We start from the raw sequence: 127674 nt of genomic DNA, 5'->3' as shown, positions 1-127674 counted from the left end.
GAACTGAATCCAGGGCAACAGATCAGCAAGGCCAAGCTACCAGAGCGAAGTGGGGGGGTGAGGACAGTGAAGCCTGGGCAGCTGCAGCATGGGTACTCAAGAGCTCAGCCACCTCTGGCTGAGCTGGCAGGATTTTCAGCCACCCAGGAGAAAAGAGCCCACAGCCCTCCTGCCAAAAACACTTGCGTAACCACAACAGGCCATAGGCCGTTCACCTTCCAGAAGGTCCCACCTGGGTATTCTCCCAACTGTTAGTAACTTTCTGCGAGGTTAGAACGAAGCTGCCCAAACAGGGGCTGCTTCTAAGTGGAAGTGCCTTTCTTCCTGAATGGGACATCAGAGACAAGACATCTCTGATGAGAAGTACCTTTAGCGTCTCCAATGGCCAAAATGGAGTGCCTCCCGGTTTACAAGCTTCTTTTCTTCCCGGAACCACACTCTTTGTTTCTGTGCCAATGTTAACAAGGAAAGCTCACAGCACAGGATCGGGATAACTGTCTGCTCTAGTGGAAGACATTTTTGTTGTTTACAGTATTTAGCATTGGTTGTTTCGTCAAAAAAGATGTATGTAGAACAACTTTTTTTTTTTTTTTTTTTTTTTTTTAGATGAGGCCTCATGCACCTTAAGCTCTAGGCTATGCAGGCAAGGGGACTTTGCTCCCAGCTCTGTAGTGCTAAGACCACCAGTGTGCACAACTTATCAGGAGTTAGAGATGGAACCTGGGGCCTCACACTGTCAACTCATCTCCATTAAGTCCTAAGAATTAACTTTTGTTAAAGATTTTATTTTTTGAGCTGAGAATCGAACCCAGGGCCTTGTGCTTGCTAGGCAAGCGCTCTACCACTGAGCTAAATCCCCAACCCAAGATTTATTTTTAATTGATGTACATTAGGTGTTCTGCCTGTATGTATGTGCACAGTGGACACCACAACTGGGCACTGGAGCTCCTAGAACTGGAATTCCAGGCAGTTGTGATCTGCCATGTGGGTGTGCTGGGAGAGAAGCAAGTACTTCTAATCCTGAGCCATTCCTCCTGCCCCAGAGCTCAATTTTTAATATCTGGCTTTCTTTGTTGAGGAATTATTATAATATGAAGGCTTTCAGTGGAGAATATGTAAGTCAGAAATCCAAGTTTGTTTTTAAAGGAATAGTAGCACACACAAGGAAGCAGCCATCAGTACCGAGAGGCAGTGAGCAGCTGCACTGGGTTTCTGAGAAGCCAGTGTCTTGTCACTTTGCTCTACAGCAACAGAATCGGTCACCGAGAGAGAACAATGTGGCCATCGTAATGCCAGACTTGGGTTTCCTAGTGGTTTTCAACCTAAAGCTTACTGTTTCTGAAACGACACAGACATGCAATCACTACACTAGAAAATGAAATGACATTATTTTCTGGAAGAAATGCCCTTTCTCATACAAATATTCTCAGGACTGTCTTTTTGTTGTTGTTTTGGAAGAGGCTTTGGACTGGAGAGTTGGCTCAGCAGATGACAATGCTTGTTTTTAAGCCCACCAATCTGAGTTTGCGCAGAACCCCGTGTGAAGGTGAAGGAGACAGGGACTTGCTGAACTTCTGCCTCACTGGCCTCAAGCTCCTCAATGTCCAGTCTTCAGAGCCCAGGGACTGCAGGTGGCCACGCGTATGTCTGAATTCTTGAGATAAAGAGTGCTTACTAATCTAAGGATAAAAGCAGCCAGGAGCTTTGGGTGAGGATTAAAGCTGATTAAAAGAATGCAGCTACTTCACCAAAAAGCTGCCCAGAAACTAGAAATAAAAACAACTAAGTTAGCCTAAGCTTCCTTAGGCTTGTGGCTCCCTCTTCTGGACACTTTTGATGTGGGTGACTGCAGGCTAGATTTATCTTGGTCCCTGCTGTGGATATTGCTCTGTATAAATAAAATGCTGATTGGCCAGTAGCCAGGCAGGAAGTATAGACAGGACAAGAGAGAAGAGAATTGTGGGAACAGGAAGGCTGAGTCAGGAGACGCTGCTAGCCACTGCCATGAGAAGCAAGAAGTGAAGGCAGAACTGGGAAAAGGTACCAAGCCACGTGGCTAAACATAAGTAAGAATTATGGGTTAATTTAAGTGTAAGAGCTAGTCAGTAATCAGCTTGAGCTAATGGCCATACAGTTTATAAATAATGTAAGCTTCTACGTTTACTTGGATCTGAGCATTGTGGGACTGGCGGTTGAGAGATTTGTCCTGACCACAGGCAGGCTGGGACACAGAAGAACTCCAGTTACAGGTCCCCATCAGCTGACTGCCCACCAAAGGCTCTGCAAGGAGCGCAGCCAATGCAGGGGTGAGGCTCTCTGTGCCAGCCATGCACTGTAGCTGGGGTGAGGGTAAAGGCCTGAGGTGGGCACCACAGACTAGCTGTGATGGGTTTTCTCCCGGCCATGGTTAAGACCGCAGCCAGTTTTGTTTTATTTATTTACTTTTATTTTATTATTTGTTGTTGTTGTTTTGATTTTTTTCGAGACAGGGTTTCTCTGTGTAGCTTTGCGCCTTTCCTGGAACTCACTTGGTAGCCCAGGCTGGCCTCGAACTCACAGAGATCCACCTGCCTCTGCCTCCCAAGTGCTGGGATTACAGGCGTGCGCCACCGCCGCCCGCTGCAGCCAGTTTTAATACTGTCTAAGCACTTGGTAGACTGCATGCACCATTGTGAAAATTCTTGGCATCTAATTGAGATTAAAGTGGCTTTCAGGTGGTGGCACTGTGACCTAGTGCAGACCTCTGTTGAAATAGGAGTCTGCCCTAAGGATAAAGGTGACACACAAATACACACCAGGCACACACATCAAAGCCCTGCTAATTTAACAATGTACTTTATACAAAATAACCAGTTCATATGGAAATAAATCTACAGATCTCCAAAGATCAAAAAAGCTTTTAAAAAAGTTCTTCCAAAAAATTATCCAACACACAATATCCAACTAACTATTGAGGTAATTGTCGCTCAGTGAAACAGGGAACCAGCAGACCATGACAAAATATATACAATATAAAAATAAATACATTCCCTTTCCAGTACTGGCCAGGATAGTTCATAGGACATTCCCTTTCGTAGCAGGAAACGAATGTCTTACACTGTGTACAGGCTGGAGGAGCGTGGCTGGGGCCCCCAGGAGCTATCCACAAGTCAAATGAGAAGCACCCCTCCTTAAAGAAATCAAGGGGCCAAAGAGGCTACAGAAGGAGGTGGAACGATACATGACTCAATATCCATATAGCTGTCCCCTTTGAGCCCCAAGGTGGGGGAGGATATGAGGAGAGCAGCCAATTTAAACCTAACAGTAGAAGGCTCAATGTCCCATTTCACCCAGAAGAGTATGTTTAACTCAAGACTAACAGGCAGAGAGGGATCAAGAGCAAAGTTGTGTCAACCTGTGGGTGGGGATGCAACCTACCTTCTCAATGGGAAGGTCTACCTCAGCTCCCAAGGCTAGAGTCCAGTGCACCAAACAAACAAAAAAAAAAGGTAGGCCAGTGCCTTCTCACCACCAAGTGTTTACCACATTCATCACATTCATACATTTCTTAGGGTGTTTGTTCTTTTGGATAGGGTCTCTACATAGCTTTGGCTGGCCTGGAGCTAGACCAAGCAGGCCTTGAACTCAAGAGATCTGTCTGCCTCTGCCTGCTGGGATTAAAGGCCTGAACCACTATGCTTGGCTCACATTTGTACGAAATCAGTGCTGTAAATTGGGGGGGAGGGGGAGGCCCCCGCAAGCGGCGCGTGCAGGGGCTGTCTCTGCACAGTATACCCAAATGCTAGTATCTTTGCCATAGCTGTGGACAAGAGGTACCCGCATTCCAGAAACCCTCAGAACTGAACACTCACTGATACATAGAAGGGAACTTTTACAACAGGGTTAAGCATATAAGGAATCTGTCCAAGAAGTGAACTGAAAGAATTCTAGAAGACCAAATGAGGTTATCCGAAACAGGTGAAGATTTTGACAATTGTCCTTGGGTTTAGGACTTTATATGAAGACTTCCCATGGAATTTCAAGTGTGTGTGTGTGTGTGTGTGTGTGTGTGTGTGTGTGTGTGTGTGTGTGTGAGAGAGAGAGAGAGAGAGAGAGAGAGAGAGAGAGAGAGAGAGAGAGACTAGGGACTGAAGACAGGGCCTGACGTATGCTGCAGGAAGCTCTAACACTGAGCTAAGCCCCACCCTTCTTCTCACTTCTGAGACAGCGTCTTACTAAGTTGCCCAGGCAAGCTTGAACTTGAGGTCCTCCAGCCCCAGCCTTTCCAGAGTTGGGGTTACAGACCCACAGCACCAAACCTCCCTTACGTCTGTTTCACTTTGCAGTTCTAGGGACGCAACACAGGGCCCTGCACATGCCAGGCAAGTGTTCTGCTACAGACCTACATCCCCAGCCCCCTAAATTAGGTTTTAAGAGCAGTGTATCATTTATAGATTTGAACATTCATTGAAAAAGGTTGACCAAGCGCTCTGACTTGAAGCCTTGTTGGTGGCAGATTTGGTGGGAACTGCACCGGGATGGCTGTGTGTTCAAGGCTGCAGTTAACATGCACACCTTTTGATGCCAGGAGAACATACATACCAACCACACAGCAAGGAAATGCCACTGGGCAAGAACACCAGATGTTCAGTCAGGAGGAACCTAGAGTAACTGACATTTCAAGTTGAAATTCGCTTGAGCTTAGGGGTGGAGACTACACGTTTTCCATCGACAGTTTAATGTAAGGACTAGCATGAGGTTTATCTTTTGAGAGCAGCTGGCCTGGGGTCTGGGCTCAGCGTGAACTACCACAGGCTCAGTCAGGTGTACTACCAGAAGACCCAAAACCAATCTTGCTCAGAAGGCAGAGTGGCTCTGTCCCTTTATTTTTAAGATTGGATGGAAAGTTACATGAACAAGAACCCTGCATATTTTCTCCTATTCTTCACATTCTTTTAAAGAAGGAATTTTAGCCAATAATTACTCCTGCTAATTTTTTTTTCTTTTTTTTTTTTAACAGATTTAACAGCAGGGCTAGGGTTAGGAGACAAAGACATACACCCTAAACCTTCTAAAAGGCTCTTTTATTTCTCAATCTTTTATTTCTTTTAGGCCCTAAGGTTTCTAAGTTATGACTAAGTTGATAGTCTACCACTAAATCAAAGAGTGCTTCCAATCATGCACAGCTATGTCACTGGGGACCAGGGAGTCAGCATACTGACAAGGTCACAGGTCCGAATCCAAAGTGAATTTTTAAAGCTACCCTTACACACTACATTCTAACTATTAATCTCACACAACCCCGTTTCCTATGAAGACTGAAAATGAGGTTATCTGCATCTGAAAGAGAAGTTCTGGGAGAAGGGCGCAAGCAAAAGCTCTTGTCTGAAGGAGTGGGCCAGGGGCTCACAGAAGTGCACCACTGTGTTCTGGTTGCTTCAGGGGACCTAGCACCTCCAAGACTAATAAAAGTTGGGGCCAGACCAGAGGAGGAACTTACAGGACTAGGTCCTGTAAGCACTAGGCACACCACCAAATTCTCACAGTGTTAGAACTTAATACAGTAGTTCAATTTTCTATTTAATTTCCTCAATAAACCAAGGGATAAAGGAATTTGCCAATTCCTTGTTCCCCAATATTGTTCACAGCTTTTTAGACACAGGAAAAGAGGGTGAGGTGGAAACAGAGTGCACTCAGCTTAGTGACCCAGAGGCCTGAAGGCTGTAGCATTCCTCGTGAGAAGTGACAGGCCTGTGCTACAGTGGCAGACATAGTCCTAAGACTAAGCTGGCTCCTATTAGCTCAACAGCAGCCAAGAGCTACCTAACAGATCGGACTTCTTTATTCTTCTAATAACACCATGTGGGTGTTAGACTTCTGATTCAGTTGATTTGGAAACACCAATTAAAACAAGTTTGTTGAAAAGAAAATTGCCTGTATGTGCCATACTTGGGAGACACTGCATGGGTCAGCACCACCAGCAGGTTAGTAAGCCGTCATTTCCATCATTTGTGAGTAGGTATCTATGGTCCAATTATCTCTACAACGTGGATGTTTCCAATTTCTTTCCCTTCCCACCTCACATATTTGGCAGACTATTCTGCAATTACTGAGGATGCTGGGACTGGAGGGAAATCTCCCATTGACCACTCCCACACCTAAACTTACAAGAATCTAGATTGGATTGGTATTTTATGGAGATCTCTACTACCCCAAAGCATACTGTAAGATTATATTCTTTTACAGAGATTTGCAACTCCAGGGCCAGGGTAGTTCCCTTGGTTTATTCTGTGTGGGATATTAAAAAATTTAAACATAGGTCCTAACTTTGGTGATATCTCAGCTAAAATAAAATACAGAGGGCTAAAGCAGGGAGAATCCAGTGTAATTCACTTCTAAATCCATAGTAATGTAATTTAATACTGTAAAATTGTTTCCTAACACAGACACAACAAATAATTTCCAAGAACTAGCCCTTGACAGCTACTTTAAATCAATGACTTAGTCTACTATGATTCTCTAAACTGAATAAAAACTATACATACTGAAATAGTCCTAAATTCAAATGTAAATCTATAGGATATATTTTCCTTCTTCAAACCTGTGCAATTTCTTTATTGAGACTAACATTTATAACAGACCTGAGTCGTCACTTTCACAAAACACAATTTGTGCTAGAAAGCGTTATGTGATGCCTTCTAGACCACAGGCCAAACAGGCCCATCAAGAAGCCACTTTATCTTCTAATAAGTAAAACACTCTAGTGAGCCCAAATTCCTGGTTTACAACTATCTGGTAGAGCTGGTGGAAAAATCAGGAAGGGACGTGCTTTCCCGAATCCAGAACTTGGGACACCAGAGTGAGAGCAGCCTGTCTTCTCTGAAACACCCAGTAGGCCGCAAGACAGCACCTGCCACCAAACTGAGAATGAACGCTGAGAAACACAGATGCAGTGAGTCGTCTCTGAGGCTGGCTGGAAAACACATTAGTGACACGCACAAACTGAGACCTTTCAGGTCTCTTTTCCAAGCCCCACAAGCATTCAGTGTGACCTGACTATACATAGACAGACTACTCCAGTACTGTGTGCCAGCCACAGCTGGGAAGGATTCCCAGCGCCTCCATGTGCCCACCTGCTGCTGACTGTCCCACTCTATATACATTACATTCACCAAAAAAAAAAAAAAAAAAAAAGAAAGAAACATGAAAATTCTGTAAACTGGACCCAGCTGCAAAAACATTAATACTACAAGTAGTCCCTTCCTAAACATATACCTGAGATTAGCTGCTCATGAAAGTTTAAAAGCACCACTCCATCCTTACATGTACCCTCCACCCAAGTTTAGAGTGATTTTTCCCTGAACGAGTCTTGAGATTTGGAGAAGCCAGCAAGAACTCCAGGTACACTTGGTCTTGCTAAGTGTGTCCGCTGTGCAGGTGACCCCAGCCATGGGCCTGTGCCAGCCATCTCCAGAGTGTGCATCTACAGGCCAGGAGCTCAAGCTCGGAGGACGCTAGGCTTCAGAGAAGAGCTGGAACAGGATGGCAGAACAGAGACCCGCAGCACTCCTCCAAATCCTCCAAGGCCTGTACGTCTTCATGTGCAGCTCTCCATTTCCTTGGGGTTATCTCCTCCTTGGACTAGCTCTGAAAGTAACAATATTAAATTACATCAACTGGCTGATAAATTAAAATATTCAGCGTAGTTGTGCATTTATAAACCTAGCACTTGGGAGATATAGGCAAGAGGACCAGAAGTTTAAAGGCACATAAGTGAATTTGCCACAAAAACCACCAACCCAACCCCTCCCAACCCCCCCTCACCATGTGTAACTCAGGGGTAATCAGAGCACTCAGCCAGGATCCATGATCCCCTGGGCTGGACTCTCCAGCATCATAAAAACCCATGAACAATAAAACTGTTCAATCCCTAATAAAAACAACAACTCCTATTCTCAGAATAATGCGGTCAGGTACAGGTTGAAGCTCATGACTATAACTCTCTCTGTAGACCAGGCTGGCCTCAAACTCAAAGATTTGTCTGCCTCGGCTTCCCAAGTGCTGGGTTAAAGGCACGGGCCACCACACACCACTGAAATAAAAAACTTTTAAAGCTTAGATATAACTGTAAAAGAAAAGTCACATTCTGCAGCATTTTGGGCTTCATAGTATAGTATAGTCTAAGCAAATATCCCAACACCTAGAAACCTGAACTCTGAAGTACCCTGGGGCTCAAGTTACCCATTCTGCATTTATCCTTACACCTGCAAGAGCTAGAAATTCTCTAGTTCTTAGTACTTCTTACCTGATCCAGAGGAAGTGCTGGGGGCTTATGTGGTGGCAACGGTTCCGGTGATGCTGCAGGTGCCGGGGTCTTTGGGAATAAGGACTGTGACTGGATTGGATGCATGTGCATTCTACAGCCAGAAGAAAGGAACAGGTAAGTGTTAATGAGGACCAACTAGGAGAACAGATACTTGAGCCACAAAGACACTGCTGGAATTAGCCAGTTGCTAAATTTATAATCATCAATACTGGGACAGAATGGAATAACATGCTTCCTGGGGTGATGCAGCAAGCACCCAAGCCAAGTACACTACAGCCTAAATACAGAGGCCAATGAACCAACATTGGGAACACTCTTTGGAGGACAAGACAAAGATATTAAAGATTAGTACAGAGATTAAACATAACTAAATTAAATAAACACTGAGCCTAGACTGAATAGTGATGGGTCTAGTGCTTCTCCCTCAGTGTGGTACTTCCACTTTGAGACTATGCTGCAGGGCAGTGTCCTGAGGCTCAGGTGATACATGCTAAGGTATTTATGGCTGCAATGGAAGCTCTGGTGGGTTTAAGAAAAGGCAAAGAAAAACAACAACACACAGACAGTTACTCCGAGATGTACAGAATCAGTAGGCAGAGTGCTGGTGCACTGGGAGGCAGCAAATGGTGGACCTGGAGTTCTAAGGCCACAGTTACATACTAACATTCTGCCTCAAAAACAAAAAACAAGCTGGGGTGGTGGCACACTCCTTTATTCTCAGCTTCTGGAAGGCAGAGGCAATCGGACCTTTGTGAATTCAGAGGCCACTATGGTCTACACTGAGAGTTCCAGACAGCCAGAACTACACAGAGGGATACTGTCTGAAAAAAAAAAAAAAGACCCCACAACATAAAAACAAACAAAACAACAACTACAATGCCCAACCCCCCAACTTATAGGCAAAAATGTGAAATGTGAGAGTAAGTGACTGTGGCATACACCTGGAAATCCCAGCACCAAAGAGGCTGAGACAAGAAGACTTGAGTTTCAGGCCAGACCAGGCTACTGAGCAAAATCCTGTCTCAAACAAGCACACAAAAACAATCACAAGAGTAACAGATGAGGAGAGCTTTTGATGTTAAGTGGGATGGCAGTGGCAGGGTCACACCAGCCTTTTTTTCCCCCCCGAGACAGGGTTTCTGTGTAGTTTTGGAACCTGTCCTAAACTCGATTTGTAGACCAGGCTGGCCTCGAACTTACAGTTATCTGCCTGCCTTTGCCTCCTGAGTGCTGGGATTAAAGGTGTGCACCGCCACTGCCGCCGCCACCACCACCACTCAGCTCTGTATAGGTATGTGTATATTATATATATATATATGTTCAGAACTGGCTCCAACGCTACAGGGAAACCCTGTCTCAAAAAAAAACCCCATAAATAGATAGATATCATTTGACCCCTTTCACTTTTTTTAATCCAATAACAGGGAGGGAGGAGGTAAGAGCGACTTAACCACACACATTCAGGCTTAAGGCAGACCCTCTTTTCCCTGGCCAATGTCGGGTCAACTGGGCGGCAATGCTGAGCACTCTGCCCACAGCTTTTTTTCCTCCTCCAGAGCCGAGGACTGAACCCAGGGCCTTAAGCACTCTACCACTGAGCTAAATCCCCAGCCCCAGTGCCCACAGCTTTCAAACTGTAGTTATTAAGTATGTAATATCAACACCTTTCCTGACAGGCCAGGCATGATGGTGTACACCTGTAATCCCAGTTCTTAAGAGGCTGAAGCAGGATGGTTCCAGAGAATTTGAGGCTCTCATGGGCTACACTGGGAGCCCTTGTTTCAAACTCCCAACCCACCCCCCAACCCCCAACAGGCTTTTCTATTTTTAAAAATAAACAATGCAACAATACAATCTAATAATTTAAATACTAGTTCACAGAGAATGGAAGTTCCGGAGTTAGTTATCTACCACCACAAACAAAAACCAGTGCAAATGCTGATTCATCTTCACGAGGGGAAGAAACCGGCAAAGACAAAACTATGACCTAGTCTCTATGAAGTCATAATTCACATCTGTTTCTTGGTCTCGGACAATTATCTTAATTTTTAAAAGCCACTGTTACTTTTTTCAGAGAAACACAAAGCAACCTTACCCTGATGGTCTGTGCACTTCTTGGAAAGGGCCTCTTATTCCGCTTCCAGTGCCAGCCTGTTCCATCATTGCAGCCTGAAAGTGACCTATGCCCTCTTCCTGACAGCGGTAGAGGGGGCCCTCTGGAGAGAGGCCATTCGGCTGGGTGGCCACTGGATGGGGAGGTGGATGGGCAGCTACAGGAGATGGGTATGCTCTGGGTTGAAAGTGACTGGCTGGACGCTGAGGAGTATAAGGAGACCCTGTCTGCAGCATCACACTGTGGGGTGGGAAAGCAGGTGAGCCAAAAGTCATTCCTGAACTCAGAGGTGGAGGTGGAGTTCCATAAAGATAGTCATTCGTAGACAGTGAGCTCTGCCGCTTGGTAGCTGCATTATGGTTGTCCAGATCTAGAAATTCTTTGGGACTCTCTGGCCTCTCCACAGATTCATCCAGCTTTTCTTCCTCTGGACCAGGATTCTGTCCGTCAGATGGGACAACTTTAGCAGCCACTGCATCCATTTGAGTTGGAGACGTTAAGGCAGCAGTGAGTGTCTCACAGCCTTGCAGACTAGACAAGGCATTCTTATCTGAGAAGAGAGGGCGTGCGGGGTGACTCCCTGGGGGTTCACTTGGGCTTTTCTGGGAAGGGAGAGATCTCTGCCAATCAGAAAAGCCCTGTGGACATGTGTAATAAGGAGTCCGCTGATAGGGGTGGTATGAGGGCTGAGAAGATGCCTGGTAGGCATACCTCATTCCCTGCTGGGGGCGATACTGGGGAAAGAGTCCAGGATGGGGACTGTTAGGCTGGAAGCCCCTGGGAGAGAAGGGCTGAGGATGTGATCCTGGGGACTTTCCCCCCATCATGGAGCCCAAGCCTTGCAGACCTGGATTCATATGGTAATGTGTAGCTGAATTAGAGTATTCTAGGCCAGGCATGTACAAGGGAGAAAACTGATTTATAGTGCCTGTCATCAAATTGGGGTCTGCAGAAGGAGGTGTAGTCGTATTCTGTCCTGTACATGGCATGGTTTCCTGCAATGTTTTACCCCTGGGGCAGAGTGGCTTTTCTGAACCACTGCCACCAAGGCCCTTCCCTTCTGACCTACAAGGAGACGTTTCATCAACAACCCCATTTTCAGGTAGAGTCCCTCTGTCTGCCACTACAGAGAGGTCTCTCAAACAACCTTGCACAGTTGGGCTGGTGTAGCTACTGTCCAAAGGCCAGGAGTTCTTGCTCTTCGATGTTTTGTAATTGTCTGCAGTTTCTGAAGCATCATTTTTGAGTTCCGAGCCCTCTGTTTCCCTTTCTTGTGGTGAACTTTGCCTGGTACAGTTGGCTTGCAGGGGAGGTGTCTGGTGAGGTAGCTGTTTGAGGTACACCCCCTCTGAAGCACAAACGCTTGCTGTTTTCTCTTCAAGCCTAGGCAAAGGCTCTGCTGGGAAGGAGAACAAAACAGTCAATCAGTTGCTGAAATGATTTAAGTCTGAGTTACAGATCTAGTATCAATTTCACATAGAATTTTCATCACCTTCTATAGAAGTTCAAATATTGGACATACAAGTAAGCAAGAAAAGATTTTCTCTCCTTCAGTTTTATCTTTCTGGCCTTTAAAGAGCATTACTACTGAGAAACTGCTTCAACCTTTACTAGAATTCACTGTTATGTATTCAAGACAGACAGAAATAATTAAGACATGGAAAACATTTCATAATGAGGGCCAGCAGTTAAGAACACAATGCTGAGACTGGAAAGATGGTTCAGGGTCAGAGAGTTTACTGCTTTGCAGAGGATCTGGATTCAGTTCCTCGCACCCAGACGGCAACCTGTTAACTTCTGCGCCAAGTAATCTGATGCCCTTTTGGCCTCTATAGGCTCCTGCACATACACAGAGCACATATAGTGACAAAGGCTCACAAGTTACACATAAACTGCACAAAGAATACGCTGTTGCTCTCCCTAGCTCTACACTTTCTCAACAGCAACTGTAAACAAATAGTGGGCAGAGGCTTAGGGACAACAGCCATGCAGGGCTGCCAGTCTGCTAGATTTTCTGAGTTATTCAAAAAGGTTTAACTTTTTTCTTTTATCTCTTTTTCTTTTCTTTTTAAAAAAGTTTATTTATTTATTATGTATACAGGGTTCTGTCTGAGTGTATGCCTGCAGACCAGAAGAGGGAGCCAGATCTCATTGCAGATGGTTGTGAGCCACCATGTGGTTGCTGGGAATTGAACTCAGGACCTCTGGAAGAGCAGCCTGTGCTCTTAACCTCTGAGCCATCTCTCCAGCCCCCTTTCTTCTTTTTAAAGACAGGGTTTCTCAGCCAGGAGGTGGTGGCACATGCCTTTAATCCCAGCACTCAGGAGGCAGAGGCAGGCAGACCAGTGTGGTCTACAGATTGAGTTCCAGGATAGGCTCCAAAGCTACACAGAGAAATCCTGCCTCAAAAAAACAAACACCCAAACCAAACAAACAAAAAGACAGGGTTTCGCTGGGTGGTACTGGGATTAATGGTGTACATGTCGCCCCCCGCCTTCAACTCTTTTTTCTAAGCAAGCTTTTCTTAATACTCCTCTCTCCCCAATATTTAGGGGTTCCTTACTCTTTCTCTAAAGCCTCCCTCCCTGATGAATTGCAGCTTGTTGCCATGTGTCTGATTTCCATGCCAACTTAAATGACATGGGGTTTTTCTTCTCTCCTCCATTCTCCTCGTTTGGGCAGCAGCTGAGGTTTTAAAGCTAGGCTGTCCTGTGGGTTTTCTTTTAAACTATAAAATTATCCTTAAACTCCAAACAAAGCACCTTACACAGAGACACAGACACACACACATACACAGACTACTGGGCATGGTGGTACATGATCCCAGCACTTGGAGACGGAGGTATGAGGGCATCAGGAGTTTGAAGTACAGCAAGAGATCAGACTAGGGCAACCAAGATGGCTCATCCAGGAAGGGCACCCGCTGCCAAGCCTGAGGACATGAGTGCAGCCCATGGACTCACAGTAGGAGAAAACTAACTCCCTACGAGGTCCCCCACTCCCCAATTAAAAACAAACAATTGGTAAAAGCGTGTGCAAAGGCATGTTCTAATTAAATGAGCTTAAATAAAAAAGGTCCAAAAAGAGGCTGGGTATGGTAGCACCACCTTTGATTCCAACACTGGGAGGTGGAGCCAGGGGGATCTCTGTGAGTTTGAAGCCAGCCTACAAGCCTACAAAGTTCCAAGACAGCCAGAGTCAGCGATCCCGTCTCAAAGAAGTTCCTAAGGAGTGTCTGTCTCACATATAAGTGCCTTTTGGTTGTATAATCATTAACTACGCTCTTGATACCTCTAGACCTAATGGGCTTCAATAATCTCAAACTTGAGTAGTTTATGGGAGAGGCTTGGTATCACTTTATAAGTGTCTTCATATTCTGTATGAAGATTACTGTTGAATTGATACACAAAAGTCGGGGAAAAAGACACTGTAGATTACCTCGGTCATTCTCAGGCTCTTGTGTGTCGCTGATATCCTGTGTGCTCCCAGGGCTGTCCAAAGCAGGCTTGGGGGCTGACGCACACACTGATGCTGAATGAGCTGCCTGAGGAAAGGGAGCAGGTAACTGGGGAGGAGTGGGCTGGCGGGGGTGGTAAGGCACACCCGGGGGACAGACTCGGGAGGAGAGCTGTTGCATGGCGATCATTTCAGGACTGTCCATCATGGACTCCCCTCCTTGCACTCCCCGGAGGGCCTGGGAGGGTCCTCCAAACAGAGGACTTGGTGCTGGAGCTGGAGGTGGCTGCAACCGATGTCCAGCAGACTTACAGGGTGGTTGCATATACCCCGAGGAAGGAACTCCATGAGGTAGAAAGCTTGACTGTTTAGTCCACTGATTTGGTGGGATAGGTGGTCTCATCACTCGGGCATCCATCACATGACCAAGGGTATGAGGGTGGTGAGAGGGTCCTGGCCCCAGGTGGGGCTTCTCATCTGGCCCCAAATGTCCTGAGTTTGTAGCACCATGGTTCCCATTCCAGACAGCAGGGTGTACTCGATTCAGGTACTTGTATGAATGATAAATGTGACTGGGAGGAATTTCTGAGCTTTCAGGGAAGTCTGGGGGTCGGGCTGGAGTCCCACCATGCCTAGAAGGAATAAATCCTGCCTGGAATGGAGCTTGTGGATATATGTTTCCATCTTGACTGGGACAATTCATCTGCCCAAGCTGCAAGGAGGGGGGCTGAGATCCCATATTGGAAAGGTGTGTTAGTCCCCCGCACATCTTTTCTTTAGGAGCACTGAGCCGGGTTCCTCGGTGGTTACTTATTCCAACTGGAGCCTGGCAATAAAAAAGGTAAGAAGCAGCATTAACCACACTCACAGAAGAAGACAGAACTGGAAAGTAGTTTGCAACTACTGTTTTAGTAGAGAAGAGGTTGAAGTACATTTAATGTGAGGAAAGACTATCTCTCAATCATGCCTGCAAAACTTTCCCAGCTGTCTTTTTGCGGACTGCTTACCTGTATAGCAAAGGGTGGGTGCTGCAAGGAATCTCCTGGGGGCACCTCTGGGACTCGAGAAGAGCCATATAAATTGGTGGGATCTGATCCTTGAAGAGGGCCAAATGTTCCTGGTACTGCTGGCCTCTGGAGGCAGTGAATAAGGCAGAAAGGTGGATGAGGAAAGAGAGTCATCACAGAGGGCAGGGTTTCCTAAGGACTCACACTGACACAACCCTGTCGCCACGAATACCTCTAATCTCAAAAGCAGCTTCTCTTTCCAGGAAGAAGACTGCTTTTCTCTTTAAAAAAAAAAAAAAAAAAAAAAAATCACCTTCCTCGCCACAAATAGAGCCATTTTAAGCATTCTGGATCCAACCACATCCTAAAACAGTAGTTTATTTATACATTTTTGAGATTTCATGAAGCCAGGCTGGTCTCAAACTGGCTGTGTACCACCAGAGGACAACCTTGAACTTCTGGTCCTGCTTTCTCCATCTCTTAAGTGCTGGAAAGACCATTCATCTAGTGGAACAGACTTTTCAGCAGAGAAGAGGTTGAGTAAGTTTAATGGCGTAAGAGCCCTAGCTTGGTGCCCATGGTACAGGCTGGCACCACCACTCCCATTATTATGCTGGGCTGGGGATCAATCACAAGACCTCATCCATGCTATGCAAGCACTCTACGGACTGAGCTACTGGCCCAGTTCCTCATAAAGAAATCTCAATGTTTCAGACACAATATGTAGCCCATATACTGACTGTGCTTCTGTGCTTTATGTCTTCTGCTTTTCTTTTTGAGACTGGGGTCTCACTATGCGACCCAAGGCTGGTCTCAAACAGCCTTCCAGAGTAGCCAGGAATACTGTAAGAACCATAAAATCAGGCCTTTCTGATCCTAAGTTTTGCCCACTTTGAGAATACATGATTCAAAGGACCAAGAGAAAACAGGGACCATGAGAGATAGAGTATGTATGAGGAAAACCATCTCATTTGTGAGGTAGACAAGACCACCAGTAGTTCAAGGCCAGCCTCAGCCTCCATTACAACAGCCAAGTCTGAAGTCATCATTTGCTAAAAAAGAGACCCTGTCTCCAAGATCAAAACCAAAATAATCCATCTATGGCAGCGGTTCTCAACATGAGGAACTGTATTGAAGAACTGCAGCATTAGGAAGGTTGAGAACCACTGCTCTAGGGATATCTGAAGACCATACAAGTTACTAGCTCTTAGATTCCTACATAGACTTGCTTGGAGACAATACTAGAGGAGGTGAGTTTTTTCTTACCATCTGGTTTAAAGGGGGTGCCTGGCTAGGCACTCTGCTACAGTGCAGGGGGCGGGAAAAGCCTTGGCCATTTGATGTGCCCACCTCTGGAGGGAGCTGTACTGAACTGTTACTCTGATCATCCCCTGAGGAGGCAGCTCGGCGTGCAGGGGGCAATGATTTTCCTCCATTCTCCACTGGTGGCTGCTTCCGGCTGGGCCCTTCTGAATCTCTAGAGCGGGTCCAAACATGGCTTCCACTACTTCGACCAGCCCGACTCCTTCTTTTTTCCCGTTTTTCATCCTCTCTGATCCAAAATTCTTCATCTGTGTCTCCATCTTCACCAGGGAAATGCTTTGTCATGGCCCGATGAAAACACCGCTCTAAGTTATCAGACATCTTGGTATACTCTAGAAGAAGACATGAGGACTGATCTCCAGGTACATATTTTACTAGACACAAAAGACAATTACTGACAATAATAAGGAAAGCTACTGTGCTTAAAACACTTAAAAAAAAATCCAAGGTAAGCTTGGGCTACAGAGACTATCTGAAAACAGAAAACAAGAGTGAAGTCAGAAGGAAGATGTACGTGTTTAGAGCGTTTCATCCCACTGTAACCAGCGCAGAAGACACGCGTCCACCTACCACTGCTGTCCCCATTGTATTTCCGACAATTCCTGAACATGGTCTTCATGTCATTTACAAATTCCTCCTTGGTACAATATAAACCTCCATTTAATTTCTTCTCCATGCTTGAAATGTCCATGGGGATCTAAAATAGGACATATATCACTTTAATTAAAACATGCCATGAAGGACACAATGCCTTTAATCTCAGCACTACAAGTCAGGAGAAAGAACTGACCCAAGTTTGAGGGTAGTCTGTGCTGCATACTCAGTTCCAGGCCAGGCTTGGTAACAAACAGAGCAATACCTTGTCTCAAAACAACACAAAACCAAGAAGCTACACACCATCCCTAAATCAGTTTCTAGGAGAAAAAGGAATCCTGGCATTTTAACTTCTCAAAACTTGGTATAGCTGAGAGTATTGGCACACACCTTTAATCCCAGCACTCAGGAGGCAGAGGCAGGCAAATCTTTCTGAGTTTGAGCCCAGCCTGGTCTACATATCAAGTTTCAGACTAGCCGAGGAGACATGGTACCCTGTCTTTTTTTTTTTTTTTGGTTTGTTTGTTTTTTGAGACAGGGTTTCTCTGTAGCTTTGGAGCCTGTCCTGGAGTAGCTCTGTAGACCAGGCTGGCCTTGAACTCACAGAGATCCACCTGCCTCTGCCTCCCAAGTGCTGGGATTACAGGCGTGTGCCACCACTGCCAGGCTGTACCCTGTCTTAAAATAACCAAACCTAACAATGTGTTGTGTGTTTGTTTGTGTCCGCCCATTCAGCAGTACTGATTTTAAAGAGGACATAAAAGCAAGGGAAAAATAAATAAACACCCAATAATGTTACAGTTTGGACATGAACTGACTTCACAGATCCTTGAGTTTGATTAGCTGGTCTTCCAGCTAGTGGTCTGCTTTATGAGGCTGTGGAACCTTTTGGAGTTGGGCCTACTTGGAGGGAGTGGGCCACTGTGGGCTGGGTCTTATGCGCTGTACCCTGCGCTAGTTCAGGCCCTAAGTTCTGGTTGGCCACCAGACGTGAACAAGCCTCTAGCACTGAAACCAGAGCTGCCTGCTACCATGGACTCTACCCTTTGAACTGTGAGCCAAAACAGGCCCTTGGCCACTATGATAGAAAAATGATCACTATAAAACCCAGCAAGATACACATGCTTAAGTACATTTTCAAAGATACCTTAATAATCTGGTAATAGTTTGGGGCATAAGATTCATCCACAGGTTCCAAGAAAGGCCAGGAATCCTTGTGAGCCTTCACCACATCTAGAACTGAAAGCCAAAGAAGAGAGCATAACTGACATGTTCCTATGAAAAGATGATCATCAGGAATACAACAGCTGAGAACAATAACTAACCTTTATACATGGCAGTGAAATCGTCATCCAGCTCAAAGCTGTGAAGCACAAGACAAGACATTAGTTAACCTGACCACCAAGCAGACTGAGCAGGGTGGTATCTAGGCCCTTGAGGTAAGTCCAACACTGACCTACTCACTGAGACAACCTGAGGATGGAAATGATAACGGGAACAAAAAGAGGACCAGATTCCCCAGCTATGAAATGAAGAGTTGGCCTAAATGATTCACAACTTTATTATGACTTGTGATTACTAACCGGAACTTTTATTTATTTATTTTTATAAAGACAGAGTATCATTATATAGTCCAGGCTAACTCAAATTCCAGATTCTGTGGTGATATTGTATTCTTCGAACTATTGTGTACCCTAATAAACTTATCTGGAGTCAGAGAACAGAACAGCCACTAGGTACAGAGGTCAGAAAATGGTGGCACACACACCTTGAATCCTAGCATTCCAGAGGCAGAAATCTGTCTGGATCTCTGTGAGTTCAAAGCCACATTAGAAACAGCTAGGTGTGGTAACAAGAGCCTTTAATCCCAGGAAGTGATGGCAGGAAGCAAAAATGTATTTAAGACATGAGGACGAGGAACCTGGTTAAGCTTTTAGGCTTTTAGCAGCAGTTCAGCTGAGATCCATTTGGATGAGGACTCAGAGGCTTCTAGTCTGAGGAAACAGGATCAGCTGAGGAATTGGGAGGTGAGGTGGCTGTGGCTTGTTCTGCTTCTCTGATCTTCCAGCATTCACCTTAATACCTGGCTCCAGGTTTGTTTTATTAGTAAGGTATTTAAGATTCGTGCTACAAGATTCTGCTGCAGCTTAGTTTTTCTTTTCAATTTTTTGAGACAAACCCTAGCTGTCCTGGAATGCCCTATCTAAGCCAGTCTGGCCAGGAACTCTGCCTCCTGAGTGCTGAAATTAAAGTGTACACCACCACACCCATCACTATGTTTTGTTTTGTTTTTTTTTTTTAAACATTAAAATGGTGAGTTCATGGCCTCCTACATAGGCCTGTTACAAGAAATAAATGAGAGAAGTACTTTTCTAAAACTAAGAATTGTATTTTATTTGTTTTGTTTTTGAGACAAGGTTTCTCTGTGTTGCCCTGGCTGTCCTTGAACTCTGCTTTCTGAGAGCTGAGACTAAAGGAGTGCACCACCAGTCAGTCACACTAGTGTAGATGCACTCAGAGGCCAGAGGCTTCAGAACCCTGGAGCAAAAGGCACTTGTGAGTTGCCACATGGGCGCTGGGAATCAAACTCCAGCAAGAGAAATCTAAAAGAGCCACCTAGAGCAATGCTTTTAAAAATTTATACTTCTTTACTGTGTGTGTGCAACTCACGAGTGCATCATGGCCCGTGTGTGGGGGTCAAAGGACAATTGTAAGAATCAGTTTTCTCCCTCTACCAGGTGGGTCCCAGGGATCCAGCTCAGGTCATCAGGCTCAGCAGCAAGCGCTTTCAGGGGGAAGTGCTTACTAGCGTGGCAGGTGCAATGCTGCTGTTATAAATACTCACAGGTCCTTGGTCTTCTTTTCTTCCCTCATAGGAGAATTTGGGTCCAAATGGGAAAGTTCTGGGGGTAGCTCCTTGCCTTGAGCCAGCAGCCATGCCCGCTCTTCCCTGAGCTTTCTCCTCTTAGCTCGATCTAATACCCCAAAGACACAAACACAGTTCAGGTGAGCATTTGCACTTGCTGCTCCCTGGGCCTTCTGTGAGCCCACCATCAGTTACACAGACAGCAACCTCATTAACTTTATTCAAGTGCCACATCAGGCAGAATCTGTGATAATTCCAGTTCAACGGCACTTCAATCATTAAACTCTTTTTGCTTTGTTTTTCTGAGACAGGGTTTCATGTAACAGATTAGCCTCAACCTTGCTACAAGACTTGACCTCTTGATTATCCTGTCTGATTCTTCCAAGTGCTAGGATTACACGAATCCACTTTCTTCTAAGCACTCAATACAATATTTATTTATAACTTCCACAAAGGGAGTAACCTACTTGTTCATTACCATATCCCTAGAACAATGCCTAGAACAGAATGGGTGCATAAAAAAAATGTCACTTTGAAGAAGTGTCTCAGCTGGGTGTGGTTGGTTATTCACACCTATGGCAGGCTGAGGCAATAGGGTTGTTGCAAATTCTAGGTTAACCTGGGCCACATAATGAGACTATGTCAGAGAAGGAGAGAAGGGAGAAACAGAGACACAAAGAGAAATATCTTGTAACATAAGTACTGTTAATCTTAAAAAAAAAAAAAGGCTAGGCGGTGGTGGCGCGAGGCAGAGGCAGGTGGATCTCTGTGAGTTCGAGGCCAGCCTGGTCTACAGAGTGAGTTCCAGGAGAGGCTCCAAAGCTACAGAGAAACCCTGTCTCGAAAAACCAAAACATACTACTGCTATTTAAGAAGGCAACTAAAGCTGTTATCCTTTGCTTTTAAAACTATAAACAAGAACTTGAAAGGCAAAGGCAAGTGGATCTCTGTGAACCCAAGGCCAGTCTGGTCTACATTATGATGTCCATACCAGCTCTGGCTACACAGAGAGACCCTGTCTCAAACAAATTAAAGGGGAAAAAAGGTATTGACAGAAGAAAACCTTACTATACCAAGGCTGGAGTCTGAGTCTAAGAAAACTACTCCAACATGCCATATTCAAGAAAAATCTGGGGTAGAGATGTAGTTCAGCTGATAGACTGCTTGCTTAACATGTAGAGAAGTCCTGGGCACACAGTATCACATAATCTGGGAGTAGTGCTGCCCATCTGTAATTTTAGCACTTTGTAATTTTAGTAACTTTAGCAGGAAAATTGTTCAAAATGAGTTCAATGTCAGCCTGAGCTACATGCAACCCTGTCAAAAACAATAAAACAAAACACCCAAACAAAAACCTTTCTTAAGCACCTATGAAAGCAGGTGCCAATGTCTTAGTACCTGTTTAAAATGATATATAAAGATGTGTAGGACACAGCAGAGATCTAAATAAAAAGCAAGATATAATAAACACACAGAGAAGTACAACTACAAGTGTCTTTGGACAGGATGTAAAGGGAGCAAAACTGACTTCAGATGAACAAACATAACAGAATACAATTATAAGACATCGAAACAGAAAAGTCCGAAACAGCTGAGATAAAGGATGATCTGGCCTTGATTGCCAAGTGGCTTGCTCTCAGCCTGGAGCCTCTACATACCTTCCACTGCCTTGACCTTTTCCTCCAGTTCCCGCTTCCTCTCCTCTTTCAGCATCTGCTCCTGCTCCTTCTTCTGCACTGCCAGCAGGAGTTGCCGCTCCTCCTCCTCCTCTTTGCGCTTCTGTTTCTCTATCTTGGTGAGCATGGGAGTCTCCTGTAAGGAGCCAACAAGTGCACAGAGGTCAGAAGACTACACAGAGCAGTTCTTCCCTGAATTAGGAGCTAGTTTACTGAACTCAACAGATACTAGTAGTCACAGGATTTAGACCTCAAATACAGGCTTCTTTTATTATGTGTGAATTGTGTGTATCAATGTATAAAATTACCCAAATATTAAAATATAATTGGAGTACATACCAGAACCATAGCACTGAGGATTATGAGTTTGAGGCTAGCCCAGTTTAAAGACCCTTTTTACTCAGGAGGCAGAGGCAGGTGGATCTCTGTGAGTTCAAGACCAGCCTGCCTATAAATTAAGTTCCAGGCTAGCCAAGGGATACAATACAGAGGGACCCTGTATTGAAGAAAAACAAAAACCAAAAATAAACAACAACACTCTCTTAGAAAACTAAACATGATGTGCACAATGGTGCACATCTACCACCATCATTCCGGCCCCACTAGAGTGTGTGTGCATATTCATGACAAATTGCTGTGGGATGTCCTGTATGTTGTGAATAAATAAAACGCCGATTGGCTAGTAGCCAGGCAGTAAGTATAGGATAGGCGGGACAAACAGAGAGGAGAGGATGGCACCTGGAAGTCTGGAGGAGATGCCAGCCTGCCGTCCAGGGAACAGCATGTAAAGGCAACAGATAAAGCCACGGAACATGTGACGACATATAGAATAGCAGAAATGGGCTGAGTATAAGTGTAAGAGCTAGACAATGGTAGGCCTGAGCTACTAATGGCCGAGCAGTTTAAAAAATATAAGTGTCTGTTTTTATTTTGTAAGTGGGCTACGGGACTGCCGGGCTTGGTGGGACCCAGAGAGAAGCTCTCTAGCTATAACAAATCGAAGCAAGTGACACTTGGTTGAAAAGCTAACTCAACAGGGAGAGGACATAAGAACCTTCTACAGCCAACACTCTCAAGTTTTACACTGTAGAGAATGCACAAGTAGTTTTGTGTGGGAACAAATGGCTATTTACAGTATTTAACATTAACACTTCAACTGCTTTTGATTAAATTCTTTCTCCATTTCCTCTTTTTTGTTTTTTGAGACAGGGCTGTTTTGTTTTTTAAATAAATAACCTAGTTACTTTTACGTCATTTGTATTGGTGTTTTGCCTGCATGTATGTCTGTGTGAGGGTGTCAGATCTTGGAGTTAGAGACAGTTGTGAGCTGCCATGTGGTTGCTAGAAATTGAAGCCGAGTCCAACCAGTGTTCTTAACTGCTGAACCATCTCTCCAGCCCTCTTTTGTGGTTTTAAAACCAGTTTAAAGATTTACATTTACTGGAGAGATGGCTCAGAGGTTAAGAGCACTCGCTGCTCTTCCAGAGGTCCTGAGTTCAATTCTCAGCACCCACACGGTGGCTCACAACCAACTGTAATGAGATCTGGTGCCTCTTCTGGCCTGCAGGCATACGTGCAGGCAGAACACTGTATACATAATAAATAAATCTTAAATTAAAAAAAAAATTTACATTTACTTTGTGTGTTTTGTCTATGTGTGTGTATGCATGTGTGCAAGGGTGCCCGTCTGAGACCAGAAAAGAGTATTGGATCTCCCGGAGTTATCCACATGGATTTTGGAAACCGAACTGGGAAGTGCTGAGCCATCTCTCTGACTCCCTTGAAAAGATTTAGATTCACCCTCGACTCAGAATTGGGACAAGGTTTTGTCTAGAGAGTGGGTGGACTTTCAATGGCTGTCTTATTAATTTTGTTTGATATTGAGTCTCATATAGTCTAGGCTGACCCAGAACTCCTGTCCTCCTGCTGCTACCACCTCCCAATGGTTAGGTTAATGGCATGTCACCATACCTGGCTTAGTGTCTTATTATTTAGCTACTTATTTATTTATTGTGTGTGTGCCATAGTGTGGATGTGGAAGTTAGGAAAATTTGCAGAAGTTGGTTCTCTCCTTCTACCTTATGGGTCCCAGGAATTGAAATCCGGTCATTAGGCTTGGTGGCAAATGTTTTTTTTTTTGGTTGTGAGCCTAGCCTTTAACGGCTGAGCCATCTCTCCAGCCCGGCAAATGCTTTTTTTTTTTTTTTTTTTTTAATTCAATGAACCCTCTTGCTAGTCCACTGTCATAAATTCTTTTAGCCTTACTTCAAGGCCAACTTGAGCTACACAACACGATCTGGCCTCAAAAAGCCAAAGCCAAACCAAACCAAAAAATGGATTTTTTTCCCCCATGAAAGGAGTCCACAAGGTGGAAATCTAGTCCACATGACACTGTTGTTTATTGATAAAGAGCCTTCGCAGAATAAATGAAGTGCTCTACAATCTTTAAAAAAATAACAGCAGGCAATTTGCCTCCTGAGAGCTGGCAGGGGAAGTCTCTGAGTGCTGAATCTGGCCACTGCCTCCTACATCATGTCAGTCAGTGTGCCAGTGAGTTTTTTGCTAAGATGACAGAAGCCAGTCATTTAGGAAGTGAGGAGCTTACTTACTTAAGGAGCTGTCCCCACCGCAGGGCCTATAGGCAAGTCTGTGGGCATTTTCTGGATTAATAATTGATGTGAACAGTACCATCCCTGGGATGGCAATCCTGCATTATGTAAGAAAATGAGGTGATTGGCTATGGGAGAAAATGGACTCCCTCAAGTTGTCCTCTGATCTCCCACCAGTGCTGTGACACATGCACACCCCACCCCAAACACAATAAATAAATGTAAAAAAAAATTATTTCTATTAATAAAAAAAGAGGGGCTGGAGAGATGGCTCAGAGGTTAAGAGCACTGACTGTTCTTCCAGAGGTCCTGAGTTCAATTCCCAGCAACCACATGGTGGCTCACAACCATCTGTAATGAGATCTGGCACCCCCTTCTGTATACATAATAAATAAATCCTTAAAAACAAACAAACAAACAAACAAACAAATAAAAAGAGAGAGAAATTGTCACTAAAGATTGCATGTAGCTGGGGCGGTGGTGGTGCATGCCTTTAATCCCAGCACTTGGGAGGCAGAGCCAAGTGGATCTCTGTGAGTTCGAGGCTAGCCTGGTCTACAAAGTGAGTTCCAGGAAAGGTACAAAGCTACACAGAGAAACCCTGTCTTGAAAAACCAAAAATAAATAAATAAATAAGCTATTATTTTTGGTGTTGTGTTACATGTCTTTAATCCTAGCATTTTGGAAACAAAAAGCAGGAAGATCTATGTTAATTTTGAGGCCAGCCTGGTCTATACATTAAGTTCCAGGCCAGCTGAGCTACACAGTGAGACTCTGTAACTGACAGGGAGGAGGGGCAGTACATTAATGTACACGCTAAGCATACTGGACATTAACAACTAAGTAACCTGAGTTGATAGCATCTTAAACCAAACTCGCAAGTTCTCCAAATCTTTTGCCAATTGAGGTAAGGACCTACACTGCCTTTGCCTGACTGTGGCTCTGCCATGGAGTTATGGCCCCTCCCTCTAACTTGATCTCCGAGCCTCACAATGTAGCCCTGTGTAGACCACGGTAGCCTCTAACTTTCAGTGAGCATCTTGCTCCTGCCTCTGATGTTAGGATTACAGGAAGAGCAACCATGCCCCGCAGAATTCTACCTCTATTGTTCATTCCCTCTGTTCTCAGATCCCTATCTGGAATCACTTCCACACTTAGCATTGACATGATGGGTGAAAACCCATCCTTGCCTCACATTTCCTAGGCCTGTTTCCTCATGCGAATCTCTCTCTACAGCTACTTCACAGAAGTGATACCTGAAAAGCACATCTTGGGGTTGGGGAGACCCATGCTCCACACCAAAAATCTGCCTGCAAACCTCTTGTGCTTATTTTCAGAATGCTTCCATTTTAAGGCAAAACATGTGCTCATGAAACAACCTAAGCAAAGGATTTACTTTTTCTTCCTCCCTGTTGGGACTCATTTCTTTTAAGATTTTATTTTTATTTCATGTGAATTTTTGCCAGCATGTATGTATATGCACCTCATGCCTGTGAAAAACAGGGTATCATATCCCCCAGAACTGGAACTGACACGTGGGTGCTGGGAACCAAAATCAGGTCCTTTAAAATCCAAGTACTCTGAAGAGCAGCCAGTGCTCTTAACTGATGATCTCTCTAAGTCTCAGGACTCACTTCTGTTTTAACCCATGGCTGACAAGATGTTTTATCAGGTAAAAGGTACTTGCTGTTAAACCTGTTGTTGATGTTACATCATGGTCTTAGCCATCTCTCCTGCCTCTCAGACAGTCTCCCACTGCAAATATTTCCCCTATAATAGAAGTCAGCTGAGTGTGGTAGCATAGAAGTGGATTACCATCAGGAGGCTGAGGCAGGAAAATCACTGAATGTTCAAGTCCACACTGGGCTATATTTTGAGTTCCAGAACAATCAGAGCCATCTAGTGAGATCCTGTCTCATAAAAACAGAGAACAGTAGGTGGCAGGTGCAAATGCCACAGTGGTTGGTGTTTAAATGCCTTATAGGTAAGAAAGAGGCCTACTAGAATCACGAGGGCATCTTAATGAGGTGCTAACAAGGAGCCACTGTGAAATCCTCCAAAGAATTACTAACTAGAAGCTCTAGCTGAAGCAGCGCCCAAGCTCTGTACTCCAAGGCACGGGTCCAGATTCACTTGCCACCAGGAGCATACCTGAGATGACACCATCATAAACACCCACTAAGGCCTACTGACAAAAATACCTCAGCAGCCCGGGCTCATCAGTGTCTCTGCACTAATATTTTCCCCAGAAGCCACAATTAGAAGATTCTTTGAGGCAATTAACATGGGACTCCTGGGTGGTTGGTGCCTGCATACACAAACAGCATCAAAGGACAAAAGACTTTCTGCTCTGAAAACAAGTCAGTTTCTCTGGGATAGCATGTGTCACAACACAAACTACATAGGTGCTTTCCTGTACTTTAATCCAACAACAGAATTTAAAAACAATCCCTATAAAGAAAAGAAGAAATATGATTCGCCCGCAGTTAGTGGTGGTGAGACTCCCAGGCAATCTGAGTTAGGGCGTGGAGGACCCCCTGAAGCAAGTTCAAGGCCATAAAGCGGTAAAAAGAACCTACAAGCTAGGAGGAGCTGGAAAGTACTCAGAACTCAACTGGGTACCAGCAACACAAGGTAGTCCCTCCCAAGCTAAGGACTACCAGGGAGGTGGTGGCAAGCCAGTCACTGCGGAATTGTCAACTAGAAAGTGTGTAAGGGTTGAAAAGGAGCCACGTGTGGTGATGTGCACCCCCTAGCACTCAGGTGTCTAAGGCAAAGTTGTGAGTTTGAATAAGTCTGGCCTGCTTAGGCAATACTTTGTTTCAAACAAACCAAAATAGAACTGTAAAAACTAACTAATGCCCCTTCATTATTTAGTGAGGGAGGGGAGGGTTGAGAGACTCTCACTCCAGGTTGAGCTTAGATTTATGATCCTCTTGAACTTTTGCTTTCCACAACAGTAGGACTACAGGCTTATGTTATTATGTTTGGCCCAAAGGAAAATAAAGTAAATAAAAATTTACAAAGAGTCCAAGGTCTCTGCTAAGCACCATGTTGACATTTTCATTTAAAAGCCACAAAAACGTAACTGCAAGGCAAAAGAGAACCCCCAACTTCACAAGCTAGCACAAGACATGGTGACAGACAGAGCAAAACAACTGTGACCTGAGGTAACGTTTTGTGGGACTACTAACCTCACTACATCCGATGGAACATGGTCCCGGGCAATAAACAGAGGAGAGAGTATGATAGGCTAGCCAGGCTTTGAGAAGACAAGCAGACTGGCAACACGCTGCAAAAGCCTTTTCCTGGAGCAGAGACAGGTAAGGGGACGGCCTTCCCAGACCTTCACTTTTTCACTGTACTCACAGGTACATGCTCACCAGCCAACTCGGTGAATGAAAAGTACACCTGTCATTTCCCGCAGCACCACACTAGCTCAAACCACGAGCATTTGATGTGTGCCACACATCAAAACCACAAACAGACCTGGCTCTTGGGTACTTCTTGGAAAAACTTTAGTAGTTTTTTATATAGTTGTTGCCCCCAACTTTTGTTCCCATCTGATGAAGGCTCTTCTCCAGTACAGAATGTGAATGCTTTCCTGCCCTGCTCCTTAGGAGACGGAGTGACCACTAGACTTCCGGGCAAGCACTTCGCCCTTCAGCAGCCCATCCTGCCCGAGACAGCTGCATCTAACAACAGCCTCATTTCTCCTCACTGGACACGTGTAAGAGGGGGAGACTCCAGAAATTAGTTTTCTACATTTCCCACAATTATCACAACAGGTTGGCCACATCCAAATATACTCTGTTCTTTGACCACACTGTTCCACTTTCTGCCTTGGAGCTTGTGTTTATATTGCTTGCTCCCGTTGAGAGGAAGACCCTAGGCTTTAATTCCACACCCAAAGCCCACCATCAGAATTCTAGCCATCTCACACACCAAGGCCAAACGTCTCTGGTCTGCTTAAATCACCCTTTCTTTGCCTAGCTTCAATGTTTTCCATCTTTGCATTCATGAACTTCTAATATCTATCACAAAACGTATTCATATCTATGTTAGATTGAATATGTGCCTGTCATATGTCACCCAATCTTCCATTTTTCTATCTTCTTTTCCCAGAAAAACACTATACCTATGAGAATCTTTCTTGAAGCTAGGCAGTGGTGGCCCACGACTTTAATCCCAGCACTCAGGAGATAAGAGGGAGGCAGATCTCTTAAAGAGTTTGAGGTCAGTCTGGTCTACAGAGTGAGTTCCAGGACAGCCAAAGCTATACAGAGAAACCCTGTCTCAAAAAAAAAAAAAAAATCAATCAAACAAACAAACAACAACAAAACCAATCACAAAAACAAAAACCATTTGAGATTAAGATTTTTTCCTAAGGGCATAAGAAGTAGGAACAAAGGCATATGAAATGAAATGGAACTACTCTTTTCAAATACACTTTTTTACTCTCAGACACACTCACCTCTAGCTTGATGGATTTGATGGACAGATGGTCAGACATAAACCTATGTTGCAATTCTGGCTTTGTGCGCTGTGGACGTTTTCCCTACAGTTAGAAGTGAGGAAAAGAAAGGAAAAGATAGATTAGGGTGTTCTCAGCTACAGCTACTGCTTCTGCAATTGCCGCCACCGCCACCACCACCACCAGCAGCAGAATGGCCATGAGGCACACCAGTAACTAATTTATCTAATAGGGGACCAAAGGTGTCCATCTTTTAGGACGATAAGGGAAAACAACTATTCAGCTGGGTAAGGTACTATGCCAGTATAGTTTCTTAACAAGAGGCAATTCAAAAGCCACTGACAACCAAGCATTTCCTATGAAAATCCATCACTGGCAAGAGAGGTTACAACCTTAGGAAAACTTTCTCTAGCTGGATGTGATAGGCACACATATAACCTCAGCATTTGGGTGGTTAAGGGAGGAGGATTCTGAATTTTAGGCCAGCCTGGGTACAGAACCAGGCACTGTCTCAGAAAAGCCCAAACACCACCATCAAAAAACCAAACCAAACCAAAAATACAAAACCCAAAAAACCCCCTTCAAATGACAAAGAGCAAACTATTTTATCACAATCACCTGAGGTGATGGTTCTGAAAGAAGCACAGGGAGCACCTGACTGAGATGGTCTTTAAGAGTAGGCAGAGATGGCTGGCTCAGAGCCTATAGGCACCTCCCATCAAGACTGGCTACGTGAGTTTGATCTTTGAGATGCATATGGTGCTTTGTGACATACACATAAACAAAATAAAAGAAAATGTAACAACAACTTAAAGATAAGCTCTAGGTATTCATTTCTGCTTACACACAGATGCACACACAGACATACACACACAGTGGGGGGTGGGGGATTTGGTTCCATAACTGTTTAATACAAAGTCTTAACGTCCTGAACAGTAAGTAAATTAAGGGAGGATAAAAACAACCCTCTCCATGACAACAAGGACTGGTTCAGACAGTTTAGACACACTGCAAATACAGCGTTTCTATTTAAGATGGAATAAGTAGTTTCCAGAGGAAACACAATCACAAGTACCAAAGATGTCACGATCGTCTACCCTCTTCAAGTACTTCTTCAAATCTCCCTAGTCTCTTCCTCAACAAGCCTATAAGCATCTCATCTCTTCCACTTCAGATATAACTCCAGCACATCGTGTTTCAAAAGAAAACCTTGCCAATTTACCATGCAAACAGCACAAGAAGCTAACACCAGTTCACGCCAACTCTGTCACATTAGATTGGATAAAATTTGTGCATCATCACACCCATCTACTAACAGCTTTTGTGTACATACATTTCAATGTTTATAAACCACATCCACCAAACACTTTCAGTAGTCTATGCCCACTTTTGCTTTTTTTTTTTTTTTTTTTTTTTACAGTGAACATAAGTAAAATGTTTTATTGAACTAAATAAAAAAACTGAAGCCAGGCGGTGGTGGCACACGCCTGTAATCCCAGCACTGTAATCCTAGCACTCGGGAGGCAGAGGCAGGCGGATCTCTGTGAGTTCGAGGCCAGCCGGGGCTACCAAGCGAGTTCCAGGAAAGGCGCAAAGCTACACAGAGAAACCCTGTCTCGAAAAACCAAAACAAAACTGGGGGGGGGGGGGGGGGGGTGGGGACACAGACAGATAGATGGACAGGGCAACAAACAGAACATTAGAGAAACTGGCTCTTTTTAGTCAATGTTAGGAGTCAATGTCCTGGGCTAGCCATTGAGCTGGATAATATCCAGCAACACTGTAGTTTATAACTATTGGTAGTTACATTTTTTGCAAGACAAAAATAATTTACAATTCTATAAAATCCATGTCTCAATAGATGTCTATAGGTTAGCGTATAAACCCAATAATCTTTCAAATATAATAAAAAATATAAATGATACTAATTCTGTATGTTCTTCAAGGTTATCTTTAACTATTACAAGGTTACCTACCATTTGGTTTATTAACAATTTGATGATATTTGTATAAAATTCTATTATACTATAATATTTATAAGCAAAAGTTGAGGAGTAATGATATAAAAAAAATTTTTTTTTGAGACAGGGTTTCTCTATGTAACAGCCTTGACTGTCCCGGAACTTGCTTTGTAGACCAGGCTGGCCTGGAACTCATGGAGATCTACTTGCCTCTGCTTCCCAAGTGCTGGGATTAAAGGCTTGCATCACCACCGCCTGGCTAGTAACAATAATTTCATCCACATTAGATGTTTCAGAAAGGTGTCTCACAATATCAGGATATTAAAGAATTTAATTTTAGAGTTGGAACAAATAACAAATATTCTCAGAGCATTTGTTTATGAAGTAGTATGGGTTTATACAGTAATTGTAAAATTTACTCATCATTACAACACCTCATAGCCCTGACATGATAGGAAGATTACATTACTACAAATAAATGTCAACAGACACTGATCCATATGCAAACTTTTCTTCTTTCTGTTCTTACTAATATCACCTTCAGTTTGGACTATCTCAACTTTTACATATTCAAAGCAGGTCTTACAGCTCCCCAAATTTACATGTATGTATGTATGTTCCTGCACGGATTTATCCTCATGTATTTATGCATACCACTTACGTAGGTATCTATGAAGGCCAGGGACCATCAGATCCCCTGGAAGTGGAGTTAAGAGGTTGTTGTCAGCTTGCCTGATATGAGTGTAGGGAAGTGAACCTGGGACCCCTGATAAGAGCAGCAAAGATCTTAACCACAGAGACATCTCTCCAGCCCTTCTCCCCAAACTTTTATGTTTACTATCCTATTTCCTAAGATTTATAAATCTTCTAACTCTCTACATGGATTTACTTTGTTAAGAAATAGAGATATTGCTGTACAAGGGGGCATACACACCTTCCATCCCAGCACCTGGGAAATAGAAGCAGTTTCAGGCCAGCCGGGGATAGACAGTGAGACCCATTCTCAAACAAACAAAAGTAAAGATTTAGCTTCTAAAAACTACCTATCATAAAAAACAGCATGACTGAATGGGTTCTTTTATTTAATTCCTATAAAAGCTTTTTCATAAAGACTGTAGTTGACTTTGCTGATCAGAAAACTGAAGTTGCAATTCAAAGAGAGCATGTACCTATCTGCAGGTTCACCAGATTACAGCAGCTAAACAAAGCATCTGAAGAGTCGGTTCTTTCACAATTTCTCTTGGCCATTACTCAGGTTTGTGTCCTTTACACACTGCTTAAGGTGTAAATTTGATGACTACTTGTATCACATTCTTTTGTAATGATAAATCTTTCAATTTTCACGTATGACAGAAACTTTTTCACTGTTATTTTTTGAACTAGAATGGGATGTGGTCAATTAATAGCCAGATCAAGCAAACAAATAGAAGAAAGTATGGAACCATTCAGCTTTAAGTGTCCCACAGCTCACTGACTCCAGGGTACCTTACCAGGGAATTTCCTGTGATCTGTTCATGAACACCTCTTAAACTTTCATTTGACTTATTTTCAGTAAATGTAATCTCTCATACACACTTGAAAATCAAAAGCACTGTTGAGTCAAGCCCCGTTCAACCTTTTCCTTTTCCCAACTTGACAGCCAAATTTTCAGGACTAACAGTTTTCTGGGAGCAGGCTGGAGCCCTGGCTTGCCATGATCTTGCTGTGTAGACTTAGGTTGTCCACGACTTCTGCCTCTGTCATTCAAGTGCTAGAATTAGCTGTGCACCCCAGCTTCAACTTTAAAAAGTAATTTTTCTTTTAAAATGATTACTGTAGTGTGTGGGGTTGTGCACATGCCTGCAGAGGGCAGTGGATGACTTTCAGGAGTTATGTTTCTGCTTCCACAGTGGATTCCAAGATTCGAATTCTGGTTTCTAGGTTTATGTAGTGTTTTTACTCACTGAGCAATCTCAATAGCCCAATAATTAAAAACAAGACACTTCAGAAGAGGAGGCAGGATGATTTTTAGAGCCAGAGGAACAGGGAGTTTGCTGTGAGATTGTATCTCTTAGTAAAGTCAGAAGCTATAGCCATGAAGTCTCACTGATATGGCTGCCCAAACAAGAGCTGAACAAGGACAACACCAATGACATGTCAAAGTGGATGAGGAAAGTCCACAAGGCTTCAACCCAAGACAAGAACTACAGACAACTCCGGAAAGCTGCGAGTGGGAGAGGTGGTCCTCCTCAGGGAAGAGCACACCAATTGGTTGTCCAGTGCCAAATGCTCAGGGAGGAGAGCACTTGCCTAGCATGCTTAAGTCCTAGGATTTATCCCCCATTTTGCAAAAACAAATTTGTTGCTGTTATATTATTATACTGCACAAGGGCTTTCCAAATAGCATTATTAACACTACAGGCTAGGTTTAGCCTAGACTTGACAGATTATAATGTATTTTTCATTTGGTGTAGAGGTAGCTCTCACATGCCAGTATTAAGAAACTGACATGGGGACTACTGAATGACACTGTGTTCAATTTAATCAGAAATGGGGATTAAAGTTATCAACGAAGTCTAAGCACTGAGAAGAAGTGAACACATGGCTCCACTCCTAACAAAGAAGCTATTGGCAAATGATACCTGCTGGAAAGAGAAGGGCGGGATCAGTTTTTTTTCCAATGGAGTGTCCCTGGGCATGTCAATCCCTACCTGAAGAGCCATAGGCAGCTAATGATTGATGGAAGAAGAGTCATGTTCATCAGTGGTGTAGCCAATGATAAGCTGCTTTTGCTCAATTAAATAAACCCTCCCCCACGCAAGTAACTCTAATTAAATGCAGTGGAACATGAAAAAAGATACGAAAGTAGAGGGAGACGTGGGGAGGAAGGGCGGGCTTCAAGAGGTGCAGGAGGAAGAGAGAGGACAACCTGGACAAGTGGGGGTGCATGGGGAATTATCAAAGTGTATTATAAACACACAAAATCACTACAGAATAAATAATTGGAAAAAAACAAACAAGCAAACAGGGTTTCACTCTGTAGCCCAGTATGTTCTGGAACTATGTAGCTTAGGCTAGCCTCAAACTTTCTGCTAACTCTCTTGAGCACTAAGGACTACTAAGTGTCACTAGATTTGGCTTAGAAACAAAAGGTGGGGGCTGTAGAGATGGCTCAGAGTTTAAGAACACTGACTGCTCTTCCAGCAGTCCTGAGTTCAATTCCCAGGGCCCACATGGTGGCTCACAACCATCTGTAATGAGATCTGGCGCCCTCTTCTGTGTACATAATAAATAAATCATAAAACAAAACAAAACAAAGTGTGTGTGTGTGTGTGTGTGTGTGTGTGTGTGTGTGTGTGTGAGAGAGAGAGAGAGAGAGAGAGAGAGTGAGTGAGTGTGTGTGTGAGAGAGAGAGAGAGAGAGAACACGCATATGCACATGAGTGCAGGTGCCCATGGAGTTCAGAAGGTGCTGGATCCCCAGGAGCTGGAGTTGCAGGCAGTTCTAAGTCACCTGACCTGGGTGCTGGGAACTGAACTTAAGCTCTCTGTAAGAGCAGCAAGCACTTTTAAGCCCCAAGCCATCTCTCCAACCTGAAGTGAGGCTTTTGAACAACATTCATGGGGGAAGAAAAAAGTGACAGAAAAATGTTTGAAACTGCCATGTATAAGGTGTATGTAGATTGAAATAGACAGTTCATATAAATTACAATGAAGTCAATGAAACCACAAACAGCTCTGGTGATGTCAGGAGAGGAATTGGCACAGCCCTACAAGGACACATGGTCATCAAAGGCTGATACTTCGAGGGAGAAACAAGTTAGGTCCTGAAATGATCATTTTTGTTGGGGAGAAGGGAAGAGCAAGCTCAGGGCACATTTCCCGGAGATAGTTATAGAGAAATGAAGGCTGGTTCCAGTCTGCAAAAGGTCATTCTAAGAACTGGTAGGTGTTCGGCGTGGGGCTTCTAGAGGTAAGAAAACATCATAATCGACCTGCAGGGTAAGAACAGCAGGTGACATCCAGTCCTACAGGAACAGAGTGAGACCTGATGAGCAGGGAGGCACTACCTTCTGGGCAATCATGTTACAGATTTCAGGCAGGAAGTCTTCACTGAGCAGCTTGTAGAGCTGCCGTTCTCGGAGAGAGGTCCTCTCTCGGAAGCTCTCAGTGACCTGTCTCCATTCTTCTTCTGTTTGACACAGCAGCCACCAAGTACCTTGGCCTGGCCCTCGGGACCCTGCAAAGAAAAAAGAATGGGACCTCAATATGTTGCCCCTCAAAGAGACAAACTCCAGAGATCAAGTGATCCTCCTGCCCCAGTCCCCAACCATTGGGGGTTACAGGTACTTTACATGTCTGCATGATAATGTATATTTTTTTTTTATTTAAAGAAAGAGACTAGCCTTAAACTCATATGCATACTTTTGATTTTCTTGTTACTGTCATTGTAACTAGACAAATGCCTGCAAAAAACCATAATTATTGTCATTTAAAGAAAATTTTAACATTCTAGAAATGCTTAAAATATTAAAATGTATTATTTCTCTAGAAAATGGTTTTGAAACTGAGGCTATAGAAATGTATTCCTTATCTTGGTTATTTCCCTCCAAATTTATATAACTCTAATCAGAGTTAAGGCATGGCACATTCCTTTAATCCCAGCACTTGGGAGGCAGAGGCAGGAGGATCTTTGTGAGTTTAAGGTCAGTCTGGTCTACAGAGCATGTTCCAGGACAACACAGAGAAAGCCTGCCTCAAAAAAACAGAAATAATAATAACAACAACAACAGCATAAAATCTAATTATGTATGTATGTGTATGTATGTATGTTTATGTATATATATACATATACGCAAACAATACTTTCCAGGTCACTGATATTAAAAGGCAACTCTCCAAGAAGCTACTTGCCTATCCAAATGTCTGAGTCTTTAATACACTGTGCCAGGTAACAGAACAGAACTAGTTTTGATCTAAGAGATGGAGGATGGAGAAAGAATAAAACAGGGAGCAAAAACTTGGAGGCTGTTGGAATCACCCTACCTACTGAACGTCTGGGAAAGGTTACCACTGTAATATGTGTATGCATTGTGTTGATTTGATAGATAGCAGCAACAAAGGTCATTATTACCATTTCTTGTATGTTGGTCAGATGCTAAGGAGTTTTCTTCCTGCTTTTCACTGAAACAAAGGAAAAAGAGAAAACAATTAAAACAAGACACTGACATGACCAAATTGTTTGATCTTTCTTGCAGGTATGGACCCAGTTAACACAATGGTGGCTGGGGATGGGGTGAGCTGTCAAAATTCAAAGTTAGGGAGAATAATTCTAATGAGAAATAAAAGTAGAATGTAGGGTAGGCTTGATGAGAAAAAGGAAGTACCAAGGTTATGGCATCATCAATGAAGAGAGAAGTGCTGTGGGTATCGCTCTATGTAAATAAAGTTCTGATTGGCCAGTGGCCAGGCAGGAAGTATAGGCAGGACAAGAGAGAAGAGAATTCTGGGAAGTAGAAGGCTGGGAGAGACACCGCCAGCCGCCGCCATGAAAAGCAACATGTAAAGACACTGGTAAGCCACAAGCCATGTGGCAAAGTATAGACTGACAAAAATGGGTTAATTTAAGATAGAAAAAGTAGATAACAAACAGCCTGCCACGGCCATACAGTTTATAAGCAATATAAGTTTCTGTGTGCTTTCTTGGTTGGGTCTGAGCAACTGTGGGACTGGCGGGTAAGAGAGATTTGTCCTGACTGTGGGCCAGGCAGGAAAACTCTAACTACAGAGAAGTGACACTGTTGGAACTCTGACTTGTGGCTACACTAGGGAGGACATGTTACCTTACCTTTGTCTAAGGGAAGTGCCAAGAGAATGAGTTAGGAAGCGGAACTGCCTCCGCTCAAGGTTGCCAGTAGAGGGTAGTACAAGCCCATATGTGCCAATACAATGGCTCTAGCTTGCCAACACTAAGGTAGGTATAAAACAGTTTTCTGTCTATACAACAGTATGTGGACATCTCAGGAGATCCTAAAACAGATCCTGACTACATAGGTCATAAGTGACTACTGGACATTTTCCACCAACACCACTGTGCAAGAAATAGGCAGTTGTAATCAACTGAAATTTAACTGATCTTACTAACCTTGTGATTTCTTAAGAACCCTTTCCATTACCACCTCTCTATCACAGCCTTGCTATGTAGTCCAAACCAGCCTGGAACTTATAATCCTCCTGCCCTCAGCCTAGGAATATTTCTTTGTTGAAAGGGGGAAAAAAAATCACCAAAATTGTCATTGCCACCGCAAACTAAGTAGAACTTCTAATCTTATGAGATTATTATGTGTATTATGTTACTAAAAATGTTAAGGGCCCTAGAGTTTGATCCTCAGCACCTACATTCCTTTTAAAAAAGCAATAGTTTCATGTCAACTTGACACAACCTAGAGAACCTCAATTAAGAAAATGCCTCCATAGAATCAGCTGTACGGCATTTTTTTTCAATTAGTGATCAATGGAGCAGGGCGATGACATCCCTCGGCTGTTATTCCCAGATTCTGTAGGGAAGCAGGCTGAGTAAGCCAGTAAGCAGCACCCTTCCATGGTCTCAACATCAGCTCCTGCCTCCAAGTTCCTGCCCTGTTTGAGTTCCTGTCCTGGCTTCTTTCAGTGATGGGCTGTGATGTGAAACTTGCTTTTTGGGTATGATGTTTCACTGCAGCAACAGAAACTCTTAACGAAGACAGCTATGCTTGTAACCCCAGTGCTAGGAAAGTAGGCCATAATCAAGGAAGACACCAACATCAAGCTCTGGCCTCCATATGTTTGCACCCCAACCCCACATACTCATACACAAAAGTAATGATATATGAAATTTCCCAGATGTGAAAGAATGTATTTTTCTCTCCTAAAATTAAATTCAAAATTAAAAATTCAAAAAATATTTTACATTTTATCTTTTCTTCATTGTAGGAATGTCCATGTTCTGGCACCTTAATTACTACATTAAAAGAATTAAGACCTAAACCTAGAATAATAAATAACTCTATTAAAAGGTTAATTAGTCAATGCTTGGTGGGGTATGCTAGGAGAAGGAACCCTGGTCCTTGGGTATTCTACCACTGCACTATACCCACAGTCCACAACAATTAACCATGGAATTAATTTGCCCCACATTCTTGTGATATAGACAATTTAAAAATCTACATTAAAATGAATGTTTATCAAATACCGTTGGTCAAGCACAGCCTTTGTTTTCTTATACTGCTATGTGCTGTCCTGTTCAGTTTAATCCTCACTACATGAACAGCCTCATCCAATAAAACAATAGGTTTAGGGAGGCAGGTAACTTGATAGACAGAGGTCAAGCAGACAGGGTTGCCTGACAATTTCCTGTGACTCTGGCTCAGGTCTCCCTAAGCAATGACCTATGTCCTCTCCACACACAAGTAAAAATAATAAAGACAAAGGGTGACGTGAATTAAGGTTTCTTCCAGTATGAGAGCTGTGAACACAGACCAATGGGATTTCATACCTCGATATGACCTCCTCCTGTACTTTTCTCCTTTTGGGAGGCCTTCCTCTTCTTTTGCCTGTTTTTCCAGGAACATCTGAGACGTTTTTTTGTCTTTCACTTTCCCTAAGAAACAGTATCATTAAATAGAAATGTTCTGGCATGGTACTAACAACTAATACAGTTTTTGTATTAGCAATTACAGTATTCTTTGCCACAAGGATACAAAACTGGATTATGCAAAATAGAAGAAACAGGGAACAGACAGAGGGATTACCCAAATGTGGAATCAAGGACATTTTTTTTTCTTCCAAGACAGGGTTTCTCTATAGCTTTGCCCCTTTCCTGAAACTCACTTTGTAGACCAGGCTGGCCTCGAACTCACAGAGATCCACCTGGCTCTGCCTCCCGAGTGCTGGGATTAAAGGCATGTACCACCAACGCCCCGGCTATCCTTTTTTTTTTTTTTTTTTTTTCTTTTTGAGCTGAGGATCCAACCGAGGGCCTTGCACTTGCTAAGCAAGCGCTCTACCACTGGAGTCAAGGACATTTTGTAACATCCAACCCCTTGCTAACAGCAAGCACTGCTCATAGCAGTAACAAAGTCTCAATAAAATCAGAGTTTAACATCATTCTAGACACTATGGTAATGAGGCTTCTGCTTTTTGTTTTGTTTTTGGTTTTCAAGACAGAGTTTCTCTGTGTAGTTTTGGCTGTCCTGGATCTTGCTCTGTAGACCATGCTTGAACTCACAGAGATCCCCAACTCTGCCTCCCACCCCCTCAAGTGCTGGGATTAAAGGCGTTCGCCACCACCGCCTGGCTTGACTTCTTATTTAGGAAGCACTTACTATAAGGCTTACTTTGCAGACATCATGTGAGATTCTGCCTTAATGATGGCAGATCCTCAAGTTCTTAAGGCAGATTATCAATCCTAATAGGAAAAAGAAGCACTCAAAGCCTGCCACAGTCTGTGGAACTGTACAGGTACTTACTGAGAATCTCTTATGACCTGTATACCTGTAGCAGAATATTTAACTATGTAAAGACGCTTAACTGTTTTACCTTACCTGACTACGACAAGTCTAATAAATAGCTAAATGGCCAATAGGGAGAAGGTATAGGTGAGGCGTCCAGGCAGGAAGAGTAAGTAGGAGAAAGAATTTAGGCTTGGCTGGCTAGCCAGACAGACAGCCAGAAAGAGGCAGGAAAAGTAGGGACATATAGAATGAAAGGTAAAAGGCCTCAAGGCAAAATGTAGATTTTTTAATTTTTAATTTAACCTGTTAAATTAAAAGAGCTAGTGGGACAAACCTAAGCTTAAGACCAGGCATTCATAATTAATAATAAGTCCCATGTCTTTATTTGGGAGCTGGTTGTCAGCCCAAAGAAAATGCCAACTACAAATATTTCATGTTCAAAACATTATTTTTCACTACAGTCTTATGGCAGAGGCTATAGAGTAATTCTTTTGTATTTCTGTATGAAACTCTTGCCACCTGTTGTAGGCATGCCAATACAACTAATAATTGCATTGGAAAAAAGAAAGTGCTATATAATTCTGATACATTAACTTTCACAGCCCCACCTCACCCCCAAAACATATACATACAGGGTTTCTCTATATAACAGCCCTGGCTGTCCTAGAACTTGCTATGTAGACTAGGCTGGCCTCAAACTCACAGAGATCTGCCTGTCTCTGCCTCCCCAGTGCTAGGGTTGAAGGCATGTGCCACCATACCCGGTCTTTTTCATAGCATTCTAAATAGAGCACTTAGCACAGCCTTTACATTAGAGACAGTACCTGCTTAAGGAGAGTTCTCCATTGGACCTTCCTTGTACTGGGTCTTCTTTGTACATTCGCGTCCCATAGAAGTACCAGTAGAGTGCACCTGAATTGTCTTCACCCAGAGGCTCTACTCGGAGACTATCTGCATCTAGACCCTGGGCAGAACAGGAATACGGATTTGTAAAAATGAGAAACAACATAAAGCAGGAGAAAACTAAAACTAAAATTTACACTTAGACACACCTCATATTTTAAAATGCCAATATGCTGTATTTTCTATCAGGATAGATGAAATGCAGACAAATAGAATGTGGTTCTGCATTCTACCTTTTCCATAATCCACAGAAACTTTAGGAAAAAATATTTTGCAGGTACCCATGGAGGACAAATAGAGTATTGAATTACAGGCAATTGTGAGCTGTCCAAAGTGGGTGCTGGGTCCCCTGAAAGAGCAATGAGGACTTTTAATTGCTGAGCCATCTCTCTACACAACATAGCACCTTTTTTATTCCAGCTGAGATCCAGTGAGGCAACTCCCCAAGTATTCCAGGGCACGATCTGCACTGTAAGTGCTCAGCAGGGACTGCACTAAGACTTTTATGTGTCTGTGCACAGAGCTCAACTGAGAATGGCTACATTTAATCAAGTGATTGAGTAGGATTAGAAATTGACCTCCCGAGCCTTGGTGCACACACCTTTTGTCCTAGCACTCAGGAGGCAGAGGCAGGAAGATCTCTGTGAGTTCTAGGCTAGCCAGAGCTGTTACCCAGAGAATCCCTGTCTAGAAAAATCAATCAATCAATCAGTCTCAGTGTGTGTGTGTGTGTTTGTGTTATGTCTGTATAGTTTCAAGTCTCTGGAGTTTTTGACTGTTAGTTTAATTATAGAAAAAAATTCAGTGGCAAATTCATTGCTATTTTGTGTGAAGACAGGATTACATGTAGGTTCTCCTGTGTGAAATGAAAAGAAACAAATTGTAAAGCCTGCATGGCTTGCAGTCCTTTGGCCACAAGGGCATGTTGTGTATACGAGTCATTCTTAATTAAGAACATGAAGACTACTATGAACAAGCTAAACTCTTGCTTTTTTTTTTTTTTTTTTTTAAAGATTTATTTATTATGTATACAATGTTCTGCCTGAATGTATGCCTGTAGGCCAGAAGAGGGTGCCAGATCTCATTGCAGATGGCGGTAAGCCACCATGTGGTTGCTGGGAATTGAACTCAGGACCTCTGAAAGAACAGCCCTCTCTCCAGCCTAACTCTGGCTTCTTAATACTTTCAATTTCACACTCAAAATGCTGCCTTTTTCCTGCTCTAAAAAAGGAGCTTGCTAAAAGTACCTTGAGAAGATCAAAGACATCATCTGCATCTAGCCGGTAATCACAGAGGCGATGCAAGATCTCTACCCGAGTGCGCAGAGGAAGGTCCTGGAAACTGGCTTCTCTCAGAGGATTGGGCTTTCCTTCTTCAAGCTCCCAGCGATAGTTAATGATGTCTTCCAGGTAGCTGTGGAATGTCTGAGGCCTAATCAAATGGCCCCAAACACATAAAGACGTTAATGTAAAACAGAAGATGGGGAGAGGAAAGCAATAGGTTGATAGTTTATAATAAAAAAAAGCAGTCAGAAAAAGCCTTTCACTGAAAAACTTTGTATTAGACTATTACTTCATTAAATCCCAAAATTAGATAAACTGAATCAAAAGAAATTGTTGCCAGGTGGTGGTGGCAGACACCTTTACTCAAGAGGCAGAGACAGACAGATCTCTGTGAATTCAAGGCCAGTTCCAGGAGAGGCAGAGCTGTTATACAGCAAAACCCCACGTGCTGTTGTTGTTGTGGTGGTGGTGGTGGTAGTGGAGGTGGTGGTGGTATGTTCACACAACCGGTTATCTGAACTATAGATGGGAAATTCTGGTAGATGGTGTAAAATGCAAAGACGAGGCGACAGTCTCACCAAGTTTCCTATAAATACATGATTTAAAATTGGGGTGTGACCTAGGATAGTACATACACATACAAAACATCCTCACAGAAACACTCTGCCCAAATGCTAACACTGATATTTCAGGCTAAGATGCAAAGGTATAGAAAAGCATCTTAATATCAAGTTACTCTAATGTGAACTCATACTATATACTAATTTTCTTTCTTTTATGCTGGGCATAGTGGTGTATGCCTTTAATCCCAGCACTTGGGAGGCAGAAGCAGATGGATCTCTGTGAATTCCAGGACAGCCAAGGCTTATGTAGAAAGACTAGGTTGCAAAAACACCACAAAACAAAAACACCAAAAAAACCCAAACACTGAATGATATTGTGTGTGTATGTGGTGGTGGTAGGGTGTTTCTTATGTATATGCTATGGCACATATGTCAAGGTCAAAGAATACCTTGTGGGATTTGGTTCTCCCTTTCTACCTCAAAAGACCTGGGACTCTAACTTAGCTCATTACCAGCCTGTCATTCCTTTTGTACATCTCATAGGTTGTCTGGCCTGGTCTTAGCTCCTGGTCTCATGTGGTCCTTGAGTTACTGCTTCCTATGTATCTGAAGTACAGGTGTACGCCATTGTAACTAGGTAATCTAAGCTTTGAACACAACTATTTCACACACACACACACACACACACACACACACACACACACACAAAATTTAAAGATTACACAATGACAATTTAGAGAACGGAAGGAGTTGTCAGTTAAGATTTATGAACCAGGAGTAAGGGGCTGGGTTAAAAAAAAAAATGAAACCACCTTTGTGAAAATTAAGAAGGTGATTACTGTTAGAGGATATCTGAGCAAACTATGTAAAGATGTCTCACTATTTTACCTCACCTACCTAAGGCATTTTCTGATTGGGTTAAAAGAGCAGAATGGCCAGTAGCTAGGCAGGAGAAAATAGGCAGGACTTCCAGGGGAAGAGAGGAACTCTGGGAAGAGGAGAGAGGTGGATTTGCCAAAGAGACAAATAGGAAGTTGGATGTACAGAATGGAGGAGAGATAACGAGCCACGTGGCAGAACGTAGATTAATAGAAATGGGTTAATTTAAGTTGTAAGAGTTAGTGGAACAAGCCTAAGCTAAGGCCAAGCATTCATAATTAGTAAGAAGTCTCTGTATCATTATTTGGGGGCCAGAGGTTCAAATGAAAGTCTGACAACAAAGTCCAACTACAGCTTACTAGACACACACGTATACATATACATGTTTATATTATATACAACACACACACATACACACACACACATTGCTACGAGTGTGAAGAATTTACCATTTCCTTGATAATAAATAAACCCCTTTAAGTATAATCTGACTAGGTTTTCAGTATTCAGATGGCAGCTTACAACTGTCTTTAAAGTTCCAAGGGATCTTTAACTAATGTTCCAAGGGTGCCCTCCCCTGGCCTCCAAAGGAACCTGGCAGGTGTAATACATAAATAATTACACAAACTCATGCAGACTCCCACATATATACAGAATTCCTCTATGATCTAGACACTCCCACTGGTAGCATATAACACAAAGAAATGAAAACAAATCCAAACAAAAACGTGTACAAAGAAATTCAAAACAGCACAACGCCTACCAATACAAAAAACAGAAACTGTATGACTGTCCCTGAAATGATGAATAGAGAGCTGAATGTGTATGGATACAAGGCGTTATCCAACTACAGAAACAAAGTGAGAACTAAGTCTCAGTGGCTTACACATGCACTCTCAGGACTTGGGAGGCTGAGAGGATTGCTGGGGAATAACCCTCTTGTACACTGTAAAGATTTGTCACTTGAATTAGTTTAATAAAACGCTGATTGGCCAGTAGCGAGGCAGGAAATATAGGCAGGGCAACCAAACTAAAGATGATGGATAGGAGAAGGGAGTTGTCAGGAGTCGCCAGCCAGATGCAGAGGGAGCAGGAGATGAACATACCACTCTAATAAAGATACCACCACATGGCATAGCATAAATAGAAATATAACTTAATTTAAATGTAAGAGTTAGCTAATAACAAGCCTGAGCTATTGGCCAAGCATTTATTAGTTTATATTAAGTCTCTGAGTTGGTTATTTGGTGCTGTGGATATCGCTCTGTACAAATAAAATGCTGTTTGGCCAGTGGCTAGGCAGGAAGTATAGGCGGGACAAGAGAGAAGAGGATTCTGGGAAGTAGAAGGCTGGGGAGAGACTCCACCAGCCGCCGCCATGAAAAGCAACATGTAAAGACACTGGTAAGCCACAAGCCATGTGGCAAAGTATAGACTAACAGAAATGGGTTAATTTAAGATAGAAAAGATAGATAACAAGCAGCCTGCCACGGCCATACAGTTTGTAAGCAATATAAGTTTCTGTGTGCTTTCTTGGTTGGATCTGAGCAACTGTGGGACTGGCGGGTAAGAGAGATTTGTCCTGACTGTGGGCCAGGCAGGAATACTCTAACTACAAATGGCGCCCAATGTGTTGGCAAGAATTTCCACCTAAAACCTGAGAAAAAAGATTCTAAGACGGAGCTAAAAACAGCTTCCTAGGTGTCTCTTTCAAGTTAGCGGCAGCCTGCCGGTTTCAGCTACTATGGCGGGTTCCTGGCGTGTGCGTCTGACCTGCAGTGTGACGGGAATGAGGAGTCTACAAGCGGCACTTTACTCTGCTGCATGGTGGATTTAGCCTTTGCTAGTTAAAAAAAAAAAAAAAAAAAAAGATTTCTGGGCTATGCACTGCTTTGATAGAACTGCTTCTGATAGTTGATGGTACACATGGCTCCAGACCCAGAGCTGGCAGTAAACTGTACCACACATGTTGGGAAGCTGAGGTGGGTGGAGCCAGCAGCCACAGTGGCGTTTCAATCTTACAAAGATGGATATTACACAGAGAATCTGGTTCATGTTGTCTTTGGGATTTTTAACTGCAGAAAAAGATTTGATCATAAAAGCTGTTGAGTTAAACAAATATGTAAATTTTAAAGGTACCTTGACTTCAAAATTTGGATATAAGGATATGTTGCTTTGGAATGGAGTCTCTGCTTTTGTTTCCACAGAAAGCCAGAGGCTATGGATTTGTTCCAGATTAAGATACATCAGGTTTGACCAGCCAAAGCCACCTGAAAGGTCTCCAATGACACCATGGCCCAGATGATCCGACATCCAGAATGGTTTCAAGGCCAACTGGCTCAGAGGTTCACCCTAATGGACTACTCCATAATCCTAAAATTTTCTTTGTATCCCCATAAGATACAGCGCCCCCTTCCAGCAGGAAGTAGTAAAAAAACTACGCCCACATTCCCAAAAATTATCAAGCTGGCTTTGGAGATGGAATTGGCTCACTCCTTCTCTAAACCCAGACATATTGCTAAAAGAAAAGGTTAAGAGATTCTTGTGTCCCAAATCAGAAGAGCCCTCTGGTGTGGGACAGAAAAAAAACCAATATTTTTATTTAAAGCAGGTTGATTATAAATGTGATCTCTTTCTAAAGAAGAAAAGGGGATATGATACAGATATAATAGGATGAAAGAGTAGATTAAGGAACTTACTTCTAAAGAGCAACAACTTGTTTAAAATGTTTTACATTGGTATAGATTTTAGTCTATTGATACAAACTTAAAGTTAATTTTGTTATACTGTGTGCATATTTCTACTCATGTTTAAGGTATTATGTTTGTACAGCTCATTTTAAATTGAAATGAATAATTAAAAATAGATTAATAATTAGTCATCTATGATAATCATACTCATAGCCATGTTAGTTAAGTCTTTCCAGATATACAGAGAGATATTTCAGATAGACAGGTAATCCTCAAACACTTCAAAGGTCTACAGAATATGGCATTTAAAATATTTTAAAATTTAGACTTTCTGGACAGTGAGACATGTCTGCTCCTGGCAGCACCAATTTACTTCAGAGAGGAGGATGGGCATTGAAGACACTTCATATGGTTTTTATCTTCACCTTGGCAAAAATAGCCATTTGGACAAGAAACTGTTCTTGCCAGGACTGCTTGATCGACTGGACATACAGGACCCATAAAAAGGTGACCACTAAACTTTGCTTGACAAAATGGTCCTTCAGGTTCCTGCTTCGCAGAGGAAACTGCCAGACATTCTACAGGACACTGAGAGAAGTGACTGAGAGACTCTAGCCCTGTGGGCTGAAGACAGTTGCCCCAACTTTACAAAGGAATATTAGGTGACTGTCCAGGCTGCCAGCTGTCTCTGTCTACTCTTACAAGACTCCCGAAAAATGCTTGCATCCTTCTCCCGGTTCTCAGGTAATATTATATCCTTCTGAGGTCTTTGATGTGGTTGAAGACTAGATAGTTATAATTTCCTCAGTTATGATAAAAGATAAGTTAGATATAAAACCTTATATTATGGAGACAATAGCAGTGTTTTAGGGCTAGCAGTATAACTCAGGGAGGGAAATGTGTTTAGCATGGCCAGGGCAGAAGAGCTGATCCCTAAGACACTTCCCAAAAAGAAGTTTTCTTACAATGTCTTAGAGCAAACCGGGGAGACAGACAGACAGACAGACAGACAGACACACACACACACACACCCCTCCAGCTTACTTACCAGCCTACAAAATTTCACCACACACACACACACACACACACACACACACACACACACACACACACACACACACACACTGAACCCTCCAGCTTACTTACCAGCCTACAAAATTTCACCAAAGGTCAGTATAGCACATTTGTGGACATCACTAAAATATATCTGCTATGCAGGCTGACATGAAAAATCAGAAAACTATATTCAGGATGACAAAGCTAGGTATGGTGTTACATGTCTGTAATTCCAGCACTCTTCTCATCCCTAAACTAGAGAGGTGGAGACAGGACAGTCAGAGTTCAGGGGCAGCCTTGGCTACCTAACAAGTTCAAGGCCAGGCCAGTAACTCTCAGAATAACACACCACTGTCCACCTTTCTCAGTCAATATAAACATTTCCCTGAACACCAGGCCTAGCTTATCATTATAACAAAATGATGCAATACACCATTTTTTAAAAATAAAAAGCAACTTGTATTTTCAAAGTATGTATTTATGTGGGTGTCTGTGTGGGTTTGTGCACATGCCCACAGAGGCCAGAAGAGGGCATCGGAGTCCTTGGAGTGAGAGTCACAAGAGGTTGTATGACATCCAAACTTGCATTCTTAACAGCAGTATGTGCTCTTTAAGCACTGACCCACCTCTCCAGCCACCTTTAACTATTTGAAAAACATGAACTGAACCCCTACATGATTTCAAAGGGCCAAGAGACTAGGAAAGCAGGGTAATTGGCCTTTTGATCGAGTTTGTCCTATTTTGTTTTGACCTGGATCAAATCAAGGGAAATCTGGATGGCCCATGTCTGTAGTCCAGCTAGCTACCTGGGAAGCTGAAGCAGCAAGATTTCATGAGCTCAGGAGTTCTATGCCAGCCTGGACAACACGGAGAGAGCCAGTCTCAAAGCAAAGCACAGAGAAGAGCTCTTATCGAGGACTTCTGTATTTGTCTACAAAGGTTAACATCTACTCCAAATTCTATACATCCCAAAGATATCAAAGAGCTGTACGTTACAGCAGAAAAGAGCCCAAAGATTACAAGTTAATTCTGTTACTGTACTACTTATGGGAACAACAGAAGATAGGCAAGCCACAAGAATGTATTGAAATCTGATTTTAATTTGTTAGGTAATATTTTGCCAGTAGTACAAGCCAAAATCAGAAAAATACACACACAAAAGAAGAAATTCTACACTCAAAGTAGTCAGTGTAACGGAATGACATTTGTTGGTAAACATAAAATAAACTCAAGAATTATAATAAAGAATGAACAAACGTAAGGGCTGTGAATGCACTTGCATACAGAGCCTACATACACTGTCATGTACTGGCCAATGCTAGGTTCTTGTGTGTCTCAGGAGAGTGGAGCTACCATGACAGCAGGTTGATGGGTTCCCTATGCAAGGAATATTAAGAACAGGATTACTTACGTGATATCCCTTCGCTGATAGCAGCCCTGAAGCAGGCAGGCAATCAGATCACTGATAAACTCCGAGTCATCTCTGTGAAGAGCTGCCTCTAATTCCTGAGAGAGGAAAGAGAGAGAGAAAAGTAGATCAGAGATCTGTGTAAATGCATTGTCCCTCCTGAGCTTCAGCAGACTACAAGCAACAGAATGAATGGTGAGTGGAAATAAATGACTGTCATAAACAATGTTGCCCTTCTTCTCATGTATACTTTCAGAAGGACAATGAGAGTTTAGCATTCTAGTTTATTTCTTCCATTACTTCCTATTAGCCCCCATTCCCTTTTATCTATATCCTTCACATTAGAAGAAGTATACAAGCATATTTCTTTTTTATGAACTGATGCTAATTATATAATCCAAGAACTTGATGGGGGCGGGGAGCTGGAGGTCGATGTTGAACTGTCTTTTTCAATCGCTTCTCCACATTATTTTCTGAGACAAGGTCTCTCATCGAAACTGGACATTGCTACACTAAACCTGGATCTCCACCTTCCCAGCACTAGGGTTGCAGGTACATAACTTGACATCTGATGTGTTTACATGAGGGTTGGAGATTCAAACTCTGGTCCTCATTATTACATAGCAAAGCACTTTACAGAACGAATCACCCCCTTAGCCCCTTGCTTCATATTTTAATGACAATGAAGATTATAGAAACACCATACAACTGATTATAAATTAGTCTTCATTTACTTGACAGTACTATTAGATAGACTTCCTACAAAAGCTTTAAGGAACAAAAAGCAGCACTGGGCGAATGTAGTATAGCTCACCTACAAGACTGATGAAAGCAGGTTGCTGGAATAAAGTTAGTCTTACATCATCTGGAGAGCAATGAGGTAAGGACTATTAGTAATGTAATCCTAGGTGAGATGCATGTGTTTGTACTGAAAGTTCAGGGGAACTGCAGACAGATGATCTTCAGACAGAACTCAGAAATTAAGAGATGGGTCAATGGGCAAGGAGGACCAGTGGGACGACACATCAGTAATCTTACTTCTCTTTTAAACCCCCCAAACAAAAATGTTTTCTGAAGTGATAAAAAATGACTTAGAGCATATTCTTTTTATACAACCTAAATTTACCTGCATTAAAACAGATTCCCAAGAGTCTGCTTACAACTGACTAGTTTACAACTACATCTATAATCCACAGAAAAATCAAACTTGGGCACCTTATCTCAAAAGCAAGACATGTGATTTCTGATCTCAACACCAATTATACAGCTACACAAATACACACACACTAAGGTGGACAGTCTGTTTCTACTATAGAGAAACAATCCCGTTTTTATGGAGTCTTAAGTAAGTGTTCCATTTGTTTATTTGAAGTCCTGAGATCCAGGAAGGTAAATTACAGGTCACACCCTTCAACTCTCTCAACAGACAGCTAGGCCTAGTGCAGCACACCTGCAGTCTCAATCCTTAAGCAGAATAGAACATCCAAGCCAATATGGGTCACAATAGTGATAGATTTCCAAAACAAAAAACAACAAAATCTCACAGAATGACCTTTCTAAGTCAGTAAATCCCCAGGGGGAGGGGTAAACAAAACTCCCTCTCCCTCATTAACAATCTTTATTTTAGAAAGGCTCAATCAATGGGGTTGGCAAGATGGTTCAGAGGATAAAGGCACTTACTGCCCAAGCCTGGTGACTTGAATTCCATCTCTGAAGCACACATGAAGGTGTCTTTCCTCTCCACACCCACACATAGTCATAATAATGATTTTAATATTTTTTTGAAAAAAAGATGGAGGCTCTCCTGTTTAGCATCCTGACATCAATACATACTGACATTAGAGAATCAAGCACCTATGTGTGGTCAGCAACGCCCTGGGGAGCCATTAACCCACACCAATCAGAAGCAGGGATAGAAAGTCTTACAGGGAAGAGACAAACCTCTAAAGGGCTATAAAAGACCAGGCCCCAGGCAGCTCATCAGGTGCTGGTCTTCAACAGACCTCAGTGCACCAAAAGAATCACATAGCAACAAGGGACCCTTCTAGGGAATGTGTGTCCCGCTATGTTCTCCTGCCTCTGCCCCTGGTGAACGTGGAGTGTCTGGCACCCTGGCTGACCTAGCTGAGCACAACTGAGGCCATGGTCTGTTGTGGAGTAGCATTTGAAGGGGGTGTTACTTCTGTTTGTTGCGTTTGTTGAACTCTGCAGCTGTGTGACTGTGCCTGTCTAAACACCTGACGGTCTAATGAAGAACGGGCCAAGCAAGGCAGGAGAAAGGACAGGAGGGGCTGGCAGGCAGGGAGAATATATAGAAGGAGAAATCTGGGAAGAAGATCAAAAAGGAGAGGCCAGAGAAGGAGGAGGACAGCCACCCAGCTACACAACCAGCAATGGAGTAAGATTTACAGAGGTAAGAGAATGGGAAAAGCCCAGAAGCAAAAGGTAACCAGGATGAGTTAAGTTAAAGAAAGCTGGCAAGAAATAAGCCAAGCTAAGACCAGGTAATCATAAGTAATAATAAGCCTCGGTGTGTGAATTTACTTGGGAGTTGGTGGCAGCACTCCCAAAGGGTCAAAAAGACCAAAAACAAACAACAACCACCAGCTAGCCGCTGCAGCTCTCAAGGACCATTGATCCGGGAGGAGCATCTGCTGTGGAGCCAACATTCACTGTCCTTTCCCACCTGTGAATGTGGACATGGTAGCCTGCTGTGCACTAGACAACTTGTGCCACCCCTACCCAAAATCCAGTGAGTGAGCTATGCCTCTAGATAGTGGTATCACTGTTAGGCCATTAAGATTCATTTCCTGTGAGCAATTTCTTTTTCCCTGAGGTGTAAAGTGTGAACAATAAACTGCGCATTAAAAAAATCCCAAAAAACAAAATCCGGTCTGCCTCTCTGTAATGAGTGAGTCGCGTTCAAGACACTTGTCTTTTACAACTTTTAAAAGTCTTCCTAGATGACTTCCACTTTGTGACCCTACTGCCAAAATGCCATAGCTACATTAATATATTATAGCACACTCCATGGGACTATGTCTCCCTGTCCACCACATTTACTGAAACATAACTGAATCAAGCCCTGCTTTTCTGTGCTGGGGATGGAACCCAAGGCCTTTTTATAGACAAGTGCTCAGCACTGAAATATATATATATCCACAGCCCTAAACCCCCCCCCCATAACATAATTCTTTTTTTTTTTTTTTTGAATTTCACATCATGCATCCCAACCCTGCTTACCTCCCAGTCCCTCCATATCCTATCCCAAAAGACTCCCCTCCCCCAAAATTAATTTAAAACAAAATAGACAAAGAAAATAAAAACCACCTCTATCATCTTTCTCTCCTCTCTAACACCTCTTCATCCACTTGGACCTTGGTGGTAACTGAAGCCACAGACAACTCAGACCCTGGCTGCTGTAGGGCCATACATGGCAGCAGCCCAACCCAGATGACACTATGGCCCAGGTGGCAACACAGGCCAATCAAATCATCATGGCCCTGGCAGTGGCACAGCCCTAGGACACTAACATGACCACAGGGTTCAGCCTAGACCCCAGACATCTGTATGGATTTTGGTGGCAACATTAGTCATGGACGTTAACACAGACCCTGGCTAACGTACAGCCAGGGACCCAGAAATGGTCCTACACTGCAGCACTGGCTACTCGGGCCCCTTTAAGACATTTCTACAAGGCCTTTTCTCAGAGAATTCTAGGTCAAGAGTTACTAAGACTAGGTTCAGTGGTGCACACCTTCAATCCCAGCTCCCAGGAGGCAGAGACAGGCAAGTCAGAGCTACACACTGAGACCCAGTCTCCTCCCACTCCCCCAAAGGCAGAGATTTTAAAATAGCTGCTTTATCCCTCTCCAATAGGTAATGGTGAGTCCCAGCAGCTTGGTACCAATAAATGAACCCAAGACAAGACAGTGAAACATGCCTTATCTCATTCTGTGGTGGACTACATATTAAGAATGTTGCGGGAGAAAACAGCAATAACAAAAAGAGCAGGGAAGCCATTTTAATCCTGCCGAACAAAAGAACTGGTTTGGTTAACCTTTTCCATATCAGTTTAATGGTACAGAGTCTCGGACACAGAAAATAAAGTTCTAGAGATGTACTTCAGTGTGAGTGTACTTTGCACTAAAATGTGCACCCAAGCAGCTAGTAGCAAGGTACTACTGAACTACACTTAAAAATGATTAATGGGGAAATGACCATTTTAATAGTCCAACTTTAAAATTTGTTGCCACAATTTAAAGTATTTTTTCTGTTGGGAGTATACTGAGTTGTTCACTTTAAAGATGTCTATCTCAGGACTAGATACATAGTTCAGGAGTTAAGAGAACCGGCTGCTCTTTCACAGGACCTGGATTCAAACCCCAGAACCTACATGGCAGCTCACAATTGTCAGTAGCTCCTATTCCAAGAGATCCAATGCCCTCACAGACATACATGCAGCCAAAACACTAATGGCCTTAAAATACAAATAAACAAATTACATATATTTAGAAAGAGTATCTCTGAGGACTGTTGTGATAAGATGGAGTGGCATGCTCCCTGACATATTATAAATACTACACATGATCTCCCTTACAGTAACAATCTGAGCAAACGCTAAAAAACCAAAACTATCTTCTTCAAAAATTCACAAGTTTCTGAATAGAAACTGAAATTCTCTTTAACTCACAGTCCACTAAGTCCATGCTCTAATAAAGCTCTCTGCAAAGAACTACTTGGAAATCCAGATTATTCAAAGCTTTATTATTTACGGTTTCAACCTAGAGCTTAAGTCTTAAAGGAGCCTCCTAAAAATCTCCACCCCAACTTTTTTTTTTCTTTTCTCACTTTCTCTCCTACTCTTTTGTATCTCCCTTTCACTGTGTGCAATGAACTGTGAGCACCGAAATCTGACCTTTGCCAAGATGCTCAGGGGCGGAAGAGGAAGGGAAGGGAAAGAGCAGAAAAGGCAGCAGATCGGCAGAAAGAGGGGAACCATGTTCCCATCCGCTCTGCAGCTTCAGAGAGTAGGTGAAGAGAGTAACAGGATTTGCCCCTCTTGCAGCTGGCGTCACAGCTCATTAGTGAAAAGTCTGATCACCACCACCACCACCCCTTTTTCCCTGCCCTGGAGAACAAATCTTTCCACCATGCAGTGGCTACTGGAGATGAGCAAGGGACAGCCCACACTCCTGGGCAATGGAGGAAACACAAAGAGGTGCTTAGCACACATTACAGAAAAGCATTCTCAACTCTTTACTTCTAATGCCCTGCCTGCTTACCAAACACAAATTTGTGACTACAGACACTCTAATGACAGGGTATTACTAAATTCCTTTAGCATAACCTGTCATACATTTAACCTTCTCTTACACACTGATATTTTCTCTTGTATGCCATGTTCCTTGTACAAATTTTCTTTAATCTTACTATAAGGGGTGGCAGAGAAAAAAATTTTCTTCTACTTCCAAGTAAGAATAAAGATCACAGATTTGCATAATTGCCAATCAATCACAATAATGCTTTGAGTTCATTAGAGACAGGAAAGAAATAAAAAAAAGTACTTAAAGAATAATAGATTGTTGCATTTGCTTTTTTAGGAGCTAAAATCCTTCTAATGTGCATAGGACCAAGGACAGTGTAGGATCTGGGTCAGATTTGCTTCTGTGTGGGAGCAGAACCACTTCTGCACAAAGGGGATGCACAGCAGGCCCCTTGAAGAGCTCTCCCAGCTGCTGTCCAAGAGAGAATGCCTGGAGTGTAAGCTCAGAATACTAGAAGAAAAAAGCACACTGGTCTCCAGAAGGCACCTCTGACTTTGACAGCTGATGCTTTCTCACTTGGTATAAATTAATTTAATCCCAAAGGCATGTGCCATGCCAATTTAGACTGTAAAGTATAAATCAGATAGAGTGCCTATAATGCTCAGGGACCTGAAACCAGCTATAAACACTTTCAGTTGGCCAAGCAGCTTATCCTGTGTGCTTTCAAAGGCTAAAGGTTTTGGTGCAATCATTTTTTCTCAACTTCCCATGAAACAGTGAATCTAAAATAGTTCCTCTCCAAGTTGAATGCAACTCTAATAAAATACCAATTTCTCTGGAAAACATTAATTATATCAACTAACAAGTAAACCTACAGTGTGACTTTCTGTAAATGTGATACTTCTGAGTTGAAAAGGGAGGAGAAGGGGGGAGGAGAGCAGGGAGAAGCAGGAGGTTCCTGAAGCTGCATGGACCCTTCCTGAGGCCAGAAAGCTTCCTACTTACCATATTCTAAGAGAGGTTAGTGCATGGACCAGACAAGCACAGCCATGCAGAAAAGAAATCTGGAAAAACAGGTTCCTGGCTAGCCATACCCAGCTTCTGCTATCAGGCACTAGGATGGGTTGTCTAGATTTCATGACTGAGGTCAAGGGCATGTGCAGCAGCTGGGTCCCACCACCCACAGGCAGGAAACACGAAACCAGAAGGTAAAAAAAAAAAGGCACAGCTTGTGAACAGTTTTACTTTGCCTTTTGTTTTTACTGTTGCTACTTCTGCCTGGGAAGGCATTAATTAGATATTTGCATAAAATTTAAAGTTAAAGCAAAAGGCTAAGAGAGAACTACTTTTTTTGGCTTTTCAAGACAGGGTTTCTCTGTGGCTTTGGAGCCTGTCCTGGACTAGCGCTCTGTAAACCAGGCTGGCCTTGAACTCACAGAGATCCACCTGGCTCTGCCTCCTGAGTGCTGGGATTACAGGCAGGCACCACCAACACCCAGCGAGAGAGCTACTTTTAGAGGCTATTTCAAATGACAGCTCCAGGCCTCAGAAACAATTAGTGTTCTCTGTCCTATACCAGGTCACTGCTGCTTGACTTGGAAACCCTGAGTAAGGAACCAAAGACTTTTGACTTTGGAGTGGGGAATATTTAGAGGAAGTGGTTTTAAGATGGAACCTAGGGTCTTGTGCATGCATGCTAGGAAGGCTTAGCTATATATAGAATTGTAGCTTGGTGCTGGATAGATGGTTCAGAAGTTAATAGCAATAAGCTGCTCCCACAGAAGGTGTTGGTTTTCCAGCACCCATGATGGGAAGCTCACAAGCAGCTCCAGGACTGTGATGCCTTCCTCTGGCCTCTTGTGTATACACACCAATATAAACACACACACACACACACACACACACACACACACACACACACACACTTAAAAGAAAATTACTCTTTTTAAAAAGACACTGTCTTTTGAAGAAAAGATTAATCAACCCTGAAAGGTTAACATGGACATGACTGGCAGGACCTACTGTTAGGAAGAGAGACAGGAAAGTAAGAGCCAAGATCTTGTTGAGGGGGAGGCTGAAAGGATGAGAGTGGAAACATGAGGTGAAAGGGAAATGTCTCAGAAGCAGAGTCAACAGCATTTTACAATTAAGTGTAGGTAGGGAAAAACAAAAGAAGTTACATTTTTACAGCTACACACTCTTGATCCCTGCATCCATACAAACAGCTGGGTGCCATTTTGGCCACACAACTTATAACCCTAGTGGGTTTTGAGGTGGGGTACATAAAGACTGATGTTATTCAACGGCTTCCAGATTCTGCCTTAGAGGGAAAGATAGAGAGTGATGAAGGCCTCATGCCCTCTTCTGGCCTCCATGCACGCATGCACAAATGCACAAATATATCTAAAAAGAGGAAGAGCAAGAACTCCCTCCTACCATCTATGTGGCAAGGGATCCAGAAGGAGACAGGCAATAAGTTTTTTCAATTCTGAGTGACAGAGAGCCCCAGAGAGCCCCAAACAGAGAGACAGTCATAATGTGGATGTGGATATAAACAAAGGCTCATGAAAATTCTCACCAATCAGCAAGTAGAACTCAACAAGGCACTCAGTGAAAATTATATGTGACATCTAAGAATGAAATCTTCAAGTTTTTTTAAAAATAGCCTATGCATAAATACTTGATACTGTCTAGTGCCTCTACAAAGCAAGTGATAACAAATGCTCCCCAAGCTAAATGAAAGAAACTAGCCACTGGGAAGCAGTATTTCTAAAAGACTAATGAATGATCAAGAGTCTCAACAAAAAAACAGAAATAAAATGAAAAGATACAACACACTAAGAAAGCAGGTATGACTACAACCATGAGTGAGCAAAGCAGAGCCTTGAAAAGTCAAGGCCTACTGGAAAGAAATTAACTAGACCATTCATTGCAGGCATGTACATAAGCTCAAAGAAACAGGGTCAAATAACAAGTTATAAACCATTTGGCCAAAAACCTTCTCCTCCTTTTAAGCTGAGTTATCTTAGAATCTTGTTACAGAGATAGAACATTAGACTTAATTAACCCCTATAGTATGAGTTCTCTTTGGAAAAGATTATCAGAATCCAAAGGGGACAGACTTCATGCTATCAATAGTGCAAAATCTCAAGATGAAAACTTGCTAGTGTTCACCCAACCATGCCCTTGGGGAGAGACACTGATGATACTTTGTTGTGGGGGACAAATATTTCATCAGCCCTGGGACAAATAAGTCCCTCCAGATTGGGTTACCTGGTCCATCTTGGTGTTAAGAACATTAAGTTCATGAAAGCTGACCTACCTAATTTTAAAAACACAAAATGTTATTCTGACACTTGAGGTCTATGCACACTGCTAAGATTTTCAACCTACAAAGCTGAGGGCTAGATTTAGTCATCTGAAATCAAGCATAACAAGACAAAACGCTAGAAAGGGAATTTGGAGGCATTTTGGGGGGAACACAGGCAAACCAATAGGTATGATTTGTTGGAAAATGGATAAAGGAGAAAGAAAAGGACACAAAAGGAGTTTCCCCAACTCAAGTCCAGGTTCCAAAGTCAAAGAAGGTGCTAACATTTCCCCCAATTTTTTTGGCTTCTCTCAGCCACATTCAATAAAGAAGATGCCTTGAGTCACACATTAAATACACAAACACTAAGAAAAGCTGATAAACAGGAGTTTATTGCCCTAAAACATTTTTTAACCTGTTTATTTATGAGACAGGGTCTTACTATGTAGCCCTAGCTAGCCTGGAATTCACTCTGTAGTTCACCAGGTTGAACTTTCTACTAGCCTTTACCTCTTGAGTGCTGGGATCAATGGAGTGTGGGTAGCTGAAGTTTTCCTTTGTCCTACCCAGTCTGCAGCTGCTCAGAACCAAGTAAACACATAGAGGCTTATATTAATTAAAACCGCTCGGCCATTAGCTCAGGCTTACTACTGACTAGCTCTTATACTTCAACTCAGCCAATTTCTGTTAATCTATATGTCCCCACGTTCTCCATGGCTTTACCTGTGTGCCATTACATCATGCTCCCTGGACAGCGAGCTGGTGTCTCCTGACTCAACCTTCCTCTTCCCAGAATTCTCCTTGTCTGCTTATCCCACCTATGCTTCCTGCCTGGCTATTGGCCAATCGGCGTTTTATTAAACGAGTGCACAAAAGCATTATCCCACAACAGTGCACCACCACACCAAACTCACTTACCAAATCTCTTAACAAAAAGAAAATAGATTATATTCAGAGCATATCACAACCATCAACAGTAATGATCAGACTTCCTATTAAGAAAACTCAACCCAACTCTGCCCCAGTTGCCTGCCAGCAGGGAAAAATCCTGCAGGAAGGCCCCTGCCACCAAAACCCTCCATCAGACCCTGCAATCTACACGCCCTGCCCTAACACCCATTCACCTGAGACCCCAGTAACTTCCTGAGGCAGCCTCGTTGGACCAAAAGCCCTCCCTATCTATGCAGCAGCTGCTCTCCAACGCCAGCCCCATCTCTCTTTGCCAAGCTCCAGAGGAAGGAGAGACGAGGTAAATAAGGAGGGGCCCATACTGTGGCTCATGGAAAGCAGACTGCCTCAAATCCACCGGTGTTAAAGCACCCACCCAGCAAACAACTGGCTACAAAAGCCACTTGCAAGAGTGTGCCCTCTACTGGACAGTGAAGAAACCTCATCTTTACAAGTTTGGTACTGTGGCATTCCGTGAAATCGGACACAATCAGAAATCCACTGAACTTCTGATTCCCAAGATCCCCTTCCAGAGTCTGGTGCACAAAAATGCTCAGGACTTCAAAACAAACCGGAGGCAGGTGAGGCCTATCTTCTTGTCCTTTTTGAAGATACCAACCTGAATAACATCCATGCCAAATGTGTAACAACTATGCCAAAAGATAATCAGCTAGCATGCCACAGACATGGAGAATGTGCTTAAGAGGACCAGCCTCTACTGAATGTACCAGGCTCTGCAGACTCCTCAACTGGGGGGCAGGGAGGCAGGAGAAGGCGATCTGTGATTGATTGGTATGTCAAATGAATGAAAAACGCCTTAATAAAACAGAGAAAAATAAATAAAATAAAATAGAAAGAAAGAAAACTCTTAGTTACAAATGAGACAACCCCCACATAAGGATCGGGGAGTATAATGTAAGAGAGTGTATAAAGAATCTAAGAGCCTGCCAGGTGGCGCACACCTATAATTTCAGCATTTGGGATGCAGAGGCAGGCAAATCTGAGTTGAGGCCAGCCTAGTCTGGTCTACAGAGTGAGTTCCAGGACAGCCAGGGCTACACAGAGAAATACCCCCCCCCCCCCAAAAAAAGAAACTAAGAAAGAGAATGACTTTGGTGTCAGCACAGGGAGGTTCTAAGAGACTCTCTGAACTTAAGCCTCTCCTCATTGCTTTTGATTTGCCTGTAGAAAATCCATTTTCTAACTGGCCCAATGTTGTTTTGAAGCCTTCACATTTACACAGTTTGCTGGGAGTGACACTTTCCTGGTAAGGAGTTCAACACACTCAGTGCAACATGTCTCCCACTGTAGACTCTTGAGCAAGAAGGAATTCACTTAGCATGCATGGAAAGGTGAGCACAAAATTCTAAAGCAAGCTTATGTCTTGCATAAACACTATGATTATCTCAGAAAGCACAGGGGAGTGTAGCCGGAAGTTTCTCTGGTGCCAACGAATCTCTCCCATGCGCTGTCCCACAGCCGCTTATAAAATAATCACTCAGAGGCTTATATTAATTACAAACTATATGGCCTAAGGCTTTAGGTTCTTGCTAGCTAGCTCTTTCAACTTAACCCTGCTGTGGATATCGCTCTGTACAAATAAAATGCTGTTTGGCCAGTGGCTAGGCAGGAAGTATAGGCGAGACAAGAGAGAAGAGGATTCTGGGAAGTAGAAGGCTGGAGAGAGACACCGCGAGCCGCCGCCATGAGAAGCAACATGTAAAGACACCGGTAAGCCACGAGCCATGTGGCAAAGTATAGATTAACAGAAATGGGTTAATTTAAGATAGAAAAGGTAGATAGCAAGCAGCCTGCCACGGCCATACAGTTTCTAAACAATGTAAGTTTCTCTGTGCTTTCTTGGTTGGGTCTGAGTGACTATGGGACTGGCGGGTGAGAGAGATTTGTCCTGACTGGGCCAGGCAGGAAAACTCCAACTACATAACCCATTCCTATTAGTCTATATATTTTGCCACGTGGCCGTGGCATTACTGGTCTGCTGGCATCTTGTTGCTCCTTCTGTGTTCTGTGGCAGGCTGCATCCCCCACCCCACCCCCTTTCTTTTTCCTGTCTCTCTCTTGGATTTCCTGCCTGGCTATAACCTGACTTGCCATAGGCCAGAGCAGCAGCTTCTTTTTTTTCTCTCTCTTTTCTTTTTTATGGCTCTGCTTCCTGAGTGCTGTGGTAGCTTCTTTATCATCCAATGGGAGCCACACATATTCACATCATACAGAAGGACATCCCACAGCAGAGGAGTGTTAGTGCACTGATCATTCAGAGTGTTGAAGGTGGAGAACATTTCACTTAGTCCAGTGTCTTGTAAAGATCTCGTCATTACCTTGAAAATTGTATACTATATACAGTCTAGGGCTAGCTCCTTCTCTTAAGGGGGCCAAGAATTTGTGGCTGTAGATATGGTTTGGTGGTTAAGAGCACTTGCAGGACATACATACATTCAGGTACATGCATTATCCATACACATAAAATTAAAAAAAAAAAAAAAAAAAAAAGAGGGCCAAGAAATTCCTTACATGGTATTCAAAATTGTTCTCCAGGGATATACTGATCAACAGCAGTAGCCCATTTTTGCACTTACTTATTTATGCATGTGGAGGTCAGAGGACAATTTTTGGGAATTGGTTCTTTTTCTCTTTCCACCATTTAAGTGCTGAGGATAAAAGTCAGATTTTTATTTTTGCTAACAAGAGTCTTTTACTCACCTAGCCACCTGACAGCAGGACTAGTAATTTCTTGATTCCAATGCAGACTCTTTGCCTGTGACTTGTGAGCAACTGTAGTACATCCCTGGTTCTTGCCATTGCCCCAGCACTCCAAAGTCTCTAACAGCTGCTTTACTGTCACAATACTGGGCACAATGGTGCTGAAAGCTCTGAGTATGACAAGAAGCCTGTGGCTTGGGGCAACAGTGAGACCCAGATGCTGAAACCTCAGTCACAGAGTCTTTATGGCATTGGGGCTCAAGGGGTCCTAATTTCCAAAGAGGAAATCAGTCTGGAGCAGAGGCTTTTCTGGCAGAAGGCGCTTTTGTTTTGTCAATCACATATCCTGGTTTCATTCTTGTGATGGGAATTATTTCTCTAATTTTAGTTAGCTTATGGAACCTTTAGAAATTTTATGCTAGATTTTGTTATTGCATGTGTGTTTAGATGTATGTTCACATGAGGCATATGTGTGTAGGCCACAGGACAATTTGTGGGGTCCGATTCTCTCCTTCCACCACATAGGTTCCAAGAACTGAACTCAGGTTATCAGTTTTGGCGGCAATCACCTTTATTCAGTGAGCCATCTTGTTGGCCCATAAGAAACTTCTGAATGCTATGTATTAACATTTGAGATTTGTTAAGACTATTCACATACTTGAACTGGAAACTACACATCGTTGTGAACCACCATGTGAGTATTGGGAACCAAACACCGGCCATCTGCAAAAGCAGTAAGAGCTCCTAAGAGCTGAACCCTCTTTTCTCAGGCCAAGTTGTTAGTCTTAATTGCCCTATATACTTTCATAGCCTAGGATCTATTATGGATTTCTATTCTTTTTGAGTAGGGCTCACTATGTGGTCCTGGCTGGCCTACAGCTCACAATGTAGAGCTGCCTGCCAATGCCTCACAAATGCTAGGATTAAAGACATGTTTCGCCAAACCCACCTAAGCACTTAGTTTTAAAATATCTTTTTAAAATGGGCACTTAGGCCGGGCAGTGGTGGCGCACACCTGTAATCCCAGCACTTGGGAGGCAGAGGCAGGTGGATCTCTGTGAGTTCAAGGCCAGCCTGGTCTACAGAGCTAGTCCAGGACAGGCTCCAAAGCTACAGAGAAACCCTGTCTCGAAAAACCAAAAAGGGCACTTAGTTTTAAAATACCTTTAAAAGGGGGCTGAACAGATGACTCAAAAGTAGGATCCTCTTGCAGAGGATCCAAAGTTGTCTTTGTTAACAAGGGGCTACTTGTACAAAATGAGACCAAGCATCCTCCCAACTGATGATAATGCTCTACCACTAGGCTCTGGTCCCTTCTTGGTACAAAGAAGAATGGTAGGGAGTTCTGGATGTTAAAATTGCCCCTTGTCTCCAACTCTAAAACCTTTACCTTATGAATGGGATAGGTACCTCTCCTTGCTTGTCTGTGAATTCCCAAAGTGAGAACTGGCTCCTACCAGGCACAATTCATTTGTTTTTTGATTAAAGGAGACAGGATCTCCCCTATGCTGTCTAGCTGGTCTTGAACCCTCCAGGAGATTCACCCATATCAGCTTTCTGCATAGTTTAGACTACATTCAGCCATTCAATTACTTAGCTCATTTTAGCTTACACATATACCAGAAGCAGAAGTATTACTCATATGCCTACACACTTGCGCTTGTGAGAAACAAGTTCACCAACAATACTTCTGGTATAGTTTCTTTTACCCTTCACTCATTACCGAAATTGCTTAGCTCACTACTACTTATACCTACCACTTCATTCTTCTCCCTGTCCCCATTTATGTTTATGGATGTTTTGTCTGCATGTATATCTGTGTACCACGTACATACAGTACACCCAAAGATGTGAGAAGAGGGCTTCATATTCTCTGGTACTAAAGTATCAGACAGTTATGAACTACCGTGTGTGTGTGTGTGTGTGTGTGTGTGTGTGTGTGTGTGTGTGTACACGCTGGGAATTGAACCCAGATCCCTTGGAAGAACAACCAGTGCTTTCAACTACTGAGCATCTCTCCAGCCCCTCATTTCTTCTTTCATTTGTATTTAACACTTATTCACTTAGCCACTTATTTTTTTGTACATGATTGCATATTTAACATCTATTTACTTATCTGCTTACTTTTTGAGTATGACTGAACATTTAACATTTATTTATCTCCTTACTTTTTACATAGGATTGCATATAAGAGCTTATATGCACTTCACAATACACTCTTGAAGGTCAGAAGGTAACTTGCTGGATTCAGTTCTCTCTCTAACATGTAGTGGGTTCCAGGGATCAAGCTAGGGTTGTCAGGCTTGACCTGAAGAGCCCTTACCCATTAGCCGTCTCACTGGCCTTCATTTTTCTTTGCCACTTCTCTTCTAATTCAGAAGAGAGTCTGATATATATATTCTGATCGCCCATAGCTTGTGATATTTACCTGTTCACACTGTGTAAACCTAGAGCCTCTGAGGTTTTTTTCCCTCATCTCAGAGTCCTTCTGGGAAATGAAAGTTCGAGTAGATTCACACATGCCCCAGTAACTGAAGTGTCTTTGAACAGAAGAGGAGCCAAGATCCTAGCAAGAATCAACCCTAAGACTAGGCAGACAATCTTAGACTCTGAGGAAAGTACGCATCTCTAGTAACATTAGATATTTTCTCTTCAAAGTACTCAGTGCAAGGGTTTGGTGGCTTTCATTATCAGTAAACCAATTTACCCAAAGCAATTAGCAGAATCTACCAGGGACTCAAACTAACTTATAACTCAGATCAGCCTTTCTCAAAGACAAGTCTTGTGTGCGAGTGCTCAGAAATCCATCTTCCTTCCAGATGTTTGCTGTTTGTCCCCTACAATGGTACTGGGTGGCTAGAAGTGAAGCAGTGTAGCTTACTTTAACAGAAGTAAAAAGCTGCCAGGCAACCATGGTGCACACCTTTAATTCCAGAAGAGCCAGGCAGATCTCTGAGTTCGAGGCCAGCCTGGTCTACAGAGTGAGATCCAGGACAGGCACCAAAACTACACAAGAAACCCTGTCTCAAAAAACCAACCAACAAAATAAATAATTTTTAAAAAGGTAAAAAGTCCCGAGAAACAGGTTAAAGTACAAGAGCTAGTGGGGGGCTGGAGAGATGGCTCAGTGGTTAAGAGCACTGGTTGTTCTTCCAGAGGTCCTGAGTTCAATTCCCAGCAACCACATGGTGGCTCACAACCATCTGTAATGAGATTTGGCGCCCTCTTCTGGCCTGCAAGGACACATGTAGGCAGAACACTGTATAATACATAACAAATAAATAAATCTTCAAAAAAAAAAAAAAAAAGAGCTAGTGGACAAGCCTAAACTAAGGCCAAGTATTCCTAATTAATAATAAGTCTCTGTGTCTTTATTTGGGAGCTAGCTGGTGGCCTAAAGAAAATGCCATCTACAGCTTGGAAGTACCTGTTATCTTTGGAAAATACAAATGGTCACTACTCCATGTAATTCCTCCTCCAGTAAGTGATGCTATTGGAAAGACAGGCTGGCATCATTTGGGAGGGCACTGAATACTATTGAGGCCAGTACATACTCAATCTAGGGACTCTCTGGAGGCCTCCACACAAAATGATCAGAATGTAATGTAAGTAATCTTAATCTGCCAATGGTTTAGCCTACATTGAGTAAGGAAATAGTTTGGAATATACCTGAGTTTTGTTCTTCAAAATCTTGTGTGTCCTAGTCCATTCCTGTCACTAAAGAAAAAAAACTTAGACTGGGTAATTTATACATAGTAAAAAAGTCTGTTCCTTGCAATTCTGCTGGGAAGTCCAAGATCCTGGCACCTGTAGATTCAGTGTCTTATGAAGGCCTACTGTTTCAATACAACAGTACCTTCTTGTGCTGTCCTCATATGGCAGAGGAGAAGAAAGGAAGAGGTAGGTAGCTGTTCTGGACTGAATTTTCTTATCACACACAAATAATTTTTTTTGTTTTTCTTTTGTTTTGTTGTTGTTTGTTTTTTGGAGACAGGGTTCTCTGTATAGTCCTGGCTGTCCTCGAACTCACAAACTCTGCCTCCCAAGTGGTGGGATTAAAGGCATGAGCCACCACAGCCTGGCAACAGGAATAATCTTATTCTGGAAAACAGCACTACCTCAGGGAGCAATGACTTCATCACTTCCCCAGAGACCCCATCTCATAATGCCAGCACAATGAGAATTATACTTTAACATAAATTTTGAAGAAATACAGTCAGAATACTGATTGTCCATATTGGAACAATGGAGATTTCAGAAATATGTGGATTTGAGAATCCTTAAAATGAGGGCTAGAGAGATGGGTCAGCAGTTAAGAGTACTTGCTGCTCTTCCAGAGGACCTGGTTTGGTTCCCAGCACCAACATGGCAGCTCACAACTATCTATAACGCTACTTCCAGGAGATTGATTCCCTCTTCTGGTCTTAGTGGTTACTGGTGCACATACCTACATTCAGGCAAAACACTCACACACATAAAATAAAGCTCTAAAAATACTTAAGGTGAACACTTCATCTGGTATGCTTGATCATTCATTAGACTCTGAAACTGTCTCTTTCTCTGCTTATATATATGCATATATATATGTGTGTGTGTGTGTATGTATGTATGTACACATATATATATTTCCCCACCCTGACTCCCCTCCCCCCCCACAGGGTTTCTCTGTGTAGCTTTGGTGCCTGTCCTGGAACTCACTCTGTAGATCAGGCTGGCCTCAAACTCACAGAGATCCACCTGTCTCTGCCTCCCGAGTGCTGGGATTAAAGGCGTACACTACCACCGCCCAGCCTCTCTTCTTATATTTTAAGCCCATAGATGAAATTAATTTTTCCTCTGCTGCATGTATCTTTGCTATATTCATAAATGCTTATCAATTTAACTTTTACAGAAACAGGTTTTATATATTAAACTTCAGAGTAGGCACAAACTATCCCACGTGCTTAATTTCTGTACTGTGCTATCTGTTCAGTGTTCATGGTTTTATTTACTGTCCTTTTTTTTTGGGGGGGGGGGGTCAGAGCTGAGGATCGAACCCAGGGCCTTGCAATTGCTAGGCAAGCGCTCTACCACTGAGCTAAATCAACAGCCCTTACTGTCCTTTATAAAGGCTAGAATTTAGAATTAAGGTTTCTGCTACTGAGTTAGGATCTTAAGTTTAGAATCTTGGTTTATAGAAACTGACTAGCTTTTTCCATAAAAGATTTAACACTCTAAGAAGATATAATTATGAGGGTCTCTAAGAGTGGAGGAAGCAGCACAGAAATCTCATAGTCTTACTGGTGAGATGGTAAGTAAATAAGTGTCCTGAAGCCAGAGGAAGAAAGTGTTGAAGACAGAGTAGTCATCTAACTGAAATGCTTCTAGATCCATTATGAAGAGGGTTGAGAAAAACTACTGATTAAATCTGACTTGGTTCCAATAGAAAGGTCGGAATGAAAGCAAGCCTCTGCCAGTGTAATACTAAACTGTCAGTCAGATTTTACTTGAGGTTTCGTTACATCCCTTACAATTCAGTTCTAAAATTAAACATCTTGGGCTCTATTTAAACGTTTACTAGTTTGAGGCAAATGACCACTTAGGGAGTTTAAGGCTAACTAACCAATTTCTTGACCAGTAACAACTTGTGAAAGCTATCTGCACAGATTTTGAGTGAAGGGACAAGGAAGTGACCATGATTCCAGCCTACATCTGTATAGACAGCAGTACCCCCTGCTGGTCCTCTTCACCTTGTTCAGTTTCATTAACACTGCAGCTGTCAACAATATATTATGCTCTTTCCCTTTCTGAGGAAAAAAAAAAATGCCTTATATGGAGGAAAAAAACTAGTGTTGTTGTTTTGAGATCCCATCCCTGGTTGGCCTAGAACTCTCTCTCTATAGACCAGGCTAGCTTCCACCCACCTTCTGCCTCCCAAAAATGCTAAAGACAGATACTATCAGGCCTGGCTGAACCAGTGCTTCTAACCAACTATACACAGACATGTACATACATACACACACACACACACACACACACACACACACACACACACACACACTGCCCTGGCCTTATAGGAAATACCAATCAAATACACATATATACTTTATATAGTTATAATTATCTTATTTATGAGTCTGTGTGAGTATATGTGATAAGTGGGTATCCACAGAGGCCAAAAGAGGGTCTCAGAGTCCCCTGAAGCTGGAATCGAACAGAAGTTCTCGGAAAGGGCAGGAAGTGCTATTAACAGCTGAGACATCTCTTTAGCTCCATAAAATCTTTCAAGTCCCGTGTCAACTTCCTGTACAATTCTTTCTCAGTGTGGACTAGCTATATCCCCCTACAGAGTCTGATAAATGCACTTTGGTAATAGAGGACTGTCTGTCTTATCAACATGAACAAGATGTCTATGGATTACCAACTGTTTTCAATCCTGGAGAAAGTAATAGTAAGGGCAATGATTATTACCTACTTAGAAGTTGAATAAAAAAAAAATGAACCCAGTTAGCTGATATATTAGAAGAGATGGAATCATTATAAAGTACTATCTCCCCTACTCTTCTCTTCCAGTTTCTTCCTCAATAAACATGTGACTCCCTTTGGTACAATAGAAGAGAATGAGCTATGAATGTTGACTCAGCTGTTTTCCTTGTGGCATCAACATGTTATATTACATGCTCCTATAACCCCAGTTGTTGAGGCAGGAGTACTGCTTTGCTCTCAGTCTTAGGTCCTGGACAGCCTGGATCATAAGGCAAACCTGTCTCAGAAAAGCAAACAAACAGGTCTAGGCACAGGACTCAATTATGTGCTTGCCATAAGTAAGCATTAAGATCTGAGTTCAGATTCCCAACAACCATTTACAAATCCAAGTGTAGTAGTGCACACTTATAATTATCTACACACACACACACACACACACACAATCCACAAAAATAAGGAAACTAAAAATAAACAGAACTGTGTATTATTTATCAGTCTGTAAGCATAGGCGGTACCCCATCTTCCCAATGAGATACATGACCCATTAAAGCTTTCAGTGGCAATACTGACTGATACAATAAACTGTCTCACCCATCAGTGGGGATCCACCCTAGCACCTTGTGTGTGTTAGGCACATGATCTGCTAGACTCAGATACACCTTCATCCTCAACTTTTTTTTTAAGACAAAGTCTCACTTTATCACCCAGTCCTAGTTTTAGCTATTCTCTTGCCTCAACCTCTTGTCTAGCTAGGACTACAAATGGTGTCCCACAACCTACGGATTGCTTTCTGTATGTCTATATGTACATTGTGTGCTCATTTACTTTTCAGAAGTAGAAGGGCCATAAGTCAAGATGAAATGTTGAAAAGATTCTATGATTTGCAATGTTATCAAATCATTCATGATATCAAAAACAAAATCTGTGCCAGAACTTGATGATGATAAATAAAACTGCCTTTTATTACAAAGCTTTGGTGGGGTGTAGTGGTGCATGCCTTTAATCCTAGTCCTCTCTGAGTTTGAAGCCAGCCTGGTTGGTCTATAAAGCAAGTTCTGGGACAGCCAGAGCTATTACACAGAGAAACCCTGTCTCAAAAACCAAAACCAAACAAACAAAAACCCACAGCAACAACAAAAAACGAACCCAAAACCATAAAAGGGCTAATGAGACAACTCAATGGGTAAAAGTAATTGCATAACAAGTTCCAGGACAGTCAGGACTACAGGGAGAGACACACAAACAGCATATGTACACATGTGGATGTCAAAAGACCACTTGGAAGGGTTGGTTCTCTCCTGACTCATAAGGCCTTAATGGGTAGAACTCATTTCATCAAGTACCTTTACCTGCTGAGCAATCTCCCAGCCCCAGACTTAGCATTTCTAGTGGGTTTAACCACTCATTTAAGTAAATTAAATATGACTCTTCAAGGTGTAAGTGTTCCAAATAAAAATGAAATTATGGCAACCTCAAATTAAAGCAAATAATTTTTATACATTTCAGAGACCTATGTCATATGTGACCTATGAAGAGCAAAAAAATAAGTAGCCTTGCTTTTTACTTCAATACAAATACAGTCTTCAAGATTTCTAGAAAAATAATGTTTTGATGTGTCTGTAACACCAGTTTTGAGTTGAGAACTTACTAAAAATTGCAACTGCTCCATAGAACCAAATATTGATTCATTAATTTCAAGTACAATGTCAAATAGTCTATACTAGTTTTATGTTGACCTTTTCCTTGAAAAAAAAAATGTTTATTTTATGTATGTGTTTGCTTGGCTGAACATATATAGACTGCATACATACATGATCTCACAGAGTTCAGAAGAAGGCATCAGATTCCTTGGAACTGAAGTTACATTACAGGAGGTTGTAAGCTGCCGTTTAGGTGCTGAGAACCACAGCTGGGTCTTTGCAAGAGGAACAAGAAGGATGTGTAATTAATTGCTCAACCATCTCTCCAGCCCCCCTTTTACTTTTATAATAAAAATATTTTTAAAAATTAATTAAGGGGGTTGGGGATTTAGTTCAGTGGTAGAGTGCTTGCCTAGCAAGTGCAAGGCCCTGGGTTCGGTCCTCAGCTCTGAAAAAAAAAAAAAAAAATTAAGTTGCTTAGCATGGTGGCTTAAAAATGCCTTTTAATCCCAGTACTTGGGAGGCAGAGACAGAATCAGGCAGATTTCTGTAAGTTTAAGGACAGCCTGGTCTACGTAGCATGTTACATTAAGTCTTATTATTTAGATATGTTCATTTTTTTTTTACTAATTATCAAATACACACTTGTAACCTGCTCAGCAATTTGAAAGATTATCTGAATGAGCTGTCTGAGACAGCACACACACAAACACTGTAGAAAATTTTTATGGTAAAAAGGTGTATTTAAATTGGCCAGCTGGAAAGAAAAAATATATTCTTAACCAGAAAGAAACATTAAAATAAAGCAATGACTGAGTGCCCAGCTCTAAGTCAATCCCTTAAGATGGCATCAGAGGCTTGTCAGGGCCACCATTCTTCTTTCTTTCCTAGCCTGACTGTATTTCAAATGGCCTGGTCTGTGATACTTCACACACAAATGAAACATCATTTCCAGCAAAGTGAGCCACCTCCCAGCCCTCCCACAGCACTTGGGCTTCCAGTCACAGAATCAGCTCTTCAGAAGAGGTGAGACCTTGTATCATTGCTCTGAGAGTAATAGGCCTATCACTGAATTTAGACGATTTGTATTATGTGATGCCATCTATGATGACTAAACTTGGAGCATACCAACTCTTTGGTTTGCTACTAAAACACAAGGGCAGTGATCAGAAGTTACAAGAAGATGCTAATGCCATGAGCCACTTGAGAGGCTTCTTGCCACAATGACACTTTCCTGTGGCTCTGTCAGTCACTGTCCCCACAGTAGTTGGGAAATCATCCTCAAATTTTATGGTCTGTATACTTTGGTTTTGGATTTTCATTGCTGTCTTGTTTTGTGGCATTAAAAGAATGGACTGTGGAATTGGAGTGATGGTTCAGTGGGTAAAGCACTTGTCATGGTGCAGAGGAAACATGAAGACCTGAGCTTGAATCCTTGAATCCATGCAAAACTGGTGTACTCTCATAATCATAGCACCCATACAGTGAGATAGGAGAAGTTCCTGGGTCAGTTAGCCTTGGATACACAGTGGCAAACAAGAGAGAGATCCTGCTTAAGGGCTGGAGAGATGGCTCAGTCTGGTCTACACAGCAATTTTCAGGATAGCCAGAGTTACATGGTAAGACCCTGTCTCAAAGCAAAACAAAGCAGTACTTTCACTTATTTAGTGTGTGTATTTGTGTGGGTGCCCACGTGGAGGCCAAAGGACAACTTGTTGGAGTTGCTCTCCTTCCACCATATGGGTCAGTCACCACGTGGGTCCTAGGGATGGAACTCAGCTTGTCACACTTGGCAGCATGCTTTTTATCTGCTGAACCATCTCTCTGCCCTTCCCCTTACTTCCTGAATCTTCCAAGATTACAGCCAAACCAAATTTTAATAGGAAAACTAACCCAAGTAGTATTACCAACTGGTAAATTAAGCATGTAAAACTTAGTTTAAATGACACTAGGTCTAACATGATGCCCAACTTCTGTCTGCCTTTCTTCCATGTCTTACATATCTGAGGATTTGTAGACCTATTAGGAGACAAAGCACTTGTTTATTCTTCTAAGAAAACATGCTAGGGCCACAAGCACGGGGCAGACAGTATCACAGTGTGTTCTGCTACCAACACTGAACAGCAACTAAATAAACTCAACAAAAGAAAGAAAAGCTGGGCAGTGGTGGCACACGCCTTTAATCCCAGCACCGCAGAGGCAGAGGCAGAGGCAGAGGCAGAGGCAGGTGAACCTCTGAGTTCAAGGCCAAACTGGTCTATAGAGTGAGTTCCAGGACAGTCAGGGCTGTTACATAGAGAAACATTGTCTCCAAACAACAACAACAACCAAAAAACAAGAAAAAAATAAATAAATAAAGATGGAAAGACAATTCTTGTGAGAAGAAATAAAACAGCTGAGTCTGACAGAACATACTTGTGACCAAAACCTGTGCAATGCATATACTCACAGTGGTATACCACACCTTACAAAACCTGTGCAATGCATTTACTCACAGTGGTATACCACACCTTACAAAACCTGTGCAATGCATTTACTCACAGTGGTATATCAAACCTTACAAAAAGGTCTAAGCATTCTACTCAAAGAATACTTAGAGGCTTACTTTAACCCATACATAAAATGTAAAAGGAAATACCAATCAATAAGACATTTGCTAAATATAAAGTGTCTGGTCCACACTGAGACCTTTAAATTCAATATGAAAAATTCTAATAACTAATTAGATGCTGGGTATGGCGGGCACACCTGTTTCCCTGCACTAAGGAGGCTAAAGCAAGAGGTGATTTTGATTGAGATCAGTCTGAGTTACATAGCAATATTGTTTCTTTTTCCTTTGGGGAGGGGGGGCTCACTTTAAAAAAAAAAAATGCTTGCCACACAAGCATGAGGACTTTCCTTTGATCTCCAGCACCCAGGTAAAGACAGGGATGGTGGGTCCAACACCAATGTAATGGAAGGAGAAAGGAGGAACCTGGAGCTTACCACCCAGCCCGCCTAGCTTAACCAAGTCAGTCCCAGGTCCATTATGAGATCCTGCTTCAAAAAATAAGGTGGATGGATAATCCTCAAGAATGACATCCAAGTCTGATCTATAGCTTCCATGTTCATGCACACATAGGAACGTCTCTCCCCTCAAAATAAAGAGATAAGGCAGCTGTTTGGTCTCTATTGCTATGATAAAGTCCACAGCCAAAAGTAACCTGGGGAGGAAAGGGTTTATTTGGCTTACTCTTAAGCAGGGTAAGAACCTAGAGTCAGATGCTATGGGATGTTTTCTATGCTGTAAATGTGTTGTTCTGATTGGTTAATATATAAAGTGCTGATTGGCCAGTAGCCAGGCAAGAAGTAGGCGGGACAAAGAGAGAGGAAAATTCTGGAGCAGGGTGGTGGTGGCGCACGCCTGTAATCCCAGCACTTGGAAGGCAGAGGCAGGTGGATCTCTGTGAGTTCGAGGCCAGCCTGGTCGCCTAGTCTACAGAGCTAGTCCAGGACAGGCTCCAAAGCTACAGAGAAACCCCGTCTCAAAAAACCAAAAAAAAAAAAAAAAAAAAAAAAACCAAAAAAAAAAAAAAAAGAAAGAAAGAAAAGAAAATTCTGGAAAGAGGAAGGCTGAGTCAAAGATGCTGCCAGCTGCCGCCATGAGTACTAACATGTAAGATACTGGTAATCCACGAGCCATGTGGCAAGGTATAGATTTACAAAAATGGGTTAATTTAAGATGTAAGAACTAGATAGCTAGAAGCCTGAGCCATTAGGCCAAACAGTTAAAATAGTGTAAGAGTCTGTGTGTTTATTTTATAAATGGGCTGAAGGACTGCTGGGGCTAGGCGGGAGCTGGAGAGAAGGTCTCCACCTACAGTCAGGATCTATAGGGCTTGCTCCCTATGACTCACTCAATTTGCTTTTCTATACAACTTCAGGACCACCTGCCCAAAGGTGACACTACCCACAGTGGGCTGGACTCCCCCACATCAAACACCAATCAAAGAAACGCCCTCAGGGCTGAAGAGCTGTTCTTCCAGAGGTCCTGAGTTCAATTCCCAGCAACCACATGGTGGCTCACAACTATCTACAATGAGAGATCTGGTGCCCTCTTCTGGCCTGTAGGCTGAACAATCACTGTATACATAATAAATAAATAGATCTTAAAAAAAAAAAAAATAGAAAAGAAATGCCCTCACAGACATGCTCACAGGCCAATCTGATGAAGGCAATTCCTCAACTAAACTTCCCAGATGTGTTTGCTTTTGTGTCAAGCTGACAAAAACTAACCAGCAAGGGGTAGGGTGGTAATAGCTCTGTAGTTAGTCCAGCACCTGTCTAACACAAGCAATGTCCTAGTTGGATGAGAAGAGACGAAAGCAGGAGGTGGGGCGAAATTCTTGCTCGGTCTATATTTAAGGAGAGACCTGCTCCTTTTTGCTTCCTAAACTGTGGGTCTTCTCCCATACAGGACTGCACAACTGATTGTGTGAGTTGCAAAAAAAAATGGGCAACAGTAAAAGCTAAAGGTTTCTTAATGCACAATTAACAAAAATTCAAAAACCAAATACAAATTAAGTTTGAGGTATTCCTGGCAGTGCTCAGCAGTAGCTCATCATGTGACTGCACTATGATCCTGGTTCTGAACTCAAAAAACACAGCTCTCTGCATGATGCCATGTAACACCAAGAAGACAAGAGCTGCCTCAAACACTTCATCCCAAGACTACTGCATGCTATGAACTACAGTGTGCAGCTGGAGTTTTCCTGGTTCTGCCTGGCCCATGGTCAGGACAAATCTCTCTCCACCCAGTCCCGCAGCCGCTCAGACCCAATTAAGAAAACACTCAGAAACTTATATTGCTTACAAACTGTATGGCCATGACAGGCTTTTTGTCATCTAATTTTTATATCTTAAATTAACCCATTTTTATTAATCTATAAGTTGCCACATAGCTTGTTATGGCGGCAGCTGGCAGCATCCCTGACTCAGCCTTCCTGTTTCCAGAATTCTCTTTTCTCCTTGTCCCACCTATACTTTCTGCCTGGCTACTGGCCAATCAGTGTTTTGTTGTTGTTGTTGTTTTTTGTTTTTTAATTAACCAATCAAAGCAACACATTTAACATACAGAACATCCCACAACAACAGTGTCTTTATTTATTGCACATATGAGTTTTCTGCTCTTCTGTTGTTGTTTTTTCCCAAGACAGGGTCTCACTAAAACTGTCCTGGAACTCACTCTGTAGACCAGGATGGCTTCAAACTCAGAGATCTGCCTGCCTCAGCCTCCCAAGTGTTGGGATTAAAGGTGTGTGCTACTACACCCAGCTTGAAGTCTTCTGCTCTTACAGAAACATGATTTAATTACAGAAAACAAAGACAACATTTTCTACCAACATTCCTCAGAACATAAGTGCCAAATTAGTATAGCTTTGGATTGTACTGTGTTAAAATGCTTGATTTTAAAAATTCTGTCTGAGTTATTGGCTTAAATTTCATTTAAAAATTGTTAAAATTGCCAGGCATTGATTGTGGCTCACATTTTTAATCCCAGCACTCAGGAAGCAGAGGCAGATGGTTCTCTGTGAATTCCAAGAACAGCCTGGTTTACACAATGAGTTCCAGGCCAGTTGTGGCTACATACATAGTAAGATATTTTCTAAAACAAAATGAAGTTTGACTTACTTTGACAGGAAAATTGAAATACTGGGCAAATCTGAATAAGGTAAAAGATATTCTACATCCTGTAATATAACATAGCCAGCCAAAACATCGAGTAAAAAAAAAAAAAAACCTAGCCAATCAATTTTATTAGAATACAAATTTGATCTTGTGTTTAATAAATGGTAAAATGTTAATTAGTACAACATAGCACTGTTTTATAATGCATTTTTATGGTTTATAATCAGTAAATGTTTGGCTTGTATACCTATTTTATATATCCATCTATCCAGATCATATAAAGCAGTCCTTAGTGGGAAAAGTTTAAGACTCCACAGACTAGCTAACCATTAGGGAAAGAGGCAAACTTCAAGGTAACTGAAGGATGATATAATCACAAACTTTGGAACCGTGGTACATCATGCCACTGAAATGACCACCAAAGTTCTGTGCTTCATTATAATGACATCTCCAACTCATTAGCCTTGGAAAACTGCCCGCTCCCATCAAGAATCTGAGGACACTACACACCCAGGGACTCTTAAGAGGCCTGCTTAAGATACTTGTGCAGAAAAGGGAAATAAATACTGTTCTGGAAAAAAGTCCTTTCCTGAAATTCCAGCCCTTTCCTGACATTTTCCACCTTTCCCCATTCATAAACAACCCCCATTAAAATTTGCTGCCAGTCAAGCAGCTAGCTCTCTTGAAAGCCTACTCTCCACCTGTCATTTGAGACCTACCTTTGTTACCACAAATTCCTCCTTATTGTCTCATCTCTATGCTTTCTTTGATGGAGACAAGAATGTGCACTCATTACATTTGAGAAATTCCCTCGACTTTTGCCACTATTATTTCTATAATAAAAATGTTTTGTGCCGGGCATGGCAGTGCACCTCTTTAATGTCAGCACTTAGGAGGCAGAGGCAGCTGGGTTTCTGAGTTCGAGGCCAACCTGGTCTATAGAGTGAGCTCCAGGATAGCCAGAGCTGTTACACAGAAAAACCTTGTCTCAAAAAAACCAATCAACCAAACAAACGTTATGTTTGGGGGGGGGGGGGGGGAGGTATTCAAACACCAGGATAGGTTTTGTTTTTATGAGAAAGCACTTTGAAGTGTGCTACCAGGAGAATTCTATCTTAGCACCAGGGCTGCAGTGATTAGAATTGTGTTCATTTTTATTTATTTTTGTTTGGTTTGTTTCTGTTTTTCGAGACAGTTTCTCTGTGTAGCCCTAGCTGTCCTCAAAGTCACAGAGATCCACCTGCCTCTGCATCCCAAGTGCCAAGATTAAAGTGTGCCACCACTGCCCAGCTGGGTGGGAGTTGAGTTTTGTTGTTGTTGTTGTTGTTGTTTGTTTTTTGAGACAGGGTTTCTCTGTGTAGCTTTCCGCCTTTCCTGGATCTCGCTCTGTAGCCCAGGCTGGCCAAGAGTTGACATTTTTGACAGAGAGATTCTGATGAAATTGGTACCAGACCTTGAGACCACCTGACTTCATTTTTAAGGAAGGGCTTATTTTGGTTTACTTCTTTTTCAGAAGCGCATTCTTAAAACTTGAAAATGTTTCTGATAAATTTTTTTCAGAAAGTGGTCTATGGACCAAATCACCCATTTAAAATACAACTCTAAAGCCTCCTGCTGAATCAGAATACTGAATCAGATGACAGCTAGCAATCTTTTTTTTTTTTAAAGATGTTCTTTTTTATTATGTGTCCATCCATATGTGCATGCGAAGTGTAGTTGCCTTGTGGGGCTAGTAGCAACAGATTCCTGGGAGCTGGAGTCCCAGGCAGTTCTAAGCCACCCAATGCAGATGGTGGGAAAGGAACTCTCCAAGAGCAGCAATCGCTTTGACTGCTGACCCATCTCCACAGCCCTATGAATAAGCTTCCCTCAGGAGTATCACATGAGCACCAACCCACAGTAAGAAGTCCAGTAGAAACAAACTCTGAACTTGTACATAAAACTCTTCTACTTTGAGTTTTTGGTTCTCAGTCCTGTCTTTTCTTCATCCTGAAATCTACTGAGCTGAAAAGAAAACAAGCCTCACTAATTTAATTAGCTTCTTGAATTCAGTATGTGATGAATTTGCTCATACGTAGTTTCCTGAAATAAGGTCTATAGACCGTGTTACACAACCTTTCTATACTTTTTTTTTTTTTTTTTTGGAGCTGAGGATCGAACCCTCTAGGCAAGCGCTCTACCGCTGAGCAAAATCCCCAACCCCCTCTATACTTACTTTTTAAACAACTTTTTTCTTCTTTTCATGTGTATGTGGGTTTTTGTAGGGTAATTGTGTGGGTATTTGTGTATATATATGGTTTCTGTGGGGGACTGGAGAATTGTGTATGGTAGGTTTTGTTTTGTTTTGTTTTTGTTTTTGTTTTTGTTTTTTTTTTTGGTGTGTGTGGAAGGGGGGGGTTGTAGGGAGAAGTGGGCTGTAATGTAAGTTGGTATCAGGAATTCTCCTGGATTCCTCTTTTATCTTAGTCTTTGAGGCTGCCTCTGCCTTCTGAGAATGGAATTGCAGCAAACACCAACTTCTGAGGGAAGTGCCCCAGAACTTTGTGGGGTTGGTTGGTTTTTGTTTTTCTTTTGTTATTGTTGTTAAAGGAAGTTCCCACTCTGTAGCCCAGGTTGGCCTGGAAAGTTAGAACTCAATATGTAGAGCAGCCTTGCCTGAAATGTGTGCTGGGTGATCCTCTGCTGGAATTGCAGGCCACAACACCACGCTTTTTTTTTTTTTTTTTTTTTTTTTCTTGGTACAACCTCACAGAATTTTATTATCCACAAAATTCTTACCACAGGTTCAGTTACATCTATCACATTTCTGGAGTTGTTTCACAAAGAACTTTAGCCAAATAATTGTATCTTAATCTTCTTGTTTCACATAAAAGTCTTCAATCTACAAATGCATTATCTATTAAGACAGAAAAACCCAAAGATCCAAAATTGAGACCTCAAGTTAACGTATCCTCTGGTAATAGTCTCAAAAAAAAAAAAAAAAAAAGCATTCACTCCTTCAAAAGGAAGGCCACAGAACAGTACACGGGAAACCATTAACAACTGGAGAGTGTCCCTGGGGGCTTTTTAAAAGACGCTTTCAAAAGATTTGAATAAATGATACATTATTATTTGAATAAATGATGCATTATTCCATATAAATAATGATAACTGGTTTCTAATTGGCATACTGCAATATAATACTATTGACTAAATAAACTAAACTAAAATTTAGTGGCTCTGTTTTTAAGATTATCACCAGAATACACTCTCATTTCCCTGACAGCAGCAAAGGGCAAAGATCCAACCATCCTTCCTGTGTATGTCAGATGAAGAAGAGCCAGCACCCTTTTAACAGACTAACTAGTAAGTCCTCAAATCCTCTAGACAGTTATGAAGTAGAAACACAACCAGGCAGATCTCTGCAAGTTGAAAGCCAGCCTGTTCTACAGAGCAAGTTCCAGGACAGCCAGAGCTACATAGTGAGACCATATCTGAAAAAAACAAAAAACAAAAAAGAAAAAGGAGGAGAAAAGAAAAACACAACCATCAGTAGAGACACAGAGTACTATGTTCTTTCGCCATTTAGTCAATAGTCTAGTAGACTAAGTGGACCTGTAATGTTTATGTGACTGTATTGTTGAGAAGTATCTGGAAGGGGAGTAAGCTAATTACCATTCCTGATAAATCTGTTTTGACTCTACTAAAACCAAAATTTTTGCTTTTCCTTGCATCTTTTTGCTATGTAAATTTCAACTCTCATTTCTTATAAGGAAAGCTACATTTTATAGATAACAGCCAGCCAGGTCACAAGAAAAGTCCACCAAGAGAGGAGACTCAGACAAGAGCCTGATATGTCATAGGAAGTATAGACCTTAGATGAAACTCCATCAGTTAGATGTTGTGTAACTTAAAGAGACCTACTTCTGAAAACACCTTTGGTCTTTTCCTTAAAGGTTTTGGGCCAAGAAAAGGATGCTGGTCATAGCAGCATACACCTTTAATCCAGCACTTGGGAGACAGGGAGTCAAATCTAAGAGTTCAAGGCCAGCCTGATCTACAGAGTGAATTTCAGGACAGCCAGAGCTATGCAGAGAAACCAACTCTTATGTTAAAAACCAAAGTAAACCCCACCCCCAGTCCAAAAAAAGTTAAGTCTTATTTTTTTCACCAAGTGTATCTAGGAAGTCCTTCAACATTGGGGCTTTTGTGACAATCTTAACTTTTCCTGAGAGAATAAACAAGACAGTAAGAATAACAAAAATCCTACTAGCTAGGCATTCTGTCTTGGGCCAGCAATTCCAGCACTTAGGGGGCTGAAACAGTAGGGTGGTCAAAACTGACAGTTACCTACTAAACTTTTAAAATTAACAAGGTCCTCTTTCCTTAGACCGAATATCAAATAGCTTAAGTGATAATGATGTTTGAATAGTACTGCTAATATAAGGAAAATATTTTTCTTAGGATATATAATTTTGTTTAAGTTTTATTGTAAAAATAACTATGGATTAATGTATTTAACAGTAAGTCAGTAATTTGCTGGGGTTAAGTTAGCACCTGCAAGCCCTAGGTTCAGTCCCCAGTGTCAAGACAGACAGACGGAAAGACTGAAGCTCCTGGGACTCCTGGTAGAAGGAAAGAACCAGTCCCTCCAAGCTGTCTTCTAACTGCCACAAGCACACTGTGGCCATGAGTGCTCCCCTTTACACACAACACACAACATACAGTGTCACTTTTAAAAGTATGTACTACATTTCATTAATTTTTTTAGACAGAGTCTCATTATGTACCCCTGGCTACCCTGGAACCTTGTATGTAGACCAGACTTGTTTCAAGTCTGACTCTGCCAGAGTACTGGATTAAAAGTATACACCTTACCCAGAGGGAGAAAAAATTAAGGGTGACTAGAGTAATGGTTCTGTGGTTAAGAGCACATACTATTCTTGTAGAGGATCCAGTTTGGTTCCCAGCACCCATGGGTAGGGCTGTTCACAAGCACCAGAGGATCCAACACCCTCTTCTGGCCCCTGTGGACAATTACACTCACATGCACAGACAGGCACCCACACTCACAAACACACTTAAAATAATAAAATAAACCTTAAATTTAAAAAAAAAAAAATTTAAGCCGGGCGGTGGTGGTGCACGCCTGTAATCCGAGCACTTGGGAGGCAGAGGCAGGCGGATCTCTGTGAGTTCGAGGCCAGCCTGGTCTACAGAGTGAGTTCCAGGATAGGCTCCAAAGCTACAGAGAAACCCTGTCTTGAAAACAAAACAAAACAAAAATTTAGCCAGGAGTGCTCCTTTAGTCCCAGCATGGGGAGGCAGAGCCAGGCAGATCTCTGTGAGTTCGAGGCTAGCCTGGTCTACAAAGCAAGATCCGGAACAGGAACAAAACTATACAGAGAAACCCTGTCTGGAAAAACAAAAAAAATTTAATTAATAGTTTAAAAGATACTTCGTATACAGGAGCCAAATCATAATAACTCCCCCGAAGGCCAGAAGAGATCTATAACTGTAGTTACAGATGGTTGTGAGCCACCATATGGGTGCTGGGAACTGGACAGCCAGTAATTTTACTAACCACTGAGTCCTCTCTCTAGCCCGTTTAAATATTTTCAAGCTAAAACATCTGATGAGAACAGAGAAAACCACCCTTACTTAACTTTATGATTCTCCATACCAAGGATTCTGGACTCAGATGCTCTTGATAAAACAGACTCTTTTGAGAATCAAGATTATAAAATATTCTATCTGGTATAAAGCATACTTTATTTCATTTATAAAGAGGCACTTTTTAGAAAACTAAAATATCATTAATGTGTCAATTCTTCAACTTTCCTGTTAATTTTTAACTTTTTAAAAATTGTATTGATATGCGAGTGCGCACATGTATGTGTGTATGTTTACTACCTGTGTGCAGGATTCCATGGAGGTCAGAATATGGCATCAGATCCCCTGAAACAGAGTTATGATTGTGAGCCACCATGCAGATGCTAGGATTCGAACCCAGGGCCCCTTGAAGAGCAGCCAGTGTTCTTAACCTAGAGTTATCTCTCTCCAGCCCCTTGTTTAAAAGTTTTATTATAAATTATTACAGGAAATATTCTAGGATCACAGAAAAAAAAATCTCATTAACATTACATCATTATTCCTATTACCAGTAATGTGAAATTTGTTCCAAACTATTAAATTACAATAAGCAACACTCGTCTTTCAAATTCATGGTCAAAAAAATATTGGTTAACATTATTCATAGAACGTCCTTAGGTATAAAAACCTTTCAGATACTTAGAAAAAAAAAAACTTACTTGGCTTCAAAAGTAACAAGCAGTAATAGTTATCTTATTCTTTAAGGCTTGACAAAATTTCAAACTTCAAATCTTTTTAAAATCCTTATACTATTTAGTAAATTTTACTTATGTACAGTGTGACATCAAGAAGAGATACCTTGTTAAGTTTTTAAAAAAGTATAAAAAAATAATATGGCTTATAAAAAGCGAGAAAAAAATGATGATTTGCTGCCATTAAGAGATGAAATAGGGCAAGAATGAAGGGAAAAAAGAAAATGAACAAGCAATCACACACACAAACACATTCAGGCATCCACAAGGAAGGGTATGTGGTGTATAACTCAAGATACTCAACGGCTGGATATGAAAAGAGAAACTTGATAAGGAAAACAAAATTCTCATTTTTGCACCCATAATGAAGAGTATATATCCAATACAGGGTGATTAGAATCCCAAAAAGCTGCAATTATAGATGAAGGTTGAAGCAGCAGCCAGATGAAAGGCGGCCTCCGTAGCATTTGCTCCTGGAGTCCAGCAACTCTCAGCAGTTGGCTGGAGACTGAGCTGGAAGATCCTGTGGAGCTCCAACAAAAGGACGGAACAAACTCAAGTTCCCAGGGCCCCTCCCGACAACTAGAGAAACAACTTGATAAATGATTGCTCTGTCAAGAGACCAAGAGATGGAGACGTCTGGAAGCAGAGGGGGAATCTAATTTAGGAGGGGGTGGTGCAGAACGGCAAAGAGATCATCACTTGTCACATATCTTAAGAAAACACTGCAAAACTCCAGTTTTAAGAACTGAAGCTTCCTCCGTGTTAGCATATAGCTAGAAACCTAGCCGTCTGGTCCTTCCTAAGCTACTTCAATTTTAAGGGAGAAACTTTCTACCTTCCATAACCCATCTTCCTGCCTTAACTCCAAGCTTAAGAAAGCTTTGCTCATTTAGGAATGACATGAAAAATACAAATTCCTTTTTTCCCTACTTCACACCTAAAGACCCTGATTCAGACCTGAGAGGGAGAGAGGCGCAAGGCCCCAAAGCTTACTCACCGTAAGAAAACAACAATTGTCCTCAATCAATCAATATTTTGAAAATTTTAGAAGTTCCCATTTGCCCTTAATTTTCCTCTTTTCCTTCCTTTAAGGTGAGTACAATCTCTTCCTAACTAAAAACAAATTCAGTCAACACACGATGAACATCTCTACCGAGAAAAAAGTGTTAGTACCCAAAGAGTATGTAATTGAGTTAAAAAAAAAAAAAAAAGCTCTTGTAGTCTCAGCAACAGATCAAAGACCAAAAAAATAAGCCAGTTCATTAAAATATGTCAAAGGCAAGAACAAGCAAGTAACATAACATAAAGAGCTTTCAACTGAACAAGTCTTTATGTCACTTCAAACTTTTAACTTGCTAGGCTAGATAATGTTGCTGTAATAAAAGTATTATATATTGTACTGCTATGCTAAAGAAATTCTATAGGACTAGCAAACCAGGCATGGTGGCTGACCCAGAACATCAGCTGTATTAACTACCAGTTATAACAACATTAAATACCAATTAAAGAGGTGTTCTGCACAAGAACAGGAAAACCAGGAGAAAACTCACTACTTAACAGGGCTGAGTTGGAAGGTCTTGATCCTAATTTTTCTTGAAAGTAAAAATACCTAGGGAATTTTTCTAGAAAAATATATGTATGGTCTGTTAAGAAATTGCTTAGATTCCATTACATAAAAATGGCTGTTCTGTAAAGGATCTCACTTGCTAACTTCCCAAATCGCCTCCTCATCAGGACACATTTCCGACATGTAGACAGAGGAAAGGTATCACATCATGAATCTCATTAAGATGAACGTTTCTAACCAGCAATTCACAAAAGTGAAGGGCTCAACAGCAAACATTGTAATCCCAACATTCAAGATGCTGAGGCAGGATGATTGGTACAAATTCAAGTTTAATCTGATGCAAAAGAAACTACAAAAATTCATAGCATGTAAAAACCAAAGCTCTGGTCTGCCATCTGAAAATTCATAGCATGTAAAAACCAAAGCTCTGGTCTGCCATCTGAAAACAAATATAGGAAAAGAAGACTGAATGCCTCCCTTCTTCTGAAACATCAGCAACTATGGTTCTGATTTATAGTTTTTCTAAAGAATTTATTTTTACTTAATGTGCACTGGTGTTTTGCCTGCATATATGTTTGTGCGAGGGTGTCAGATCTTAGAGTTATAGACAGTTGTGAGCTGCCATGTGGGTGCCGGGAATTGAAACCAGTTCCTCTGGAACAGCAGTCAATGCTCGTAACCGCTGAGCCACCTCTCCAGCTCCTCATAGTTCTTCTAAACATGGGTCTGCTGGGGTTATGAATGACTGCTCCCTTTCAGACCAGCCAGGTACCTTCCATTTCACTGTACTGCAAGTCCAATCCCTCATTAGGTTACCTATCTCATTCTCAGTGAGCTTTCACATTGACAACCTCAATGAGTGGCAGGTTAGCTTGTACTGAAAACACTCATTAATCTTTTTTCCCACTGGTCATAGATAATACTGACATTCTGTAAGGCTTGACAGTCTCCTTTTGCCTGTAATGCTCAGGATTTAATTTTATACAATATTCCAACCAGTTAAATGAACTGTTTGGGGCTGGAAAGACTGGAAAAGCTTCTTCCTCTTGCAAGTAGACCAAGTTCTGTTCTCAACTGCCACATACAACCATACATAACTGCAGTTCCAGCAGGACCCGATGCAATAACTGCAGTTCCAGCAGGACCCGATGCAATAACTGCAGTTCCAGCAGGACCCGATGCATTCTTCTGACTACCTTGGGCACCAGGTACATGCACACATGAAGGCAAAAAATAATCACACAAGACAGTCTCTCAATATAGCATTGGCTATCCTAGAACTCTCTCTGTAGACCAGGCTGGCCTCAAACTCACAGAGATCCACCTTCCTCTGCCTCTAAAGTGCTGGGATTAAAGGCGATTAGTGGATTAAGCCCTGGTTTCATTCTTCTGCATAGCATAAAACCAGCATGGTGGTCAATGCCTGTAACCCCCGTGCTTCCAGACAGGAAAATCAGAAACTGAAATCCTACAATGTGAGTTCCAGGTCAGTCTGGAATACATGGGACCTTGCCTCAAAGGGGGGATGATTCAGCGAGCAGCCAAATACACATACTGCTCTTTACAGAGGACCTGATTTCACTTCCTAGCACCCACTTCAGGTGGCTACAACTTATAGATTAATAGAAATGGGTTGACTTAAGATATAAGAACCAGATAAAAAGAAGCCTGCCACAGCCATACAGTTTGTAAGCAATATAAGTCTCTGTGTGTTTACTTGATTGGGTCTGAGTGGCTGTGGGACTGGCGGGTAAGAGAGATTTGTCCTGACCGTGGGCCAAGCAGGACAGGAAAAACTTCAGCTACTAAATTAATTAATTTAAAAAAGACAGGCTTAAGAAGCAAGTGTTGGTAATGGTGGAGGGACTGGACCCCAGGTCACCCAGAGGTGGTGATGTGAGATGGTGAGGCAATCTTGGAAGTCTAGCAATACCTCAAAAGGTTAAACAAAAACCATGTGGAATGAGAAATTCCATCCAGCTGGGCTGGTGACACAAACCTGTAATCCCAGCACTCAAGAGGCAGAGACAATCCAATCTCTGTGAGTTTGAGGCCAGTCTGATCTACATAGCTAGTTCCAGTGTAGTAAAGAGTACATAGTGAGATACAGTCTCAACAAACTAGTTAATAAATAATTTAAATTCCACTCCTGATACATGTTCAGGCCTATGCCCTCACACAAGCGTAAACAGAAACATTCAGAGCATGATGTGCAATACCCAAAAAGTATATGTAACTCAAAGGTCTGTCAACTAATAAATGTTTATACAAAATTTAAGTTTATCTATAAATGGAATGTATATGTCAATAAAGGAATGAAGTATTTTTTAAAACTTGTGATGATCTAGGTTTTTGTCATTGACATAAACTAGGGTAGTTACTTTTCTATTGCTATGTGAAGAGACGTGATGAACATATAAAGGGAAGTATTCAATTTGGGGGCTCACAATTCCAGAAGGTTACAGTATATGACCATGGTGGGGAGAATGACAATAAGCAAGCATGACACTGGAGCAGGAGCTGAGAGCTCACCTCTGATCCACAAGCACCAGGCAGAGAGAAAGATAACTGGGAACAGCCTGGACTTTTGAAACCTGGAAGTCCACACCCGTGACACATCTCCTCCGAGTCCAGACCTCCTCATCCTTCCCGCACCAGAACCAAGCCGTTTTCATTTAAACCACGGCAAAGGCTCACTGGGAAGACGCCTGAACTAAGAACATGCCTTCATCAGACCTGCCTGTGGACAGCTTGTTGAGCATTTTCATGATTAATGATTGATGTCAGTGATGCCAATGGGCAAGCAGCCCTGCGTTGTATTAGAAAGCAGGCTGATAGCTCTGGAGAGACGGCTCAGCGGTTAAGAGCACTGACTGCTCTTCCAGAGGTCCTGAGTTCAATTCCCAGCACCCACATGGTGGCTCACAGCCAACTGTAATGATGCCATCTTCTGGCCTGCAGGGACACATGCAGGCAGAACACTGTATACATATACATAAATAAATATTTTTTAAAAAAAGGAAAAGGAAAGGAAAGCAGGCTGAGGAGCTGGCGATGGCTCAGTGGTTGTTAAGAGCACTGGTTGCTCTTCCAAAGGACCCAGGTTCAATTCCCAGCACCCACATAGTAGCTCACAACTGTCCGTAACCACAGTTCAGGGAATCTGATACCCTCTCACAGACATACATGCAGGCAAGACACCAATGCACATAAAAATAAATAAATCTTAAAAGAGAAAGAGAGAAAGAGGAGAGGAGAGGAGGGGAGGGGAGGAGAGGAGAGGAGAGGAGAGGAGAGGAGAGGAGAGAAAGCAGGCTGAGCAAGCCATTAATCAATCATACTTCTCTGTGGTCTCTGCTTGAGTTCCTGCCTCCAAGGTCCTTCTAGAGTTCCTGTCCTGAGTTCCCTCAATAATGGACTATGCTGATATGTTCAATCACAGCAACAGAAAGCAAACTAGAATACCTGCTGAAACATGAATGGGCCTTCAAAACACTGCTAAAAGTGACAGATGTCAGTCACAAGAATGCACATTTTGAATAATTCTACTCATAGGAAAAGTTCACTCAGCAAATTTCAAAGACACACCAGATTAGTGGTTTCCAGAAGATAGCAGGTAGAGAGTACAGCCTGATGGCTAAAAGGCTTTGAAGTTTATTTTACAGTCGATGAAAATGTCTTTAAATTTGACTGTGATAATGGTTTCACACTTAAGAGTACACTAAAACCAATAAAATTAATAGGTCAAATTAGCCAACTAGTGGCAGCCCACGTCTTTAATTCCAGCACTTGGGAGGCAGAGCAGACAGATCTCTGAGTTCAAAGCTGGCCTAGTCTACAGAGTGAGTTCAGGACAACCAAGGCTACACATAGAAACTATCTCAAAACAAAACAAAACAAAAAAGTGAAATTAAGTTTGGTATCTCAATAAAGTATCCAAAAAGAAAAATTATTAAAATCCATGAGATGCCAGAAAAAATGTGATTACTGTTACAAGTGCCAAGAAACACTACTTATTGTTTCTAGGGGCTGGAAAGATGGCTCAATGGTTAAAAGTCTTGAAGAGGACTAAGGTTCAGTTCCCAAAACCTACATGATGGTGGCTTATAACCATTTGTAACCCAGTTACAGGGGATCCAACATCCTCTTCTGACCTCCATGGGCACACACATAAGCCAATCTAATAACTCCTCTTTTCATACATATTCATTCTATTGGTTTTGCTTGTCCATAGAACCCTGACTAGGAGTGAGCAAGGTGGCTCAGCGGGTAAAAGCACTTGCCACATAGGCCTGATAACCTAAGTTCCATCCCCTGGACCCACATAAAAAGCTGGACTAGGGAACTGGAGAGATGGCTCTGAGTTTAAGAGCACTTACTGATCTTCTAGAGGACCTGGGTTCAATGCACAGCACCACAGCATTCATATGGCAGCTTACAACCATCTGTAAAACTCCAGTCCCCCAAAAATCCTATGCTTTCTTCTAACCCCCTGTAAGCACTGTGCACACAAAAGATACACATACACACATGCAAGCTAAATACTCATACACATAACATAAACAGTTCGAAGGGGGAAAAAAGATGGGAGGACTGGAAGTAGTGACATTCATCTGCAATCCCAGCACTCCTACAGCAAGAAAGGAGGCAGAGAAGGAAAACCACCTAGGGACTGGAGGGCAAGCTAGTTTCTACATGGCAGAAACAGGAGAGACCCTGTTTTCAACAAAGTGAAACTCCTCTTAAATGACTCCTAAAATTGTTCTTGGGTCAAAGAACACAACAACGCGCGCGCGCACGCACACACACACACACACACACACACACACACACACATCAAATTTGTTAAAAGAAAACTCTGACTAATAGATCTTTTGTAATTCTCAATAGCCTCGAAGCATAATATCATGGTTTTCATTTGAAATAGCTCAAAACCGAATACCCAAGACCAGAAGAATTTCAGTTTTCTGGTCTAGGAAAGAAAGAAAAAGGCATTCAAAGTTATAAGAGCTGAATGATGTTAGGTACACCTCATCCATGATTAGACAGACACTCGGATGTTAATTTCTTATCTGTTTTTAGCAAAAACAGATGATGCACTTAGAAAGTCAGCAAAATGTATAGAAGATCACAGTGAGATCAATATTTAAGATCAGCAGTTCTGTCATGCTGACCAGTTTTATGTTGTAACCAATAACAGCATAGCAACAAATAAAAACTAATTAATTTATGCTCAATCAAATAAAGCAGTTAATCTGTTTTTCAGCGTGCAACAATGTAATTATGCTAAATCAAAACATAAAAATAACAGGCACTGGTTGACTACAACTATTTGACTTATGCGGCTGTAATTATTCCCAAAGTCACTTGAGAACTCAGTAGTAACTCTGCAAGACTCCAAAGCTCCAATGCACAAAGGTGATGTAAATTTCTCTTTTCCTCCCCACTGACTGTTTTCACTGGTTCGGAGGTTCAAGTTGAGAAACCAGTCAGGATGCAAAAAATACAATTTAGGCTTGAACTGGAACACTTCCTCAGTATTAATATCTGAAGGAAAAGCCTAGCTCAAAGAGAAAGATGGCAGGAGAGGAAAAGCAATCAATCACAGTCTGAGAGCTAGAGCACTGGGGTGGGTGCAGTGGGTGGAGGTGGGAAAGGATCAGAGATAATTGAGTGTGATGAACTACAAGGGTTGATGGAAGATAAATTGGCTGATAGACCAGCATGAAGAATTAGGAGGAAAACAAAGCATGCCAGATGGAAGAACTACAAACGACATGTGGACATAGAATGGGGTGTGGGGTGGGCTAAGCTAGGGGGATCAGGTGCAGAAAGGTAGAGCTACTTTTGTAGATGAGTGTGTACAACTTTCTTAGGAACCTTCAATCCTGGGGGTGGGGTTTGTTCTTTATTTTTGTTTTAAAGGCAGAGTTTCTCTGTGTGGCTCTGGCTGTCCTGGAACTTTACAGACCAGGCTAGCCTCAAACTCAGAAATCCGCCTGCCTTTGCCTCACAAGAGTGCTGGGATTAAAGGCATGTACCACCACTAAAATGTGAGGACACATAGATCAAGAATTTAGGTCACACCGGCGGCGGTGGTGGTGGTGGCGCACACCTTTAATCCCAACACTTGGGAGGCAGAGCCAGGCGTGAGTTCGAGGCCAGCCTGGGCTACCAAGTGAGTTCCAGGAAAAAGGTGCAAAGCTACAGAGAAACCCTGTCTCAAAGAACAAAGAACAAAACAAAAACAAGAATACAGGTCAGTACAGCACTTCCCTAGAACGTAAGAGGCCCTTTATTTAACTCAAAATAACAGAAAAACAAAAAATCCAATGTGAATGTATGGTTTGTGTACATTTTATCATATAGGACCATATTGAAGAAAATTGGCCAGTTTAATACACCCAACCTATAGAAGACATATGGCAGATTTTTTAAAAATGGCAACAGGAGCCGGGAGATGATGGCTCAAGCACTCCGGAGGCAGAGCCAGGCAGATCTCTGTGAATTCAAGGCCAACCTGGTCTACAGAGCGAGATCCAGGACAGGCACCAAAACTACACAGAGAAACCCTGTCTCTAAAACAAAAACAGAAACAAAAGGGGGGGGGGGAGGAAAAGAAAGGACAGGAAAAGCAGCAGCAACTGCTACTGCTCTCAGCAAGAGGATCTGGAGTTCCGTGCTACCCTGAGCTGCCCAGTAAGACCTTGAAGGTAATTGGAAAATGGCAAATTCTAAGACAGTCTAGAAGGCACAGTCCCACCAGCCTTGGAACCAGACCCAGATACAGCAGAGTTTTGGGAAATATTAGAATGAAAGTTAAGAACTCTTGCTGGAGGCCACAAGTGGTGGTGCACAACTTTAATCCCAGCACTCAGGAGGCAGAGGCAGGAAGAGCTCTGTGAGTTCTGTCTGCAGAGATCCAGGACAGCCACTGCTACAGAGAAAGCCTGTCTTGAAAAAACAAATAAGCAAACAAAAAGAACTCTAAGAAAAAAAAGACAGCTGCAAGAACAGAGATGTAGAAAAAAATTCTAAAGAAAAACTAAAACAACTATATCCCTTGAGTAACAATGTAACAAAACTGAGGAAGGCCTTTGACCAGTTCATTGATTTGGAAACAGCTGAATAAGAAAACAGTATGAGGGTTGGGGATTTAACTCAGTGAGTGGTAGAGCGCTTGAAGTGCAAGGCCCTGGGTTCGATCCTCAGCTCCACATACCAAAAAAAAAAAAAAAAAAAAAAAAAAAACAGTATAAGCTGAGCTTGAGAACACTGCAATAGAAACCCCAGAAACTGAAATAGAGGGCACACCAATTACCTGGGTCTAGAATTGAGTGGCTAGATGGGAGGAGAAATTACAAACTAAAGATGTTGCTAAGTCTTCAACAAGTCTTCCATTCTTCCATCTAGTCTATACCTAACATTTCCAAGTCTTTTTGATCCAAGCAGATATTCTATGTCCATTACATTCCATTTTTGCATTTAGAGGAGGCCCAGATGGATCTTTCACACTGCAATGGACAGCAGGAATCAATGGACTCATTCCAAAGTGCTAAGTCTCCATCTGCAGCCTTCTGTCAATTCTCTCCATCCCTTCTGCCCTATTCCCATTTTACATATACCCATTGCACAAGTAATCAGTTTCCTTCCCATTAGTACAGGAAAAATGAATATTATCCCCCAAACAAGTAATGCCTTTATATTATTCTCATCATCCAAAAATATTACTGTATCTAATGCTAAAAGCCAAAGTAGGCACCACAAAGTACAACACAGAGTCCAAACAAGGGAAGGTCAGTTAGATGGTTCAGTGAGTAAAAATGCTTACAGAGCAAACCTGGTAACAGACCTCTCCCCCCATTCTCCCCTGACCGCCACACAAGCACCATGTAACATTTTATCAATACAGACCACACCCACAGGCATGCAGCTTACAAAATGGCTTTAAGTGCTGACTCAGGCTACCTACCGACTGCTAGGTCTGGCTTTCCTGGTTCTAATCACAATTCAACCCACTACCTTGAGTAATGTCCTCATCTGTAAAATTGTGAGCTACTTAAATTATGTCTAACATCCTTTGCAGCTAGTACCTTCTATAGGTCTCAAACAATGGAACAGAGAGAATGGAAAGATAAACGTGTACTTTCCAGAATATATTACAAATTCGCTATATAAAGAGACAACACAGAGATTTTTAAAAGGAATAAAGAGTAAGAGAAGGTTCTCAATCAATCCTAGCACTTGTCAGGCTGAGTCTGGGCTACATAAGAAAAACCTGGCTCATAAAAACTGGGAGAAGTGGGGCCGAGTTTAGCAAAGAAAACACATGCCAGCAATATAAAAGGTTATTTTTATTATATAAGTATAATGATTAGAAACTAAATAAATAAATGACAGTCATGGTGATCCACCCCTTTAAATTCCAGACCTCTGGAGGCAGAGGCAGATGGATCTCTGTGAATTCCAGGTCTGTCCAGTCTACACGGAGAGTCCCAGGCCAGCCACAGTTACACAGTGAGACCTTGTGTTGAAACAGGAAGGATGGAGGTAATGGAAGGACAGGACAGATGAAGGTAGGGAAGGTACATTATTCTCCCACAAGAAAAACCTTGAGGCATGCAAGATTGTAATTACAACACTCAGAAAGAGCTACACTGTGAGTTCCATGTCAGTTCTGGGATTCACAAAAAGTGGGAAGAGGGCTGAGGTTGTAACTCAGATCACCACATGCTTGCCTAGCATGCATGAAACCCTGGGTTCCATCCCCAGCTCCACATGAACTGGACATGGTCACTTACAATCCCAGCATTTGGGAGATAGAAACTGGAGGACCAAAAAGTTCAAGTCCTTGGCTACAGAGCAGATCTGAGGCTAGCCTGTGGTACTCTGTCTCATAGAGAAGAACAGAAAGGGAAGAGGGGGTATGTTTGTGTGTATGTGTGCCTGTCCTTAAGAGTTTTACTATGGAAATCATATATATAAATATCTTCTGTCCATAATACCTAAAGAAGCACTTGGCCAGGCAGCTAACCATTAAGAATACAAATATAGATAAATCATAATCTCTGCTTGCTTTATTTATTTGCTCATTCATTTTTTGTTGTTGTTTTAGTTATTTTGGAGGAAAGGTCCTATGTAGACTAAGCTCACCTAAGCTGAACAGTGAGCTGGAATCATAGTTGTGGCCACATATTGGGCAGTTTGTCCTTTTAGAAAGTTTATTCTGTTTCTTCTTCCAACTATGCAGTATTTTTTTTTTTTTTGTAACTAGGATATATAGAGATATCGAGACAATGATAGCTACTGGGTATACAAGTGACTGGTAGACAAGATCCCTGATCTGATAAAACTCATCTTAGAGAGAAAACATTCAATAAACTTATAAAGATAACTCCAGAACAAGGAAAAATAATAATAAAATGCCAGGAAATGACTGGATTGGGAAAACAGGGGTACGATTTTAAACACATTAATGTTTTTGAAGCTAGGTAGTAAGAATCTGTTATATTACTCTCTCTGCAATGATATTTACAGATATAAAACTGAGCTATAGAGAGTTCAGACAGACAGGACACGTTTCAATCATTGAGACAGCCTCTCACTGAGACCTGAAAACCACTAACAGCCCCTATAGCACTCAGTTTATGAGAGTAACAAAACTGATGTAGGTGGAGGATGAATTTAAGATTTTGTGGATTTGGCTTGCATTCTAAATGTAAAAGAAAGTCATAGTGAAGTTTTGAGAAGAAATCTATTTGCTGTGGTCTAAGGATGAAGCTCATGCTTAGCATGAGTGAGGCTCACTTTCAACTTCAGCAAAGTCCAAAAAATAAAATGGGTCTACACTTGCTTTTGTGGGATTTGCTTGTTTATTTACCTTCAATACTGGAGATCAGACTCAGGACTTCCCACATGGTAAACAAGTCTTCTACCACTGAATCAAATCCTCAGTTCTTATATCCCCTGATGGTTTTAATTCCAATGTAATAAATACAAACACTAAAGTAACCTAAAATATATCTATTTAGCAAAGGAAGAATTAGTATTTTGACAACATCTTCATCTGAGCTGATACATTAATTTATGACTCTAACTAAGCACATCAATCTAAGAGTACTATTTCAGGACCTAGAAAAGGAGTTCTGATGGGTGAATCACCAAGTATAGTGTATGTACTTACGTCGATGCCTGAAATTCAGTGAGGGAAGCAGATGAGAAAACATCCCAGGTGCAAGAGAAATTATAGAATTAATTAAAAATTCTGTTGGCTCACACCATCTTATAATTTCAGTTCTGGGTGACCTCATCTGGCATCCAAGCATGTACTTGGTGCATAGACACAGATGCAGGTAAAATATTCATACACATAAAACAAATCTTAAACCACAATCAACCAAGATGAAGAATCCAGTCCTAATGGATCATCTATAATACAACTCCTGAACCTAAGACTCTGGGATCACTGAGAGGGTGGAAAGACTGTAAGAGTCAGGATCAGGAAATTTACTGAGAGACTGTGTCTCCTACAAATGTCAAAACCTACACCCATGAAGTCTCACCAACATGACTACCTACTTAAACATGAGCTGCACAAAAAATGCTAATGTGAACAGGGGAAAGCTCTGAGGCCTCTACCTCTAGGTCTAGACTTGGCTCTATGCTTTTGAGCCAGGCTCTTTGCCTCCTCAAGAGCTCTGTAACTGAGTTCATTAATAATATCCAGATACTTATAGAGATTCTCTGTAAGACAGGGATTCTCATGCAGCTCTTGCTGTCCTAGAACTCTACATAGACCAGACCAGGCTGGCCTTAAATTTACAGAAATCTACCCACCTCTGCATCCTGAATGCTGGGATTAAAGGTATGTGCCACCATGCTGAGCTGACAATGCATCTAATCGGCTCTCTGCTCCTAACTTCAATTATCCTATAGTTCTCTACAAAGAATCACAAACTAAGGAATGCTGAGAGTGGGAGAAATAGTCTTCTCCAGCACGCCACCTGGTTATCCAATACCAAATAGTCCAAAACATACATAGAAGTAACATGCAGACGGAGCAGGTTGTACCTATGTATTTAGGAATGTATATGTATTTAACAACAATTAATGGGGAAAAAAAGAGGCCAAAAATTTGAACAAGGGCAAGGAGGGGTATATGGAAATGTTTAGAAGAAAAAAGGGAAAGGAAGCAATAGTATAGTAGTATTATAATCTCAAAAACTAAAAAATAATTTTTAAAAAAATCTTAAAACATAACCAAAAAAACAAACAAACAACAACAACAAAAACCATTAATTCCCATTTCACCAGACAGGTGAATAGTTAATAAACACAAGAAAAGTTAAGTTTAAAAAAAAAAAAGTAAGGTATTAACTTTTATGGAGTGTCAAAAGTGCTCTAAAATGTTTGTTTTCCAGTGTCAGAATGTATTGAGTAACAATCAATTTACAAGTTACCTCAATAATTATTTTATAATTCAGAACTACTGATTTTACTTTATAGACATGGCCATGGGCAATCTGGGGTTGTTTTACCACAATATGAATTATTAATATTGTTGTGATGTTACACATATTTCACACAATATTGAAGTTATAAAATGGCTACAAAGGGGTTAAAGGGATAACAGGGTTCAAACAGGCTATTTGAAGTCAGGAGCAGAGAACTGATACAGAGTCAGAGTCGGGATCAGCATGGTGATGCACACCATCATCCCTGCCCTCAGGAGGCAGGGGCAGTCGGATCTCTGAGTTCAAGGTCAGCCTGAACTACAGAGGAAACCACCAGACAAAGGAAGGGGGGGATGGGAGAGAAGGGGGAAGGGGGAAGGGAAGGAGAAAGTAGAGGAAGCAGGAAAGAAAAGAGGAAAGAAGAGAGGAGGGAAAGGGAGAGGAGAAAGGAGAGGGGAGAGGGAGGAGAAGGGAGGGGCGTTGGGCAGGCAAGCAAAGAAAAGGACATTAACAAATTCATTTAATTATCCATAACACCACAAAAGTATCTGGGCCGGTTGTGGTGGCGCACGCCTTTAATCCCAGCACTCAGGAGACAGAGACAGGCAGAATTCTGTGAGTTCGAGACCAGCTTGGTCTACAAAATGAGTTTCAGGACAGCCAGGGATATACAGAGAAACCCTGTCTCTCCCCCACCCCCACCCCGAAAAAAAATATAGCAAATAAATAGATAGATAGCAGCAAAGCCAACCAAGGAATAATATTTAGTCAGAAACTGAATATGCACAAAGGGGGAAAGGATGGTATACCTAAAGGACACACAAGCTAACCTGAAGAATGCCCAGCGGACAACACTAGACTATGAGTGCCTACATGTTTTACAGTGAGGACATAGTGTATTATAAAGCCCAGAAAACACAGTGCCATTGACAGACAAGTCATTGTAAGTGACAGGGCAGACTAAGGAGACAAGCACATGGAATGTGCTGTGTTGAACATTTATTTTATGTGTACTGTGTTTTACCTCACCTAAAGATAAAAAACAGATATAGAGAAAGAAAAGAACCTGCCAACATGCAAAGGTACAAGCCTGGAGCTGGGACAACTGGGACTGGTGTTCTACTAAGCCTTCTCCTACACCACAAAGGAGGTCTGTCCACGTCCCACCCAGGACGACCTCATCAGCTCACAGTTCAGGTCCCTGTCTGTGGTCTTCCTACTTTAATGTGCATTCAAATCCCATGGGCACTGTGTTTAAATGCTGAGCCAGATTCAGTAGCTCCAGAGTGAGGCCTAGACAATAACATCTCACAGGCTCACTTAAGATTTTCTGAAGACTGCAGGTGGAATTATAGCATCTGGTTCAGTTCTGCCCAATTCTGGCTTATTATTTATGATTTCTTAGCCTGCATTAAATCCTACAAGCTACAATATCATCATAAAAATAATCTAACAAACACTAAATGAGGTAATTCATATATTCACAACCCCTGGCACATACTGAATGCCTGGTGACTAATAACAGTTAATATTGTATTCAAGTGCACTTGTTTGTGATTGGAGAGTATAGAGGTCCAAGGACAACTTTCCTAAAACCATTCTAATTTTAGGTGAGTTTTAAATTTTTTTACTGATTATTATGTATATGCACAGTTTGTGTGAGTGAAACTCCTCTTCTCCTTCCACTGTGGGATCCAAAAGTCAAATTCAGGCCAGAGTTGTAAAGCAGGTGCATCCCAATGGTCTGAAATCTCTATAAACTGTCATTCCTTCAGGTTACAACTCTTCTCAATGCCAAGTCTGTATTCACAACCACCTACTGCAAAATTATAATTAAACTGTCCCCTTAGAATCTTAACATGGCCTGTACTTCTCAGGCCACCATCTCCCCTAGCCTTGTTCTTTGCCCATTCTATAGCAAAGTGAACTTTCTATGCTACAAAGATTAGTTTGTACTTAATAAACAAATATTTACACTGTATACAAACTATACCCTAGGCCTGTTTACAATAGATTTCATTGCTGTCCCTTGCTTAAACTTCAACTGCTACCATGTACAGCAATTTTCAAACAATGTTTTAACCGTATCCATTTTATGTATTTAGGAATTTGAGATTTGGTTGGTGTTTTGCTTGTCTGTTTGTCTTGTGTCTTGTTCTGGTTTGAGACTGAGTCTCACTATGAAACCTTGGCTGGCCTAGAACTCCCTATGTAAACCAGGCTGTCCTTGAACTCACAGAAACTAGACTTGCCTCTGCCTCTCAGTGCTAGGATTGAAGGTGTGCACCACCACACCCGGCCTGTGGCTATTTTTGAGACAAGGTCTGGTATATCATCATCCCAGGCTGTCCTCAAACTCACTACACAGCCAAAGATGACTTTCATGCTAAGATTATAGGTGTGCACCACCACACCTGGTTTATGCAGCACTGGGATTAAAGGCATGTACCATGATTCCCAGCCCCCACTATGATTTCTTTTTTTGTTTGTTTTTTGAGACAGGGTTTCTATGTCTAACAGCCCTGGCTGTCCTGGAACTCACTCTGTCGACCAGGCTATCCTGGAATGCACAGAGATTCGCCTGCCTCTGTCTCCCCATGACTGAGAGATTAAAGGCGTATGCCACCACCACCATGCAGAAGCTATCTTTCTTAAGGTCAAGTAACTGAAGAGAAATGTAATATCACTACCCAAACTGGGCGGTGGGGGCACACGCCTTTAATCCTAGCACTAGGAAGACAGAGGCAGAAAGATCTCTTGAGTTCTAGACCAGCCATGGCTGTTACACAGAGAAACCCTGTCTTGGAAAAATAAAACATTTCCTGCTTTTCCTAAGGACCTAAGTTTGATTCCCAACACCTACACTGGAGGCCTCACAACCAACTGTAACTCTAGATCCAAGGGATAAAAACAACAGCCTCTTCTGGCCCCCTCAGGTACTCATATACAAATAAGTAAAAATAGAATAATGGAGAATCTTAGTTAGGGTTTCTAATGCTGTGTAGAGACACCATGACCATGGCAACTCTTATAATGGGAAACATTTACTTGGGGCTGGCTTACAATTCAAAGGTCCACTGTTGGGGTTGGGGATTTAGCTCAGTGGTAGAGTGCTTGCCTAGCAAGCGCAAGGCCCTGGGTTTGATCCTCAGCTCCAAAAACCGGAGGGGGGGGAAAAAAAAAAATCAAAGGTCCACTGTCATCATGGCAGGAAGCATGGTGGTATACATGAAAATGTACATGGTGCTGGAAAAGGAAAGGAGCCAAGAGTTCAACATCTAGATTGGCATGCAGTAGGAAGGGTCACACTGGGCTTGTCTTGAGCTTCTGAAACCTCAAAGCTCCCCACCAAACCACCCACCCCTACACACACACACACACACACACACACACACACACACACACACACACACACACCCTGTGAAGCTATGGGGGCCATTTTCATTCAAACCACCACATGGAACTATGTATTCCCACCATACACCCAGCAACCAACCCCAATTCCAGTTCCAGATCTGGGGGCTTCTGATCTCCAAGGGCTCCAGGCTCCCACACACTGCACATACATCCATGCAGGCAAAAGTCAGATACAAAAAATAAATAAATTTGGTTTTAAACAAATGTTTAGGAAACACATACGATTACTAATTATTAGACTACTAAGTTTATTGAGATCTGTGTTGTTTCAAATCTCATTGTAACTCCAAGGAGTAAGTAAGCAAGCAATGAACAATTATGTCAATGAAAAAGCTGAGACTCAGAAAGTAAACAGTCTGTCCTGAACTTGAGCACCGTGTGTAGTAGTGTTACTCCAATCAGCTGTGGGATGTGTTGCCGTTTGGCTTAATGGTTTCTACAACTTGAAATATAAATCATTCTACCCATTTTACCTATTATGAGAATAATCAACTTTACTTCAACCCACTTAAAAACTATTCTCCTAAGCTACTTTTACAGTGGTATTGATGACATAGACTCACAGATGAGAAGAGACATAGAAGGCTTCTGTGATAACCCCTACCCCACCCCATTCCAAAAGAACCAACCTAGACAGCCATGGAAGAGAATGGTTTTAATTTCATGTGCACTGGTTTTTGCCTGGGTGTATGTCTGTCTGTGTGAGAGTATAGGATCCTCTGGAACTGGAGTTACAGACAGTTATGGGTTGCCATGTGGATCCTGGGATTTGAACCAGGTCCTCTGGGAAAAGCAGCCAGTGCTATTAACTGCTGAGCCATCTCTCCAGCCCTGAAGAAAACTTCTAAAAACTGTGATAAGGATGCTGAAGTGTAGCTCTCCACAATTAATGGCTTCTGGCAAGAAGAGGGGTAGGGGAGGACTCAGTTCTCTTTAAGGGGCTGGCCACCAGGAGTTAGAGCATGTTCCAGTGAGAATATGGGCAACACAAATTGGACTTGTTTTTGTTTTATTTTGTTGTTGTTGTTCTTCTCCTCCTCCTCCTCCTCCTCCTCCCTTCTTTTTTGGGGGGAGATCACAAGGGAGGGAGGTAGACCTGGGAGAACTAAGATATTCACATTTGCCCAACTGTGGAACCAACCTAGATGTCCAACTACAGAAGAATGAACAAAGATACGGTATATAGGCAATAGAATTTTTTTTCAGCCATAAAGAACAAAGAACTAGTGACGCAGCTAGGTAACAGGTGTATGCTTCCTGTAGTGGCTGGAACGAGACTGGCCTCCAGGCTCACATATTTGAATGCTTGGTTCCCAGTTAGTGGAACTGTTTGGAAAGGATTAGGAGGTGTGGTATTGTTGGAGGAAGTGTTTTCACTAGGGGCAGGTTTTGAGGTTTCAAAAGCCTAGGCCATTCCCAATTACCTCTCTCTCACTTCATACTTCATATCTCAAAATGTAAGCAAGCTCTTGGCTACTGCTCCAGCACCTGCCTGGTGCCCTGTTCCTACCCTGACAGTCATGGAATCACCCTCTGAAACTCTGATCCCAAATTAAAGGGCTTCCTTTGTAACTCAATAAAAAAGCCAAGGTGGAAGTATGGTTAAAACATCTACTAAAATACTGAGATGTCTCAGGATATTTGACTATAGATTGCTAACTACATGTTACTACACTTACTGTTCCTTTGCCAAATGTGAACATGATTTGATGGCCATGGTGAAAATAGAAGGTTCTTATTCTCAGGCGTGCATGCCAAATTATTGAAAGGTGAAGTGTCAATTCGCAACCTGGCTCATAAAAGGAAATCAAAAGCTAGAGTCTCAAAATGTCAATAATAACTGGTGACTCTAAAGTCAAAAGACATAAAAAGGCTCGATTATATTTGTTTTTAATTTCCCTGCATGCTTGAAATTCTTCAAAACAAAAAGGAAAAATGAGAATTAAGCTCTGCAATAGGGCTAGATGAATCTTCCAAGAAAGTTTATTTATTAATTATATTAGGACACTAAAAAGAGCTGATACTTCAAACACTTTAAAAAAAAAAATCGGGGTTGGGGATTTAGCTCAGTGGTAGAGCACTTGCCTAGCAAGCGCAAGGCCCTGGGTTCAGTCCTCAGCTCCAAGAAGAAATTTTAAAAATAAATAAATAAATGATCAGCTTTTTTGTCTGTTTCTTTGTTCATTTGTTTTGGGGTCTCTCTATGTAGCCCTGGCTGGCCTTGAACTCAAAAAGATCCACCTGCCTCTGCCTCTTGAGTGCCAAAATTAAATGCGTACTCCACCAGACCTGACACTTCCACCTTGTTTTGATAAATGAGAGGTGGATGTGATGGCACACACCTTTAATCCCAGCACTATGGGAGGCAGAAGCAGGCAGATTCTTGGGAGCTGGAAGCCAGACTGGGCCAGGATACCCAAAGCTACATAATAGAAAAAGAGGCCTGAAAAAAAATTTTTTTTTAAAGTAAAAGCCATTGAGTGTGGTGGCACATGCCTTTAATCCCAACACCGGAGAGGCAAAAAAAGGTGAATCTCTGTGAATTCAAAGGTAGCCTGATTTACAAAATGAGTTCCAGGACAGCCAGGGCTGTTAAACAGAGAAACCTGTCTCAAAACAACAATAAAAATCAAATACATGCCTGTAAATTTCAGCACTGAAGAAACAGAAGCAGGAGAGTCAAAATTTAAGGTGGTCCTTGGCTACACAGCAAGTATGAAGCGCACCTGAGTTGTTGTTTTATGACAATTTATATATTGTTATATAAATTGCACATATTAAGCCAACCAGCAGCACTTGATATACTACTGTCTATAGATCTTACTCATTTTAATTCCTTGACTTTAATAACTGTACTATGGCTATATAAGACAATGCCTTTGAGGTATAAAATGGTTGAAGATGGCTGTGTTCAAGGCCAACCAGGAACTACACAGTGAGGCTCAGTCTCAAAAACAAACAATAAAAAAGCAGTAGTCTCACAAATATTGAACAGAAAGAAACTTAAAAAAAGGAAGTATTCCAAGCTTCAATAACTCAACAATTAACCCTAAAACTGCACAAGTGGGGCTGGTGAGCTAGCTCAGCAGTAAAAGCACTCGTCTGGTAAACGGACAGCCCAAGCTGGATGACAAAAGCGCAAAGAACAGAATCCTAAAAGCTTTGCTTGAATCTTCACATGAGTACTATAGCGTGTGCACACCTGCATGCATATGCACACACACACTTTTACATCCCTGCTAATAATAAAAGTAAAAAAATATGGTGCAATTCTAGAAAAGTAAATTTCTATACTCAAGTTATCATTTTACCCAACAAGGATCTAAATGCTGAGAAACCAACAGTCCTAGAATGGGGTAACTGCCCCCCAGCATCCGGAGACAGAAAAACATTGATACAAAATCACAAATGCTAGATCTTCTTAAGGAAAGGGGTCTCACAACTGACCTCTTCAGTTATGGCGACAAAATGTTAACTACTTGGGAACTGGAATTAACTGCACTTTTGTCTTGTTATAACCACTGTCTAGAGGCTGGAGAAAGAGTTTGAAGAGTTCAAGTGCGTGCTGTGTGAGCCTGAGGACCTGAGTTCAGATCTCAAGCACCTGTGTTCCAAAATATGGTGGCGAACAAGAGACGACACTGATGTCCACTTCTGGCCCCCACCACACACGTGAGTGCATACCCTCAGCACCTGAGCATGCACACACACCCCTACACCATAACAGTTATGGGGGAGAGTAATTCTTCATCCTTTTAAAACTTTTCCCCGGGAATTCTTTTTCCCACCACCCCCTTTTTTTGGGGAGGGGAGTACTTTTAGTCTCTGTCTCTGCCTGCCTCCCATCCTCTCCTCCCTTCTCATGATCCTCAAACCTTCCATCCACCCTTCATATTCACTCATATATAACCTGCTCCAAGTCTCAAGTAACGGCAGCTCTCCACTGGCATTTTCCTATACTTCCCTGCACCATTGGGGAATGCAGAATTCATCTTGTGACCATGTGACTGCTCATTAACATCCATCACTGAGCTGTCACACAGGCCAGGAACTTTCTTGGACTCATGTGTTACTGTCTAAAAGAAACTTTCTTGGACTCATGTGATCCTGTCTAAAAGAAACCCCCAAACAAACAGAACATCACATTTGGCACAGAATTCTAAAACCTTGCTCGCCTGCTTCCTGAAGAATTATGGCCAACAAGCCTGACAATGGAGACTTGATGCAATGCTGCCTATATCATTTCGACCAACCTCGTTACCAACCTTGTTTTCTAATGAGGTTCCTTCCATAAGAGAACTCCTGCCAGGCGGTGGTGGCGCACACCTTTAATCCCAGCACACGGTTCTCTGCGAGTTCGAGGCCAGCTGGTCTCCAAAGCGAGTTCCAAGAAAGGCACAAAGCTACACAGAGAAACCCTGTCTCGGGGGAAAAAAAGGGGGGGGGACCAAGAACTCCTGTTATCTGGCTGGCCGTGCTGACTTGGCATGAGCCCCAAGTCCTGGAACACTTCCCTCACAGCATAACTACCTGTCTCTGATCTCTCCTATCAACTGCTTTGCAAATAAAAGTTTTACACTGTATTATCACTGCTCTCCCCAGAAAAACAATAAAATAACAACTTGATCACAAATCTCAGCAATTTTCATAAGGGCAACATTAAGCAGAAAGAATGTAAGCTGTGTTCAAATTTATACTTGTAGAGCCAGGAATGATGGTACACATCTTAATCCCAACATTCAGGAGGCAGAAGCAGGTGGGTTTCTTGAGTTTGAGTCCAGTCTGGTCTACAGAGCAAGTTCCAGGACAGCCAGAACTACAGAGAAACCCTGTCTCAAAAAACCAAAACCAACCAAACAAAATCCTAGGCTACATGGCAAGTCTGAGGCAAACTTGAGCTGCATTCAACTCTGCCTAAAAACATAATACTAATAAAGAAGGGGCTGGCAAGATGGCTTAGCAGGTACTTGCCTGACAACTTAAATTCAATCTCTGGGACCTTACATGGTACAATGGGAGAACCCACTCCCATAAATATCCTCTGACCGTTCTACACATGCACCGTGACATGTGTCTATCCCCAAGTAAATAAATAAAGTACTTTTAAAACAATTCTTAAGGATAGGGAAGCTAGAAAGATAGCTCAAGTGGTTAAGAACCGATGTGAGATATTTGATTATAATGTGTAAAGATTTATCAGCCCCACATTGGGTGCCATTTGTAGAGGAATTTTTCTTTGGGCTGCCAGTTCACAAAAAAAGCTCCGACATGGAGATTCATTATTAATTATGAAAGCTAAACAGCCAATAGCTAGGCAGGAGGTATAACACAGACTTCTTCTGGATGGAGAGCTCTGGGAAGAAGAAAAGTGGAGTTGCCAGCCTGATGCGAAGGAACAAGACATGTAGGAGAGGTAAAAGCCAGTGAGTGACGTGGCAACATGCAGATGAATAGAAATGGGTTAATTTAAGTTATAAGAGCTAGTAGGGCAAGCTAAGCTATAGGCTGAACTTTTATAATTAAATATCTCCACATCATTTTTTGTGAACTGACCCAAAGAAAAATCTGTCTACAGAGAACCTAATGCTCTTGCACAGGACTCAAATTCAGTTCCCAGCACCCAAAATGCACAGCTCACAACTGCCTGTACCACCAAGCTCCAAGGGAATCCAATGCCATCTTCTGCTCTCCGAGGGTAGCTGTACTCATAATGCACATATAGACACACATATACATAATAATTTAAGTCTTTTTTTTTCTTTGTAGTCCTGGCTGTCCTAGAACTCACTATGCAGACCAAGCTAGTCTCCAATGCAGAGATCCACCTGCCTCTGCTTCCCAAGTGCTGAGATTAAAGGTGTGTGCCACACATTCCACTGAAATTAAGCTTATAAATAAATGAATGAATAAATAAATAAATTTTTAAAAAAGGGAGCCAGGGAGATGGTTCAGCAAGTTAACATACTAACTACTAACCCTGGTGACCTGAATTCTATCCCAAGGACAAACATGTGGAAGGAAAAAACTGAGTCCAGAAAGTTGAATTCTGTCCTCCATACATAGGCTATGGCATGTGAACGGGCACACAAAATAAATTTAAAATAGCAATAATAAGATGGAGTAATGATATACACTTTTAATCCTTGCACACCGGAAACAGAGGCAGGTGGATCTCTATGAGTATGAAGCAAGACATCTAAGGAAACACATAGTGAGATGCTGTCTCAAAAACAAAAGTAAAAATAATAACTTATAGCTGGGCGGTGGTGACGCACGCCTGTGACCCCAGCACTCGGGAAGCAGAGCCAGGTGGATCTCTGTGAGTTCGAGGCCAACCTGGTCTACAGAGAGAGTTCCAGGACAGGCTCCAAAGCTACATAGAGAAACCCTGTCTGGGAGGGACAATCAATCAATAATAAACAAGGGGTTGGGGATTTAGCTCAGTGGTAGAGTGCTTGCAAGGCCCTGGGTTCGGTCCTCAGCTCCAAAACAAACAAACAAACAAACAAACAAACCCAAACAAAAAAACCTTATAGTTAATAATCAAAAATTAAATTATTGTTTATTACTGTTTTTACTATTATTATTACTATTATTATTGGCTGTGGTTACACACACCTAGAATCCCAACACTTGAGACACAGAGGCAGAAAGATCCCTGTAAATTCAAGGCCAGTCTGGTCTACATAGCAAATTCAGGCCAACCAGACTACATAGTAAACAATGTCTCAAAAATAAATAAGGGGCCAGAGAGATGGTAAAAAGCACTGATAGCTCTTCCAGAGGACCCCAGGTTCAATTCCCAACAACCACATGGCAGCTCACAATTGTCTGTAACTCCAGTTCCAGGGGACACCCTTACACAGACACATGCAGGCAAAACACCAATGCACATACAGTAAAAATAAATAAATCATAGGGCAGTGGTAGTGTATGTCTTCAATCCCAGCACTTGGGAGGCAGAGGCAGGCTCATCTCTAAATTCAAGGCCAGCCTGTTCTTCCGAGTGAGTTCCAGGACAGCCCGGACTACACAGAGAAACCCTGTCAGGGAAAACAAAGTAAATAAATAAATCACTTAAATTAAAAAGAAAGTAAAAGTAAAACTTTTTTTTTACTTTTTAAAAGGTGGGAAGCTAAAACACAAATATCCATATTTTAAAAAAAAACATTTTTTAAGAAAAAAGTGAAAAGCAATTGAGAAGGTCCATAAGGTGACCTCTGGCCTGCACAGACCTCTGTTTATGTCTTCCCCAACACACACACACACACACACACACACACACACACACACACACACGTGAAATAATTAGTAATAGTAGTAGTAGCAGCATGTTTATGGGATACTAGCCCAAACCAATACCACTCAAAGAATGGGTCAGAAGTTCCAGTAATTATACCAAGTGAAATTCTCTATGTTTTATAAAACAAAGTTCTCTGAACAAGGAACTCTAGGACAAAAACTGCATACCCAAAGAACCCAGGAATAACCTTTGAGGATGAGAGAAGAGACACAAAGGAAATGAGAAGAAAAAGGATTCCCCAGAGGAGCAGATCTGTTAACACACTCTCTGTCAGGCAAATAACCTGTCCCAAGTGCCATTGTTGCAGAAACAATAAACATTCAGGGAAGGAGTGTTCATTAAAGGGACTAGCCAGAAAAAAGACAATCACTGTCCCAGTCAACATGACTGCTTAACAGCTCTCTCCGTCCTACAAACTTACTCCGCTCACGGGAATTAGTAAGTGAAATAGTTGGTATCACTGTGGCCAAATCACTGCTCTATTTTCACACTTTTCGGTGGGATAAGCAGAACACACACAGTACCAATGTATACTTAAGGTGACCACATGTTCTACTACATTTCCAGTCAGTTACTCCAGCAAACCCTCCACAGGAATAAAGTAGACCCCGGTAAAGGTCGGATGAGGTCAGAGACTTTAAACAGGAAAATGAATAGTAGCCCTCATGTACTGTTATGTAATTACATTTGAAACCTGTGTGGCTAATGAAGTACAAGACACAGGACACAAGAGCATTACTCTGAGAGATCATATGCCTACAGAAGAATTCAAAGTGTGTTTATTTAAAAAAAAAAAAAGGAAAAGGGAAAAAAAGCCTTAAGTTGCAGAGAAGGGACTGACTTCACAGCAGCTTATTTATAGGAATTCTGAGATTTAGCACCTTAATGCAGACCCAAAATTCTACCCCTCCTCCACACATGCCCAGAGCAGGCCCTAGGGACACACCAGGAGTTGAGCACAACAGAGTAATAGAAACAAAGGAGGGTGGCCAAGTCCCAGGCCCAAGTTAAAAGAGAGTATTAAGAAGGCTCAGCAGGCTGGAGGTGTGGCTCAGTAGGACAGTGCTTGCCCCGTCCTCAGGTTCCAAATCTATGTGAAGAGACTTTAAGAAAGGAAGGACTACCAACCAGCAATAAAGTCAAAAGCCACAGGTAGGTGGACAGGTTAAAATAGTTCATTTGTTTCTTCCAAGACAGGGTTTCTCTACGTAACTGCCATGGATTTCCTAGAACTCGCTCTGTAGCCCAGGCTGGCCTCGAACTCACAGAGATCCGTCTGGCTCTGTCTCCAGAGAGCTGGGATCACAGGCGTGCGCCTCCACCGCCCAGTGTTTCACTCTGTCATCCAAGGAAATCAGAGCACTCCAAAGTACATTAGGTATGGTGGCGCACACCTTTCATTCTAGCACTGAAGAGGCAGAGGCAGTAGTTCTGTGATTTGAGGGCAACCTGGTCTACATAATGAGAGCCATTCTAGAGAGAAATGCTAACCCACATATCTGTTTACCAGCTTTCTGACACTGCAGTACTCCTTCAAAACCCCCTTCAGATGTGGTGGCATACTTCTTTAGTCCCAGCAATGGGGAGTGAAGCAGGAAGAGCTGAGTTTGAAGCTCAGACCTGAGGCCAGCCTAGACTACACAGGTGAGTGACAGACTGGCCTGAACTACAGTGAGAACCTGTCTTTAAAAAAAAAAAAAAAAAAAAAACCCTCCCAAAAGTAGCGAAATAACCTAATTCAAGGCACTCCTTCTCTAGAATCCCTCCAAATCTCAAACATAAAATATTATGTCAGTTTGAGAAACAACAGAAATAATGAAAATGTCAACCTTCAGAAGTTCCTATGAAAGAAGCTTATTTGCAGGCAAGTTTCCACAGAAAGAGAAAGACATTCATATAATTTACAAACACCAGACAAGTATGGATTTGCAGCTTCTATTTGGTACAATTAATTTGCAGAGTATAGGTAATAGCCAGGCTGCCTATGATGATTTGCTTGGGTCAATGGTACAAAGCATCCTCAGAAATGGTCCCTCCTAGGACACAGCCAGGAATCATCTAACCTGAAATCACCATGTTACAAATCTTGAACCAAAGTATTCTTCCTAAAATCACAACTTCATGTCAAGGGCAAAGATGAGCCACATTCTGGTGTCTAACACCTTTTGAAAATGTCTTCAAGAACTGAAAAGCAGTGGTAGAGCTGGGTTTGGCCTGAGGGAGGCTCTAAATCCAGCAGTCTACACACTACACTTTGCCTCTGCATTGGTGGTTTCCACACTGCCAGAATTCCTCATTCTGGATCTTTAACATCCTAGGAAGCCAACCTTAAGACTTTGCTATCAAGAGCTATACTGCCCAGGTTGAATTTTAGGCTTTCCTAATTGTGTTCCAGAAAATGAAGCATTTACCATCAGTTATAAGGCAAGCCAATACCAAACCAACATGGAGTGTCCTTCATGGATGAGAGGAGAAACCAACCTTTCTATAAACTGTAAGAGGTCCCAATTTCTCCTCTGAAGCTCCTTGTGGTTAGAAAGAAGGGAAAGGGGGGCAGGCTGGGTAGGGAGCTAGAAAGCCTCTCCTCTTAAAATGTTTCCAACCAGAAAGGTGACTGCCTATTATTCTGTGACAATTCCATTACAAAAGGACGTCCCTCACTTTCAGGACCCAAACTGCATTATGGATTTGCCCTTCTGTAACTCACATCCTGTTCTATCTTCCCTCAATTGAGAAAGAGGGGATTCTGACTCTTCAAAAGATAGAAAGCTGAAGGTTTAAAAAAGGATGTCTATGGACCAAAATAGTACACAACTGTAATAAGATGATAGCTGCAAGTTCTAGAACAATCCAGGATACATAACACATGTTTTACATTAAATACACTGTATGAGGGGGCTGGACAGATAGCTCAGCGATTAAGAGCACTGGCTGTTCTTCCAGAAGACCTGGGTTCAATTCCCAGCATCCACATGGCAGCCTACGATTGCCTGTAACTCCACCTCCAGGGGATCCAACACTCTCACACAGACATACATGCAGGCAAAATATCAAACCACATAAAATAAAAATAAATAAATCATAGAAAAAACAAAAAATGTAAGTTACTTTAAACTTGTTTGTTTTGTTCCTGTTGGGGCTGGAGAGATAGCTCAGGAGTTCAAGGCCCTCACTGCAGCACCCGTATGGTGGCTAGCAGCATTCTGTAACTCCAGCCTCCAGGAGTCCTATATCCTCTTCTGGCATCTGAGGGCACCAGGCACAGACATGCATTCAGGCAAAACACCTATACACACAAAAATAATTAAAAAATAAAACTTGTTTTATTTTTGAGACAGGGCCTTGTATAGTCCTGGCTGGCCTTAACCCAAGAGATCCACCTGCCTCCTCTCCAGTGCCATCACACCCACCTTTCAATCACTTTCAATCACTTATCTCAGTCCACGCATGCTATCTCAGCAAGCCATCTATCCCTATCCCTCCCTTACATTACAGTAGCCATCCCCACCATGACTTTTCAAGCTTCCCTAGACTTCATTTCTTAGACCCTGTGACATATTGTACCATTTGTTCACTAAGAAGAGGGCAAGTACTTTCTAAATTTTATTTTTATTAATTTATTTTGTGTTATCTGTGCATTGTGTCTCAGGCCTTTAGTCACAACTCTTGGGAACAGAGGCAGGCAGATTATCTTGAGTTCTAGGACAGTGAGGGCTAAACAGGAAAACCCTGTCCCAGAAAAAAAAAAAAAAAAGTGTGTGTGTGTGTGTGTGTGTGTGTGTGTGTACACACCACTGAAAACATGTGGAGGTCAGAGGAAAATCTTGAAGACGTCAATTTTCCCCTACCATGTTGGTTCAAGGATCAAACTCACGTCTTCAAGCTTGGTAGCACACCCCTTCATCCACTGAAGCATCTAATCCACCCAGAGATCATGTATTTTTGTGTATGTGTGTGTGTTATACACATAGCTGTACCTCCAACAGCTAGTACCCCGCCTAGCACATAGATGCTTTATAGACATTTGTCGACAGAAATTATTACATTAACTTGGCTCTTTGCACTATTTCAGCAGAAGATTTAAAAATAATCTCCTGCCAGACAATGGGACTCACACTTATAACTCAGCATTCCAAAGGCTAAGGCAAGAGAATTATATCAAGTTCTAAGCCAGCCGGGGTTACAGAGTAAAAACACAAGCCTGTCTCACCAGGCAGTGGTGACACACACCTTTAATCCCAGCACTTGGGAGGCAGAGGCAGGTGGATCTCTGAGTTGAGGTCAGCCTGGTCTATACAAGTGAGTTCCAGGACAGCCAGGGTTACACAGAAAAACAAAAACAAAACAAAACAAAAAGTCTCAAAAACAAAATAAGAGTTGGGTCAGGAGATGGCGCAGTGGGTACAATGCTTGCCTTGAAAGCCTGAAGCCCTGAAGTGAGATTCCCCAGAACATACATCTTAAAGCTACCAGACACTTCAAGGTGAGAGGCCAAGACCAACACCCCAGCTTGTTCTGACGGCCACATATGCCACACACACACATACATACATCATACACACACACCTAATGAAAAATAAAGTATCTTGTCAACCAAGAAACTCCTAACTTGCACTATGGAATCTCTGCCTTCAAGATAGAAACCTCCACAAAACTGCAACAGAGTGGCAACAGAGACTTGTAAAAGCTCCTGGACCCAGATGGGAATCCTTGTACAAACACCCAGCCTTGACAAGCTTTCAATTTCCACATCTGTAAGATGAGGGTAATCTCTACCCACTGGTTATGAGCAGCTCAGGATGAGTTGGAATTTTTTTTTTTTTTCCAAGACAGGGTTTCTCTGTAGTTTTGTGTCTGTCCTACATCTCACTCTGTAGATCAGGCTGGCCTTGAACTCACAGAAATCCGCCTGGCTCTGCCGGGATTAAAAATGTGTGCCACCACGGCCCGGCAGAGTTGCTATTTTTTAAATGTACAATACTGTATGTCTCATCCCTTACATTACTTTAACCTCCTCCAGGTCACAAGGCTCGTTCCAGGCACCATTACAATCCAAGTTTCCTGGGAGGGAATAGGCCCAATTAGAGGCCTGATTATGCTCAGGCCCTAGAATTGATCCCTCATACTTCCAAACAAACACAATTGTAATTCCTAGTCCAGGGCATCTTGGGTCCTGAAATCAAGAAATAGCTTCTGATTCCCCTAATCAGGACAAAACTATTCTTTCCTATTTCCTCTTTCTTGTTTGGCTTTTTTTTGATCTAGGCTGTTCTAGTCAGTCTTCCAGCCTCAGTCTACAGAGTGATAGAGCTACCAACTCCAGTACAGATCATTTAACCTTTGAATAGTTTAAAATTTGATTAAAATGTTAACTCTAGGCCGGGCATTGGTGGCGTGGCACTCAGGAGGCAGAAGCAGGCGGATCTCTGTGAGTTCAAGGCCAGCCTGAGCTACCAAGTGAGTTCCAGGAAAGGCGCAAAGCTATACGGAGAAACCCTGTCTCAAAAAAAAAAAAAAAAAAAAAAAAAAAAAAAGTTAACTCTAATCCCCACCCTGATAGCATTCATACCTCTATATCAACAAATCTATATGACCCATCCCTGGACACACCAGATACAACTAACATATTTTTAAGTTCAGCAAATTGTATTACTTGTGTTAATTATAATTCTTGGCTCATTCTCTTGATGAAGGGGCTTGTTGCACGAATCCTAAGTGGTCTTATAATAAAAATCTGGAGCCAGATTTTGGGGTAAATGCTGAAAGATCAGAGAGACAAAGGAACAAGCTACAGCCACTTCTCACCTTGCCAACTCCCCAGCTGATCCTGTCCCCACGAATCCAGACAGAATGCCTCTGAGTCCTCAGCCAAAAGGGCCCTAGTTCCTGTCTCTCATGCTTTATATGCCTTTCTCCACACAGCCATTTCACTTCCTATCTCAACCTTCCTAGTGCTGGTGGCTTGTGTGCTTCCCACATACTGGGGATACTGGGGTTAAAGGTGTTGTCCCACCACTGCCTGACCTCTTATGTTTAACTCTGTGGCTGGCTCTGTCCTCTGATCTTCAGGCAAGCTTTATTTCTTAGATTACAAATATCACAACAGAGGCTAGAAACAGAAATACCAAGATTAGAATACAAAGCTCTATGTACACTGGCCCCACATTATGCTACTGAGGAAGGGACTTCAGCCACACACAACCACAACCAGGAAGAAGACACATGGCAGGAAACATTAAGACTAAAAACAAACAAACAAACAAACAAGGATCTCAGGAAAGAAAGGTAGACAGAAACAATTAAATTAATTTGATCAGACTTCAGCTACTATACAAATCACTCAAATCCATGTAAACAATTCCAACTATCTACTTGGAGGCACCACTCCAGCTCTGCCCAGCTCTCTGTAACAGCGGTTCAACCTTCCTAATGCTGAGACCCTTTAATACAGCTCCTCGTGTTGGGATGACCCCCAACCACAAAATTATTTTCATTGCTACTTCACAACTGTAATTTTGCTGTTAGGAATCTCAATGTAAATGTCTGTGTTTTTCAGTGGTCTTAAGGGGTGAACCCAAATCATACCCCACACACAGGTCAAGAGTTGCTGCTCTATAAGGTTATGGAAAACCATTATCTCCTCCCTTGCCTTATACTTCAGTTTAGAGCAAGCATTAAATCTTTTTTTTTTTTTTAAGATTTATTTATTTATTATGTATACAGAAGAGGGCGCCAGATTTCATTACAGATGGTTGTGAGCCACTATGTGGTTGCTGGGAATTGAACTCAGGACCTCTGAGCCATCTCTCCAGCCCATTAAATCTTTAAAGAGGCCAAATATCTTTGTTCCAAATCAGGACAGACTTAACTAATCTAATTCAATACAACATTAAATACAAAATATTTGGCTTTTACTAAATCATATATAACTGTGGATTCTATTATCAGCTAATGTGGCCAAAGGAGGCCAGCTACAAGCTGCTTTGATGACTAGATGGTTCATGCCTATAACCCAAACTACTAGGGAAGCTGCACTGGGATAGAAGCCTGCTTAGCTACTTATTGAATTCACCAACCATGGCTACCGAGTGAGACTCTTAAAAAACAATAATAAATAAGGGCTAGGTAGGGTTGGTTGTAGCTCAATACCTAGCATGTGTTAAAACCCTGGGTTTAAAAGAAACAAAAAACAAAAACCTGGGTTCAGTCCCATTACATCAAAAAAAAAAAAAAAAAAAAAAAAAAAAAAAACCAAAAAACAATATATAGTATTTAATGATAACTAACTACTGAATACAATGTCTTTGATTCATTCATGTCTAACTACACCCTAGCCTCTTGAAAAATAAAAGCCACACCTAATCTATAGCACAAACCAATCAGGAATATAGGAATTTCTAAATATGTTAACAGGTTTTTACCGGAGTGTGGAAACCACCAATGCAGTGGCAAAGTGTAGTGTGTAGACTTCTGGATTTAGAGCCAAGGCCTGCTCTACTACTGCATTGGAATTCTTGAAGACATTTTCAAAAGGTGTTAGACACTGGATTGTGGCCCATCTTTGCCCTTGACATAAAGTTGTGAATTTAGGAAGATTACTTTGGTTCCAGATTTGTAACATGGGGATTTCAGGCTAGATGATTCCTGGCTATTTCCCTAGGAGGGACCATTTTTGAGTATGCCTAAAACCAATTGGTGATTGAGTTATTTTAATTCTTTTATTTATATTTTGCAAAAACTTAAGCTTTACATAATAATCATGTATTGTTTTTAAAAACCAAGGGATGCCAGGCAGTGATGGCTCACGCCTTTAATCCCAGGCACTCGGAGGCAGGTGGATCTCTGAGTTCGAGGCCAGACTGGTCTACAGAGTGAGTTCCAGGACAGCCAGAGCTACACAGAGAAACCCTGTCTCAAAAAAAAGAGGGGGGGGGGAGGAATTATGGCAACTTTGGGTGTTCTAGCAAGTGCTCACCCCTGAGCTACATACACTCCTATCTAAAACAACTAAGAATCTGGAACAACTGAAAGCATTGTTATAGTATCCTCTGAATTTTGTTCTGATTATTTTGGAGCCATTATTTAAGGGCAGCAACATAGTGGTTTAAAAAAAAAAAAAAAAAAAAAAGCAAAAAGCAGGGTATAGTGGTGTATGACTTTAATCCCAGCACTTAGGAGGCAGAGGCAGGTGGAGGCCAGCCTGGTCTACAGAGGGGGTTCCAAGACATCCAGGAATACAGAAAAAACCCTGTCTTGAAAAAAAAAAAAAAGAAGAAGAAAAGGAAGAAAAAGAAAAGGGCTGGGAAAGACTGTTGAGTGATAACATTGCCTGCCTAGCATGTTATAAAGACCCTGAGTTCAATCCTGTTGAGTGATAACATTGCCTGCCTAGCATGTTATAAAGACCCTGAGTTCAATCTCCAGCAACACATACACACACACACACACACACACAGTCAAGTATGTGGACTCTTTTAAAGAAACAATCTGTTTAAGGTTAATTAACAGTACAAAAATATTTTTACATGCAAAAATAAAAACACCCCCACTTTAGGGACCTGTTCTCTAAGTGGGAGTTCTTGACCTCTCACAGAATGGCAACAAGAATCCTGCAGCCTTTCACCCAGCTGAGAGATTGCTTCATTTTGGATAGAAACCAAGTCCTTAAGGATTCTGCTTTCTAAATTTGCTATAAATCCAAGGATTCAGCCTGGGAGAAAAGGGTAATAAAATTAGATCTTTCACACAACTGAAAACTGACTTCCTAAAGGAATGATGTCCAACTCTGACTATTTGGTAGTTTATGTTCCTCATTTCTAGATTTTCAAGGTATAATTAGAACTACAGGGTCTTTCCACATGCCCACCAGGTATATACAGCTAGCTTAGCACTGACATATTTTTACTTTAAGAGAAGGTCTAACACTGCACTGTAAATCAATAAACTAGTTGATCACCTAAGAAAAACAAAAACAAAACTTACTGATGGTATCTGGGGAATTCTTCATTGTTGATGGGTCAAAATTAAACTTCTTAGAAATTAGAATGTTTGATAGTTCATCTTTTGATAACTATTCAAAACCCTAAATTAAATATAGGAACTAAAGGAGGGGGAAGTCATTATCACTTGTTACGTCTTTACTGATCTTCTCCATAAGGGAGAGGAACGGTTTCATGGTATTTAAAGTATGTACATGTTGGAATCAGGATATTAATGTGTTGAATGTTTTTTAAGTAACATACATACACTTTAACTGACAAAATGTCTCTTCCAAGCAAGGCTAGAATCAGGGGCAGAGATGGTGCCGACTCCCTGTGAAGTCAGGCTTGGTGCCTGACAACCTGAGGACAACCTGAGTTTGATTCCTGGGGCTCTCACATGGAGGGAGAGAACCAATTCCCTGGAATTGTCCTCTGCCCTCCACTAGCACTCCCTGACACAGCAACACCCACACATTTTTTTTTAACCACTAGAATTAAAAGACACCATGTCAAGTAGACCTGATTATTCACCATGTGAAGGACAGTGAGGAATTAGGCCATCTAATACTGAGAAACCTCAAGTTTACTACTTAGGATAGGAATTAGAGGTTACTCTAAATATGATGAGTATAATTAAGGCAAAATGAGTTTCCTCTATTTTTCTACCAACAAAATGGGAAAACAAGGACTTGGAACAGTGGCCTTTTCCCCCCGACGGTAGTGTTCTTCAAATGCACTCAATTTGTAATCTGGCACATCCACTTACTTTCTCTTGGAAGAAAGAAAAGGGGCTGGGGACAAGTTTACCAGCACCCAATATGGCACTGTCACAAGCAATACCCCACACGGCAGCCACCATTTTGAGCAGCAGGATTTAATTAAGACTACTCAGGATTTCAAACCAACTAAAAGGAAACACAGGACGTCAGAATCATTAAGCATCTCTTCCCTTTTAAGATTCCTCACATCGTTATCTTTATAGTCCGATATCATTACAAAATTTAATCACAAAAATGTTCTTTACATCCATGTTCAAACTTTGTAAACAAACGCTTTGAGGTTTCGTGAAATTCCCAAGTTACAGTTTCCTAAAACGTGGAGACGCCCCTGACCTGGAGAACGTACCAACCTACTCACATTGTTTTAGAGTACCTCCAAAAGCCATCGAGTGGCCCTGGTTTTAGTCTACATTCCTCTTCATTCTCCTAACCCGGCTCTTTTAGTTTCCCGATTTCATTAACTCTGCAACAAGAGCAAGTTCCCACGCTTCATTCATAGGAGAATGCAAATATTTCTGCAAACACAGCTGACTTTAAAAATAAAGGTGAGCAAAGACCTCAGGAGTCAACAAATTAAAAGCAAGGTTCGTGGGGGTGGAGAGGCAATCACAACGGCCAGACCTTCCAATTAAATTACTTTAATTTCGATTATTTCAATTGTAAAGCCATCCACAGAACTGGAAACAATAAACTGACCAACAGTTCCGTGTACCTTTGTCCCGAGGGAAAAGGTGGTTAAGTCACAACACAGATTATCACAGGAAAGAAAGCAATTCAACCTGCCAACCAATCATATATTTCACACCTCCACCCAAAAAGAAAAGACGAGATGCTGCTGCTGCTGCTGCTGCTGCTGCTGCTGCTGCTGCTGCTGCGGGACATCTTACACATTCCGTTTCCCACACTCCCGCCACTGTCCCTGCCACTAGGACCCTGCGATTTTAGTCCAGTTATCACAAAGCCTCGGGTCTTGAAAAGCACCTTCGGCCTGGCCAGACAGCCATCCCTTTCCTCCTCGCTCGCCCGGGGGGAATAATGGTGGCGAAATCAACTCAGAGAGCGAGCGAGCGAGCGAGCTCCCCGAACATAGAGGGCTGCAAGTTCCTCAGAAGAGGGGCTGTTTAAAAAAGAGGGGGGGTCCCAAACTTTCCGCCCCAGCCTCGGCGTCCGGAGCGACGGTGAGCGCCAGGCGGTCCCACCAGGAGAACGCCCGCAGCTCAGGCCCCATCCCCGCCCGCCTGCCCGCCCGCCCAAAGTTGACTGGAAGCGCCGAGAGTTACCGGCCTCCCCAAGTCGGCCAAGTGCCAGCCGGGCGAGCGTCTCCCGAGCAACGCCGACCCTGCCCAGGGCCGCTCCCGCCCGGCCGCGGCGGCCCCCCGCTCGTGCGCCCGCACCCCGCACCCCGCACCCGGTCCCCGTCCCCGTCCCCGCCTCAACAGCTGCTCGCCGCCTCCGAAGCTCCGGCGGGGAGCGCGCGCGCACTCTCGCCCTCGGGCCGCCCGCGAAGTCCCGGGAGAGCCCCCGGGTCCCGCGCCGACAAAAGCAGGCTCGACCCCCGCCGGCGAGAGCGCGCGGGGCCCGCGGGGGAGCCCGGGCCGGCCGGCCGGCCGCCTCGTGCCCGCCGCCGAGCCCCTCGCCGCCCGCTGCTCTCCGCGCCAAGTCGGCGGCCCGCGACTCCCCGCGGAGAGGAAGCGCGGCGGAGCGGGGCGCAGCGCCCGCCCGCCACTCACCTCGATCTCGAAGTCCGGCAGGCGGAACGCCGTGCGAAAGAGCGAGCAGAAGTGCGCGATGGCCGGGACTTCCCACCAGGAGCGGAGCTCGCCCAGCCCGGCCGCGCCGCCCTCCTCCGGGCACATCTCCCCGCCGCGCTCGCCCGCCCGCCCGCCCGCTCGTCCGCCCGCTCGGCTCGCTCTCCCTCGCTCCGACTCCGGCCGCGGGCAGCGCCTCTCAGCGCGCGGCGGCTCCCGCCGCTCGGCGTGAGCACAAGCTGAGGCGCGCCGGGCGGGGGGCGGCGGGCCGAGTCGCTGAAGCGGCCGCTGCTCCGGCAGCCGGCGGGGGCCGCGCGCTCGCCCCGTCCCGCCGCGGCCGTGCGGCCGCCCCCAGTCCCATACAATATAATCCACTCAGCGCCGAGGAAAACAGATGGGGCTGGGGGTGGGGAAGGGGGGGGGCCCCCGCCGAAGCCTGGGGGAGGGGCCGCCCACGAGGAGGGGGCGGGGCCGGCGCGCACCACAACAACAACCCCGCCCCCACCCCTGCGCGGACAGCTGCACTCGGGGAGGGGGAGGGGGAGGGCAGCGGGCCCGCCGCGCCCGGGGAGGGGCCGCGCGTGACGCGGACGGGGGTCCGCGCGCAGCCCGCGGCCGGGCGGCTGGGGGGGGGCCGAGCTCCGCCGTGCAGGTGTTTGGGCCCGGGGAGTGGGGCGACTTGGGTGACGGGAGACAATGAGGGTCTCTCCCACCCCCACGTGGCCCTCAGTGGTCGCGTCCTTTTAAAGGGCCCGCTGGGTGGTGCGCTGGCTCGGGGCTAGCTCCGGGAGTGCGCACGTGTGGGGTTTCAGTTATTCCTGCCGTGGCGGAGGGAGGTGCAGGACAGCGAGCGAGTGGGCTGTCCACGCTGGAGCCGGGGGGCCCCGGGAGGAACCGGGAGGAAACGGAGCGCTCTCCACCTGTTCTCGGGCGCTTTTTATTCCAGCGGAGAACGGTACTTTGGAGGAGCGCGGAAAAGTGACTTTTTTTTTTTTTTTCCCTCCCCAGGGGAAGAAGGTGGCGGGGCTGGTCAAGCTGGAACCTAGTAGGATGGAGGGTAGAGTGTGGCGGGAAGGGTGGAGTAGGGGGAGGCACCAATCAGCAGCCTAGCGGGAAGAGCAATTTCCCCCACCCCAGGGAACGGACACGTGCGGCCGCACTGGAGGAGAAGGCTGGCTTGCAGCCCTGGGACTGCCCTCGCCGCAGCCTTGCAGCGGACGCCAGTGCTCACAATGTGGCCAGGAGGCTGGGGGATGGGGACGCGGCTGCAGACTCTGGGGCCGGTGTCCGGGTGGGGGTGGAGACCCGCCCCGGCCACGGGAACGTGCTCCGGGAGGAGGCTGCCCCCGAGGCCACGGGGCCCTAGGACGTCGGAATTCTGTTCAACCGGAAGGGAGAAATCACCTCCAAAGACTACCCAGAAGTTTGGAAGAACTACGTTGAAGGCCCGTCTGTTTGTATTGGTCGTTTGTGCTTGAGCAGTTGGACTCTCCAGTCCTGTGTGGCTCTTTCCTCCACTTCTCAAGAAACACCGCCCCTGACGTGCACTCAAATTTAGCTGTTTAACTGAGCGATAGGCACAACCTGGAGGAAATAATAATAGCAAGGATGAGGAACGAGTTTATATGAGGGATGTAGAAGTAGGGTGACTGGAGAATTCCACCTTCCTCCACCCTCGCCTTTTCTGATCGTTTTAACAACCTCTTGTCTCGCTGTACGGCGCCACTTTAAAAACAAAATTCTCAAGCTATTTCAAGTCAGTCTTGTGAACCAACTAATCTTAAGATACTTCATCTTCCCGAGCACTCCCCTGTAGGTGGGAGTTAGCAACCCCTAACTAAACGATGTCTAGCCCTGGTTTTTAGGTTGTTTTTTAAGTTCAGCTACTCTGTAGATGCCTCCTAAATAAGGGGGGGGGGGGGGAGTAGCAGCCCACTGTGGAATTCACCCCGTATCTCCTGGAATGTTCTATGGACGTTTTGTTTTGTGACAAGATTTCCGATCTGTAGCCCAGGCTGGCCTCTCAAACTGAAGAGGCTCCTGCCTCTATCTTGATCATGAGCCTCCATGCTTGGCTTTCTCTGAACTGTTACGCCACACCTTTTTTCTTTGAAAAGAGTTTCATAAAGCCCAGACTCGTTAGCAACCAGCTCTCTATCCTGCATATCACCTTGAACTAGTTCTCCTGCCTGCACTTGTGGGGTGTTGGGATTACAGACATGCATCTCTGCGTGCTGCTAACATTTCTTCACACTTGTATCTAATCCATTCTATTCTGACTGTTCTCACTCCTTCCTCCTGCTCTCCCATCTACCTTCTCATTTCTGTCTTTATCCTTTTTTTTTTTTTATGTTTTTATATGGGTTTTTATTTTTTGGCTTTTTCGAGACAAGGTTTCTCTGTGTAGTTTTGGTGCCTGTCCTGGATCTCGCTCTGTAGACCAGCCTGGCCTCACACTCACAGAGATCCGCCTGGTTCTGCCTCCCTCCTGAGTGCTGGAATTAAAGGTGTGTGCCACTGCAGCTGGACTTTTATATGGTTTTTTGAAGCAGGGTTTCTGGGTGTAGCCCTTGGCTGTCCTGGAACTCACAGAGACCCAAGGGCCTCTGCCACCTGAGTGCTGGGATCAAAGGCATGCGCCACTACCACCAAGCTCTTGTCTTTATCTTTTATCACCATCTAATCTTACTGACACCTCAGTTGTCATCACTGGCCAACCTAGTAATAATAAATTAACAGTATCAGGAAGCAGAAAGGTAAGAGATTTGGCCACCCGATAATCACTGTGGTACTTGAATGCTCTTTACACTCAATTACACTGCCGCATTGTAAACTACTCGATGATTCTCATCATCCGCACCACAGCCAAAAGTCAACAGAGCTGATGTGGAACTGGAAGTACTGCACTTCCACCCCTTACAGGGGTCAGAAATGGTCAGAACCTCGTTCCTCTGGGTGGATTTGCCTCTGAGGCCAGCGTCCGCTTGAGTGTCCCATATGGGTTCATCTGATTTGCACATCTCGGGGAGAGTGCTATCATTATGTAACTGCAGTTTGGGCCTGCTTCCTTCTCTCTTCCCTCCTGACCACCCACAGTCCCACCTAAACCTCTACCTGCAGTCTGGATCGCATCCAGGCCTGAGAGCGAAGGAACTAGAAATGCCTAGGGTCTGACGAGTGGACTAGACTTTACTTCCATTTGGACTTCTGCTTCTTGGAATTGCTGGATCTTTGCCCCAGCTCTGAACATGCTTATCTTATCACCTTTCCCCTTGTGCTCGCCTGCTTCAGGCCTGTTTTCTGAACTAACTTGTAGTCCAGAATAATGATCCCCGTACGAATGTTTAAACACTCCCTCTGACTTTCCTCGTGCTTCTGAGTGGAGCTGCACCTCCTGATTTGTCCCAGCATAGGCCACTTTCCTCTCTCTGATCACTAGGGTTTTACATCTTCCTCACACCATGTCTCTTCTCTACTTATGAGCCAGGGCCTCTAACCTGTTGGTACCTGGAAACAATTCTTTCAGTCTCTACAACTTTGATTTACATAACCTCTTCTCCCTGAGCATTTTCCATTAAATGGGAAACTGGGCCTGACAACCTGAATTTTTTTTTCCAAGACAGGGTTTCTCTGTGTAGCTTTGCGCCTTTCCTGGAACTCCCTTTGGAGACCAGGCTGGCCTTGAACTCACAGAGATCCGCCTGCCTCTGCCTCCCGAGTGCTGGGATTAAAGGCATGTACCACCACCGCCCAGCTTTTTTTTGTTTTTTGTGTGTTTTTTGTTGTTGTTTTTCCGGAGCTGAGGACCAAACCCAGGGCCTTGCGCTTGCTAGGCAAGTGCTCTACCACTGAGCTAAATCCCCAACCCCGACAACCTGAATTTGAGCCCCTGAACCCACATGATGGAAAGAGAACCAAGCACCACACCACGTGTGTGCTCCGGCACACATGCACACCCACACACATAGAAAACAAATCGTGGGACATGCCTTTAATCTCAGCACTTGGGAGGTAGAGGTACAGGAATGACAAGTTTAAGTCCAGCCTCTACTACACAAAACAAATTCAAGCCTAGCCTGGACCATATGAGATCTGTATCAAAAACAAAATAGGGCCACAAGAGGCAGGGCAGTGGTGGCGCATGACTTTAGTCTCAGCACTAGGGAGGCAGAGGCAGGTAGGTGGATCTCTGTGAGTTCAAGGCCAGTCTGATCTACAGAGCGAGTTCCAGGACAGGCTCCAAAGCTACACATAGAAACCCTGTCTCAAGAAAAAAAAAAAGGGGGGGGGGAGGACAGGATGGCTCCAGGAATAAAGGTGCTTATGACCTGCGTTCCGTCATCTGGAATCACATGCTAGAAGGAAAGAACAGACTCCAGCAAGTTGGCCTGTGACCTAGACAAGCGTACTATGGCACACATGCACACATAATGTTTTCAAATCTACTGTGCTGTGGCTGCTCCATGCGTGTAATCTCAGCACTCAGGAGAATGAAACCAAAAGATCTCAAGTTTGAGGCTAGCCTGAACAACATGAATCAAAGACCAGCCTGTTCTAAAAAGTGAGACTCTGTCTCAAAAACAAAACAATGGGCCAGTAAGGTGACTTAGTGAATAAAGGGACTTGCCACCAAGACTGACGACCTGAGTTCAATCCCTGTCACCCCACGTTGGAATGAGAGAACCAACTCCTACAAGTTGTCCTCAGACGACACGTGGCCCTATGGTGTACATACAAATGTGTGCACATGAATGCACATGCACACACACATAAATGTAATACAAAATTTTAAACACTAAACAATCCCCCAGTTTTGCTTACTAATTAATGATGCAAAAATATTTACATTGCTTCTCATTGAAAAACAAGGTATAATGTCAACCACCAATGGGATTCACAGAAATTCCTGAAAATAATTTGGGAAACTACTTTTTTAAAATAGTTTTTAAATTTTGTGACAGGATCTCACTATGCAGCCCTGGCTGGCCTCAAACTCACAGAGATCCACCTTACTCTACCTCTACGTGGGGCACCATACTCAGCCTAACTTCAAAACAGGGTTTCTCTGTAGCTTTGGAGCCTGTCCTGGAACTCGCTCTGTAGACCAGGCTGGCCTTGAACTCACAGAGATCCACCTACCTGCCTCTGCCTCCCAAGTGCTAGGATTAAAGGCGTTCGCCACCACCGTCTGACCCAGCCTAACTTTTAAAAGCTATTCTATGTGTATGGGTGTTTTGCCTGCGTATCTCTATGTACCATGTGTGTGCTTGGTTCTCCTGGAGGCAAATAAAAGGTTTTGGATTCCTAGAACTGGCATTACAGATGGTTGTGATCCACTGTGTAGGTGTTGGGAATCACCTCTGGAAGATGTGATCCACATCTGGATCCTCTGGAAGAGCAGCCAGTGCTCCTAACCAATAAACCATCTCTCTACATACTACGTACCACCCACCACCATCACCACCACCGCCCCCTTCCCTGATAGTCTTTTTTTTTTTTTTTTTTTTTAAGGAGCTCACTGAGTATTCCCAGCAATCCTTAAACTCACCATGGCCTCAAACTGACAGAGATCCACCTGCCTCTGGCTCCCGAGTGCTGGGATTAAAAGATTAAAAGTATGCACCACACACCACTACCTAGCCAGACAACCTACCTTTATATAAATAGGAGGCTGGAGAGATGGCTCAGTGGTTAAGAGCACTGGCTGCTCTTGCAGAGCTTCTGAGTTCAATTCCCATCACTCACATGGTGCCTCACAATTGTCTACAACATCAGTCCCAGGGAAACTACCCCTCTCTTCTCACCTCCATGGGTACCAAGCATGAACATGGTGCTCTCAGATACATGCAGGCAAAACACTCATACACATTAAATAAATAAATCTAAATTTAAGTATATATTTGTTTATGTTTAGGGGTGTGGGGTTGTGTGTGCACCACATAAGAGCAGGAGCTAGGCAAGATCAGAAGAGGACATTGGATCCCCTGGAACTTGAGTTACAGGTGGTTGTGAGCTGCCACATGGGTGCTGTGAATTGAACCCAGGTCCTCTGTGACTCTTTAAGAAGCCCACATCCAAACATTTCAGTGTGTTACTTCTAAATGTCTCTCAACCCTCATGCTTAAGCCTATATTAAAATATCATTAAATCACTTCCCTTTAAAAGAAAGTAAATTAGGTTTGTGATCAGGATTATTTTCATGCTAAGAAGAAACCCTCCTTCTTCTTGTACTAATCAAAGAGGACTTTAACTAATGATCCCCGACTCACTTTAAATTCCTGCTTGCTGTTGGGGCATATACCTATACTTCCAGTACTTGGAAGGCAGAGTCCAAGGAATTGCCTATTTTAGGCCACACTGAACTACATAAATGAGACCCAATCTCCAAAAAATTGGGAACTGGAGAGGCGGCTCAGCAGTTAAAAGAGTTACTGCTGCTCTTGCAGAAGACCTGGGTTCAGGATTCCCATCACCCATGTGGTGGCCCACGACAACCTAGAACTCCAGGCCCAGTGCCTCTTCTGACCTCCAAGGTCTTCTGCCTGCATGTAGTGCACACACACACTCAGGCACACATATACACAAACAATTTTGTTTGATTGATTGTTCTCAGACAGGGTTTCAATGTAACGGCCCTGGCTGTCTTGGAACTCCCTCTGTAGACCAGGCTGGCCTCAAACTCACAGAGATCCTACTGCCTCTGCCTCCCTAGTACTGAGATTAAAGGCATGGGCCACCATGAACATCAACCTTTTTTTTTTTTTTTTTTAAATCAAGCCAGATATGGTAATGCATACCTTTAATCCCAGCATTTGGAAGACAGAGGCTGGGAGATCTTTGTGAGCTCAAGGCCAGCCTGGTCTACAAACAGAATTCCAGGACAGCCAAGAGTGTTACACAGAGAAACACTGTCTCCAAAAACAAACAAAAAAACCCTTGTTTTCTGATCTCCAACATGAGTTTTGGCATGCACCCATGATAATAGTATCATATATACACCACACATATCCACAATACAAAAAAAACAAAACAAAAAACAATGACTATCTTTTGATCATTGAGAGACTGTTCCAACTCTGGTAGATGCTTACTGAAGAAATAAGCCTACCAAACTTTGGCTTTAACCTGCCTTTCTAGCCTTTTCTGCCACTAACACCTCCACCCTATCCCACCAGGGATTCCCTTCCCCCTGCCAAACAGGTTCACTCAACTGCAAGATCGATCACCTTAGCTCCTCTTTTGATCATGCCTTTCAATCGCCTGGAAAGACTACTTACAACTTGACTTCTAAGGGAGAAGTGTTCAAAGAGCTTCCTTGATGTAACATTCCTGAGACACCCTAATTTACCTACTCTCACACAAGACATCACAAATCGTATGATTCACTTACCAAGCTCTTGTTTTTCCTTTGCTGATTTTGCAGTTACTTGACTCTTGTTATTGGAGTTGTCTTTTCTTCTCAACTAGACTTTTTGAGGAAATGCCCCCTGATATTCACCCATTATATAATGATGATGTACATGATGGCATATACCACAAGAAACTGAGATAGCCTGAGCATGGCAGCCTGCCTGTCACCTTCCTCTGCCTTTCTGCTCTCAGTCAAGGGACCCCACTCATTCACAACCATATAGGTCATAGACCTTTCTCAGCAAACTTTCCACATCTCTCCCAGCTCTGGTGTTCTTAGCCATATGCTGCCTGGATGCTGCTCTATCAGCTTATATTCAATATTAAAGACCAGGATATGAAAACCAAGGGTTGCTGGACATGGTGGCACATGACCTTAATCCCAGTATTTGGGAGGTAGAGGCAAGCAGATCTCTGACTTTGAGGATAGCCTAGTCTACAAAGCTGCATGCCAGGCAGGGCTATATAATGAGATACTGTCTCAAAGCAAAACAAACCCTAGATTTAAGGATGTGGATCAATGATACATTTACCTACCAGACCCTGGATTACATCATCAACACTACCAAAAAAAAAAAAAAAAAGATACCTCACTAATAACCATCTTCCCCCCCACCCCCCAGCTGAGGACCGAACCCAGGGCCTTCCACTTGCTAGGCAAGCGCTCTACCACTGAGCTAAATCCCCAACCCCCCATCTTAATTTTTTAAATTAAATTTTCCTTTTTTGGCTGACCTTGGTAGTGCATGCTTTTAATTGCAGCACCATGGAGGTGGAGGTGGGTGGTGGTGTGTGACAAAACTTTTCAGGGAGACTCATAACACATGTGTCTGCTCACCCCAGACAGGGAGCCCACAGCAGACCAAAGCCCACCTTGGTGAACCAATGGGTTTTATTGGGGTCACTTACAGGAGCCGAACTGACTCAAAGACAGCGGCATCACCAAAGCCCACCCCAGCATGGGTGACAGCTCACAAAGCTGGGAACCTGGAGCCCACTGCATGGCCTGCAGGTCTCTCAACAGGCTGGAGAGAGTGTCCCTTCAGGTGACTCGGTTGGTCTAAACCTCCTCCAGGCAGCTTGGCTGGATTCTGTTTCTCCCAAACAGCTAGTCTCAAGAGTTTCCTTTGTGGTTTGGTTTGTCCAAGAGTCTTGAAGCTCAGTTCGGTTTGGCTCTTCTTGAGATAGATTCTCCATATTGATGGCTTACTCTGGCAGGGAGGGCCTAGTGGGTTTGGTTAGTTTTAGGAACTTTTGAAGCTTTTTTGAGTTGTTTAGGAACTTCCGTACTGGAGAGAATGGCTCAGTCTCAGAGGAACTTACACAACAGGTGGGTCTCTATGATTTCAAGGCCAGCCTAGTGACATGGGGACTCCGGGCTGCGTAGTGAAATCTTGTCCCGGGGGGGGGGAAATGTTTTATTTTTTTCCTTCTTTAGCTGGAAGTGATGGTCTACTGCTGTAATTCCAGCGTTTGGGAAGTGGAGGTAAGGGATCAGGAGTTCAAATTCACCATCAGCTATATAGTAAATCCCAGGCCTGCCTGGTTTACCTGACATCCCATCTTCGCAAATGAAAGAGGAAAGGAGGCTGAAGAGCATTGTCAAAACCAGGCAGATCAAGGGGATCTACCCATGAGCTACACCTTTTCCTCATCTGTATCCCAGCTCTAAGTAGATCCCTTTAACTTTTTTACATTTATTATATGTGTAAGTATGCGTGTGTGTGAACATGTGTGGGCATGCATGCATATGGATGGAGGCAGAGGACAATGTGTAGAAGTCCTTTATCTACCCAGCCCTGGGTAGCATATTCCTTTTGTTTGTTTGTTTGTTTTTTTGTTTGTTTTTTGTTTTTGTTTTCTTTTTCCAGAGAGACTCTGTAGCTAAACAGGGCCTTGAATTTTTTTTTTTTTTTTTTTCTGAGACAGGGTTTCTCTCTGTAGCTTTGGATCCTGTCCTGGACTAGTTCTGTAGTTCTGTAGCCCAGGCTGGCCTCGAACTCTCAGAGATCCACCTGCCTCTGCCTCCCGAGTGCTGGGATTACAGGCATGCACCACCACCGCCCTGAGGCCTTGAGCTTTTATTTTGAGGTTTTTTTTTTTTTTTTTTTTGGTTCTTGGTTGATTTGATGTGGTGTTGGGGGGGCAGTGCTTCACACAGGGTATACACCAGGGTGGTCTCCAGCTTGCTATCTAGCTAAGGCTGAAATGAGTTTCTGATCCTTCTGTCTCCACCTCCTGCCTGCTGGATTACAGGCAAGTGCCAACAAGCTTGGTTTCCATTGTTTTTGTAGTTGTTTAAGACGAGGTCTCATTTAATCAAGGTTGGCCTCCAGCCCACTGTATAGCTGAGGCTAGCCCGGAATTTGTAACTCTTCTGCTTTCATTTCCTGGCATGAACATGAGTCAGATTTTATGTGGTGCTGGGATTTGAACCCAGGGCTTTGTGCAGGTTAAGCACTCACTACCAACTGAGCTATATCCTTGACCTCTGTTCAACTTTGGGGATTTATTTTTTGAGATTATTGTCTCTGATCCTGCTTTTTCTCTTTCATTGCTTCACGATTTACCTCTTCATTTCATGGGGCATCAAGTTAATTAACAAAATTGCATAGGTCTGTGGTTCAAAATTCTGTTGTTCAGCATTGCCTTGGGATATGGTGCACAGTAGAGCAGTAAATGAACAAAAGGTAAGTCATAAAAGGACAAGAGAATTTCCCAGCCACATGTCACCAGTGCTGCCAATGCTGTCCTTGTGTCTCCTCACTACCTTGTACCTTCTGTCCAGCCTCCTTCCCAGCAGCCATGGGACCTGTCACACTCACACTGTCCCTAACTGCCATCTTAGTAAATCCATCAGTTCTGAATACTCTGTGAAGCAATTCTGAAAACAGATCAATTGTGGAGAATTTAAAAAAGATGGATAGGCCACTGTCTGGGAAAGAAGTTAACAGAGTCAACAAAAAATCATTTTGAAAGTAGTGGGAATATTTTTTTTTGAGAGGGGGAGGTCTGACAGTGTAGCTCAGTGGTAGAGCACTTTCGGAGCATGTGTGAGGCCCTGTGTTGATGGATTTTTCACAAACAGATCTCCTCCAACAGCCCTGGGTTCAACCTCCAGCACTGTGGATAATAAAAATAAAAGGGTGTAGCATGAATCTTAAAAGTTCTTATTAATGAAATCAAACCTGGGGCAGGTTATTGGGGTGAATGCTGGAAGATCAGAGAAAGCAGAACAAGCCACAGTTTCCTCACCTCACCAGTTCCTCAGCTGGTCTTGTTTCCTCAGACTGCAAGCTTCTGAGTCCTCATCCAAATCGATCTCAGCTGAACTGTGCTGCTCCAAAGCCTGAATGCTTATCCAGCCAAATGCTTAACTTAGTTCCTGGTCCTCAGGCCTTATATACCTTTCTGCTTTCTGCTATCACTCCCTGGGATCAAAGGCTGGATTTCTGGGATTAAAGGCTGTGTCACCAAGTCTGGCTCTTTCTAATGTGGCCTTGAACTCAGAGATCCAGAGGTATTTCTATCTCTGAAATGCTAGGATTAAAGGCATGTGCTACCACTGCCTCTCTCCACATTTAATATTGTGGCCATCCTGGTCTCTGACCCCAGATAAGTTTATTTCGGGGAACACACAATATTTTGGGGAACACAATACACCACAAAAGGGCAACCGGGCGTGGTGGCGCATGCTTTTAATCCCAGCACTCAGGAGGCAGAGCCAGGCGTGAGTTCGAGGCCAGCCTCCTGTCTACAGAGCGAGATCCAGGAAAGGCGCAAAACTATACAAAGAAACCTTGTCTCAAAAAAAACAAAAAATAAAATAAAATAATAAGTAAATAAAAGGGCGTCTGGCCAGCATTGGGAATTCAGAGACAGGTGGATCACTGTGAGTTCCAGTCCAGCTAGGACCGCACAAGACCCGGTCTCTAGGTAACCACAGACACTCTAGAGCTTCCGTGTGGGCTGAGGAGACGGCACAGAAGTAACGGGCTTGCCGTACAAGTTTAAACCCTGGAGTTCAGACCCCAGGTTAGCCGCCAGGTAAATACCAGGTACAAGGGCACACACCTGCAACCCCAGCACTGGAGAGCAGAGGCAGTGATTCTGGGGGCTGTCTGTTCAGTTGGTCTACTTGAGACAGCAAACTCCAGGTCCAAAGAGACTTTTCCTAGAAAAAAGTGAGGAGGAAGGGCTGTGCAGGCGGCTTAACGGGTCAAAGAACCGACCACACACACCTCCTGACCCGGGTTCGAGGGCCAGAAAGTGCTGGTGAAAGGACGGAACGGACTCCCCAATTCTCTTCCAGTCATACTGTGTCACACTCGCCGTCACCCCCACATACACAAAGAAGTGTCAAAAATGTAAGTGGAGAGAGCCAGAAAGGTAGCTCAGCAGGTAAGAGCACTTGCTGCTTAGCCAGATGACCTGGGTTCCGTTTCCCAGAGCCCACATGGGAAAGGGGAGAAATGGACTCTTGCAAGTTGTCCCCTGACCTCTGCACATATGTTGTGGCACACTCAAGGCCCTCACACACACAACTGTATATATACACACATACCTATGTAGACATATACACACACACACACACACATACTAGGTCACGGCGTTTAATTCCCATGAGTCATGGCATTTGTAAGCCTCAGCGCGCTTCCAGTGACTAATTCCTGCAAGACTGACTGAGACCAAGGTGACGGGAGCTGCTGTGTTTTGGCCTTAAGGCTGGAAGTTTGTGTTCCTTTCAGCTGCTACCATGCCGTCCACACTTGAAGAAAACCTGGGAACTTCGGGACCACATGAGCCACCAAGGCCTCCTTGGCAAGCACCCAAGGTACCCAGGCGATGGGAGTGGGTGGGGAGTAGGGCTTGTGGTAATTCTGTGGCATGCCTCACCACAGTGTCCGTTCCCACAAATATCACCTAGGTTAGTTGGAGAGCTGGTGTGAGGGATGACCACTTGAAGAGGCACCAGAGCTTCTGCCTGTCAGCCTTGATAAGCTATGGACATGGGTTGGTGACGAGATACAGTAACT

The 127674-nt window shown here is 43.0% G+C and overlaps 1 protein-coding gene across 3 annotated transcripts; it reads right to left on the bottom strand.

The window, feature by feature from the left end:
• Positions 1-7192: 7192 nt before the first annotated feature.
• On the bottom strand, positions 7193-115349 carry LOC118579152 (cat eye syndrome critical region protein 2 homolog). 3 transcript variants are annotated; one of them, XM_036180262.1, is made up of 19 exons: positions 115211-115349; positions 47640-47734; positions 41005-41188; positions 39679-39818; positions 37897-38001; positions 35497-35546; positions 34433-34602; positions 28424-28507; positions 21323-21476; positions 19644-19773; positions 18124-18161; positions 17946-18037; positions 16775-16901; positions 16148-16536; positions 14882-15007; positions 13857-14700; positions 10401-11817; positions 8285-8396; positions 7193-7626 (listed from the first exon to the last, which is right to left on the bottom strand). In XM_036180262.1, exons 1-19 carry the CDS (start codon positions 115334-115336, stop codon positions 7621-7623), a joined length of 4389 nt encoding a protein of 1462 aa, XP_036036155.1. In that variant the 5' UTR covers positions 115337-115349; the 3' UTR covers positions 7193-7620. The 3 variants fall into 3 exon arrangements, with proteins under 3 accessions (XP_036036155.1, XP_036036156.1, XP_036036158.1); XM_036180263.1 differs by having other exon boundaries at positions 10401-11814; XM_036180265.1 differs by lacking the exon at positions 28424-28507.
• Between the last annotated feature and the right edge of the window lie 12325 nt (positions 115350-127674).

The sequence above is a fragment of the Onychomys torridus genome, chromosome 3, assembly GCF_903995425.1.
Source record: "Onychomys torridus chromosome 3, mOncTor1.1, whole genome shotgun sequence".
Lineage (NCBI taxonomy): Eukaryota > Metazoa > Chordata > Mammalia > Rodentia > Cricetidae > Onychomys > Onychomys torridus.
This window is presented reverse-complemented; position numbering and strand designations above follow the sequence as displayed.

Bases quoted from the DNA above. Each gene is read 5' to 3' on its own strand.
- LOC118579152 (XM_036180262.1), bottom strand. From the start codon at position 115,336: ATGTGCCCGGAGGAGGGCGGCGCGGCCGGGCTGGGCGAGCTCCGCTCC. The intron at 47,735-115,210 runs GTGAGTGGCGGG...TTCCTCTCTCAG, and splicing joins TGCCGGACTTCGAGATCGAG to GAATTAGAGGCAGCTCTTCA. The intron at 18,162-19,643 runs GTGAGTATTTAT...TGTGCTTCACAG, and splicing joins GAAAAGAAGACCAAGGACCT to CTTTGAGCTGGATGACGATT.